Source organism: Mesocricetus auratus, unplaced genomic scaffold (assembly GCF_017639785.1).
Source record: "Mesocricetus auratus isolate SY011 unplaced genomic scaffold, BCM_Maur_2.0 Super-Scaffold_100003, whole genome shotgun sequence".
Taxonomy (NCBI): Eukaryota; Metazoa; Chordata; class Mammalia; order Rodentia; family Cricetidae; genus Mesocricetus; species Mesocricetus auratus.
Window position 1 is genome coordinate 50,972,370 of NW_024429188.1, and position 144,179 is coordinate 51,116,548.

The 144,179-nt window shown below is 38.4% G+C and overlaps 1 protein-coding gene across 3 annotated transcripts; it reads right to left on the reverse strand.

The window, feature by feature from the left end:
* Nucleotides 1–14,082: 14,082 nt before the first annotated feature.
* Zdhhc15 (zinc finger DHHC-type palmitoyltransferase 15) lies at nucleotides 14,083–104,126 on the reverse strand. Of its 3 annotated transcripts, XM_005086531.4 has the most exons (12): nucleotides 103,716–104,123; nucleotides 84,927–84,953; nucleotides 64,466–64,560; nucleotides 57,437–57,557; nucleotides 46,311–46,380; nucleotides 43,507–43,539; nucleotides 42,660–42,780; nucleotides 37,735–37,867; nucleotides 35,827–35,953; nucleotides 32,814–32,917; nucleotides 20,116–20,192; nucleotides 14,083–18,318 (listed from the first exon to the last, which is right to left on the reverse strand). In XM_005086531.4, the coding sequence occupies exons 1-11, from the start codon at nucleotides 103,849–103,851 to the stop codon at nucleotides 20,146–20,148; spliced, it is 1,014 nt and encodes a 337-aa protein (XP_005086588.1). In that variant the 5' UTR covers nucleotides 103,852–104,123; the 3' UTR covers nucleotides 14,083–18,318; nucleotides 20,116–20,145. The 3 variants fall into 3 exon arrangements, 2 of the variants coding, with proteins under 2 accessions (XP_005086588.1, XP_040600233.1); XM_040744299.1 differs by lacking the exon at nucleotides 84,927–84,953 and having other exon boundaries at nucleotides 103,716–104,126; XR_002381490.2 differs by lacking the exon at nucleotides 14,083–18,318 and having other exon boundaries at nucleotides 35,874–35,953; nucleotides 103,716–104,125.
* Nucleotides 104,127–144,179: the final 40,053 nt, after the last annotated feature.

Sequence of the window (144,179 nt, forward strand, 5' to 3'; positions counted from 1 at the left end):
GCCATTTTACTTGTTATTTTCCATAAATGTCCTTTTGGTTCATCTGCTCCCTTTACTTCCTTTTTTTTCACATAAAGAATTGGTTCACAACCTTCCTAACACTGTGACCCTTTAGTACAGTTCCTCATGTTGTGATGTCCCCCAACCATAAAATTCTTTTCATTGCTACTTCATGACTGTTAATTTTGCTAGTTATGAATCATAATGCAAATATCTCTGTCTTCTGATGGTCTTAGGTGACCCCTGTGAAAGAGTCTTTTGACCCCCACAGTGGTCATGACCCACAGGTTGAGAACAGCTGCATTAAGGGAACATTTTTAATGGTATGCTTTAATTGCTTTGATTATTTTGATTATTCTTTTAGTTATTTTCTTACTGGTTAATGTATATGTTCCTTATCAAATGATAAGTCTGTGATCAGTTGAAAATGTCATAAATTGAAAGTGAATTTAATGTCTAAGCTACCAAACACCACAGCTTAACAAGACAGCACACTATAGAGTGTAGGCTGTTCACCCTCATTATTATGTGGTTAATGGGAACTGTGATTCGTTGTCACTGCCCAGCATAGCAAGGGCATATTATATTGCATATTGCTATTCCAGGAAAAGATAAAAATTCAATATTTGGTTTCTACTGAATACATATCACTTTTTCATCATTGTAAATTCAAAAATTGTAAGTCAACTCATCAGAAGTTGGGAATCATCCATATATTTCCACTTGGCAGATTCTACTTTATATCCTACTAGATAAGGGGAAAAAACCCAAAGTGTTTTGCCTGCTCTCACACACTCCCCACAACACTTGTGATTTCAGATATGTGGGATTTCTCCTCACACACCAAGCAACCAATTTTCCAGGGTGTGAGTGCCAGCTGAGTGTCTGATTTGATTCAATTCTGACCTGTTGTACCCGAAAATAGCATTTGATCCTACAGGTCAAGTGCTCCGTTCTCCATCACTGACCACCATTACCATTTCGCAATGCCAGTTACAGTCTCCAGACTGTTTTACCCATTTCTGACCAACCAGCTTGAAATTGAGAGCTCCTAAGATCACCTCCTTAGGCTTGATTAAGTTGCCATGTAGCTTAGAACTCGGATAAATGCTCGTTTATTGGTTTATTATAAAGTCAAAGATACAGATAACAGCCAGATGGAAGAGATGCATGGTGCCATATAATTATGAAGTATACAGCTTCTGTGACCTTTTCTCTAGTTCCTCCTTGCTTCAGGAAGCTCACTTGTTCAACAGTCTTGAAGTGCCTGGAATCCTGCCTGTCTAAGGTTTTATGGAGGTTTCAGTACATAGGAATGTCTAATTACATCATTGGCTATTGATGATGATCACTTCAACCTTTAGCCTTTTTCTTCTCCCCAGAAAGCCAACTGGGGGAGTGTGGGATTGAAATTTTCACTAGTCTAATAACAGGGTTGATTTCTCATCATAAGGGGATCCAGGATCCCTCAACCATCACTCATCTGTTAACATACAAGAAGTCAATTACAACTTAAGAGACTTTAAGGGCTTTAGGAGTAGTGTGCCAGGAGCCAGGTGGAGAGGCCACATGCGTATTTCTTATTACATCACAGTACCACAAATTTATACCGAGTTAATTTCAATGACATATGGGGATGCTGCTCCTTTTTAGCTCTATCTTCCCTGTTCCGTCTTTGAGCTATTGTTGTGTACATTCTAGGATAGATAGCTCTGGCTATCCTAGAATTTACCATATACATCAGGCTGGCCTCAAACTTATAGAGATCCTCCTGTCTCTGCTTCCCAAGTGTTGGGACTAAAGGGATTACACGTGTGTGCATGCCATCACACATAGCCTGCAACCATTCTTAATATAGTTTTACATCTTTCATTATTACTATGGTTTCTTGTGGTGCTGAAGGCTTCAGTATGCTAATCAAGTATTTTGTACACTCGTATCAGTTTTGTAAATTTTAATGAACACAAGTAAGGAAAGGACAAGTATGTATTGGCAGAATGTATTAGGTTTCCATTGCTGTGACAAAATACCCGAGGAAATTAACTGGAAGAAAGATTGGTTTCGGCTCATGGTTTCAGTCCATGTTCATTTGGCCTCATTGTTTTGAGCCTGATGTGAAGCAGGAGGTAGAGTGCAACAAAACTGCTTGCCACGTGGAAAGGGGGAAAGAGGGAAAGATGAAGAGGAGGAGGAGGAGGAGCAGAAGGAGGAGGGAGACAACAAGAGGAGAGAAAAGAGAAAGGGAGTAGGGACAGAGGGAGGGAGGTAAGGAGTGAGAAAGAGAGGAGACACATATACAAAGGGAGATGGAGGGAGAAGGGAGGGAGGGAGGGAGGGAGGGAGGGAGGGAGGGAGGGAGGGAGAGGGAGGGAGAGGTCTTTAAAGATATGCCTACCAAGGCCTAACTTCCTCCAGCTTGGAACCAAGCCTTCAATGCACAAAGGGGCATTCAAGATCCTACCATATGAATTAATGCTGGACTCTCTTCAGGCTCTTTTTTTTTTGTTTTGTGTTTTGTTTTTGTTTTTTGGGGGGAGTGTCATGGAACTCACTCTGTAGACCATTCAGGCCTCAAACTCACAGAAATCCACCTGCCTCGGGCTGGAGAGATGGCTCAGAGGTTAAGAGCACTGACTGCTCTTCCAGAGGTCCTGAGTTCAATTCCCAGCTCACAACCATCTATAATGAGATCTTGGATGTCTTCTGGCATCCAAGGCTGAATGCTCTATACATAATAAATAAATCTTAAAAGAAATCCACCTGCCTCTGCCTCCTTAGTGCTGGGTTTAAAGGTGTCTGATACCACCAGCGACCCTCCTCAGGCCCTGTTTCCCACCTTGCCATGTGGTCTTTCCCTCCAACAACCCCCTCCACTCTGATGCCAAATATAAAATCCTCACCAGAGCTGAAATGATGGCAAAACTATGCCCTTGTACCTCTAATACCATGAGTGAAATAAACTAAGTCAGATTGTGCATTAGAGTTAGATCTTCGTCACACTGCCAGTGGCCTCATATATTGTCCCTGTCACACAATTATCACCTACATTCGGTTTTATGCAGGTTCCACAGTTGTCAGACCTGAGTCAGTAATCTCTCATTAACTCGGGTCAGCTGATTCTGTGGGTTTCCCGATCATAGTCCTACTCCTTTGTTCATATTATCGCTCCTCCCTTACTTCGATTGTACTCCAGGAAGTTGGTCCAATGGTTAGTTGTGGATTTCTATATCTGCTTCCATCTGGTTCTGGTTCTAGCTTCTCTGGGGTTATGGGTTGTAGGTTGGGTATCTTTTGCTTTATGTCTGGTAGCCACTTATGAGTGAGTACATACTGTATTTGTCTTTCTGGATCTGGGGAAGAAGTCCAACTCAAAGGTGGTACACTCCTTTAATTCCAGCAGCCACACTAGTTAGCCATAGAGCCAGGTGGTGGTGGCACAAGTCTTTACTCCCATGACTCAGGAGACAAAGTCAGATGGATCTCTGTGAGTTCAAGGCCATTCTGGACTATAGGAGAGTGAATCAGTCTAAAAGAGAAACAGAGCTTACACAAAGGGGATCTCAACACTTGGGAACTCATTCCTTTAATGCTAGCACTAGAGAGGTATATAAGAGGACCTCAGTGTCTCATGCTGTATTCTGGCAAATATTCTACAGCCACATTGAAGTCAGGATCACCCCAACTTTGGTAGAGGTAACAGCTCTTTGGTGGCTTGGCTGCTTTGCTTCTCTGATCTTCAGCTTGAACCACAACATCTGTTTCTGAGTTTTTATTATTCATAAGGTTTACTGCTGAAAGCTATAATACTTTTTTAACACAAATTGGAAACCATTGTTTACAAGTAAAACACCAATAAGACAAAAAATGCCCAAAGTAATATGAGACAAAAAGTCTACAAAAATACCATTGAGTTTATTTTGTGTTGGTCATCTGTTGCTGGTCTTGGGGCCTCCCCTTAAGTGTGGTTAATATACCCAATGAGACTCCATTGAAGACAATTAATTTTTTCTTTTCAAATGTGTGTCAGTTGCAGATAGCTTATTGGTTAGGGGTGAGAGACTGTGTCCTCTTTCCCCTCTCAGTGCTGGCACCCTGTCTGTCTTGAACCTGCGCATCCCCTGTGTATGCTGTCACAGTCTTGAGAACTGTCAGTCTTGATTTGCTCAGCTCTTTGGGGATTATTTTTAAAGAGACTGCAGGTGTAACTCAGTGGTAGACTGTTGACTAAGCATACTCAAGGTCCTGGGGTAGATTGCCAGTACTTCAAATGAAATATGATTCTTTTGGCTCTTTGCACCCCTTATAATTCCCATATGAATCTGAGGGTCAGTTTACTGGTATTTGTAGAAAAGGCTGCTGTAATATTGCTAGAAATCAATTGTGTCTTTAGAGCACTTTGGGTAGCATCATCATACTGACAGTACTAAGTCTTTCTATCCAGAAGGACTGAGCGTTTCTCCATTTAGTTATATTTTTATTTATTTCCTTGTATAGTATTTGCTATTTTTCTGTGGGTAAGTCTTTTACCTCCTTAGATAAATTAGTTACAAGATATTTATTCCTTTAGGTGATATTGTAGATGGAATTATTTTCTTTTCAGATTGCTAATTGCTAATTTATGAAAACAAAACTACTTCTCACATGTAATTTTGTAGAAATAACATATCAATCTTTTGATTTCTTGTGTATTCTTTGGGATTTTCTATATAGAGACTTACTTTCGAATAAAAGTAGTTTGTTTCACTTCCTTTTCAGATTGGTCTAATGACTAAGCTTTAAATACTATCTAATTTCCTTTATGCTTTCTTGTTTGACCCATTTCTGTTCAATAATGTAATCTTTATTTCCAAACAATTATGAAATTTCTGTTTTTTTTCCTTGTTACTGATTTCGTTACTGTTTTGTTATCTTGTCTGCAGTAGATTGCCTGGGCTACCATGACAGAATACCATGAACTGTCGTTCTTAAGCAACAGACATTATTTTTCTTTCAGTTCTGGAGGCTAGAAATCCATCACCAAGGAGTGAGTGGACACAAGGAGGGTTGGTTTTTTGTTGAGCTCTGTCTTCCTGGCTTGGAGTGAGTCACATTTTTGTGGTGTGTCTTCTACTTCCCAGTCCCACAGCCCAAACTCCCATCTTGAACCTAGAGCATTGCACATGCTAGGCAAGTAAGCGCCCAACAACAGAGCTTCATCCCAAGTCTCCTTTTAGTTTTTATTTTGATACTGGATTTCACCAAATTTCCCAAGATGGCCTTGTAGTTATCGCTTTCTCTCTTCCAAGTAGCTGGGATTATAGGCTCACAATGCCAGGCACATCAGTCTTCCATTGTACACAAACACAGCTGTCCTGTTGGATTAGGACTCCATTCTTCTGATCCCATGTGGCATTAGTTTCTTCTTTTTTTTTTCTTTTGCAATTCTAGAGATTAAACCCGGGGCCTTTTTTTTCATGTTTGACACGTGTTGAGACTCAGCTCAGTCCTGTCAATTACTATTTTAATGGTTTTTATCTCTAAATGTATTGTCATTGAGGGTTAAGATCTTCAGCATATGAATCGGAGAAAATGTGATTCAATCCATTACAATAGGGTTTGCTAGTTTTTTGTCCTGAAGTAGTCCTGTTTAGTGACTTTCACAAACTGTTTTTTTTTTCATATGTTCCTTGTTGCCTGTGGTCATTGAAGTTATTGTTTCTTTACGTCATGCTTAGTTAATATTTCAACAAAGATTTTCTTGAACATCATGAGCTTAAAACTAAATGGAAAACAACAGAAGCATAAAAGCAAAACCCAAACCAACCCAAATACCTCTTCCAGTCTTTGCGCATTAGCCTTGGGTCACGGCAGCCCTTGAACCTATATTAGACTTGCACTGAGCCTAGAGATAAGTGTCATTCTTTTTACACCCTTTCTGTTGTGTGCATCTTGTCATGAACATACACGCAGACTTCTAAATTCCCTTATATACAATATTTTAATTTTCCAAACCATTACCCCTAGTTTCTATCCAGCTTCCAGAGAGTCTATTGTTTCAACTATTTTTTGCCTCGACCATCTGCAGCGTTTTCATCCTGTTTTTGATATAGCAGCAGTGCCATGTTTGCTACCTGAGGTTCAAGTTTGTTTGAAGTTTGGATTAGCGACTTCTAGAATTCCTACACAAAAAGAAAAACAGGCATATCATCAGTTTGTGAGTAAGTACTGTTCTGCCTGTAGCTTCTATCTTTTAGCTAAATGGGGAGTTTCCAACCATTATTTCCAGCCATTATTTCGTTCTTTCCTCTCGTGGTGTGTGTATGCCGTATAAGTTAATGCACTTAATGATCCCACATTCATGTGAATTCTCATTTTTCCTCATTCTTTTCCATCTCTATTCTTTCAGTTGCATAATGTCTGTCAGCAACTTTGTTGACTCTTTCACTGCAGAGTTCCGGTTGAATGTCAAGCATCTCAGGGAAGCTTTCATTTCAGTTTTTATACTTTTCAATATGAGCTTTCATTTTTATACTTTCTGTTTTCTATTAATTTTGCTATCATACTCATTACTTTAAGCATAGTTTTGTTCACAGTTTTCTGCATCCTTACCTGTTTAATATTTTTATATTGAAGATTAGACATTTCACATAATATGTTGTTGCAACTCTAGGTACTGATCTCCCTGCATTAGGGCTTTTAAAAGAAATACTTGTTTTAAAATTTAGAAACTCAGTTAAACTATTTTAGTGAAGTCTATTTCTACTACAATTTAAAACCTATGATGTCATTCTTCAGAGGATACAGCCTGGATGATACAATTTCAGCAAAGCTCTTTTTCACTGTCACTTCCCTCATAGCTTTGTTAAGCTGTCTGTAAGTATTATATCCAACAGTTTAGCCTCTACTAATTCCTATCTTGATTGCTGCAATGTTGGTAATAAAAGGTTTTATTATCTGTGGTGCATTTTGTGGCATGGTTGATATTGTTAGAAACTGAACCCTGGGCATCATGCATATAGTCTACTACTGAGATAACGCCCCTAGCCCTGGAAGTCATTGAATTTTCTTTCTACCATAGGAAGGCTTTTAATTACTGTCTCTTTTGCTGATTTTCTCCTGTCTGTAGTTTATTTTGTTTCTCTCACAGTCTTCCTTAGTTGCCTATAGTTATTTGTCTAGAGTTGAATCCTCATGAGCTTTCCCTCTTCTGTGTTAGCATGTCCTTTGGTGTCACCCTTGTTCAGTTCATGTTTAGGCAGTCGTGAAGGTGAGACTTTACAGGGGACAGTTTCACAGTAAACTCCTGGTTCCTCTGGCTCCTATGATTTCCGTATCTCCTCTTCCATAATGTTCTCTGAGCCTTAGGTGGGAGTTGTTTTGTAACTATATCATTTGGGGCTGTATTTTGATTTGTTATGGTTTTTTATAATGATCTTTTTGTTGCAAAAATAAGCTTCCTTGATGTGGGGTAAAAGCTACACATATCTATCTGTGGGTTGAAGGACAAATACTTCTAGTATCATTAGGGCATTTTGCTAGTTTAGTAAAACACTGGCTCTCCTCCAAGATCCATGACTTTACTCACTCTGAGTTGTTGACTAGATCTCCAGTAGGCAAGATTTCCAATTTGTTGAACAGATCTTAAGTTCAATTGTAGAGCTGTTGGTTACTGCCCAGGTATTCATGCCACTGTTGCCCTTAGGGTTACAGTAACAATCTGGTTGTTGTAGTTCATAGGCATCGTCACTGAGTAGGACTGTTTGTTGATTCCCTTCTTTGGAAACTTGCATGGTGCTTTCTGGTACCATGAAAGCTGGTCCTCAGGGAGCAGGCTTTTGGGCCACTTAAAGCTCAGGTGTCCCTGGGCTTTGTGTCTGAAATACATGGTGTCTTCTTGTAAGGAACTTTATATAACATAGAGCAGTGACAATTCCTTTCTTTTTCTGTTGTATAGTTTTAAATGGCACTGTCTATGTGATAAGGTTCACTGAACATCTTTATGCGCTACTCATCGAGCATGTTTCATCTCTGTGATTTTTTAACTCTGGACGTTCAGCATTTTATTTATATGTTTCACCTTAATGTGTTTGTATTTTCTTCTTCCATCTAGAACATATATAGTAACTTTGATGCTTTTCTGCAAATTGATTGATTCTTTATTAGTTTTCTTTTTGTGGCTCCTTTGAAGATCTAATCATTGTTCTTATGTGACAGATGAGATTTTAACTAGGCAAGGTGTTAGTTGTTTCTGTTATCATTAATATTCTTGAGTTTTGTTCTGGGACACAGGAAAATTACTTGTGAATAATTTTTTTTTTGGTTTTACGAGACAGGGTTTCTCCGTACTTGTGAATAATTTGATCCTAGTAAGATTTGCTTTTATGTGGGTGTCAGTGAGGAGGCCTAGGCAATCTATGGGACCTTGGGTAGTAGATCATTATTTATCCCTGGCATCTGAATGGACTTTGGCTGCCCAACTCACAATGAGGGATGCTCTCTCAGGCTAGACCCTTGGCTGTCCTGAACAAAATGACAGACTCTGGAGATCCCCCATGGAGGGCCTTACCCTCCATGGGGAACAGAGTGGGAATTGGGTGGGGGGCTGGGGGAATTGGAGAGCAGGAGAGGAGGGGAGGGAGAGGGAGCTGGGATTGACATGGGAAGCAAGCTTGTTTCTAATTTAAATACAAAAATTATTAGAAAAAAAGATTTTCTTTTAGGGTTTGCTGGGCAGATCCAGAGCACCGGTTAGCATATTTCCCCCGTTATTCACCATATATTGTATGTATTCAGTTTTTTCCATTCTAGCTAGTGGCAAAATGAGATCCAGAGAATTTTTTCATGGGCTTCTTTTGTTTGGTTCTTTGAGGTTCCCACTTTGAAGATCATTGTCATGTAGTATTATTCTATGTATAGTTTTAAAAGCCATTAAAATTCCAGGCATATGACTTCCACAATCCAGTAAGTGACAAGGAATTGTTGAGTAAAAATGAGTACAATGTCTATGAAGATTTTTCTTTAAGAAAACATTTCTTACATTTAAAAACCATTGTCACTGTCAGTAAAATTAACACTGACATGTGCTAAGTATTCCAAGAGCTGTCATCTTAAGATTCCTTTAATTTGATGAGAAACATTTGGTCCCCTGTTGTTGGAAGAGAGGACAGTATATAATACCTGCTGTGTACACAGCCCATCCCTCTGATAGCCTTAGAAACCACCATGTTGTTACTCATCCAACTGCTCCAGAGCCTCAGGTAATGAGGGTGGAGGATTATGGAAATAGCAAGTTTGGAAAGTAGCATAAAATCAGTGTCAGGTTGACACTAATTGCTAACTGGTGGCTCAGTTTGATAACGTAGTAGTGCTGGGTCACATTCAAGTGCCGTTAATTGATTTGATGCTCATGGGAAGATGGAACACTTTTTAAAGTACAACTTCTTTGTGTGTGTGTAGTACTGAGATGGAGCCCAGGGCTTTACTCACGATGAGCATGTTTTATTACTAATCCAAGACCTAAGACCCCCCAGACCCACACAGGAATTTATAACTACCATATGAATATTTCAGAGCCATCTGGAAGCTTATGAAATTATAAATTGTGTGTTTCTATATATATGTATTTTTATGTGAAGAGTTTTTGTAGCTTATTGTAGATTCTAAAAGGTATTTATGACCAAACTAAGAGTTTTTCTCACCCTCTCACACTGAAACCCTTCTTCTCAGCAAGCCCTTTCCTGCTTTGGTCTTCATTTTAGACCCAATGAGTATAATTATGCTTTCTTGCATGAATGAGGGTTATTTACTGGAACATGGGCAATTTATCAATCACTATATGACTAAAAAGTGACACCCCTCCCCCAGAACCTGTTAACTACCTGTAGCCCATCAATGCAAACTTAGTTATTTAAAATTAGCTCTTCGTTTTTGAGACATGTTTTCATATAGGCCAGAATTTGTTATGTTGCCAAGGATAACCTTGAAATCCTGGTCCTACCAATTTTACCTACAAAGTGGTAGGATTGCAGTTGTGTACCACAATGCTAAGATTTAAAATAACCTCAAAATTGCTTAAAATAATCAATGCTAAGGTTTAAAAAGAATTGAGCTGGGGAGATAGCTCCATTGATAAAATGCTTGCCATGTAAGTGAGAAGACCCAAGTTTAGTCCCCAGAATTCATATAAATAAAAAACCATGTGTGGACACACAGTTGCACATACACACACACACACACACACACACACACACACACACACAAACACACCTCATATGATTTCCAACCATGTCCCTTTTTTTCTGTCTCTTATTCTACTTTTCTTTCTTGTCAACAGTTTTAACAAGATAATGGCTCTTGTTAGGTAAGATTATTATGAAGACATCACATCAGTACATTGGATCCCACTATAATGAGTCCATGTAGTAAATAACTTTTTTAGTTATCAACTAGGACTATAGCATCTTTGAGAAAGAGTCATATGAAATGAAGTTGTTTCTTATTGTTCCAGCTGTCCAAAACTCTTAGGTGAATAACAAGCAGAAAACCTCATAACCTGATGACTAATAAAAATATTTAAAAATAATGTTCTGGTATTTTAGGCATGTGAAATCATATCTGGCGGCAGCGTTCTGAGATGGGAGGCTGACATGAACTCAGGGATTGGAGACCAGCCTCAGCAACACTGTGAGACCCTAAGACCCCTGAAAAAACAAAAGGCAGAAACACAATAAATAGGTGCTTCAAATGACCCTATTGAGATAATCATACTGATGTGGTGATACAGTGACAGAGTGCAAATCTGATGTTGTCCCCAGGTCACTCAATCTATAGGATAGTTACGGAAGCACCAAATGACTTTTGTCCTAAACTAATTGTAAGTTTTTTAAAGGATTTATTTATCTACAATGTTTTATTTATTCATGTGTACACACACATATGCATGTGTGCACATGTGTAAATACGGAGGTCAGAAGTCAGCTTTAAAGAGTCGGTGCTTTTCACAATATAGGTTCTGAAGATTGCACTCTGATGGCCAGGCTTGGTGGCAACCTTTACCTGCTGGTTCAGAAGTGCAAATATTTTTTTTTACATAGAGTCACCCCATGTAGCCCAGGCTGACCTTGAACTGGCAGTTCTCTCCACCTGCCTCAGCCTGTTGAGTGCTGGGATTACAAACTTAAGCCACTACAACAGCAAGAATTGTAATTATATCTACTACTATGCCCTACTCCTCTATGCTGGGCATTAACTTTAGGGCCTTTTGCATTCCCCAATTCTTCAAACATCTTCCTTCCTTCCATTCTTCCATCCCTCTGTCCTTCCTTCCTTCCTTCTCTTCCTTTCTCCATCCCTTCCTCCTTCCTTCCTTCCTATAGTCTTCCTAGGTTAAAGAGGCTGGCTTTGAATTTAACTCTGTAGCTCAGCCAGGCCTTGTTCTTGCAATTCCTTGCTTAAGTCTGGGTTTACAGGTTTGAACCACCCAGACTTGGCTTAATACTGCAATTTTTATAGCTTGAAAAACACATATAGCCTGGAAATAGCTTCCAAATTCAGAGGAAATAACCGGTGGAAAAGGGTTAAAAATGTTGGTGCTTCCGATTTCATTTTGGATTATTTTCCTGGTGTTTCTCCTGGATAGTTTTACATTTTATAGGATACTCAACTGCAGTATCCTGTAGCCCTGCTGCAGGCAGATTCTTTGTGATCCAAAAGCAACTTCAGGTTTGCATTTTCTTGGGTCTCTCTGAAACACATTTATCTAATAAGGTGCTTGCTAATTATTCAGGGTGTTTTATGTATGGTATGAGGATGGATTGGTAAGTATAAATTAATAACATTTTGACTAATTTGTTAGTCATCTACACTCTGTGATGTTCTAACAGCAAAACTTTTGATTTCCTTGCACAGTGAATTGTGTTTTATCTTCACTGGAGTTGTTATTTGCTACAGCTGAATTTATTTGAGTTTGCTAACATGGTCAGGGGCAGGGTCTGAGACTCTACTAATTCATAAAGTTGACCTGAATATTTCAGTGGAGGTTTGTGAAGAAATTGCCTTTCAAGACCATGACATATTCAAATATTATTTTCAAAACTGTTCGCTTAAGATGTACTGTTTTCTATCGTAAATTTCTGAATCTTCTAGAATTGGTAAACACTGAATTGTGCTACTGTGCAAGAATGAGTATTTTAATATTCAAAGAGAAATGGACTAGTTTTTCAATGTCACTGCATATGATGAAAAAATTAGATTTGATATTTTCTGTTGCTTATATCATGAAGAAAATGCATACTAATATGTTTACGTGTTCCTATATAAAGAATTCTATATATTTACATCTTTATTTATGTCTATAAAGTTTCTTTTTGAATGTCTATGACTTAAATTCCCATGGTAACAATCTTAACTCAAATAAGATTCTTATATAGAGACTTCCTTTATGTCTCTTTTAATCTAGAAAGAAATTAGTTTTCCTTTGTTTCTAGTACATTGTGATGCAAATTAAAGCTGTTTGCAGCATTGCACTGCAGTATGTCGTCAAATGGTATTTTCAGCACAGATTTTTAACAAAGTAAATACATTTTTAAAGACTTAATCTAAATAAAAGACTTGTTTCTGGGTTTCTGTTGAGCCTGACCTGTACAGGTTGTGCCTTTCCCAAGCGGTTTCAATTCTCCATTATTATTTAGTCAGCCAGTCACCCAACTTCAGCTGGCTGGGCTGTCCATTTTAGTCACTTCTGCCTTCTTTGTTGGCTAATTTGAGGGGAGAGGAATTTCCATTCTTTCTGTAAAGGACTTTTTGTTCAGATGATGGAACCCCTATTCTATTTCTATGTGTGTTTGTGGGTGTGGAAATCAGAGGGCAATGTCAGATGTCTTCTCCACTCACTTCCTACCTTGCTTTTCAGGCAGAATCTCTCATTAAACCTGTAACTCACTGATTCCTTGAGGCTGGCTGGTGAGCAAGCCTTGAGGATCTTCTTGTCTTTGCTTCCTTGGTGTTGGGATTATAGGCACATACCACCACCACATCCAGCTTTAAAAAAATGCAATTCTTTATTGATTCTTGGGGAATTTCACATCATTCACCCCAATCCTGCTCACCTTCCAGCCCTTCCATATCTGCTCTCACCCCTGCAGCATGTCCCCCAAGGAACCCCCAAATTAGTTAAAAACAAAACAAACCACCACCTTGCTCCTCTGTCTTTCTAACACCTCTTCATCCATCCTAGTGGCATCAGGATCTGTGCTGTGTCATGCAGTACACCCCTTTGTCCAATCAGCCCCACCTGCAAAATGTTCATTGCAATGAGTCATTCGCCTGCTTCAAGGTCTCTGGCACAACGTCGTCATTGAACCCTCACCAGAACTCCTCTCAGACATCCTGCTGTTGCCTGGAGTCCTGGAGATCATGCAGTTACACACATGGCTTTTTACATGGGTGCTAGATATCTGAACTTGGGTCCCCCTCCTCAGATACTTTATCAAGCCATCTTGTCAACCCTAAAGTAAAACTTTCAGAGATCTTTCTTGATATGGTAGTTTCAAATACTTCTCTAAGTGTATAATGTGTGGTTTAGGAGCAAGTGGGCTAATACATTTTTCTCTCAGGACTATTATATTTTTCCTTCAGGTGGTATACTTTTGGAGACCAAAAAGCACAGTTCTCAGTATGAGAAAAACCAACCAGACTCAAGAGCATGTTTAGACACATAAAGCAAGACTTTTCTTTCTTTCTTCCCTTTTTTTTTACTATCATAATGGCAAAGTAAAAGACAGAAGGCGTGTGAGCCTGAGCAGAGGCTGAACGCGATTAAGTGCCATTAGCCTGGTCAGTGTTCTATCAAAAAGCCATTACTGTTAATTTCTCAGCTCTGCTCATGTAAAAGAAAAACACTGAAAGTGGAGGAGGAGGTGTTCACAAGATGAGATCTTACAGGAGTCTATAAGCATCTATATGCCACACCTACCAACCCACCTGGGAGTGAGTAAACTATCGTTTCCCTGGAAATGAGACATACAGAACTGCCATCAGAGTGGCCTGGAGCTCTAGCCTTTACCAATATTGTTTTACAGATTATGGCAGAAAAGACACAATAAATTTATGTATATAGTTTTAATAAAGGACATAGGAAGACAAAGCTGACCAGCATTTTTCAGTATTTCTGTAGCAAGACACATGGTTTTAAGAATACTATATACAGTCACTGTAAGCAGACTGATGGCAATTTATAGCAAATTGGCAACTTGAGCTTAACTGTGGAAGTCCCCAGTGTCTTTCCTTTTCTGGCTCTCCAATACAGTCCATACATCATCAAGATCCAGTTCCAGGTTTCCTGCTGTGTTTCTTTGCTGATTTAGACAGCGGGCTGAAAGCAATTATTCTTTGAATACATCTTATCTTATTGTTCTTTTATTTTAATCATTTCCTACCAAAACTATCCTGATAGACTGCATTCACTGTGTGTTTTTAATCATTCTGTAGACAGATGCTAACTAGGCCACTCCAAAGAACGCATTTAACACTGTATAGGACACAGCCTTAGCCCTTTGGGGGAAGTAAACAAGTCAAGGGCTGCATGCTGGTAAAAGCCACCCATTCTTTACTATGTTACATAATACCCACATGCAAAGGCTACAGTATAATATGGTATATTATAGGTATCATTAAAGAAATGCAAATATAGCATACAGTGTCAACCATTTCCTTCTGATTGGACAGAGTGCATGAATTTTCTGCGAAGATGGAACTTGCAATAGTGTCTGATAATCTTGTCTTCTGTGTCTGCACAGAACATGTCTTTCAGCCCAACTGAGGCTTTTAGCTACTCTAACAGCAGACATTTTAGAACAGATAAACAAAATTTTCACTTCCTGGGATTTTGGACTTCATTTAAAAGGAGAGAACAGAATCATCCCTATAAATATTTGCTCTAATGACCTAGCAGTCCCCCTTAAAACAGTGTACATTCATATCCATGTAAGTGTACACATATGTAGATATGTGTGATGAGAGTTGAAAGGGATTGACTATGTTACATTCCTGTCAGTTGGGCCTAATCAAATCTTAGGTGTAGATTGCAGCAATGTATACACAGCATTCTTAAAACATACATGCCTGGACTGTGCTTAAGTATCCATTAACATAAATGTCTATACTCTGCAATTTGGCACGAATGTGAGGAAGACACTTTTTCCCTGGAAAAATGAACCCTGAGATCGGGCTGTCTGGGTGCCACAGGAGATTATGGCACTGGCTGATGCCATCTAGTGCGAAATATATATGTCATATCGGGCTAGTGAGGGGAAGAGGCACATATTGCATTAGAAAATAAAGAGCTGTCTAAATCGAAAACTGCAAGATTTTGGAGACAGGGACTCTTGTGGAGTTTGATTCTGTTCTCTTTGTTCTCGGTGCTCTTAAGGTGCCCCATAGTAATTCCTGCACTAAGATGTCAAGCCTCTCTAACAGTGGGCTGTCCGCAATATCTATATGCTTTGGACGGCACTTTATCTCTTTTATCTTTAATTTTTGGAAAATAGTTTCTATTCTGTCTCTTTCCAAGGACATTGCTGGAACAAACGGAAGAACATTAACGAAGTACTCCAGGCTCTGCAAGAAAATATTCTGCACTGAGAGTGTGGAAGGAAAGAATGGAGCACACTTACTTGCTCAGAAATACTGTAATGGTTAAACTTTTCATTCCAGTCCTGCAAATGAAAACATGTAAGAGCACTAGGGAGTTACATAGCACCTTTCAGCTGTGGGATATTAACAACAAGTAGCTCCATTTTCCAACTGTGGAAGAAGAGTACCAAAGATTGGGGAATGACGTCCCACAGAAGTTATTGGGTAGGGTTCTAAGGAAAATAATTCAAATGAGTGAGGTCAGGGTGTGCTGATTATAAAACAAACCTGTCTTCTTGATCAATAACTAACCACTTAGATGCTTATATACAGTAATCAATACATAGAGAATCTATATAGAGGGGTATAATCAATGTCTAACTAATGGGATAAGGATCCTAAAGCAAGAATAGGGTTTCTTCTTTCTCCAAGCACCCAGAGAAACCCCTGGTTTATTTGGCCTTTTGGAGACAACGTGAGTCTTAAGACACTGAGCAATCAGCTTGCATTAACCTGAGCTTTACCCTCCCACTACTTCCACGGTCATGTCCTTTGTGACATGATCTCTATGAGGGCTGAATGCTAGCTGACGCATTCGACAGAGGAGTTTCCTGATGCCTTCCTGACTTTGCATCACAGCCTGGATGTTCTGGACCTTAGCAGAGACGATAGGTGGGGCCGGGAAGGCTGCTTTGATGCTGGTTGCTATGAACTGCTGCTTTCAGCCTCTTAGAGAAAGGTACATCTGTAAAGGACTAGAAGGCAGGGCTTGTGGATCTTAGAGCCATGTGGATGGCCAAATATGCTTCCAAGGGAAAGCTAGACAAGAGAGGTGCTTTAGAAGGAGCTTGGAAAGGGAAAGCTCTTTCCATGTGAAAGTATTAGCTTTCACCATGAATCCATCATACACAGTCTTCTAGGTCTCTCCTTAATCTGTGAATTTTAGAAGCAGTCCCTAAGCCCTTGCCCTTATAGATTTATTCACATCTTGTATTTTCTTATATGAAATGCAGACTGCAATCTATTTATTTGATTCTAAATGTCTCACCTTGGTTAAAATGACCTAGGGGGTCCAAATGGACCCATTTGGTTGTTACTTTAAATAGCTGGATTGTTTTCCTTCTCAGTTGCACTGGCACCCCAACACAGATTTGTTTGTGCCAGGCAACTCTTTTTTCACCCAGAGACATTTTACAGAGAATAATTTAGTAAACCCAACTGTCTCTTAAGGAGTTCAATTCCTTGATAACTGTGAGCTGCCTGTAACTCCCACTGATCTCTGTTAAGAGTTGGGGCTTTTATTGTCAGCAGCTGTGCATTAGAGTGCTGGTTGAAAAATGAAAAACATCAATACTCTTAGGTACTATTATTATAAAGAAGCAGCATTAGTGTCCATCTCATTGATCCAGGCACTAGGACTGAAAGGAAGGCTGGTTATAAATAAGTGGGGAAATAGATGTAAACTCTCTTAATGGCTGAGCTGCTACCGAAGCTTAAAAAAAGAGGACTGGAATATCACTGTTCGGTTAACTGTACATTAACTCCTCCTGTGAAAACATAGACCTTTAGCTAATCCTCAGGCTAGTGTCATATCTGAAACTTTACCTTCTTCAACAGAATTTTAATTATACTGAAAATCACCCTAAATCCTTTTTATAAAATGGATGTTCTGTAACTTAGGCTTATAGTATTTCTACCATTATAAAAGTAATTTACAAAGGCTAAGATAAAGCTATATAGCAGAGAAATGAATAACATAGAGATTTTGACTGTAGCCTGGCATTAAAAGTTTTTAAGAAAGTAATTCCCTTTTTTGTTTGTTTGTTTGTTTGATTTTTGAAGATAGGGTTTTCTTATGTAACCCAAGCTGCCTGGAATTCACTATGTAAAACAACCAGGCTGGTCCTGACTTTGCAGCACCCCCCCTGCTTTCCAAGTGCTGGGATGACAGGCATGCACCATCATGCTCGACCTTAGAATGCTAATTGTTGTGCTCACTGAAATGGAAGTCTGATCTGGTCTGCCCTATTAGCTTTCAGACATTTCTGTGACAAGACAGGGTTTGCATTGTTCAATTCTCAACAGGACCATGGTCACAGTCTACTTAATCTCCTTCTTAAATTTCAGACACGTGATATAGGGTTAGTTCAGAGTTCATCAAATATTTAAATTGCTATTTAGGTGAAAAGCATGATTAAATACAATCCTCAGTTTTTAAACCTTGAGATTTGGCAGAACTCTGTTGCACATACACATGTTTATATACGCCCATGAACATAAGCCGCAAACACATGCTGACTCCCCTCAATACCAGAAAAGACCCTGCAGAGAGGCATGATTAATAGTCTTTCATGGGGGAATTAGACTCCATGGTAATCTTCTGAATTCCCTTTTACCCAACTAGATGAGTATATATATATATACATATATATATATGTATATATATATACACATATATATGTATATATATATTTACTTAGACTTTCATGGATTGGGGGAGGGTCAGACAGAAAAACTGGCTTGAAGCAATTGTTTCCAAAATGAGTTCAATCAGCAAAGTCAATTTGCAAAGTCCTAAAACACCTGCACAGCACGTATTTGATGGAACACCCAAACTGTGAAGATTTCTATCCAACATGGTGACTTATTTTGAGGATTAGAGTGATTCTCAACATTGAAGTGTGTAAGCCTCATGGGAGATGGTGGTTCCTGGGGATAAAAAGCAGAAGTTTACAGGTGAGTTGAACAACTGTGAATGATTGCATAGTGACACCTAGTTCACAATAATTTGTAACCATTAAAAATTATGAAAATATGTTTTAAAAAGACAAAGATGGCTCAGGGGGTAAAGGCACTTGCTGCCAAGCCTGATGACCTGAGTTCCATCCCCTGAACCCACATGGTGGAAGGAGAAAGTTGATTCCAGGAAGCTGTTCTCTGACACCCACATGTTTGTCATGACACGCATGAGCCCCACCCCCAAACAAACATACACTAATTAAACATTTAAAGGAGAAAATATATTCATATTAATAATTTTGTTTCTAGATTCTGTCCTATGGAAATGGTTCTAATTTATTTCTTTTCAAGGATAGCATTCATAGCCTAATTCCTAATAATGAAAAGATGGATAGACCCTCAAAGTTAGATTCAGTCTATACTAACACACACACACACAAATAACTTCATTCATACAGCATTTTATTTTATATAATCCTGTTAATTGTTCTTTAAAATAACAATTTTAGTCATTGTATAATATTTCTAAAATTTTAATAATATTCTATTAGAATAATAGGGTGGCATGTTTCAATGTTTCACCAATATTCTATCTCTGGTTAATTCACTTAAATACATTCCAAAAATACAGTTAGTTACCAGATAAAATATGAGCATGTTAAGGATTTTACATATGTCACCAACTTGCCTTCGCACAAATGAGTGAAATATTGGCAACGAATATGAATACTTGTCTCAGTGTGTCTTTGCCAACATTAGGTAGTATAATAAAACCTGGCTGATTTAGTAGACAAAAATCTGTAATTACAGTAATTTATACTTCTTTACAGGAAAATTGAATAATTTTATAATTAATTTATTAATTTTGATTGTATTATTACATCTTTTGTACATTTTCTAACTTGTGAGTTTTTCTTTCCTTAATGATTTACAAGAAATTACTAAATTAAGGATGTTAATTTCTGTATCCTGCATATTTTGCAAATGGCTTTCCCACATTTGTTCTTCCATTTTGAAGGAAATATGTGGAATCAGTGAGTCTTTGTGTAAAGATTATTGAAATACTTCCTTTTTATATAAAAACTGAAACCCATGGACAGATTAAGAGGCTTCTGAGTAACTGTAGCCTTTTCATGGGAAAAGAAGTGACTTCTTACCAGTTCAGAGCTCTGAGCACCATGGCATTTCTATAACTAAGCCTCCTTTTAATATGGAATTACACTGGTCTTATTTACTTGTAAGTGTTGTAAAGAGAAGGCTGTTCGGCTTTTCACCAGGTCAAAGAGAATCCTGTGCAAAATGCTGCCTGCCACTGATAACAAATTAGTAACATTTAGGAGGGCTGGAGTACAGGGAGGCTGCTCTTTGCCTGCTAGTGCGTAAGAGTAGGTTATTAACAGACATAATGGAGTCAGGCACAAAGAACTTATTGTAATCTGTATTGTTTCAGAGACCTGGAATGCACCACGACAAGGTTTATAATTCATGGTATGAAAAGAAATAACCTGAACGGGATATTTAGCTGTTTTTGGATTCCCTCAGGCTTTTTAGCACAAGTGAAGTACGTGTGAGTTTGTAGGGAATAAAGGCATCTTTTTCAGTACATTGCACAGGGAAATAATGCACAGAACTTCTCCTGTGTGCAACGAGGGTGAAGAATTTAACACTTCGCTCACCAGAATGAGAACACACTCCTTTTCTAGTTCTGCTACCAAGGCTGCTTCTTAGTCCAGGTGGCACTAAATGTGCCTCCTTCAGAATACTGACCTGTTGGAGATGCAGAAAACATGGAAACCGCTACGTTTCTGTCTCCACAGCAAGTGATGATGAACCTTCCGGATAATCTGTAAGATTAAAAAGTACAGGTGAATGTGTCCCTCAGGGGTCTATGCTGCTTGGTCACCAGGGTGATAGCACTGAGTGGTAGAAACTTTCAGAAATGGATCTGGCAAAAGGTACTTAGGTTACTGGGAATTCTAGCCTCAGAGGCAACACTGTAGTACTTACGGAAGCCATGGTAATTCTTGTATGAGAAGACTGTTATAAAGCAAAAAGTCACCCAGTGTTTGATCCTTTCTGCATTTCTGATGGTGCACCAAGTTGTGTTGCAGGGGTGGGTATGGGAGGCTCTGCTGTGACACTGTCACCATATTGTTTCAACCCTTCAGCCACCAGAATCGGGAGACACACAATCTACTTCATAAAGTACATAGCCTCTGGTAACACTTGTTTCTAAAATGGTTATTCAAGACATGGGTTCTCTGTGTAATAGCCCCAGCTGTCCTCGAACTCACAGAGGTCTGCCTGCCTCTGCCTCCCTAGTGTTAGGATTAAAGGCATGTGCCACCATGCCCAGACTGATAATTTTTTATATTAACAGAAAATGGACCAAAATGGAAATTAAACATCTTATATGTATAGATACTTGCTCAGTAACATTTTTTTGTTCAGTAACATTTTTGTTCAATGCCTGGAGGTGGCCAACATCTACAGAGCTCCAAAAACTGGTGTGGTGCTCTACACAGAAACCTTTATATGCATAGGCATTTACATGCCAAGAGCTGCTTGGTCTGCTGTACTACTGATAATATTTTATTTATCAGCATAATCTGAGTCATAATACTGGCTGATATTGGACTTACATAGTTGTGATAACAGCTCAGTGCCATCTGTCTTTAATGAAGAGTTTTGGGTCTCGTTACTCCCAAATTATTGCCTTACTGTTATTTCATTGCACATAATTGAGAGAACTATTTCAGTATTTTAGGTGTTGGTGTGTTTCTGAAAAGGAATGAGGAATCCAGAAAATAAGAGGTTTGGGGATTAATAAGAAACATCATTTATGATACAAATATTTTGTTTCTGACCTCTAGCATTTTGAATGTGGAAAATACATCCTGAATCACTTTGGTTAATGTACAGATAAACACTCTCTTCACACTCCCAGCATAATAATGTACTTGGCATTTTGAGATAATAATGTTCACAGTGGTCATCTCCTATATCATCTAGTAAGTTTTCTTTTATTAAATCAATGTGCCATTGAAAGTGCTCCCAAAAGTGTGAGATCTCTGAAGACTGAGACTACCTAGCCAGGGTGGGTTACTTTTCCACGACAGGCTGGCAAACTCATGCTACTGAGTTTATCAGATTGACTTTGTAGCCAGAAATAGAGGAAAGCAAAAGTGATTCTAAAGATATTTGTTTTTGCAATTAAGACACTAGGACTGGAGAGATGGATCAGTCAGTAAAGGCTAGGATCACAACCACAAATATAAGAATCAGGACACTATTGTGGATGCAAGATTCCATTTTCTCTAGGATCTTTGTCTTTCTCTTTCTGCCTCCCTTCCTTCCCTCTCCCCTTCCCCCTTCCCCCTCTTTCTTTCTCAAAAGTTTTGCTTTGGATCCGCTGCCCTTCTCCATCAGCTGTGTATGTTCTGGCCTAACAGGTGAGTGTCACCATGCCTAGCTAGCTTCAGGGTAGAGTTAAGTCAGAACCGAAATTGGATAGAGCATCCCAATCTTCAGCGAGGGCTGGAGAATAACTCATTTGTACAACAGAGGGAAATATAGGTAGCAAGTGCTCAAACATATGTCATAAACATTCTGTAACAGCAATCAATAGCAGCAATGACAACTTTTTTTTTTTTTGGTTTTACGAGACAGGGTTTCTCTGTATTGTTTTGGAGGCTGTCGGTCCAGCCTGGCCTCGGACTCACAGAGATCCGTCTGTCTCTGCCTCCCGAGTGCTGGGATTAAAGGTGTGTGCCACCACCGCCCGGCTAATGACAACTTTTTAAGTGCAGTAATTGCCCTGGCCTTCCTGTTCCTGAGAAGTGAGGCTAACAAATTCTTTCAATGCTCATTACTAGCTGATAGTTGGCTGTATTGATACATTTTAGGTGTGTTTGGCAGTAAAATCTTCGAGAAGTTGATCTTTAGGATTTTGCTAAGTGGGTTTCTTTTATTTTTTCCCAGAGTGACTCACACTCTGATTTGGCACAACACTCCCACCAAACAATTATTTGAATTAAAACTATGCTCTTGTGGGCACTGGAGCTTCAGATGAAAAACCTGATTTTCAATTTCCTTCATGGCATCCTTCCCAGGGTGAGATTAAGCTAAGACTGCATAGGTGAGGAATGAATTGAATAAAGGCAGAAACTTCAAAGAATTGTGCTCTACGTAATAGAAGACAAATAACAGGATTTAGTAAGTCAATTCAATGCCTCCTACAGTCTACCTACGCCACTTCCTCCATCTCCCTGCTCTTGCTGCTTATGCAGTAGTGATTTTCCTATTATCCAATCAAAAGTATGTCAGTTCAGTCTTATTGTATGCTGCCCAGCCCTGGTTTTCTTATGTTATCTAGGATCCCTCTCCCCGTTTCCTTTAAAATCTACATTGCCACATGAACCCTTACTCTATGAAGCAACTTGGATGTGTGTGTGTGTGTGTGTGTGTGTGTGTGTGTGTGTGTGTGTATGTGTTTAGCCACTAGCTCTCAGAAATTAGCAGAGAACTTAAGTCATGATGGCTTCCTGACACATAACTCACTTCAAGTCATATTATCCTTTTCCTCCAGCCTCTGCCTTTTCATTTGTAAAGTAGAGGCAGGCACTCACAGTATTGTTGGGTAGTCTCCCCTGAACTTTGTTTTCTGATACTCTAATCACGGTCCTCTACTTTCTCCTTCACCATTTCCGTGTCCACACAGATGCATTTCAATGCACTTCATTTCTTCTCTCTAGTTTTATTCTCTTACTTGATTATCTCCTCCAGCTTGCATTGTTTGAAATGCCATGTCTACCCAAATGACTCCCATATATCTCTAGTCATTGAACTACCCCTAGCTATATAGAAAGTATCTTAGCCTTGATCTTTTTTCTCCATTTCTATAGTTACTGCCTGCCATGAAGCTATTGACACACACTCTGCTTTCTGGTACTCTTCCCATTTCTTATTTTTTCTTATTTCAAAATTCTAATTCAATTCATTCTGTGTCCCAGTGCTCCACTGATGTTTCTAAAATTTATATTTCATTATATCAACATATCAATACTAACTAAAAGCGATAATATTAATAACTACTTCATCAAATCTACCAAATCTTCTACCATGTTACCTCCATTATGACTCATACCTTTTACCTGTATGTTATTTATTTCTTCCTAGTAACCTTAGAACATTTACCTTGTCGTGCCTCTTCCCTCTTCCTTACAACTATCATTGATGCTACTTCACCATTTATCAATATAGTTCATTAAGGTGTGTGTGTGTGTGTGTGTGTGTGTGTGTGTTTCATTGTATGGTTCAGGATAGTCTAAAACTTATAATCTTCCTGTCTCAACCTCCAGAGTATTGGGTTTATAAGCATTCTCCACCATGCTCAGAAAAGGATTGTAATGTAATACCTGCAATTTTAAGCAATTTTTGATATATGTCTTATTTTCCAAATAAATTGAAGGAATATTAGTTTCTCCTTTTTTTCTGTAGTATTTTTGATCGGTCATACAAACATCCTACCCGAGGATCACAATGTCTGTCACATGTAAGAATAAGAAACAAAATAGCTTGTTGGAAAAGATTTACTTACCTAACCATCCCAAATGTCTACATAATAAGAGTATGGACTCATGTGAAGACTAATTTTGAAGGTGTTAGCATACATCAATGTATCTTGAATTCCCATTTGAAAATTTGCTAAAATATTTACCAAGTCTAAGAACTTTTCCATATCTGCCCCATGTATTGACCCCACATATCAAATAATGACTGTTTGAAGAAGTACATTTTTAAGAAAGATCGCATGGGTTACATGAGAATATATCCACCTCCTATGGTGATATTTAACAGACATGAGCAGATAGGTACAGTGAGACCCAAAAAGTAAGTGGTGAAGTAATGTTTTCTTCAAGTAAGAGTCAATGGCTATCTTTGTCTGGAAGATGATTGAACAGAAATTCACCAGAGAGGCATCTTCCAAGTAACACAGCTCTTGATTGAAAGGCCTCTTGTGTCAGAACTAGAGCTCTTGTATACAGGATGTGCTTGGAGAGTTTGAGTTCTGATGAAGAGAAGAGCTCTCACCAGTCCTCTTAGAAGGTCCAGGGTTTAGAGCAATCTCTGCTACATGATGACAATATACTTTTTAAAGAGTATCATTTCATCATCTTCTGAAGAAAACAGTTTCCTCACATAACTCCCCTGATCAAAAACTTTCAGTAGTTCCTGATCACTGACAAAGTAAAGATTTTGGTCTAGGGGCTCATCTAGTTTGATGCCAATTCACCTGCTGAGTTGATATAATAATCTACTCATTTGGTCAATAGCACTCTGTATTGTGTTTTGATGGGAAACTTTTTATGTATGTATCTTTATCTCACTCACATATTGCAAGACCCTTGAGTTCAGAGATGATAATATTTAATGACATTATGAATTCAATGTTCCAACTTCAGGACACTCTCAACATAAGCTAGTGTATTTTCTTTTGCTATTCTTTCCAACAGGTGACTTGTTATCGAAGTAGAAAATAAAAGATTAAAAACAAGTCAGAAACATGCTCTATCTTGAGCGGTACTAATGGGTAGCATGTAAAGAAAGTTTGTACAAACCATGGAGTAGGAAATCAGAGAGACTCAAAACCATTCAGGACTTTGTTTTTTTCCTGAGAGCCTGTATGCGAAACATTTCATATACTGGGGGAAAAATTCATACTTTTCAGGATAACTGTTCAACAATTAGAAGACAGAAGACAGATTCATCCAATTATTATCATGAAAACCAGAAGGTTATATTTGCAAATACAAGCAAATTTTTTGCTTCATACTATAGGTTTTTTTTACTTGATAAAAACATTCCAGAGAACAAAATGTAATTAAAAGTTATCAAAGAGAATTCAAGCTTCACTTCTAGTCTTGTTAGAGTTAAAAACAGTTTTGTCCACTCGGGAGGCAGAGGCAGGCGGATCTCTGTGAGTTCAAGGCCAGCCTGGTCTACAAAGCTAGTTCCAGGACAGCCTCCAAAACAATACAGAGAAACCCTGTCTCGAAAAAAAAACCAGTTTTGTCTAGTTAAGGAAAATTTGGGTCTTTTATTTCTGGATTATTTGGAAATGGTTTCTTATCATAGTTAGTACACTGATTAGTGTGCAGAACTACCATGTTCCTTGACCAGGAGCTCTCTACTGGATTCTCAGACAGGATCATGGAAGACCTGTGTAAGAAGTCCTTTTGAACTGAATTTCCCTTCTTTACTAGGTAATAAAGGAACTAAGCCTAATGGATACAAGCCACATAATTACAATTGTCAAATGCTAACTTATTATCAAAGTCAAAACTGAGTTTAATGCCTAATCTGTTTTTGAAGACTTAAATTTGAGGGTCTAAGTGAAAAGGAATCAATTGAAAGGCCAATTACTGTTTAGACTTAGCATAGAAAATGGGAACTAGGAACCTCTTATAAACCCTAGAACAACTTGAGGCTTATTCCCTGGCTCTGAAGAAGCCTCACAGATTCAGGACCACCTGGGACTTAGGTGACTTGCTTTCTAGGACCCTGAACAATCCATACCTAGGATAGCAATCTTATAGAGGCAGGGTTAAGGAAGATGTTAGATTATCAACCATGATATACACTATATAATGCATTTTAGGTTTCTCTGTGAGAGCAAGCACCACAACATGAAAACTAATGGTCATGTGAAGTTGCTTATTTGCATTAGTGTGAAAGGAAACTTCTGTGTAAGATCTTCAGAGTAAATTTTTCTAACAAATAGGTTGAATTCTGATTTTTCTCAATGTATTTCTAATAACATTTCTAGAGCAGCTAATATCATTAGTCAAATCATAGATGCTGATATTAGAGTTATTTCCAGGTGATATTAGCCAGATGGTAGAGTAAGAGATCTTGGGCTTATTTCCTACCACAAAGAGCAAACATTTGGAATCCATCCATTAATTAAAATAACACTATAAGAGCTCATGAGTCCAATTAAAAATTTGTAGTCACACAGTGAAAGAAGCAACCCAAAGGAAGAAGGACAGTGTCATTTTGCCTGTATCCCTTCATTCTCTAAAGTGGAGAGCTCAACAGAGACAGAATAAGCTTAACAAAGAAAGTAAGACCCACATAAAAACCTATAAAACAATAGCATAAGAAAGTAAAGAGGGCACAAATAAATGGAAATATATCTTGTGTTCACAAATTGGAAGAACCATCATGGTTAATATGTCCATGCTACCAAAATTAGCTTATATATTCAACACAATATGGATCAATATTACAATGGAATTTTTTTATAAACAAAAAATTAAAAAATTTTAAAGAACTATACAAGATCATAAATTAGCCATAACAATCCTGATAAAGACAAACAAAACTATAGGCATCATACTATTGCATCTTAAACTGTATTACAAACTTATGATAATAAAAAACAAAATAGAACTCATATAAAGGTAGACACATAGACCAGTGAAACAAAAGGAGACCAGAAAGAAATCTAAGCATATACTATCAATTATTTAAAACAAGGGTGTCATTAATACATCTGGCATTATGAAATTACCACAAAAAGCACAGGGGAAATGTCCTAAGCATGATTTTTAATATGATACCAGAAACAAACAATAAATAAATGGGTGTTTATCAAACCAAAAAGCCTGCTCACAGCAAAAGTAACAACAAATGAAAAAGCAACTTATAGAGCAAGAGAAAATAACTCTGAAGTATTTACAAGCATCCAATAAGCAAATTATATTAAGAAATTCAGACCAGTAGCAAAAGCCAACAAATAACTGAATTTAAAATGATGCTATATAAATAGACATTTTCCAAAGATGACACGAGTATTTGAAAAAGTATTAAAATTCTTATTGATCATGGTCATGAGAATCAAAAGCACCATGAGATGCCACCTCTTATCTGTTAGGATGCTGTTATAAAAAAAATCAAAAGACAGGGTTGTCAGTGGTAGAATGCTTGCCTAGCTTGGTCATGGCACTAGACCTAAACCCAGACCCACAAAAATGTCAAAAATACGAAAGAAATAGGGAATTGGTTACCTTCATTCATTGTTGCTGAGAATGCAAATTGTTACAACTGCTATGAAGGTTCCTTTAAAAATTCAAAACGGAACTACATATGACCATATGACCCAGATATATTTCTTCTGGCCATATATTCACTCCCATGTTAATCGCAGCATTATTCACAATAGCCAAGAATAAGACTGACTTAAAATGTGGATGGATATGTGGATAAAGTATTTCTCAATCTCTCTCTCTCTCTCTCTCTCTCTCTCTCTCTCTCTCTCTCTCTCTCTCTCTCTGTCTCTGTCTCTCTCTCTGTGTGTGTGATTATTACTCATCTTTAGGACAGAAATGACTTCTCCCGATTACAATACAATGAACTAAAATGGTGACATCAAGGCAGACCCAGAAAAACAGTACTGTATTATCTCTCTGATAGGAAGAAAAATTTAATATATGCCAACATAATAGAACAGTAGTTACCTGAGGCAGCAGAATGTGAGATGGCATGAAGAGGTATAAGCCAAAGTACACAGTGGCCATTATAGAGAGCAGTGTGGAGATTGAAAGGGCAGCATGTGGACTACTAGAATATGCAGTACAACAGTTTTGAGATGAAGTAGGCTGCAGTCACCACTTCACTGCATGTATGTATGCAAAAACATGGTATGGTATACCTCACAATTTTACAGTAAAAATAAAATAAATAAGTGACTCATTCCTTTGTGTTATAGTTTGAATTTTTAATGTTCCCTCAAGGCTCACATGCTAAAAGTCTTGGTCCATGGCGTGGCACTCCTGGTAGGTGTCAGAATCTCAAAGAGTTGAGGCCCATTGGGAAGTTTTTAGGTTACTGGGTGGGGGCATATCTTTGAGAGAATATGTGGGTCCCAGTTCCGTACTCTTTATTTTGCTTCAAGGCTATGAAGGGAGTGGTATTTCTCAATGACAGATAGCCATCATTATGGGCGTCCTTGTTAGCAGTCTAAAGCAATAGGACCAACTGATCATTGAGTGGAGCCTTCAGTATACCTGTTCTCTTTAAAATTTGATTATCTTGTATTTTCTTACAGTGAGAAAAAGGCAACACATTTCACAGGTGGAAACAACTATTGCTCTGCTGCTGAAGTCTTTGCCAACATCTCTGTTACCGTCACTATCTACAGAATATTGACTGTAGCTACTTTCTCTGAATTTCCACAGAGGCTGCATCTCCAACTAGCATTAGTGATCAAAGTGTTCAGCTACTAATGCGAAAAAGGCTAGTGTTGGAAAATGGCACAGGCTTTGTTAACCGCTGAAATGAAAAAAGAACAAAGAACATTCAGAAAGGCACCACAGCCATAAAGATAAAACATATTAAGAAATCAGTTCTATCAAAAAATAATAAGAGGTGAGACTTAGTTCCTCTGAGAAAGCCATGAAGTTTTAAAAATATCATTTTTACATGCAGCTTGATGCTGGCTTATAGTAGTTTGCATTTCAGCATCTCTTTGACAATCATGCCTACTTTATTATTCATGACACTTACAGTAGGCAAGGCTGTAGACGCCATCCATCCAATTTGGAGGAAATGGTTCCATTTGGAATAGATTAGTACAAAGCCTTTTATTGTCATCTCTAATTTTTTAATGTAACCTATAGGAAAATTTTTACTGAGAAAAAGCAATAAGGCAACAGACATTTCTGGATCACTTCCTCAAAAAGCTAAAATGCAACTCTAAGTTTCTCAAAAATCCTTTTAAATGATGCCTGTATAATCTCTACAGAAAATCACATAGATGTGCATACTCACTTGTGCATCTTCTGTGTATCTGTGCATTAATTAAATACTTTAGTTTAAAAAGCCTCTCCAGAGAAACCTACTTAAATGCTTTGATTTCATAAATGTGTTATTTCAACCTAGTACTTTCCTGTATTAAATTAGGGTAGGGATTTAAAAGAAGATAAATTTTGCCTTGTTTTAGCATCACATTTTCATTCATCAAGCTGCTGTTGCCAGATTTTATCATTTTATACACGTTTGGCTATTTTATATTATGATAGTAATACATGCAGAATATATAGCAAGTATTTTATTATTGGCTAGCAATTAATCCTAACATAATTTCCAAAGGAAATTGAAATGTAATTTTAACTTACAGCACTTTTCTTGGGAATGTAATTATTAAAAGAGCATGGACTCAAAGTTAGGTGTGAAGGGGTAGGATGATAGAGAGGCCAGTTATGGAACTAGGGAGTGAGTATGTTCAAAATATATTGTATGAAATTATCAAAGAATTTTCTGGGTGGTGGCATCATAAGCCTTTAATCCCAGCACTTGGGATGTAGAGCCAGGAGGATCTCTGAATTCCAAGCTAGCCTACTCTACACAGTGAGTTCCAGGACATTCAGGGCTACACAGAGAAACCTTGTCTTGAAAATAAAACAAGAAAAAAAGAAATCAATGGATTAATTAAAGCATTGTTTTAAAAAAGTACATGAATGGCAGGCGTTGGTGGTGCATGCCTTTAATGCCAGCACGGGAGGTAGAGACAGGCGGATCTCTGTGAGTTTGAGACCAGCCTGATCTACAAGAGCTAGTTCCAGGACAGCCTCCAAAGTCACAGAGAAACCCTGTCTCAAAAAATAAAAAAGCAAACCAAAAAAAATAAGTACATGAACAATTTGTATATGATCACATACACACAGAAGACATGTATGACTGAGGATAACACAGTCAACTGAACAAATGGTTCAGCTTAAGAACCTGTGTTAGAGAAAAGCACCATTATATAATAAAGTTGTTAGATATAAGAAGGGGATCTCATTTATGTAAGATGGTGTAGTGTTTTGGATAAAGTTAAAAGAGACTTGTGGTCTGTGGTGTATTTTCTGACTTTAGAAGCAGTTGGATGCTTCAGATAACAAGATGGTACTAAATCACAACACCACGTCTAATATTTATTGTTCCAAAAGACAGGAATACATACCATCATACTGCGAAAAAAGGTCAGGATTTAGAATCAGGGTACCTTCATTTGTTTCCAAGAACTGTCTGATTCATGTTATGTGATGAGTCAGTGGATGAGTTAGTTACTATCTCCCAGTCTCACTTTCATTAATTATAAAATATTACTGAATACAAAACATGATTATTGAAGTCAAAGGATGGAAAAATATAAAAATATTTTATAAAATAAAAATTATGACCAAGTGTTTTTGAAAAAGACCAGAATTAGAGGCTGCTTCAAAAAAGTAATATCTTGAGTGGGGGAGATGGTTTAGTGGGTAAAGGCAGTTGTTGTGCAAACTTGGCAACCTGCGTTTAATCCTGGAACGCATGCAAAGGTGGAAAAAGAACCAAATCCCCATCTTCTGATTTCTATACAAACACTATAGCAAACACACCTACATCCACATAATAAAAAGTCAAAGTGAGGGGGTGAATATCTCACTACAACGTTTTTTATGTGGGTGCTGAGGATTGGAATACAGGTTTTCATGCTTGTGTAGAAAGCACTTTACTAATTAAGCCATGTCCCCATCCCCTCCAAAGTAATGTCCATGGTGCTAGAGAAATTCTCAGGAATCCACAAGGATGACCCCAGCTAAGACTCCTAGCAATAGTGGAGAGGTTTTCTGAATGGGCCTTCCCCTTTAATCAGGTCAGTGACTAACCTAATTGTCATCATAGAACCTACATCCAGTAACTGATGGAAGCAGATGCAGTGACCCACAGCCAAGTACTGGGCTGAGCTCCTGGAGTTCAGTTGAAGAGAGGGAGGAGGGATCAAGAGCAAGGTGGGGGCTCAAGACCATGATGGGGAAAACCACAGAGACAGCTGACCTGAGCTAGTGATAGCTCATGGACCATGGACTGACAGCTGGGGAACCTGGATGGAACCAAACTAGGTCCTCTGAATGTGGGTGACAGTTATGTGGCTTGATCTGTTGAGGGGGAGGTCCTGGTAATGAGACCAGGACTTAGTCTGGTTACATGAACTGGCTTTTTGAAACCCTTTCCCTGTGGCAGAACACCTTGCTCAGCCTTGATACTGGGGGGGGGGCTTGATCCTGCCTCAACCTGGTATGCTAGACTTTGTTGACTCCCCCAAGGAATGTTTTATCCTGTCTGGGAAGTAGATCAGGGGTGGGATGGTGGGTTAGAGAAGGGGAAGGAGGGGGAACTGGGGTTGGTATGAAAAATGGGGAAAAAATTAGAAAATTAGCTTCAAAAAATCCCTACTTAAAAATTGTAGAGTTGTAAGTCATGGTATAATTTAATGAAGCTGGTAAGGAACTGCTTAAGCTACCATCTAACGTTTCTGTAAAGGTTGGCTCTTTTTTTGGATGCATATGTGTGAATGATGTGCATTCACATGTGTATGCATTGTGAGAGTGCATGTGTGTACAGGTGTGTATGCCTATGTGCATGGTTGAGACTGATGATTGGTGTCCTTCGGATCTCTCACTGAACCTGGACCTCAATGTTTTTGCTAAACTTTTTAGCCAAATTGCTCCAGATATTTCCTGTCTCTGCCTCCTGCATTGGGATTACAGGTGCCAGCCTACCTGCCTTTTTACTGGATCTGGGGATCTGAACTTCCAATTCCCATACTTGTATGACAAGTACTTTATCTGCTGAGCTTTCTCTTCAGATCCACTGGTTGGTCTTATTTTTCAACTTGATGGGATTTGGAATCAACTTCTGGGTATGTCTGGGACGATGACTGAGGAGGGAAGACTTGCTCTCAAAGTGGATGGCACCTTCTGAAAGGGTGCCCCGGATGCAGAGATGTCTAACAGTGTCACATGGTTACACTCTCTTCCTTCTGAGTGAGTACATCTATCACTGCTACTACCATCAGCCTCTTGCTTCTTCAATCTTCTCATGTGGACTCAACACTAGAGGCTCTGCAGTAATCTTCAGGCCTCCCACACCAGACTGGGACTGCTGAGGCTTTGTGAACTGAGCAGTTACCGGATTCTACTGCATCTCCATCTTATGGATGGCCATTGTTGGACTACCCAGGCCCTATCATGTAAGCCATTCTAGTAAATTCCCTTCTATAATATATAACATATTCATGTTTTTATTGGTTCTCTTCTTCTAGAGAACATTGCTTAACATAGCTACCTTAGCCACCCATATTTGTTAAACAAATCTGGCCATATTTGTCCTCCTTCATCCAGAGGGCACTTAATAAGGTTGTCATCCTCATAAAACCTCTTTGGACATTTTTGTTGTTGTTGTTGTTTTTTCAAGACAGGGTTTCTCTGTGGCTGTCCTGGAACTCACTCTGTAGACCAGATTGACCTTTGCCTCCTTAGTGCTAGGATTAAAGGTGTGTACTACCACATGGCTCTACATTGGCTCTATTAGCATGGATCATATTGTGTTGAGTCTGCCATGCAGAGAAAAGGCTTTTTTCTGAGCCTACTCACCTCGATTGTCATCCTCATTGTCTTCCCAGGGTTCTTCATTTGCCAGCAGTGGGTTCTGTGACTCATTCATAGATCTCATAGGGAAGGAGTGTCCGTCGCCAGGGCTGGTGGGAAAGAAAGATATCCAGTATGCAACTGACACAAACTTTCTTTTTTTATTCAAATGTAATCACACACAGAAGAGGGGAGGGTGAAGAAGGGAGAGAGAGGGACAGAGAGAATATGTGCATATGTATGCATGTGTATGGGTGCATATATGGAGGACAACTTATGGGAACAGATTCTCTCCTTTCATCACGTGGATCCTGGGGATTGAATTCAGGTTGTTAGGTTTCGTGGCAAGCACACTGAACCATCTCACCAGTTCAGACAGGGTCGTATTTTGTGGCCTAGGCTAGTCCAGAACTTGCAATCTACTGTTTCAGTATCCTGGGTGCTAGTATATAGGTGAGTGTCATCATGTCCATTTAATATAAACTTTTGAGACAGTAATAATCTTAGAAATGAGATATAATCACAGATTTAGGGTTGTGTTGTTTTGAGCATTCTCTAGTCAAATCTTCTACCACTAAGCATACCACAAAACTTGGGGGTTCTTAGTTCTTTTGTTTAAATTCATGTTCAAATAAGCTCTTATTATCAAATCAATGTCTCTCAATTTCCATGTCTTGTTTGTCTGTATCAATGCTGACTATTTTTGTAACTTGCTTTTCACAATGCCTGGTATAGCAATATGCATATGCAGTTTCATAAATACCATTTAACTATGATAGTCCCAATTATATCCCACTATCAAATTGTTTTGATTCTAAGTTTTCTAGTGAAATGAGAAGACTCCTAATCACTACACATAGTGGGAAAAGCTGCTGTGAAGGGCGAGAGAATGTTCTTGTAGCCTGTTACTTAACTTGTAACATAGAATTGGAAAGAGAAACAGCAAGGTCTCTCTGCAGTGTAGCTGGATTCTAGGAACGATTTTCCTACATGTGAGTTTACTTTATGGATCTCTACAGTAATCTAGAGCATGTCCCTGATTAATTTCTGGCCATTGTTGATAGAAGGCCATGGCCGGAATCATGACCCTAGCCAGACACTGTTACAGCTTCAGCAATTGAGTCTATATAGCTGAGTGTATTCTGAATTTAACTTTGAATGACTTCTGGATTATTTAATTAATATCATGTGTAACTTTTTCTCTTGTTTTTCAATGTTTTCAAGAAAAAGTTTACAAATTGTATTCATATTGCTCTATAGAAATGTTAGAATACTGATTATGTAAGTGAATGGGCCTTGGGTTTTGTTTTTGTTTTTATACTAGAGTGATGTGGTAATGTAATTTGAATATTTGTGTCTCAGTATGTGATAAGTGTATATGTATCTAATTTCTGCTATCAGTTAATAATTTATATTACCCATTGACAAATTTTGTCTTAATATTTATAGCTAGAAGAGTTGACTATACCACACCTTAAACAAACAATCCTATAAAACATTAACTGGCATAAAGGAAGTATTAATGCAGCAAGGAAGGGAGGAGAAAATTTAACCTTCATTATTACTTGACTCCAGCAAAGCTTCTTTCCAACAAGAAAATACGAATATATTGATGTTTGAGCAGTGAACCTAAAGGATACAAAAAAGTCAAGACATTCTTTGCTCTAGAGCTCCTATAGCTTGTGGTAGTTTCATTGGGGTCACAAAGTCACTCAAAGGATATAAGCCTAGCTCTACAAAAGATTTTTTTGAGACAGAGTTTCTCTGTGTAACCATGGCTGTCCTGGAACTCACTCTGTAAACAAAGGCTGAATTGATATTCACGATTCTCTGTCCTCAAGCTTTCAAATGATGGAATTACAGGTATGAACCACCATGCCCAGACTGTGAAGAACATTTTTAGTGTAGGTTATGCTCCATCTTTAGGGTACATTCAAAGAAATATAGCCACTGGGATAAAGGATATGTTTATTCTTATGTTTTTAATATGCTTTGTCAAATTTATTAAAATTTGGTACCAGTTTACCTTTCCACAAACAAATCAGGAAAGTGTCTATTTGATCATACCTCCACTTCATGATTTGTCTTTATAAATACAGAAATGAGAAACTTGGGGAATATTGTACCTACTAGACTGATACCAAATCTGCATTTGCAGATGAGTATGGTGACACATGCCTTTAAAAGTCTGCCGTGAAGGGGAAGAATCAGGAGGACTGAAACAAGTTCATGGTCAGTTTGGTCTACATAGTGAGTCCAGGTCAACCAGGTCTACATAGTGAGTCCTTGTCTCAAAAGTAATTGAGTCTAATTTGCTATTGGGGATGCTCAGCCTTCATCAGAAAGGCTTCTTCTGAGATGGGAGGTGGTTAATGAAAAAACCCATAACTGGACAAGAGGGTGAGAATAAATGATGGCAGCATACTCAGCACTAAAGTAGCTATATTTCCCCTCCAAGGCTCGGGGACCAACATGGAAGAAATGGTCAAAGGAAGGTCAGAGCCAGCAGGTAGAGAAATAGGTAATAAAAAACTGTCTTCTGGACATGACACAGCCATTACACCCATGAACTCACCGAAGATACTGTTATCTACACAAGACTTGCACAAGATTAAAACCATCAACACTTCATCATAGATAGGGGATGAACCCATAAGGCCCTATTCCTCTCTGTGGGACTATTGGTAATTAACAGTTGCTAGAGGAAGGAATGTTGTTTTCTTCATCAGTGTAGTCAATGAAAACTTATCCTTGCTTCAGTAAATAGCCTCTCACCTGTGCGCATGACATCAACACTAATTTAAGTGAAAGACACAAAAGAAGATAGGAAAGTAGAAGACTTGTTGACAAGAAGGGATCCAGCAGGAGAGAGGAGGGATGAGAAAGGGGAATGGAGTGTGAAGATTACCAAATTTCATTATAAAATGTCTGAAACTCTCAACAAAAACATTCAAGCATAAATTCGCTGCTTCACTGCGTGGCTCATCAATAGCTGCTCTCAGTGATAATAATTACCTACCTGGGCCCAATAGGTATTAACCAGAACTTCTTATTATCGCCAAATACCTGCTGGATATTCTTGATGAAGCCGAGGTTAAACCCATTTTTCTCTGGTCCACTTGTAAATACTGGAGTGCAAAAGGCCTCTAATATAGTCCAGGAGAGTTGGGAAAGAGGAAGAGAAATAAAAGAGTAGATTTCATCACTGTGATGATTTTACATCTCTCCAAAAATGTGGCCAGGATTTATGATATCTTTTTGCTGTTTTAGCATAGGTTCACATTCTTAATTATTGCTAAATTACTTAGTAAAACTCAGTTCGATTATTTAATACAAGGTAAAATTGTTATTGAAATTAAGGAATTTGTACTCTTATCTTTTTAAGGCAGGGTAAATACACAATGACAAAAAATAATACAGCATTCCAGAGGGGCACGCATTTGGACTGCTGAATTTAAGGAGTGCAGGAATAGATTTAAATGTACTGTATTTGAATCAAGTGGCAACAACAGCCAAATGGTGTCTATCTGTAGATCTGGGACCAAAGTAATGACACATAAAGAGATGGTAATGACATTGATTTGGTTTTGAAACATTTCAGAAACGAAGATGTTCACAATGAAACCTGCAATGTAAAAAACCTAGTTTTACTCCAGACAAAATGTCAACGGGTGAACTGTAATCACCTCAAAGACTATGAGGAATTGGGCCACATTAGTGCACATTATTTTTAGACACACATTTATCCCATTAAGCAAACACTTTCACTGTTGGGCTCTGGCTGCATCTCACCATTTCCCATTTGTCCTTTGTTTTCAGACCCTGTTATCATGAAGCTTTTAGTACTTTTCTACTTTTGTAGCTATCTCTCAACCAAATGTGCTAATTTACTACCCTAAGTACTAAGTGCTGTACATGTATTTGATTTAGAAAAATGGGTGCAAAGACTTCCCTGGCAAATGAATTCTCAAAGTGCAGTGGCTTTTACACTAAATTCCTCTCAAATCTAATCCATCCTAGTTAAGCGTTTAACACTTGAATGCTTTTTCTTATTCCTTGTGTGCTGACTTGCAGACCATGTAAATATTCACCATAGATGAAGTAATTATTGCACTAGAATCCTTTCATTCTACATATAGTAACAAGCTTAGAGTACTAATTGACAGCAAAAAAGAGAAAAAACTAACTCATTTAGTATACTGATTTTATGCAGACTTAATACACATATCTCCTTTGGATGGTCCTTTTATATACTCCTTTGACTGTAAATATCAATTTGATTCTTTATAAAAACAATTTTACATTTTAAATGTATTTATTTTGGGTGTGTTTATGTTCACACACCTGTGTGTGCATGCCACGGTGTGAGTGTGGAGGACAGAGAATAACTTGTCGGAATCAATTCTCTCTTTCTATCATGTGGGTTTTAGAGCTTGAACTCAGGTTGCCCGGCTCCTGGCAAATACCCTTACCTGCTGAGAAATCTTGATGGCCTGGATTTTTGCATCCATTTCTGTTACTTACTTGGAAACTTTCTAAGGACTCTGTTTGGGGATATGCATCATCAATCAGATTGTCGTTATTTAGTTTCACGTCTTCCTTCTGATACTAATTTCTTCATTGGAATACTTTTTAGAAGTCAGACTTGTGAATTTGGGAATGTATTGCCCAATATACACTATAAAGAACTATAGTCATTTTGGGTTCTCTATGGGATGTGATTCACAGATGCTCTGTGTAGTCTGTAAGCTTTGTTCACTATTGCTGTCCAGTTTAGTAAAATGTATTTCCATCTGTCTCAGTTTGGAGGCAAAGGGGTGTCACTAAAGCTAAAATACTATTAGTTTTTCGCTCCTTAAAAAACAGGTCACAGGGCACAGTGATACACATTAAGATCCATTTTCCTAATCTTAATATTCAGTCTTACCTAAGGTAGTTTTGTTTCTGCTGACAAGCCAACAATGGTAACCAAAGAGAATCACAAGGCTGACAAAAAACATGCAGGCCACAAAGAGGAGAAAGAGGACATGGAACTTAGAGCGAACACTGGGCAATTCCCCCTATAAAGGAAAAAATAAACAAAGAAAACAAAACATTAAAGTGGGAATGCTTAGCTACTTTTTCTATACAGATTAGAATTTTTCACATGTAAAAATACAGCTTCAAATTTAAAAACAGATTTTGTAAGCTTAAATTTTATTATATGCACTTACTTGCTCTCTCTCTCTCTCTCTGTGGGTGTGTGCATGCGTGCATGTGAGTGTGTGTGTGTGTGTGTGTGTGTGTGTGTATGGTAAAGTGTATAGGCATGGAAGTCAGAAGACAACTTGTGGGAGTTGCGTCTCTCCCTCTACTATCTAGATTCCAGGGATTGAACTCAGGTTATCATATTTGGTTGCAGGGGCTGCCAAGCCACTTTCAGGTCCTGATTATTATTTATTTTAACAAAATTGTTGATCATCATGCCTTATTAGAGATATGTTCTTAGCTTGCAAAGTTTAAAATGAATTCTTGCTTAAGTGCAACATATAATGCACCAATTAAAAAAGAATGTATGCTCAGGTCATAATTGCTTTGAAGCCCATATTCTATTTAGCTTGAGAATTGTGAATTATTCATCCTATATTATCTGAAGGTGGCTATAATAGAATTCTTTTATTTTTTTAAATAAAACCTCATAGGAGAAAAACCTATTTTTAAATTTTTTTGTTGTAGTGTGTGTGTGTTTTGCCTTCATGTGTGTCTGTGTACTACATGTTTGTCCGGGGACCACAGAGATCAGAAGGCATCAGATCTTCTGGAATTCGAGTTGTAAATGGCTGTGAGCAGCCATTTGGGAGCTGAGAACTGAACCTAGGTCCTCTGCAAGGACAGTTAGTAGTCTTAACTACTGAGCCATTTCTCAAGCTCCTTATACTAGTATCCTTTGTACATCATGTATGTGTGTTGAAAATGTTAGAGTGATGAATATAAGAAGTTAAAACACAGAATTCTAAAATATCTTACCTGAAGTCATGACCTGATTTTAAAGCTATTGAAAATTTTATGGTTTTTTCAACAGCTGACATAGAATGTGCTAGTATACTACATCCTGTGGAGTAGCTGTTTGTATAGTAAAAATCAAGCAGGATTTTACAGGTAATTGTAAAAGTATGAAGTTAAAGATTGCTATCATTAACTGGGACACTTTATTTTCCATGTGGCTCCAGCTTTTTATATGCTATTTTAAAGTAGAATCAATGTTCTAAAGTTCTATAGCATGCATAACATGTGACATTTTGTCTTTAGAAAAGAACCGTGGAAAGCATTTTGTATTCAGTGTGAACATCTGGAGGACTGACTATGGCTTTATTTCCTCCTTTCCCTTAATGACCATTGTTTTGGCATGATGAATTGGCGTGAGATCTTTCCAGATGCCCTACAGTGATAAAGTTAAAGTGATTCTTAAGTGAAGTGGGACTTAACTTCCGCACGATCCTATTCTACTCCAGTTACAGAAGTACAGAAGTTAGTGCTTGGCAACACTTGCTAAGTTCAAACACCATAGATTTCTTTTTCTCCTTGAAGGCTATTTGTATTCATGTTTACAGAAGGAAATGCTGGACCTCTTCCAGGTCGGATATGTTTGCAGTATGAAGATAAGGGGAAGCACAGCAGATGGTCTCAGCTGGGGGGGAAGTCTGGGTGAAGCCTGCACAGGGGCAGAGCAGTCCAGGAAATCACTGTCTCAAGAACTTCAACTTTTATCTGAGACTTTCCAACTTGAAATGCTCCTTCCACAAAATATTGACCTAAGCACCCAAACTGGATTGGTTTGGTTCATGCTTGGTTTGATTCATGCTTATCTTTTTCTTCTATTTTTTGTTTTTGTTTCTTCTGTTCTTAGGTAAGATTTCTCACCTTAGGTAGTCCTCACCTTCACTGGGACTTTGTGTCTCATGATCTCTACTTTCTGAGCATATATTTCAAGTTCTTAAAGCTCACATTGTTTTTACTTTTTACATTAAAATGGGCAATAGGAAATGGCTGAGCAAGTGAGGTTGTTAGGAAGTTTCTTCACATCTTTTGTAGCTATACTCCCATACTCCCAGCCTATCCCCATAACTCTTCCAGAACTCGTCTGTCTGGTTTAGAATATCCACTGTATTGTACTTTGATAGGGTCCACAAAATCAACTTTTCTTGTGAAAACAACCCTATATTCAAAACTGCATTTCCAGGAGATAACCAAGCTAAATCCCTCAGAGCAATGATCATCAGAGACAGTTCAGAGGAATATTTGTAAAATAATCCTAGCATGGTAGGTGTGCATTATTAATTTTGCAAAAGGCAAAGATTAATCTATCTGTTGAGAGTAGAATTTGTTTAATTTACTACTGAAAGGAAAGAAATGGTGTATGTGATGGTCTTTGGAATCCTTTATTCTGAAACAGTTGAAGTCTCTCTATAGAAGAGCCATCATAAGCATAGTACATGTGAGATCACAGAGGCTTATGGGCAGACTTATGTTCAAGTTCTCCCTTCGAAATTTACAAGCCAGGTGACCTTTGACAGGTCACTTAACTACAGTAAGCCTTAGTTTTGTCATCTTGGAATGTGACAAATAGTTTTTGCTATGGATACTTCACAGAGTTGTAGTGAGGATCAGATGAAATCATAGACATAAAAATACTCCAAGAACCATAGAGTACCATACAATAGAAGTTGCTGTTCTTGGGAGCACAGCTCAGCTTGTCTCTTTGATGTGGCTTTAAATATATAGGCAGTGTTTATTTTCTATTTTAAAAAGAAGCTCAATTTAAATTCAGAAAGCCATCCATCCCTTAGCCATACTAATATGGTCAGAGCAACAGCAAAGAATCATTTCTCCAATTGTCAATGACCTTTTCAGTGTAAGGACAAGCTATGACAGGCCTCATGCCTTCTCAGATGACAGACATAAGCTAGGCTATTGAGGAGGAAAACCAGTGAAGGAATAGGAAAAGAACAAGGCCATTCTCACCGTGGATTTGCTTGTACTACTGGCATATTTCTCGTGATGAATTCATATTCAGTTATCATCTTTTAAGAGTGAAGGAAAGCATACAGTACCTGGCTTGCATTTCAGTATTTGATTATTGGCTGGCTAGGGGAGCTAAAGGCAAAATGTGTGAAATACAATGTTGTTTACTTTGTGATAAAGGTAAAGAGTCACGATTAAATGGTAGCCCGCTGTGTTAAGGATCAAGAAAGGTATGTAAGAAAGATCAAAGCTCACACTTCCCTGCTGATTGGATGTAGCAGATTTTCTTCATATTTATAGAAGGAGCTCAGCATGCAGATGGAGTGCCAAATAGGCCATGGAAACCTGAGGAATGGGGAATAGATCTCGTGCTGTGGAAAGGGGCCAAAGAAAAGACAGCAAAATGTGTATCTTGGTAAAATGTTTCCTATTTGAAAAAAAATGCATGAGAACACCTCATCATTTCTGCTTGTAGTTTGTTTGAATTAGAGATTTTGGTATCCACTGTATGGCTCCTGATTCTTACAGCTATTAAATATCTGATTAGGCAAGTTGAATAGAAAGTGTAATTTTCTACACTATTAGGAATAAAAGTACTGATTCTTAATTTAAATATTCTTACCTATTTAGCCTCAGTGCCTTGTCTTTTTTCTTTTCTCCAATTAATTATGATTTATATGCTGACCGTGTGATTTATGTTCTTTTCCTGCTGGTTTACTGCTCCAGCTAAGATGTGATATCCCAGTTATATAAGGCTGTTACAATTTTTTAAAAGTATTACCCGGTAATTTTGCTCACATTTATATTTTCCCATTCAAATCAGTCTGGATTCAAATGCTCACTGTGAACACCTTAATTACTGTACTATAGTGTAGAAAGGGATTTCTTTGAGAGTCTAACTGGCTGAAGTTGACAAAGGACATATTTCATGATATTTTACCTATACACATATGCAAATATTAAATCTACTTTAACTTTTAAAAAGAGATGGGATATGACTGATATCTCCAAGTAGGAGAAAGCTAAAAGCAAATTGCTTTTTGCTTTTGAGATTTAATAATTATTAGAATCAATATCTGTTTCACTGGATCTTAGCAATAAGACAGTGAAGCAAGTAATAGAGCCAGTATTAGCTTCACTTCTCTCTGTTTCCAACCTACTGTTTGTCATACATTCTCAAAAGAGAGGCTGAGTGTGGTGTCAGATACCTTTAGTCAGTCCCAAAACTCGAGACAGAGACAGGGGGATCTCAGAGTTTGAGACCACACATGTCTACAGAGCAAGTTCCAGGAACTACACAGAGAAACCCTGACTCCTAAAACAAAAGTAAAAAAAAAACTCCCCACAAAGTTCAAGATACTCCCTGTATTATTTTGCGCTTATGTGGAAGTCAGTTTCTCTTCCCAGAAGAAACTTTGTAGCTCCCATTTGAACATGAAATTACTAAGTATTTTCTAATTCCTGTTGGCTCTTTTTTTCTTTTTTTAAAGAAACTGGTGATTTGTAATTAGTTTTAATATTTTTTTCAAATATACAGCTAGTAAGAAAGGTCTAAAAACTCAACCACAGACATAGATTTTACAGAGTCGGTCAGCAGAGAGGTTACTCTCCATGAGCATTAGCAAGATAGTCACAGATGACACAAACTAAACAAGAATATGGAATCTTTACTCAACTGTTTCTTCAACTTCAGAATATTCAATATAGAAAACAGTTTTTACTGCTTTACTTTCTGCTAACTTCACCAGTAGGTATTTCAAAATGCAAAAGTATATAGAATGAGGAGTGGAACACTTAGAGCAATTATGCATTTACCTTGGAGGAGATCAATCTGAATTTTAAAAAACTTACTCTCCAGTATTTGATGAAATAGCTGAAGACGGTTGTAGCAATGTACAGGCAATAGAGAACGGAATAAGCTAAGAACTGAAGGAAGAATTTGTAGTTGGAAAATCCAATGCAGTTATTGACCCTAGAAAAGAAAAGAACGCTAATTTGAAATCAGGACCTATTGACTGAGAACACACTGATACTTAAGTGGACTAACCAAAGGAGGCACATGACTCCTGCTGCTTCATTACTTGTTGTGTAGAAACCCAACAGAGACAGAGGTTCCTTAATATAAACAGACTGGAAAAACAAGTTCACACCTCACTTGCTTCTCTTTTTATTTACCAGAAGAGTCACCTGAACTACCTAATAGCTTTAGAATGGTTCCTGAAACACCCAAGCCAATGTGGCTTTTCATTGTTAAAAACATGTTGATGTCTTAGTAGCTACACTTTGATGCACTCTCTTTGTAATTAGGTGATTCCACATTAGTTTTTTAGGTCAGACACACAACTTTTATAGAAGAATCGCTGAACTTAACCATCTGTAACATTTCAAAATCAAGTCATCTAGAAACAGAAACGAATTGCATGATGTTGAAGAAGAGAAATACCCGTGCTGTATTTCATTATTGTGCTCAATTGCTAAAGTTAACGGACAGGAGACTATTTGTGACCTCAGGAACTCACTACCATACCTTTACTGGTATTTCCACCCTTGTTTTAAAATGCTATTCCTCCCTCCATACGTACAAAGTACAGTGAATTATGGCAGCAAAAATGGGCATGTTACAACTCTGCTTAGGAAAGTGGGTATATTAAATAACTTTGACCCTTTTAGAGGATAGGAATGAATCAAAAGGACATACCATGGGCAATGATGGTCCATTTTTAAAACACACCTGCAAAGAGGACAAAATACAGTGATAAATGTGGCTATGGAGATGAAGAAATACTTCAAAATTGAACTCAATAATTTAGCAATATTTTTACATAGTTCTAGAAAAACTATCTGCAGACTTCCACTCTGGTAACTCCAATATTATTGCCTCCTAAATTACTCACAGGATGATCAAGTCACAGCAATATTCTGGGACTAAGCTTGCAGCAAGTGACAGCTCTAGAAGTACAATCTTGAAAGGGATAGGGAACTCCAGACTATTGATACAGTGAAAAATTCAAAATGCCATCTTTAGTTTTGTTTACTTAGTTTAATAATAATATGAGGGAAATATATGCCTGTGTTTGAATCAAAGGTAAAACATGGGCAGAATAGGCAACCCGGAACAAAGGTATAAAATTATATATGCTAACTCAAAAAATGTTTTTTTATAAACCTGGAACAATTTGAGAGGCAAAATAGAACACAATGTTTCTTAATAACACAAAATAGAAAATAAATATCTATACCTCTGTATTGATTCAAATGATTGAATAAACAAATAGGTGGGGAAGAACGGACCCATCTCCTTATGCAGATGTATTCCAAATAATTTATGCATATATTTACCTCCAAGGAGAGGAATCATAACTTCCTATTACTTTAGTGTGGAGTTATGTATAGTGACTTCCATCCACAGAGTATAGTTCAGAAATGAGAGGAGGACAGAATAATTTTACACTGGACATACCTGACAAACATCAGTTGAGAGAGATACTCAGTATTAACACTGAAGTCAAAAGTCATGTTTATATGTACCCTTGATACCATGTAATGAGAATAGAACTTTAGCTCAGTGGTCTTCTTCCACATCACCACATTATAATGACCAGAAGAAAAGAGCAAACAAAAATTTTTTTGGTTTTTCGAGACAGGGTTTCTCTGTGGCTTTGGGGCTGTCCTGGAACCAGCTCTTGTAGACCAGTCTGGCCTCGAACTCACAGAGATCCACCTGCCTCTGCCTCCCGAGTGCTGGGATTAAAGGTGTGCGCCACCAATGCCCGGCTACAAATTTTAACTAAAGAACAATTTATAAAGCATCTGATTCTTAGCCCCCCAAACTGTAAAGGTTATCAAAGCCAAGTAAAGTCTGAAAAACTGTCATGGATTAGAGAACCTACAGAGACATGACTACTTAATGTAATGTGGTATGCTCGATGGAATCTTGGAACAGAAAAAGAATATTACAGGAAAAGTGAGGATATCTAAAAAGTATATTCCAGTTAAAATTATATATAAATCAATCAACAGATATACTCATGCATACAAAATGCCATCTGGACAAAGATATTCATATAGCATTGGTTTGAATAGCAAAAGCTGTAAATTACATAGAGGTTCACTAATAGAACATTTCATTTTTTAGCTAAGCTATATATTACAATAGAATACAATAAAAAACAATGTCCCAATACTGGTTTATTAATTTTACAAATATATCCCATCACCAGAGATTCTGGGAAACAGGGAGCACCCTAAGAGAGATATGCATGGTACCCGGGAGAAGTGGAAAGAGACAGGATCTCCTGAGCGGATTGGGAGAATGGGGGGAGGGCAGAGGGAACTGGGAGAAAGACAGGGAGAAGAGGAGGGGAGAGGAGGACATGGGGGAGCAGGAAGGTTGAGTCAGGGGAAGAATAGAGGAGAGCAAGATGAGAGATAACTTAATAGAGGGAGTCATTATAGGTTTGAGGAGAGATCTGGCACTGCTGAGAGTTCCAGAGATCTACAAGAATGACACCAACTGGCAATCTAAGCAATAGTGGAGAGGCTTCCTTAAATCCCCTTCCCGGATAATGAGGATGATGACTACCTTGTATGCCATCCTAGAGCCTTCATCCAGTGGCTGATGGAAGCAGAGGCAGACACCCACAGCTAAACACTGAACTGAACCCATGGAACCCAGTTGCAGAGAGGGAGGAGTGATGAGCAAAGCAATCAAGACCAGGCTGGTGAAACCCACAGGAACAGCTGACCTGAACAAGGGGGAGCTCATGGACCCCAGATTGATGGCTGAGAGGCCAGCATGGGACTGATCTACACCCCCTAAATTTGGGTCTTATTGAGGAAGCCTCGGCAATGTATGGGGCCTTGGGTAGTAGATTAGTATCTATCCCTGGCATTCGAAGGGACTTTGGGAGCCCGTTCCACATGGAGGGATGCTCTCTCAGCCTGGACACATAAGGGAGGATCTAGGTCCTGCCCTGGATGAAATGACAAACTTTGGAGATCCCCCATGGAGGACCTCACCCTCCCTGGGGATCAGAGCAGGGGTTGGGTGGGGGTCAGAGGGGTAGGTGGGGTACAGGTGAGGAGAGGAGGGAGAGGGAGCTGGGATTGACATGTGAAGCAAGCTTGTTTCTAATTTAAATAAAATATAAAAAACAAAAATGAAACAAAGAAACAAGCAAAAAATTTTACAAATGTATCATACTAATGGAACATATTAATATTAGGGGAAAGTGGGTGTTGGACATATGAGAACTCTTCATAATAAACATATAAATCTGAAATCATTTAAAATGAAATGTTTCTTTTGAAAATGCAGTATTAGTTTTCTATCTTTAGATTAGAATGATTATCACCCCTGTGAAAGTGTTTGGCATGTGTTCATTATGCCTCAAAAGAAATGCTCTTATCTAGGCATGGTTACATGTTAGAATCAGTCATTTTGTTGTCTAGGCAACCATCAGTGGCCAGCATCAGTCCAGAGAAAGCAGAGTTGTCACTTACATAGCACAGACAGAACAGTGATGGCAGCGGTCTGGCTTGATTAGATGGCACCGGTCACAGAACCGTACAGCTATAGGAAATAGAAGGTGATTAGTACAAGTTCAGGGCCAATATAAGACCCTACCATTTACTAGTTTGGATGTATCTTGTTACACACTGACTTCAGATGATCAAATGTATCTCAAGCTACAAAGCAAAAAGGTAATAACATAGCAGATTGTGCAGGTAATTTGTGTGTGTGTGTGTGTGTGTGTGTGTGTGTGTGTGTGTGTGTGGACCAGTCTTAAGAGGACCTTTAGGGGATAATAGAAGGGGGGGAAAGTTTCATATTTGAATAACTGACCACAAAGATTTGTATTATAAACTAACTACTATCAAGTGTTTCAGTGATTTGGAAACTCATTTAGTCTGTTTATTCCAAGTTTCCTTTCTGAAAATAAGAATTTACCTCCTATTTCCAGAGGTTAGATTGTATAAGATAGATACATTTCCTGTAGCATGATAAAGAATGTGGTTTTCAGGATAACAATTTGGAGAAAAGAAGAGATGTTTATCTACAACAATTTGTTGAATTCTCCATCTCAGAGATAAAGAAACAGAAACCTGTGCCACAGCCATATCAAGTGCCATGATCAAGGCCATGACACAGCAAATCAAAGCAGGGCCCTAAACTATACAGACTGCATAGTTGTTTTTCTGTTGATTTGTGTTCTGTTCATATATATATATATATGAATGAATCTTCCTCCTCATTCCTTTCTTTCCAAATGAAAGGCATTTATTATTCTTTTCTTCTCAATTTTCTCCACATTTACTGATACAATATTGCTATGTATAATTGTATAATGATATTATTATTGTCTAAAACCTAAAGGTACAGACAATTTGAGAAATACAACAGTTCTATCTAAAGTGAGCATTGGGCACATATAAATGATTTAACACAATAGGATGCAAATTCAGCACAGTCCTGCATTCATTTCTACTAATGACTGTTTGTGTGTATGTGTGGAAGGCAGGGAGAGATAGAGGGAAGGAAGGGGAGACAAAGAGCTTATCATTTCTCAATATATGCCTGCAATAGTTCTGTAATTGATCATTCTTCCTTCATTGTTGCTTCCATATAGTACTTAATATACAGACTTTCTAGATGATTTATTAAAAAGTAAATCAAACCATATTATCCACTTGACACAGTGAATTTTCAAGATGTTAATAATAAATTTAAATTCTATATGGCTTGAGGCCTCTGCATAGCTTTTCAAACATCCTTTGTACTACTGTCTATTCTCCATGCCCCAGTGACATTGGTTATCTCTCTGCCCTTGTGAAACTGAAACCTTTTGCCCATATTATGGCCTTTACAGTTCTTTATGTCTTTATTGATCATCTCTGTGCTCTTTGAATGGCTTGACGGCTAGTTTTGTCAACTCAATTGGTGTGCTGGTTAGTTTCTGTCAGCTTGATATAAACTGGAATCAACTAAGAAGAGGGAAACTGAACTGAGGAATTACCTCTATCAGATTGGTCTGTGGGCATGTCTGTGGAGTATTTTCTTGATTGATTATGATGTGTGAGGGCCCAGCTATCTATAGATAGTGCCATTCTTGGGCAGGTTGTCCTGAGTTATAAAGAAAGCTAGCTGAGAAAGCCATGGAGAGCAATCCAGTAAGCAGCATTCCTGCCTTGAGTTCCTGCCTGAACTACCCTCAGTGATAGAATGTTACTTGAAGTATAAGATGAAATCAACCTGTTTCTCTCCAAGTTGTTTTTGTTCAGTGTTCTATTTACACAACAGAGAAGACAACTAGGTATCCACTGCCTTGACTCCCTAAGTGTGGAACGTTACCTAAAAGTGTAAGATGAAATAAACCATTTCCTCTCCAAGTACCTTTTGGTCAATGTTTTATCACAGCAACAGAGAAATGAACCAAGACAATTGGATACCCACATCTGTGGATAACTTTTATATCTATATGAATGAGGGTGTTTCCAGAAGAAAGTGGCCTTTGAATTGGTAGACTCAGAAAAGCAGATCATCTGCAGTGTGGGTTGGCTTCATTTAATCTGAAGAGGACTTTAATAGGAAAAAAGGGGGCAGAGAAAAGAAGAATCTGCTCTCTTCCTGACTGCATTAACTAGGTCATTAGTCTACTGCTTCTCTTCAACTAGATCTTAAGCAATTTGGACTCCTGTTTGCTCAGGTCTTCAGACTCGAACTGAAAATTGTACCATCAGCCCTCTGGTTCTCAAGGCTTTGAATTTAGTCTAGAATGTACACTCTTGATTTTCCTAATGCTTAGGCCTTTTACCTCAAACTAGAGTTATACTACCAACATTTATATGTGAATCCGGGGCATTTTCAGCTTTTGTAGTTGCCTAAACTAAATTCTCATAATAAATTATCTACCATCTACCTACCTACCTACCCATCATCCATCCATCCATCCATCCATCCATCCATCCATCCATCCATAATGTTGTCATCTTTCTATCTTATCTAATCTACTGGTTATCTTTCCTCAAAGTACCATAAGTAACATAGCTTTCGGTACTGAGACTGATTCTAGAAAAAAATCAATTTTTAATGATTTTTTTGAATTTGTCTCCAGTTTGACTTTCTGCAAGTGAGTTGCTTGTGTTATTCAAATTAAAGTTAAAATTTACTTAATTAAATTAAATTAATTACTACCTTTCAGTAGTAAAGAGGGTACTGGTAATCCATGACATACTCTGGCAGTATAGGTATGTAAAGAACCTCCAAGAAGACCAAGCGTTGGTGACCCATGCCTTTAATCCCAGCACTCGGGAGGCAAAGGAGGGTGGATCTCTGTGAGTTCGAGGCCAGCCTGGTCTACAGAGCGAGTTCCAGGAAAGCCTCCAAAACAATACAGAGAAACCCTGTCTCAAAAAACCAAAAAAAAAAAAAAAAAAAAGAACCTCCAAGAAATGCTCTAAATAACCACAAGAGGCAAGGACACAGGTATGTATGTATGTATGTATGTATGTATGTATGTATGTATGTAAGTAAGTATGTATGTATATATATACATATATATATATTTGAACATTTTAAGAAAACTGACAAATATAATGAGGTTGGCTTGTTTTTCCTAACAGCACTGGAAACGTAATGAAAGAAAAGAATGCAATATGGGTTTCAAATTTCCTGCTCAAGTATTATATAAATGATCTGAAACCGTCTATGCTTCTCCTGAAGGAGATGCTTATCTCATAGCCACAGGACAGGGATTAGTGAAAATCAAATACAGTATTTCATCTTGAGATCACTTAAATTACAATGCAAGTTGAACTCCTGATCTTGTAGCAGGTTTACTGATAAGCTGGAGGCACTGACTGTGAAACAGTAGGATTCTGTAAGAAGAACTGGTGAAACTCCTAAATTCTTTTGAAACTTCTTTTTTTTCTTGTTTTTTTTCGAGACAGGGTTCCTCTGTATTGCTTTGGATGTTGTCCTGGAACTCACTCTGTAGACCAGGCTGGCCTTGAACTCACAGAGATCCGCCTGCCTCTGTCTCCCGAGTGCTGGGATTAAAGACGTATGCCACCAACGCCTGGCCCTGTTGAATCTTCTTTGCCTCACTATTACCAGTAGAAACCAGCCTCTTATTATCAATAGAATTAACTTTTCCATCCCTGAATAAAGGGATGCACCAGGAAACAGTGGCCACCATACAACACAATGCTGACTCTCCTCAGGACCCACTCTTCTTTGACTCTTGATCTACAATTAGACCAAAGCATCAGCATTCACATAAAGGTGAGGTACAAAGTGTGACCCATGAGGATATACAATACAGTTGAAAAGAACTACTTGAGTTTTGTAATATAAATACATAAACCCAGAGCAAATGCATGGGAACAGATGTTAAAGATATCGAGCAAGTTGAAAGGAATATGAAGTTAGATCTGGGTGAATTTAATAAAGTATAAAAAGAGATTCTGCATTAAGTTTGAAGATTAGGAAGACCAAGTACTATACATTCTTGTTTCCATGTGGCAGTTAAAAATGACTCATAGATGAAGAATGTAGAATAGTAGTCACTAGAAGTGAGGAAGAGTTGTAGGGAGCAGGACAGAAGAAGTGCATAGTTACTTTTCTATTGCTGTGACAAAACACTATGATAAAGGCAACTTCTTGAAGAGTGCATTGGGGCTTATGGTTCCAGAAAGTTAGAGTCCATGATGGTGGAACAAAGCCAGACATTTTGAACAACTAGAATGAAGCAGAGAAAACAAACTTGAAATTGTGTGAGTCTTTACAATTTCAAAGTCTGACTCCAGTGACATACTTCCTCCAATAAGGACACAACTCTTAAGTCTTCCCAAACACCACCACAAACTGGGATCAAGTATTCAATCTCACAAGACTATAGAGGACATCTTATTCAAACTATCAGAAAAAGGTTGGATAATGGATATCAAAAACACAGTCACAAATAGGATGAATAATTTCTATTGTTGTACAGCATGAGGGTTACGATAATTTATTATTTATTTCATAATGAATGTGAAGAATGGAGCTGAAAGTTTCCTAATGTACAAAAAGTGATAAATGCTTAAGAAGATTAAAATTCTAATTACTGATTTAATTTTCACACTGTATATTTATTTCAAAGGTACATTGTATCCCATACATATGAAAAATCATTGTCTCAATAATAAAAAGAGTAAGACATGTTAGAAATTAAACAGAATATATCTTTGAGTATAATTTACCACACATACATCTAGTTCAAATCTTCTGTTTTTATCATATTTCTATACTACTAGTTAAAATTAGATACTTTTCTATGTGGTTTTGATAAGAATTGCCACACCCAACCAATGTCTCTACCCACCTAGAGTCTAGCCAGCCGAGTTCACCAGTTCACTTGATCCATCCCTCCACACACTCCCCAACCACCACATGGAGCCTGGGTCCCACACCCAGTGCCCGGCCTAATCTGGCCAATCTGACTTGTGCCATCCAGGCTCTGGCCAGGACCTTTGTCATCTACCACCAAGCTATAGACCCCTCATGTGCCCATCTAGGGTTTCCTTCCAGCCAGGCCCTGAAAAACTTGCATTAGAGTCTAGCTAGGTAAGTCTGCCTGATACTCTCCAAATCCCCAAATCTAGCCTGGGCTCAACATCCAGTGTCTAGGCCTATTTGGGACAACTTTGATCTCACTGTCCACAAACCACAGGGCCTAAGAACTACACCTAACCTCTCTTCGCAGCCAAGTGCTGCAATCTTTTTCCAGGGACTAGTCAGGTGAGTGCACCTGATCATCTCCTCCAAATGCCTTTCTCACCCCCCTAAAATCCCAAGTCAATGACATAGAAGGATCTTCAATAAGGTCATAGAAGAAAAAACATCCCCAAACTAAGGAAAAACATACCCATACATTCACAGTCAGTACATAAAACTCCAAAGTGACAAGATCAGAAAAAAAGTCCCCATGGCATATCATAGTTAAAATACTAAGTATGTAGAACAAAGAAAGAACAGTGAAAGCTGCAAGAGAAAAAACACAAGTCACATGTAAAGGAACCCATGAGAACAATAGCTGATTTTTCTATGTATACTCTGGAAGCCAGAAGTGCCTAGAGTGATTCATTTCAAGTTCTAAAGGAGGATGACTATCAACCTAGCCTACTGTACCCAGAAAACTTATCTGTCATAGTTGAAGGAAAAAAGAAAAACTTCACATGATACAAAGAGCTATAAGAACTTTTATAACCAGCAGACTAATCCTAACTAAAATACAGGAAGCATCACTTCAGCTGCAGAAAGAACACAAATGAAGCTGCAATTACTGAAACATGAAGTACCACTGAGAACACGTCATAACAAAGAAACAAAAACACAAAGGCTGCAATCAACATACATCTTTCAATAAAATCTTTAAATATCAATGGCCTCAATTTTCCAATCAAAAGACACATGCTGGGTGAACAGATCAAGAAACACTATCTTTTTGTTGTTTTTAAGAAACTCATTGATAGGTACCAATGTAGAGGGAAAGGATGGACAAACGTATTTCAATCAAATGGGACCAGTGAGCCAGCAAGCATTGCATCCTAATATCTGACAAAATAGACTTCCAACTAAAACTAATCAGAAGTTATAAAAAAGCGCATCTTATTTAATCAAAGGAACAACTAAACAAGAAGATATTACTATCTTTAGTAAATATCCAACAAATTATGGTATGCCTAATTTCATAAAAAGCATACTGAAATTAAAGATACAGACTAACTTAAGTTCACTAATAGTAAGTGCTTTCAATGTCCTATTTTTTCCAATAGACATGTCATCTGGACAAAAAATAAGAGGAAACATCGGAATTAGTTTACCTCATACATTAAATGGACTTAACAGATACCCACACAAACAGCAGAGGTATGCATCCTATTCAGCAACCTTTGGAAACTCTCTAAAACAGGCCACATCACAAAACAAATACTTTTACTTTTTATAATTTATGTTTTAATTTTGTTTTACATTCCAACCACAGTTCTCCCTCCCATTCCTCCTCCTCCTCCCATCGACTCCCCCACAGCCCAGCCCTATTCATTCTTCCCAATGGGTAAGGGCTCCCATGAGGAGTCAACAAAGTCTGGCATGTTAAGTTGAGGCAGGTCCAAGTCGCTCCCCCCAGCATTAAGTTTGGGCAAGGTATCCCACCATATGGAATGACTCCAACAAGCTAACTCGTGCACCAGGGACAGATACTGGTCCTATTGCCAGGGCACCCTCAGATAGTCCAAGTTCACAACTGTCTCCCACATATGGAGGGCCTAATTAGGTCCTATGGAGGCTCCATAACTATTGGTCTAGAGTTTATGTGTTTCCACAAGCTTGGGTCAGCTGTCTCTCCAGATTTCTCCATCATGATCTTGACCTCCCTTGCTCATAAATTCCCTTCTCCCTCTCCAACTGGATTCCTGGAGCTCAGCCTGGTGCTTGGTTGTGGATCTCTGCATCTGGTTCCATCAATTACTGGATGAGGTCTCTATGATGATAGTTGGGGTATTCTCCAATCTGATTACAGGGGAAGGCTAGTTCAGGCAACCTCTCCACTATTGCTGGGAGTCTTACATGGAGTCATCACTGTGGATTCTTGGGAATTTCTGTAGCACCAGGTTTCTCCCTAACCCCCATAGTGGCTCTCTCCATCAAGACACCTCTTTCATTGCCCCCCACTCCCGCATCATCCGGTTCCTTCATGTTCTCATTCCCCTTTTTCTCTCCTTTGCCGCCCTATCTTTGCCACCACTTTACACAGGAGATCTCATCTAATTTCCTTTCCCATGGCAATCCATTTGTCCGTTGGTCTGCTCTGTTCACAAAACAAATCTTACCAAATTCAGAAATACTGGAAATATTTCATGTATCTTATCTGACCATAATACAATAAAACTTAAAATTGACAGCAAACAAATTTTTAGTAAATACACAAACTCATAGATATCAAACAACTCATTACTGAATGAGTGGGTCAATGGAGAAATTAAAAAAATTTCTTGGAACTAAATGAAAATGTAAACACAACATGAAAACGTCTGGGACACTTTAAAAGTAACTACGAAGGGAAAATTTGTAGCTTTATGTGCCTATATTGAAAAACCTTCATAAAAATAAAATAAATCCCAACTTAAAAAATAAGAAAGGACAAAAATAAATGACTTACTGATGCAACTTCCAAATTTGGAAAAACAACAAATGAAACCCAACCCAGTCTATGGAGAAATAATATAAATCAGAACAGAAATTAATGAAATAAAAACAAAATTCTACAATGAATCTAAGAGCTGGTTCTTTGAGAACATAAACAAGATTGACAGATCCTTGGCCCATCTAATGAAAAGGAAGAAAGATTTGACCTAAATTAGAAACAAACAGGGAAATATTATAATAAACACAAATAAATTCAGAATATTATAAAGAAATACTTTAAAAACTTGTATTCCATTAAGTTAGAAATCTTAAATAAATGGATGAATTTCTTGATTCATCCAGTTTACCAAAATTAAATCACGAACAGACCAACAACTTAAACAGACCTATAATAAACAAGGAGATTAAAATAGTAACAGAAAGCTTTCTGACTTAAAAAAAAAGTCTAGACCCAGATGGACTCACAGCAGAATTCTACCAGACTTTCAAAGAAGATCTATAGCCAATATTTTTCAAATTATTCAAAAAATAGAAACAGAAGGAAATTCCTTTTAGGAAGCCAGTATTGATATAATACAAAAACTAAGTAAATATGCACAACAACAACAAAAAAGAAAATGACAAGCCAATTTTTCTGATGAATGTAGATTCAAAAATCACAAGGAAAATATTTGCAAACACAATACAAAGATACCTCAGGGAGATTACCCACCCTAATAAAGTTGATTTTATCCCACAGATGAAGGTATGGGAGAACATATATAAGTCAATAAATATGATAAACCACATAAGTTGAACTTAAAATAAAAATCACATTCTCATCTCAATAGATGCAGAAAAAGTCTTTGGAAAAATCTAACATATCTTCATGATAAAAGTCCTAGAGAGAATAGGACTAGAGGGAACATGCAACAGCATAATAAAAGCTATATGAGAAAGCCATAGCCAACATTTCTAATAAGGAGGGAGATCAATACAGAAGGAGAGGGAGCGGGAGGAAGATAAAATAATAGTAAGGAAGTCAGAAAAAGCCATAAAGATTTATATTATTATCTATTTAACCAACGTTACATATAATGCATAGAAATATATGATGTACATGGTTTAAATGAAAAATTTAATGTACTCCTGGAGCCATAGGCTATCTAATACAAACTTCAATACTAAGCATAAGAAGCCCTCTTTTGAGTTGTTGGTCAGAGTTGTCCAGACCCCCAAAACATCACAGGCTATTGCTATTGTCCCTGGTTGCCTCCCAAAGGTTTAAGGTAAGTCCCTATTGCCGAGGATGTCATATATACTTTGGATATAGGACTCAGAAGAATCAAGCTGGATCTGACCTAAAAGTCTCTGCCTCCTGCCTGAAGATCAGCATTCATGGTACCAGAAGATACCATGCAAGTTTCCAGGGGAGGGAAGCAGCCAACAGTCCTAGTCTGCTATGATGTCTGTGAGCTACAATAATAACCAGCATGGCATAAAAACCCCAAGGATGTGGTGGTAGCATGCATACCGTTGCAGTAACCAGTAGTTCTCTGATTAGACTTAGATCCTGCTCAACAAGAGGGAAATAATGCCTGGTACTGAGAACCTATCCACCAACCTGGGGCTAGTCAGGTCATGGATCATGAAGGAGAACACACAGACTTCCATTTTACTAAACCAGCATAGTCCCTAACTACACCCTAAATATTTATTCTTATATCCATAGATATGCAGAGTTCTCAACCGTCATCAATGAAGCATCTCTAAGCGATAAACAGACCATTACAGAAAAATCAAAATGCAGAGTTGGAGAGCCCAGTCCCAACTTATACATCTATAATACAACTCGTGGACCGTGAAGCTTGGGGAACTTTATAGAAGAGGTGGCAGAAAGATTGCAATAGAGAGGAAAAAGAATTCTGCTGAAAGACTGTATGTCTCTTAGAAATGTCAGACCACTATGCACATGAAATCTCATCAACAGGACTGCCTAAACAAAACCTGAACAAGGACAACATGCCAGCATGGAAGGAGAAAGTCACATGGGGCTTGAACCCTATACAAAGAACTACAGGGAGCCGAAGAATACTGGGAACAGAAGAAATAGTCTTCCCCTGGGAAGAGAACACCAAGGCTTATCCAATATCAAGTATTCAGCCCTGAAATCATATACATACAAGTATCAATATATGAATTGAGCTGACTGTATTACAAACTTAGGAATATATTAACAACAATTAAAGAGTTAGAAGTCATGAATTTGAGAGGAAGTAAGTGGTTGCATGAGAAAGGTTACAGGGAGGAATGGAAAAATGGGAAATAATGTAATAATGTTATTTAATAAGAGACTTGGCCTGTCCAATTCTGTATTCCTATTACTTGGACCAGTGTCTCACACATATTATTCACTTAAAAATGTATCATGCAAGTTTTTATTAGCTACTTTTCCTTCCTATAGAATAAAATACTTAGATAAAACAACTCAAGGGAAGACACGTTTATTACTTCTTAGCAGATAACTGCTGAATGAACAAGTGGTGAAGAAATGAACCCAAGTGTCTGACAGCACCCTTTCCAAAGCATGATGCAGCAGAAGAGCCTTGGTTTTCAAACTTTCAAAGGTGGAAAACCATTTCTGCAAGTACTGTTCCATTCATCCAAATGAAATGCAAGAGTAAAACTCCACAAAGGATATGTAATCACAGAAATGCTGGTACATCTTCTTTGTTTATTACTACAAGGAAACTGATTCATACTAGCTAAGCATTGGAAACAACCAAATGTGTATCAGCCACTGAGTAGGTGAACGCGCTGTTCTAGTCATACAATGTAATACTACTAAGCAATACAAAGAATGAAACACACAACAATATGAATGAGTATCACAAATATTAAGCTGACTAAAAGGGTGCATACTTGATTTCAGTTACACAAAATTCTAGAGCAGACAAAACTATCAGAATAACCATTGTATGTATGTGTGAGGACTAACTGAGTAGGGATGGCAAAACCTTCTTAGAGTGATGGTAATTTTTTAGCAGCTTTGATTACAGGTGTGTATATTTTTCAAAACATGTTGAACTGTACACTTAAGATTGTTGCATGTTTTCTTATGCAAATATTACTCACAAAGTACATATTTGGGTGGCTATGTATTGATGTTTGCTATTTGTTTTTAAATGCATCATAAAAAATAAGATGATCCAATGGAAAACAGAGGGTTGAATATAAGGACAGGAATGTGATAAAGCAGTACAATAAAATGTTAGTGGTAGAATCCAGGGTATTACAGTTGCTTATAATTCTCTCGACTTTGATAGGTGTTTGAAATTTTTTCTAATGAAATGTGAGTTTGAGAAGATGGGAGGAAAAGGATGCTAGTCTGACAACGCAGATGACTTGCTATTCCTTACTTTCCTGCTAGCTGACTCTCTGACTGAGATGATGAACTGACCTCCACTCCCGGTTCTCGTGTACACTGGTAGCTTCTTGGCCATATCCACAAGCATTTGCTTCTGGACCTCAGGTCTCTCTTCATTTTCATAGCGCTCCTTGTCTGTATAGGACAAGTGGAACTGGAAGCAGAATAGGCAAGGCTTTACTTTCTCAGGTTCCCAGAAAGGATTAAAAGCAACCATAACTACCTAAATGAAAACATTTATTATCTGTCCTTGAACTCCAAATACCAATTTGCGTTATAAATTTCTTTGGCTAAATATCTTATGAGATAAGTGGTGCTCTTTTTTAAATAATAAAAATAAAACATAACACTTAGATTAGGTATATCGTTCATGGTTGTACTGAATCAACTTACAAGTAGCAAAGCTAGTCCTAAATGCACTTCATGTAATTCCAAAACTTATATTCTTTCCATTCCATTATACCAGGTATAATGGTATATACAGTTGTGTAATACATTACATTGTTGCTAGGATTCCATCAATGAGTAGCAACGCTTATTGAGTGCCAATTGCTTTTTCACAGGTTCAAAATGCTGATGACACTTTCAGAAAAGTTGGATGAAATGGTTTGTGATATTTCCTGCATAATTATAATTTTGCAAATGGGTAGAAATTTGGATTTCCTCACTAGCTGATACAGAATTTTTGCCAATTTAATGCTACATTTCACTAATCCTAGCTTAATTATTTTTTCAAAGTAATATAGATTGGAAAACTTTTCCTTAGTCTACACAAAAGGGTAGACAGAGGTGAAAAAAGAAAGGATTTATAGTGGGAATTTCTAGTTTAAACCTTATCATGGACATAAAATAAAAAACCACTTTGGGAAATTCAACATTCTTGTTCTAACCCTTTCCCCCTGTAAAATGAAGGAAATACTTCTTTCAAAAGACTGATGTAGAATCTCTGGGTAATAACAAGTAACTCAAAGTATCATTTAGAACTCTAATTAGTAATCATTTAAATCTAGTTGACATTGTCAGTCACTTGAATTTTAACCCTTACTTGTACTTTCACTCAGTACTTCCTCAGCTACTAGCGATACTAGTCATCACTTCATGAATAGACCATATGGGGTGTTCTCTTGAAATACTACCTATTGAGCATTTCCATTAAAATAATTAGGTTCTGAGCCAATTTCCTTTGAGGATGAGGTCTCTGTTGGGTTGCCCATGCTCCAGTGAAGGCTACACATCCAAGAGTATATGAGAAACACAAACTATATCTGTTAGGTTTAAAGAAAAAGAGAGGACATGAGTGAACAGGTGGGTATATCAGGGATAATGGATCTGGGAGGAAGATGGGAATGGTAAATATGATCAAAATTGTAGGAAATTCTCAGAAAACTAACAAAAATGAAAAATGGGTTATTGTTTATGCTGGATTATGGCAATCTTTTATATATTATAGATTCTACTCTTTTGTTGAATATTTTCTAACAATATATACCTTTCTTTAAGTCCTTTTATGATATAGTTTGAGGGACAGGAGCTCTTGTTAAGAGTGTGGATTTATAAAACCAGTTTGGAAAACTTATGTACTATCTAAAAAAAAATGCATGTCTGCATTATGACCTAGCAATTCTACTCCTAGTTACATAGCCAAGAGAAATTAACGTGTGTGGGTGAAACATGCATTTTAAATATGCCAAAAGACATGTACAAGAATGCTCAGACTAGGTGTGTGCATGTATACACACATACAATATATATAAATGTTTAAAAAGTGAATTATAAAAACCATTCCTATGGTGTATTTTATAGTATTGTACCATTCTCAATCAGAGTGAGAATTAAATAATCTCCTGAGGATATGTAGAAAGTCATAGGGGGCATTTGAGGCTGTCACAATAAATATGGTGCATTTATAAGGATTCAATTTTTAGCCCTGAGTTCTACTGTGCACTAGGTAGATGCATCCTAATCACAATGTCCTAAGTAAGTATTGTAAATTGATAAAGAACAACCTGGCTGTTTTGTTTTTATAGGCACAATTATACTAACATGAAATATAAAATTTTTAGATTTTCATTTAAATTTCAATAATTGAAAGTAGTGCCTTGTAGTAGTGCTTTAATCTTTGAGGCATATTTCTGGCACTAACTAAACCTTATTAAGGATTATAAAGCAGTGAGCTAATAAATGCATTTTGGATGAGACAACCAGTAACAGATTGGAATGTTGTATTAGAGAAATTAATATTGTGGCTATTAAGTAGACCCAAAGAACTCTCCTTCCCTTTTTACAAATTGAAAATGATTAAGATGTAGTCATAAGCATTAGACATTTGCAGTACTTGATTAAAACCGAACATTATTTCTTCAAGTTTAGGTCTATAAAATTCCTAACCATTTAGCCTTTTTACTGACCTAAAAGCTTTCATAGATAACATGAAGGGGATACTTAATTTTTATTAAGCTAAAATCAACACAAGATGGTATTTTATTTATTAGATACATTTTATAGTGCATAAATTCAGTGGCATTTATCTTACTCATACTGTGGTGCAAACAAAACTACCTAGTTCCAAAACATTTCATCATCCCAAGAGGAAATCCTCTATTTATTAAGCTGTTATGCTCAATTCCTTTATCTCTAGGTAGACTAAAGCCAGTGTCTGCTATATGGATCTCGGTCTATGAATTTGGCTTCAAAGCAGTATGGCCTTTGGTGTGTGGTATCTCAATTTCCACATTTCAGGGTCATCTATGTAGCATCATATCAGCACTGCATTCCCTTTTATGGCCAATGGTGTTCTGGGATGTGTACATATACAATATATATATAGACATACAGATACACAATGCAGATATACAATACTTCCTCATCTATTTTTCTGCTGAGGAATATTTGAGTGGTTTCAATCTTTTGTCTATAGTGCTTACTGCTGCAATAAAGATTTGTAAATATGTATTTGCTTGAATGCTTGCTTTTAATTATTTTGATTATACACCCATGAATGGAACTTCTCGGTCATATGACAACCTTATGAGGAAAAGCACAGCTATTTTGCATAGATTTACTGTTGTGGAATATTAGTTTAGTACTCATTTGTGCTATGGAATATCTGTTTAATTATGCAAAGATGTGTGGTATTCTTTTAAGTTTCATTTGTTTAACTCTGTAAAGCTGTATTTCTTTGCCTGTTTAAAACACCTGGTTGTTCTAATAAAGAGATAAATGGACAATAGTTAAGCAGTTAGGACTGCCAGGCAGAGAGAATAAATAGGAGAAATCTAGGCTCAAAAGAAGGGGAGCAAGAAAATGAGAAGAGGAGAACACTAGGGGCCAGACACCCAGTCACATAGCTAGCCACGGAGTAAGGAAAGAAATATATATAGAATAAAGAAAGGTAAAAAGCCCAGAGGCAAAATGTAGTAAAAGAGAAATGGGATAATTTAAGTTAGAAAAACTGGCTAGAAACAAGCCAACCTAAAGCTGGACATTCATAAATAAGAATAAGTCTCAGTATATTTATGTGGGAGCTGGGTGGTAGGCCCCTTAAAATAAAAACAAAGACAACTACAATCTACCATTTTATATTCCTAGTCAAATTTGGAAGAATTGTGACTTCTTTGCATTCTCACCAACATATGTTATTTTCCATTCAATCATTTGTTCATTCATTTAATGGTTTCAGTCTTGGTGGTTTTGGTGCCTAGATTTGTGTCTCCTTAAACTAGTAGTGGCGTGCATAAATTTTCCATGTCCTTAACAGAAAGTTGTATATATTCTTTGGAGAAGAAGTATGTATTCAAGATCTTTATGTATTTTACAATTGGGTTATCTTTATGTATTTTGAGCACTGGACACAATGGATGTATGAAAATACTTTCTTTGATGCTTTGGGTGATCTTATTGTTTGGTTTATTTCCTTTCTGCCAATTTTGTCCCTTCCTTCCTTCCTTTTTTCCTTCCTTTCTTTCATTTTTTTGAAGTTTGGCTTTCTACTCTTCATTAAACAGCTCTCGAAAACATCAATTGATTATTTAAGACATTCATTTATTCCTTTAAATGTGTTCACAATTATAAATTATCCTGTGAGCACTGCTTGATCGCATACTATAATTTTTATTATGCCACATCCCATTTTCATTCCCCTCAAAGTATTTTTAATTCTCCCTGTGATTTCTTAATTCATCTATTGGTTCAGGGTGTACTTAATGGTCAAGGTGCAGACAAAAAGAGACTGTGGAATTCTCAGCCCTAAATGAGATACCTATATTGCACCCTCTTCTCCCAAGGGTCAAGGATCACTGAAGAAGAGGGTACAGAAAGATTACAAGAGCCAGTGGTGGTGATTTTACACATCAAAGCATCATTTTTCATACACAACAGGGTCATTGCCCATATGAACACACAGCTCTTGTGGTGGCAAACACAAGACTGCAATATCAAGCCAAAATCCCAGCTTGGAGAGGGGAGTGGGACAAGTCCTTCCTATAGCGGAGGAGATATTGGCAATTGACAGCTTCTGAGAGAGGGAAACAGGATTTTTTGCAGCTAATGTATGTTTTATTTTATTTATTTTTTATTTAAATTAGGAACAAACTTGCTTCAAATGTGTTTATCTACCTGAGGCCCCATAGATTGCCAAGGCCTCCTCACTGACACCTAAATTTAGGGTGTCTAGATAAGTCCCATGTTGGCCTCTCAGCCATCAGTCTGGGGTCTATAAACTCCCCCTTCTTCAGGTCAGCTGTTCCTGTGGGTATCACCAGCCTGGTCTTGACCCCTTTGCTCATTACTCTTCCCTCTCTGCAACTGGTTTCCAGGAGAGCACTTCAGTGTTTAGCTGTGGGTTTCTGCCTCTGCTTCCAATCAGCCACTGGATGAAGGCTCTAGGATGGCATATAAGGTAGTCATCAATCTCATTATTGGAGAAGGGCATTTAAGGTAGACTCTCCACTATTTCTTAGCAGTTTTTTTTCAGGCTTTGGCCCCTGGTAGGTCAAACACTAAATAGTACATGGATAGCACAAATGGACCTGATATTTTTAAAGCATGATAAAGTAGGAGAACACAAAGTTGGGTGGGTAGGGAGGAGGTTTGGATCTGGGAGGAGTTGGGGTGGGAGTGAATACAATTATCAAAATGCAGTATGTGGAATATACTTAATTTCTCCACACTTGTGTATTTGAGCTTTCTTTGTCTTGTTAATTTTTAGTTTTATCTCACTGTACTTAGAGAAAACACTTTGTATGGTTTCAATGTTTTAAAAATATCAACTTCTGTGGTGGCCTAACAGATTGTCTAAACTGGAAAATGTTTAGTATCAAATTTGGAAGGACGTATATTCTGCTGTTTTGGGGTGAATCCTTCATTTACTTTTGATCTTCTGCCTACTTATTCTATTCACTATTGAAAATGTTCAACTGACATCTTTTAAACTACTACTGCAGAACAGAATTTTCCCAGGTTTTGCTTCTATTTTTTCAGATTCATTTTAAAAATAACTTTACCATATTGATGAACTGACCATTTATTTTTTGTGGTGCTGTAGATCAATCCAACAACCTGCTAGTCAAATGCTCTACCACAGACCTATATTTAGCACATTGACCATTTTATCACTATATAGTGTATTTCTTTTTCTCTTATGTTTGACTTAACTCTCCTAAGAATATTTGTGTTGTGATGGACCACAGAACCTCACACATGCATTGTATTGCTGAGCCACAACCCCAGTCCTTTTATCTTCCTTCCTTCCCTATCTTTCTTCCCTATGAAGTCTCATATTTGAAATCAACATGGACACCCTTGCTTTCTTTTGATTTGCTTATATTTTTAATCATTTATTGTCAACCTATGTATGTCGTTGGTACTAATGTTAAATGTATTAAAGACAAATTAAATACATATGTATAATTTTAATCTAGTTTGTTAATATCAGGCTTTTATAATATATTTTCTTGAAATTGTCTCATTATGTAGCTCTAGTCATGGAACTCTCTATGCAGGGCATGCTGGACTCAAGTTCACAGAGATCTACCTACCTTTGCCTTTAGAGTGCTGGTATTAAAGGCATGTGCCACTGCACCTTGTCTCATAATATTTTAAGTGTAATTTATTTTATTATTGCTTGAGATAAAGTCTTACTCTGTAGATCAGGGTGGCCTCAAATTTGTGGCACTCCTCCTGACTCAACCTCTAGAATTATGGGACTACAAGATGAGCAACCATGACCAGGAATTTCAGTCTTTTAAGTGGATAAATTAATGAATCTCTATTTTATGTGTTGAGTAGGAAAGATACTTGCAATTTTTCCCCATTATTTTCTTTCTGTATTACTATCTTTCTTTATGTTTTAAATTTTTTCTTTTATTATTTTGTCCTGGAAGGAGACAATTTAGAATAGTATCTTTCCTATGTTAACAGTTTTAGTAAGATCTCTCCCATTGTTTCTTTCTACTTCCAAATCTAGTTTGTTTTAAAGTTGTTACAGGTAATAAATGTCTGAAATGACCACTTTTCTGACCTCTTTCAAACAGTGCAAGAAACACGTGGATCTGAAAGTACAAAGCTAAAAGGGGTTGAATTAACTGCTTAATTTTTGTTAGAGTTGCCTTCTAGTTTCTTGGTGGGTACTATTTTAAAATAATACAGTTTCATAGAATTGAACTAGATGAGGCCTCAGAACCTAGTGGCTTCTTGTTTTAGTCAGATCTCCACCGCAGATAGTAATCCTAAAGATACCCAATGGAGGTGAATTTACAAACTCCTTTAATAACCAATTCTTCCCTTAATGCCTTTGACTGAATCCCTTTCAATTTATCCTTAGCTGGGCTAGGTGGTTTGCCACTAAAGTCCCACCTACTCAGGAGAGGTGAAGGAGGATCTTTGGAGGTTAGGAGTACAAGGCCAGCTTGGGCAACACAGTGAGACCTTGTTTGAAAAAAAAAGACAAAACAGATTGAGTTTCTTTGGAATGGGAAGGTTATTTCTCCATTTGTTCTCTTCTTGTTTTGTTGGTACCTTTAGATTCTTTTGTTCTTAACATTGTGAAGCAACAAATATTCTTACCTTCTGGTTTGGCTGCTGTGGGAGTGTAAAGATAGACTTCCAGTAGGTCCATGCAAAGAACACAAAAATGGCATGATATAGTGTGAGGTAGATAACTGAAATAAAAAAAATTACATTTTAGTGCATTTTCAGAGTTCAAAAGAACAAAACTAAGCAATAAATGTCTATTTTTTCTCCTATTACTGTATACTCTCTAGGATTCTAGGATTACGATGAAATATTGATGGCTATTCTTTTCCTATGCAGAGACAAGAATATATGCAGAACAGCACATTTTGAACTAGAGGCTTCCTGGAAATTATATCCTTTTAAAGCTGTCATAAGATTCTTTGAGTAAAGAGAGGAACTGCCCTTTATGACAACATATGAAAAGATATTTTAGCCAGTTTTTATTATCTCTGTCACCATGGGTGCTAAAATGTTATGATACAAATTGTACTTTATTAGAGTTTACAACATGCTTTTTCAAAAAAATTAATTATGTGTGTGTCTGTGTATGTGAACGTGCATGATATTGCACACATGTGACATTCAGAGAACAACTTGTAAGAGTCAGTCCTCTCCTTCTGCCATATGGGTTCCAGGGATAGAATGCAGGTCACCAGGATTAGCTGCAAATCCCTTTAGCCACTGAGCCATCTGTCCAGCCCAAAACATATTTTTATGTTATTTTCTCAGTAACTTTGTTGAGAAAGATAATGGAATAGGGCAGGTAATTATCATTAGTAAAGGTCACACACTAGGCAATGTAGTCTGCCATTAAATATAGGACTTCTGACTCTAAGTCCAAGTTCTTTTTGGTAGCTTTATTGCCTACACAGTTCAGAAGCTTAAGCTATACCTTTGAAACAGATGTGCACATGACTCTCCACTGCCTGTCTTCTCATACTTTTGCCTTTTATACAGTTCAGTTTGGTATTTTCCACAAGGCTGGTTACTAGATGGAAAGTCCCTTCAGTGTTTCGTTGTGAGCCCTTGAATGGCATGGTCTTATTTCAATCCAAAAAGACCCCCCAAAAGTGTTGTAATTCAAGACCAAGTTACCAAGGTTAAGTCTCTCATATATCTCCTCTTTCAGTCCCAGACACTTAATACAGAATGTTTTAGGTGTGAGACTATGACATCTCATTTTGAAATTCAAGAGACATGGAGTAACAGACAAAGTGTACGCCACATATCCATCATACTTCTCACCTGTTCATGTCAAGTGCGTGAATCACTCCAGATTTTCTCACGTTTGAATGTGTATATAAAAACATGCACACGATGAACATAACATCTCTACAACATCTAAAAATTCAACTGTCTTTCTTATGAAAAGCTAAATATTCATATGGTTCAAAATTCAAGGTAGAAGAAAGAATATAGTGAAATTTTTGTCTTTTTCAGTTACATTCTATGTAAACAACCAATGTTATAAGCCATGACTTCAGATTTTGCTTTTGAAATAACCCAGTGTATTTTGTCACATGCAGAAAAGTAGTCTGTACACAGAGTTTTGGAACACACTTCTTTATTGCTTACTTTATTTGGAGATTATTTCATTTTCTATAACTTGGAAAGAGTGAACATTCTCATTTCATAAATAAGTCCCAGTGGAGTGTTCAGCCCTAAGTGGAACATCTATATCATATACCTCTTCCTGCCAAGACCAAGGGACTGTCATAGAGGGGGGACACGCAAAAACATTGTAAGAATCAGAGGTTGGGCTTCTGGACATGACAGGGCTGCTGAATATTATAACTCACAGAGGCCGTGACTGCATAAGACATGCACAATATTAAGTCATCCAAAATCTCAGCATGTATTGGGAAGAGGCCCAACAGGCCCCACTCCCTAGATGAGGGGCTACTGGCAGTTGGTGGTTGCTGAGAGAGCAAAAGTCAGTTTTCTTCAGGAATGTGGTCCTTGGTAGACATTTTCATGTTTCAATGGGTGGCCATACACCCATGAGCACACAGGTAATACACAGTATACACAGCTTGTTAAAAAAGAGTACAGAAGGATCACTGCCAAACTCTTTTTACGAGGCTACAAATACCTTAGTACCCAAGCCACACAAAGAAACAACCAAGATAGGGAATTACAGACCAATCTCCCTCATGAACATTGACGCAAAAATACTCAATAAAATACTAGCAAATTGAATCCAAGAACACATCAGAAAAATCATACACCATGATCAAGTAGGCTTCATCCCAGGGATACAGGTATGTTTCAACATACGAAAATCCATCAATGCAATCCACCATATAAACAATCTTAAAAAGAAAAACCACATGATCATCTCACTAGACGCTGAAAAGCCTTTGACAAAATCCAACACCCCTTCATGATAAAGGTCTTGGAGAGATCAGGGATAATAGTAACAGGAATATACCTAAACATAATAAAAGCTATATACAGCAAACCAACAGCCAACATCAAACTAAATGGAGAGAAACTCAAGGCGATTCCTCTAAAATCAGGAACAAGACAAGGATGTCCACTTTCTCCATATCTCTTCAATATTGTACTTGAAGTTCTTGCTAGAGCAATAAGACAACAAAAGGAGATTAAGGGGATACAAATTGGAAAGGAAGAAGTCAAACTTTTACTATTTGCAGATGATATGATAGTCTACGCAAGCGACTCAAAAAATTCTACCAGGGAACTCCTACAGCTGACAAACACCTTCAGTAAAGTTGCAGGATATAAAATTAACTAAAAAAATCAGTAGCCCCACTATATATAGACAATAAAGGGGATGAGAAAGAAATCAGAGAAACATCACCCTTTACAATTGCCACAAACAAAACATAAAATACCTGGGGGGTAATGCTAACCAAACAAGTGAAAGACCTGTATCGAAAGAACTTTGAGTCTTTAAAGAAAGAAACTAAATCAGCCCTCAGAAAATAGAAAGATCTCCTATGCTCTTGAACAGGTAGGATCAACGTAGTCAAAATGGCAATCTTACCAAAAGCAATCTACAGATTCAATGCAATCCCTATCAAAATACCAGCACAATTTTTCACAGACCTCAAAAGGACAATCCTCAACTTTATATGGAAAAAAAAGACCCAGGATAGCCAAATAACCCTGAACAATAAAGGAACTTCAGGAGGCATCACCATCCCTGACTTCAAACTCTATTATAGAGCTATATTCCTGAAAACAGCTTGGTATTGGCACAAAAACAGACAGGTAGACAAATGGAATCTAATCGAAGACCCTGATACCAACCCACACACCTTCAAACACCTGATCTTTGACAAAAAGCTAAAACTATACCCTGGATAAAAGCAAGCATCTTCAACAAATGGTACTGGAGTAACTGGATACTGGCATGTAAAAGACAGCAGATAGATCCATATCTATCACCATGCACAAAACTTAAGTCCAAATGGATCAAAGACTTCAACATCAATCCAGCCACACTGAATCTCTTAGAAGAGAAAGTGGGAAGTACCTTTGAATGAATTGGTACAGGAGACTGCTTCCTGAACATAACCCCAGTAACATAAACACTGAAATCGACAATTAATAAATGGGACCTCCTGAAACTGAGGAGCTTCTGCAGGGCAAAGGACACAGTCAGCAAGACAAAACGACAGCCCACAGAATGGGAAAAGATATTCACAAACCCCACATCTGACAGAGGGCTGATCTCCAAAATTTACAAAGAACTCAAGAAGCAAGTATCCAAAACACCAAAGGATCCAATTAAAAAGTGGGATACAGAACTAAATAGAGAATTTTCAATAGAAGAGTCTAAAATGGCTGAGAGGCACTTGAGAAAGTGCTCAACATCCTTAGGCATCAGGGTTTTGCGAATCAAAACAACTCTGAGATACCATCTCACTCCCATCAGAATGGCTAAAATAAAAAACACGGATGACAGTTTATGCTGGAGAGGATGTGGAGAAAGGGGAACACTCCTCCACTGCTGGTGAGAATGCCAACTTGTGCAGCCACTTTGGAGATCAGTATGGAGATTCCCCAGGAAAATGGAAATCAGTCTACCACAAGATCCAGCAATTCCTCTCTTAGGCATATACCCAAAAGATGTACCCTCCTACAGTAAGGACATTTGCTCAACTATGTTCATAGCAACATTATTTGTAATAACCAGAACCTGGAAAGAACCTAGATGCCCCTCAACTGAAAAGTGGACAGAGAAAATGTGGTACATTTACACAATGGAGTATTACTCAGCAGAAAAAAAATGGAATCTTGAAATTTACAGCCAAATGGATGGCACTAGAAGAAACCATCCTGAGTGAGGTAACCCAGTCACAAAAAGACAAGCATGGTATGTACTCACTCATATATGGATTTTAGACATGGAGCAGGGCATTGCCAGCACACAATTCCACCGCCAGAGAGTCTGGGGTGCAGGGAGGACCCTAATAGAGATATGCATGGTAACCTGGAGAAGGGTTAGGGGATGGTATCTCCTAACTGGATTGGGGTGGGGAGAAGGGGAGGGAAGAAGGAGATGGGAGAAAGAGAGGGAGAAAAGAGGAAGGGAGAGAAGGACATGGGAGAGCAGGAAGGTTGAGCCAGGGTAAGAAGAGAGGAGAAAAGGATGGGAGATACCATAAAAGAGGGAGCCAGTATAAGTTGGAGGAGAGATCTGGCACTAGTGAGGTCTTCACAGATCTACAAGAATGACACCTACTGGCATTAAGGCTACCTTAAATGCCCTCCCATGATAATGAGATTGATGACTACATTATATGCCATCCTAGAACTCTCATCCAGTGGCTGATGGAAGCAGAGGCAGACACCCACAGCTAAAAACCGAATTTAACTCCTGGAACCCAGTTGCAAAGAAGAGTGATAAGCAAAGGAATCAAGATCAGGGTGGTAAAAACCCACAGAGGCAGCTGACCTAAACAAGGGGGAACACATAGACCCCAGATTAATAGCTGAGAGGCCAGCATGGGACTGATCCAGACCCCCCCCCCCGGAACCTGGGTGTTAGAGAAGAAGCCTCGGCAATTGTGGGACCTTGGAGAGTAGAGTAGTATTTATTCCTGGCATACAAATAGACTCTGGGAGCCCATTCCACATGAAGAGATGCTCTCTCAGCCTGGACACATGGGGGGGGGGAGAACCTAGGCCCTGCCTGGGATGATATGACAGACTCTGAAAATCTCTGATGGAAGCTCTTACCCTCCCTGGGAAGCAGGGGGGCATGGAGTGGGGTGGGGGGTTTAGAGGATTGGGGGTTCGGGGGAGGAGGGGAGGGAGAGGGAACTGAACATGTACAAAAAGATAAATAAAAATAATAAATAAAAACACACACAAATATTCTCTTTAACATGTTATTCTTTGCCATTGTGATTTTGTTTTTATCTTAGGCAGAAGGGATGCATTCATTCATGTTAATTCAGAATGGAATGGGTGTATGGAATCTTTGGTTTTTAAAAACATCAGAATAAGATAATTTTATGTTTATATTGTCGCCATGCACTTTAATGGTAATGAGATTAAACTAGTTTGGTTACATGAATAGATGAAAGTATTCTAAGGGTATTTATCATATCTTTTATTTCAAATGTTTGAGATGGAAAATGTGGTACTTTAACTTGGTCCAAGTTCTATTACACATTAATACTTGGCTTAGCTGTGGAATTGGAAACAGCTGCATCTCATTCAACTATCCTAGGATTTATATGGTGTGGATTCTTTTTGACAGATAGAAAATGAGAGATCATGAGGCTAAATAATTAAGTCACAGTTATTCAGCAGATTGTTAAAATAGGGACTATTCTATAGATTTTGTAAGAATCTTAGTGAGTTGGAGGAGACTATAGGAACCATCTAGTTCAGTCTTCTCAATCTGATATAATTTAGGTCCAGAGAAGTTAAGTGATTCAATCAAGGTTACCCACGAAGGGTATGGAAGCAATGGAATCAGAATCCGGGTTTTCTCCCTTCCAGTCCAGAGCTCCTTTTCTTGGGGCAGCAAATATAAAATTTCAGTGTGTAGGGTGGTTGACATTGCTCAGTAGGTAAAGGCATCTATCAAGTCTAATGTCTTGAATTGGAACCCCAGGACCCAGGTGGTAGAAGAGAACCAACTCCTACAGTCTGTCTCTTAATATTCACATTCTCAGTGTGGTTCACATGTGTGAGTGTACACACACACACACACACACACACACACACACACACACGCACACACGCATGCGTACACACACACACACACGCACAGGCGAGCTACATTAAAAACTTTAACAAAAATTCAGCCTATATCCTTTACCAAAGACTGAATCATTATCTGAGATTACAGAGTTCAGGAATTTAGCAATTTACAAGTAGGAGAACAGTGTCTTTAAGCCATCTGGGTGTCCAGCCGACCATTTCAAGGAGGAAGACTGCTCCAACATCCCTGGCAGACAATAACTTCATCTCTGCCAGTGTTTGAAGTGTCTCTTCTTGTAATATAAAAAGAACTCATGATTGTGGGACCTTCTGTGTAGACAATGCTCCTGAGCTTTGCTCTCAAAAATGTGCCAGTCCAGTTCTTTCTGCATTAAAAACATGCAGCATATTTCGTCTTGGATATTCCTTAAGACAAGTTCTCACATTATAGTTCAAGGTGGCCTGAAACTCAACTATGTTGCTTGAACTCTTGGCAATTTTCCTGCCTCACCCTCCCTAGTACTGGAATTACAGACCCAAGTCACCACACCTGGCAGACATACTCTTGTTTAATTAAATTTTGTGCCTAGAATACCCATCCTTGCAAACCACAGGGGCACTGAATCTTTTTAAAATATGATGCTCCAGTGAGGTTTCAAATCACTGGAGAAATCAAAAGCTTATGAACTGTAACCCTGATCTGTCACCGCTCACTGACATTGAACTGAAATGGGAAAGCCTCTTTTTTTTTCTTTAGAAAAGAGGCACAGTGTAGCCCTTCACTTATCTGGCAGTGATTAGTTGTGGGGCATCAGAAGCTATTGGAGTTAGGGTTACAGCATAAAAACCCAAAGTCTTCCAATTGCCTTTTTTCCCTTTCCTTTCACCAGATGCAGAGGTTTTCAAGACAACCAGTGCATGGCCAAATGCCAATGAAAAATTCCTCTAAGCATGCAGTTGTTCTGCATTTCATCACCGTGTTGCAATGTGAAAAGCCCATTATGGGAATAGCTTCTGAAATGAGAACGACTACTTAAGCACGTTCCCTAAAATAATGCCTCATAAACACCTTGATAAAAATTATGGAAGCTAAAGTTACACGCTGGAAGGAGCATTAAAAAGTGGCTATTAGCAACCTCTTTGGACAGTAGGCTGCCTTTCCTGCTTTGCTCTTAAGGAGGTAGTGGGAAATGTGTGTGTGGGGTGGGGTAGGGATAGAGACTTGTGCATACATTTCTGTATGCTTAAAAACGGATGTCATAGACTGTTGTGAATGCAGCAAGATGAGCAGCAAAGTGAGAAAGTGAAGCAGCTTTCCTACACATTCCCAGACACACAAATGCCAAGGCTGTTACTGTGGCAATTATCTAACATACCTTTTCTTTTTTCTTCTTTAAAAGCTATTGTTAGAGACTCTTTAGTTTAAAAAGAGATTATTTTCTGTAACATCTTTCATACCAGTTGATGACTAAAAGCATTTGTGTTAGTAGTGAGGGAAAATTGGGGGAGAGGAGTATTTTGCAATTATGCACTGTAATTCAAATAGGAACAGCGGTTGTAGATCCAGCAATTGAGAGGCCTTATTAAAATCTCCATTTTGGCTCAGGATAGAAATCCTCAGCTTATGATAAGGGGGAAATTTGCCATCTAGGCAGTTACAGCGCCTTTTGAGCAGAGCACTTAACAATGAGATGTTGCTCCTGATGTTAAATACATTGCCTTCCTTTACTTGCCCTGCCTTGTGAACTGCAGCAGAGCCAGATCTTATGTGGCAGAGATTGGAAGGATGAGTGAGAATGGGGAGAGTCCCCTAGGTTTTTGCCCAAGGTTCTGAGAACATTTGATGAAAATTGAAGAATTACTCTCATGTTATTGCCATGGTTTATCTAACCCTAGCATTTGAATTTTTATCAGTTGGTTCCAGGGTTTAGCTAATTAACCCCTAAGAGTTTCTCTGATAGCAGTATAACATTCTGGTGGCTGTGGCATTGTATTTTGAAAAGCATAGTTTCTTTTTCATTAATGTCAACTTCAAAAGTTGGGTTTTCATCCAAAGTATACTAATTACCTACTAGGCATCTACTGTTCATCAATTTATATAAACATTTTATAAAAGTGGTTATGTCACCAACTCTTTTCAATTTTTTAAAAAAAGATCTATTCATTATGTATGTTCACTACATGCGTGCTGTGCCTGAGGAGGCAGAAGGAAACATCCCATCTCCAGTAACTGCAGTTAGAGTTGGTGGTTGTGACCACCAAGTGGGTGTGCTGGGTATTTGTGAATGAAGTTCTTAATTGGTCTAAGTAATAAAAACCTGGAGTCATACATAGAGGAAAATGCTGAGAGATCATAGAGAAGATCATAGAGAAGGCCAAAGCCACCTTTACCTCATTAGCTTCATCCTTTCTCCGCCCAGTCATCTCACTTCCTCTTTCTGCCCAGACATCTTCCTTCCTGTCTGCCTGTACAGACCTCCAGACCTCTATGATTAGCTAGTAACAAACTCCATCTTCTGATCTTCAGGCAAGCTTTATTTGTATAAGCAATATATCACCACAGGTATTGAACCTGGGTCCTCTGCATAAACAGCAAACGATCTTAACCACTGAACAATGTCTTTAGCCCCCACCTATGTTGCCTGTTCTTGGGGACTATCTTATAAATTTTCTAGCCATTATGCAAAATGTAGATTCATTTTAGTTGACATCAACTAAATCACTCATTCTTTCTCTGCACTAAACATATACTAGGCAAGTATCCAACCACTGAACTATACCAATAGCCTAAACATCATTTTCAAGCTGGAAACAACTTTCTAGTCCTTATGCATTAGGAATTGGTACACAATACCAAAAGAATAAAATATATATGTTTATGGGTATGAATTATAGTATTAATCTTTGTCAACATGTTTGTATTCGGAATCACCTAGGTGAGGCTTTTTCCAGTGAGGTTTAACTGAAGAAAGAAAATCTACCCTGGATGTGGGGGGCACCATCTTGTGGTTTGGGGTCCCAGACTGAATAAAAAGTGAAAATTAAGTCAGCTAGGGTCCAGTATTTATGTCTCTGTTTGTTGATTGTCAATGTAATACAATTATTCTCCCACCAATATGCTTTATCCAAATGATGGACTGTAACCTCTCAAACTATGGGCTGAAATAAATCCTACCTTCTTTAATTTGGCTTTGTCAGATAATTGTCAGAACACGACTAACTAATCTGTAGCCTTTTTCAGTTTTTGGGTTTCTTCCGTGTTAAGGAGGTCTGGCACTGAAGTTTCAGGTAAATCATAATGGATTTGGAATTGGATGATTGGTTTGACCTCCGGATCTGCCATTTAACAGCAGTGTACCCTTGGGTTGGGGGTGATACTCTATAGCAGAGCACTTGCCTGGCTTCTTTGAGGCCCTGAGTTTCTGTCCTAGAAGCAAAGCAAAACAAAACAAAACAACAAAAACTTAAAAGGGTGCTGGGAAGATGGCTCAGTAGGTAAATGTCCTTGATAATGAGTTAGGATGCAATTGCCAAAGCATAAGTCCCTATAATCCCAGAATGCCTATAATATGGGAGATTGAGACAGAATACCCCGCAGTTCCTAGGCCAGTTAGTTTGTTTCTACTTAAAGATTTATTTTATTTTACATGTATGTGTGTGTGCCTGAGTATATGTATGTATGTACCACATGCATGCAGGTGCCCTCAGAGGCCAGAAGAGATCAATAACTAGAGTTACTGGGAGTGACGAGATGTGGGTGCGGGGAATGAAACCTGAGTACTCTGTAATAGCAGTAAATGTTCTATATCACTGAGGCATCTCTCCATTCCACTAGCTAAAGCATGGTTAATGCAGCATAAGATACCTTGTCTCAACAAGGTGGAAAGGTGAAGACTAACAGTTGAAATTTGTTCTCTTATCTCAATACATGTGCTGTGGTATGCCTGTGCCAACAGCCACATACATATATACCCATAAGACTCTAACACACATATACCACAAAACAAAGTATTCCCTCCTGATTATGTGTCCTTGAGAAGCTAGTTAGCCATAACATGTACACATAAATAGACATGTATACAATGTTTAAATGTATTGATAAAATTCGTAATATACACACATAAAATGCTAGTCTCATAAGGTTTTTGTGAATATTCATTTTTTAAAAAGCATGGATACATCTGACATATTTGCATAACTTACTCAACAGTTTTATTCTCCTTTTTTCTTAACTCTTGGAGGCTTATATTCTAAGAAATAGCAATAAAAATTATACAGACTTTAGGGGCAGAGACACCACAGGTTTGTTTAAAAAGAAGAAAATTGTTTGTCTCTAGCTCTCTACTTGATGTCTAGCCAATATTTCATTGATTCATTCATGTTGGGTATACAGAAGTAAACAGGGCTAATCTTTTGGGTAACAGTATTTGGCTTTCCTCATAACTCAAAATAGATAACTGAGATATCATTATCCTGTGTGTACAATTTGAGTTAAAGGACCCTGTTGATTTCACACTGTCAGGAATATTCACAGTAGACTTTAAAGGGAAGCAGATTACCTGTTGTTCTACGTGGTACCTGGGGATTTATGGATCAATTCTCTCTGGCTGGGAAAGTGACAGGAGCGGTACCAATCACAGGTTGGTTCCCTTAGAATGTATTACATTTTGTTGATTCAACCAATAAATCTATCTCAGTATCATGATGCTGACTTGATTTTAATTTCATGAAATTTCAAAGTTTTAAGGCATCTGGGATGTTATTTTGCACAATAGTCTAGAAGACACACACATCTGCTCTGTAATACGTTTAATAATCAGTTGTCTGGCTTTTGTTTGAATATCTGAAGTAATACAGAATCAATCATCTCCTAGGGGGTCAGTGCATCTTAGTGCTAGAAGACTCTGTCAGAATTATTTTTCTTTTACAGAAATATGCTTCCTGGCAACACTCTCTCATTGATCTTAATTTTGCTGTATGGAAAGGAAAACAGATTTGTTTAAAAAACCAAGGCCTGTACCCAGACATTTAAAGATCTTTCACAACTCAATAAAATGGGCAAAAGGCTTAACTTGCCCAAAGAAGAGTTATATGGCAATAAGATGTAAAGAGATACTTGGCATCAACAGTCATTTCAGAGCTACAAATTAAAGTCACAAAGAAATATTGCTTAATATGCAGTAGAATGATGATAAAAACAAACAAAACTACAAACGAGTAACAGTGGCAGCAAGGATTTAGAGCATTGCATATGCACTGGTAGGGAAGCAAAAAGAGTAGAACCATTGATGTAAACACTCTGACAGTCCTTTATCCAGTTAAACATACCAGATGAGGCCCAAATCCTACTCCTTAGTGTTTACCAAGAGTAATAAAGACCTTCCCACAAAGCATATGCATTTCTGTCACTTTAAAAAAATAGCTCTAGAAATTTTAGCACATGGCAGCCAAGCACTCTACCACTGAGCTATGTCCTCAGCCCTGTATAAGTGTATTTTGATCAGCTTTATTCAAAGTATCTCAAAAGTGGAAAGAATACAAGTACACTTAAAGTAGTGAATAAAAGACTGAATTGTGGCACAACAGTAATGTGCACTACTAATCGACAATAAAAAGCAAGAAACGATTCAGACGTGCAGTGACATGGAGGAATTTTAAATCTGTATTCTACTATGAAGACAAATATAAAAGGTTACACACTGTATGATTCAATTTATACGGCATTATGAAAACATAAAACTATAGGGGACAAAATAAAATCAGTGGTACAGAGATATGGGTGAGATGAATGTTCGATAATGGGGCAGATGGAATAACCTGAGATAATGTTAATATTTTATACTTTCATTATGGTGGTATTTACATTGTTACCCATATTTGTCAAAGGTCATTAACCTGAATACTTAAAGTTGCTGTCTCCCCGTTTTATAAATAAATCTGACAAAACCAGAAAGCAAAGAGATCTAAAAATGTGGCTTTCCTTGAATTTTTTAATCATGGATTTTTCTGACATTTAGCAAAATAAAGAACAATTCTAATTTCCCAGACTAATATTTTTATTTTTCTCAGTAGCTGTATTCAAATATGTTGAGTGCTCTAGACTGTAGAATTACAAGCAGTGTGGATGGGTAAACAAGCCAGGGTGGGTGGGAAGCACTGGGTTCACTGTGGTAACTTTTAATACTCTTACTCTCTGTGTGTCTCTCTGCCTCTCTCTGTTTCTCTCTGTTTCTCTGTCTCTGTCTCTCACTCGTCATTTTAATGAAATGGTTTCTTTTTTTCTATTTTGTTTCCTCCCTCCCTCTCTCCCTCTTTCTTTCTTTCTTTCTTCATTGCTTTTTTTGGAGACATAGTCACTCTATGTAGCTCTGACTGACCTGAAACTCAGTAGGCAAAACAGGCTGGCCTTAAACTCACAGAAATCTGATTCTGTCTCCTGAGTGCTGGGATTAAAGAAAGGTATGGACAATCATGCCCCGAAATACTCATCATCTTGAATCAATATATACCTTCATGAGAAAGCAATCTCATGTAGGTGGAGATAAATACAGGGGAATGTTCAAAAGACATAAACATATAATAGTTCCAGACTAAGAAGAGAAGAGCCAAAGCATGAGGAAACCATGGCCTTAGAAATTAGGTACATTTTGATGTCGCTGATCCAGAGACATGTCCAACTGTCAAGGGCCAAAATTAGCTTTAAACATATATAAGAGCCAGTGTAAAGGCACTTGCTACCAAGCCTGATGACTGGAGTTTGATCCCTGCCTGCTGTGGAGCATGTTCATTGCCCCACAATACATATACCACACACACACACACACACACACACACACACACACACACACACACACACACACACACACACACACACACACGCACACACACACACACGTATGCACATACAAATTTTTTAAATGTATAAATTTTAAAAATTTAAAAACATATCAGGTCTACAATAGACAATGTTGAACTTTGTTCCATCCTTAATCCTGCTATTATTACTAAAGTCCTATGCTTTCTAACTTCAAGCATTTTTATATCATTTGTGCTTTCTGAGGTTCTAGTGTTTGTTATAATAGAGAACAAAAATAAAGTTTAATTTTTAAGTTCTTTGTGAGAATTTATCAAATGAATCATTGACCCATATTACGAATTACTCTAAAGATCATTTAAAACATATTTGTATGAGAAGTCAGTCACTTTTCCTGCCTGGGCACTCCGGGAAGTGCAAAGACAACACCATGGCCTGTGCCCAGCTGGGTGCTGTAGGAATTGAATAAGTAGGTGATAGAGTGATGGGAGAGAAAGTAGCGAGCAAATAGGTGGTAGAGAAATGGAAGGTGGGTGGTTTGTGCACCATGAAGTAAGGCGGAACTAGAGATGCAAAGGCGGTTGCTGTTCTTTCTTGTTCCTTGGGAAAAGGTGAATTATACTGCCCATCAATAGAGCCAGTAACAAACAAAAGGGCTAGTGAGTCTATGACTTCTTCCTTTAAGAAAACCAACCATTATACTAGTCACTGTGACTCCCAGAGCTGCATCCTAGCCCAGGAAGAAGAGCAGTATGGGCAGAATGGAGACCTACAACTGACTGGACATGTCCTGCTGTGTTTACTTCTCATCATTGGCCTATCTGTTAGTCTCTCCAGTTGGTTGTGGTGGTGGTTCAACCAAAAGACTGGATGACTCTATGTTAAATTACAGTTTTACCATGCTGTATCTAACTTTGGCCAGAGTTGTATTTTCTTTGGAAGCTCTAGGTTGGACAAATGCTTGAAGACACCCAGAGACCCCACCATGTGCCACACAGAGTGGGCAGAAAGAAGACACCCAGAGACCCTGCCCAAAGCATGAACTACTATGATGTAAGTTTTGGATGAAGGGATGGGAGAGAAGGAGAAGAGGAACAGCTTGAGCGCTATGAGGAGAGGTGGATCTGGAGATGCAAGATGGAGAGGAAGTGCCTGATGTGAGTAGGCTACGGAGGCACCTAAGGCCATGGTGAAGTCCCAGTCCGTGCTGCCTCTGAGAGAAACGCCTGGGCCCATGGCCAGATTCTATTCTTTTCAATTTTATTTTATTTTGGGAAGGAATTGCAAGGGCAGCGGGTAGATATGAAGGGATGGGGGAGCTGAGTGGGATCAGGGTGCATGATGTGAAATACACAAAGAATCAATAAACTGGTAAGTAAAAAACTAAATGACAGAATAATAGGTACAGTGTTACTCAATATATGAAAGTCAAGACTATATATATATATATATATATATATATATATATATATATATATTGTGTGTCTAAGTGTAAGGAAAAAAACCATAAGAGCAAAAACTAAACTAAAGACCAGCCAGTGCTCTTAAACCACTGAGCCACTTCTACTGCTTCTTTTGTCTTCTTAAGAAGATAACATAAATTCGTACTGGAGTGAAATAATATATCATTTTAGCTTTATTTTCATTTTCACTAATAGTCATGTTGAGCTTTATAAAATATACCCACTGATCATTTGGAAAAATGTCTACTTACATCTATTTCCCATTTTCAAATTGATTTTATTTGAGGTTTTGCTTTTTAAAAAAAACATTTCTTATATATTACAGATATCAAGCACTGAGCAGATGCATAGCAAGCCTCTTTAAAAAATCATGCATTATTAATAACACTGCCTGGATCCTGAGTGAGTTAACCCAGACCCAGAAAGACAAACACAGTACGTACTCCCTCATAGGTGGATATTAGATGTAAAGCAAAGGACAACCAGGCTACAATTCTCAACCCAAAAGAGCTATGTAAAAAGAGGAACGCTAAGAGAGAAGTACACGGAGTACCCCAGGAAGGGAAAATAGTTAAGAAATCCCGGGTAAACTGGGAGGAGGGATAGAAGCGAGGGGATGGGGGATGGCAACATGAGGGATCGAGGAGACTGAATTGGGAGAGGAATGGAGTGAGAGAACAATGAAAGAGATATCTTTCTAGAGGGAGTCATTATGGAGTTATGGAGAAACCTGGTGCTAGAGAAATTCTCAGGAATCCACAATTGCTAAGACTCCTAGCAATAGCGGAGAGGGTGTCTGAACAGGCTTTCCTCTTTAATCAGGTCAGTGACTACCCTAGTTGTCATCATAGAACTTACATCCAGTAACTGATGGAAGCAGATGCAGTGACCCACAGCCAAGCACTGGACTGAGCTCCTGGAGTTCAGTTGAAGAGAGGGAGGAGGGATCACAGGAGCAAGGGGGGCTCAAAAGCATGATGGGGAAAACCACAGAGACAGCTCATCCCTGCTAGTGGGAGCTCATGGACCATGGACTGACAGCTGGGGAACCTGCATGGGACTGAACTAGGCCCTCTGAATGTGGGTGACAGTTATGTGGCTTGATTTGTTGAGGTAAGGGGACTGGCAGTGGCACCAGAACCTATCCCAGAGGCATGAACTGGCTTTTTGAAGACCATTCCCTACGGTGGGATACCTTGCTCAGCCTTGATACAGAGTGGAGTGGCTTGGTCCTGCCTCAACTTGGTATGCTAGACTTTGTAGACTCCTCCAAGTAAGGCCTTACCCACTCTGAGGAATGGATTGGGGAGGAAGAGGGAGAGGGAGAGGTAGGGGACAGAAGAAGGGGAGGGAGGCGGAACAGGGATAGATATGTAAAATGAAAAATATTTTTAAATAAAAATTATTTTAAAAGAACACTGACTGGGTAGAGACAGGCATATTTCCATGAGTTCAAGGCCAGTCTGGTCTACAGAGTGAGTTCCAGGACAGCCAAGGCTCCACAGAAAAACCCCATCTTGAAAAAAATATCACTGGCTGGGGAAATAGTTTAATCCTTAATGCAATAAAGAAACAAAGTTTGCTGGGTGTGGTGGTTTATAACTGAAGATCCCAATACTTGGGAAGCTGAAGTATGAGATCATACATTCCAGGGCAGCTAGGGCTATATACTAAGACTCTGCCTTGAATAAGTAATTAAAAAATTAAACAATAAATAAAAGACAAATAGTACTGAGATAACAGCTTAAAACCATACTGAAGATTTTCCATACATTCTAGAGAAGACCACAAAAAATCATAATGTAGCCTACGGTCTTTTCTCTTAGCTATCTCTTACAATCCTGGCATAGTTTAATATATCAGCTATAAATTAAGGTTAGCATAACTGTAAAGCTGACACAAAGCAGATATTTCCATGCTCTGGTTTTCCAAGATATATGATTAAGCTCTCGTATCAGTTTTCTTAGGCCAAAATAAAGTGCTACAGACTAGATACCTTAAACAATAGAACTTTGTTTTCTCACAATTCTGGAGACCAGCCAAGATAAGGTATCAAAGGTGTTGCTGCCTTCTCAGGCCTCTTTCCTTGGCATGTACACAGCCATCTTCTTCCTCTATCTTCCATATGGTCTTCCTTCTATAACCATCTGTGTCCAATTCCCTTCTATTTTTGAGGACACCAATCATAATGAATTTGAGCCCAGTCCAATAACCTCATTTTAACTTAATTACACCAAATAAAGTTACATTCAGGAGTACAGGGAGCTAGACACCACCTATCAATTTTGGGGCGACTCAAATCTATAATAGCTTTAATATTTATGAAGTACATCAATTTCTGAGAAAGTACATAATTACAATCATTTAACTTCAAGGAAGAACCCAGAGAATTTAGAATGTAAGCCATCAAAAAAATGTAATGAATCTGCAGAGGATGAGCTGAACTTTTGTTTACAATGATTAATGGCCTTTTGGGAAGTTGAGCAACTGTGAGCAGTGTATTACTCTTAATTATATTTGGACTGAATGATGGGTCACTCCTGATGCCCATGTCATTCTTAAGTTTATTTTCAGCTTCACCTCATTCTTGGTTCTTATTAAATTTCCAATTGTTAGCTTATCCCTGATCCTTGTACTGTTTGGTTGTGTGTGTCAACTTGACACAAGCTAGAGTCATCAGAGCGGAAGGAGCCTCAGTTGAGGAAATGCCTTCATGAGATCCAGCTATAGGGCTTTTTCTCAATTAGTGATGGATGGGGGTGGGTCCAGCTCATGGTGGGTGGTGTCATCCCTAGGCTGATGGTCCTGGGTTCTATAAGAAAGCAGGCTGAGCAAGCCATGGGTAGCAAGCCAGTAAGCAGTACTCTCCTGTGGCCTTTGTATCAACTCCTGCCTCCAGAATCCTGCCCTGTTTGAGTTCTTGTCCTGACTTCCTTCAGTGATGAACAGTGCTGTGGAAGTGTAAGCCAAATAAATCCTTTCCCTCCAATTTGCATTTTGGTCATGGTGTTTCATTACAGTAATAGAAACCCTAGCTCAGACAATCCTCATTTCAGGGTAAGGGAAGGCAAAATTTTTGCAATCAAGATCTTCAACACAGTATTATACTGAGGAAGATCGTCTTTATAATATACTTATAAAAGCAAAATAAATATATTATTATCATATTTTAGTATAAAATAAGAAAGGGTGTACGTCATTAAAAGTTTTTTTAGACTTCTGAATCACCAAAGCTGATACAGTATCTAACATTGTGATACATGCATCCGATAACCCGGACTTTAGCCTCTATTCTTTTTCACAAGAATCAACATGACTGCGTAAAAATATTTTAGTTCTTTGGATCTCAACTGTTCTACAATATGAATATATGAGCTTTAACCATCTACTCACAAGTGGAATCATGAGGAACCACAGTTCTGGAATATGTCATATGTCTTAGAAGAAATTTCAGTTTCTTTCTAATGTTTAGTACCAGCAATCATCATCACACAGTAATAGTACCAATTACTACTTACATTTATCATGTACCAGGCACTATTCCAAAGTATTTGCGCAGAATATTCATAGAAGGTAAGTGTTATCTCCATTTACAAAAGAGGAAAGGGGAACCAACCTTAATTTCCCCATGGCATGCATATGGTAAGGGGCAAAGTCAACTAATTCCAGGTAGGTGTGACAGCAAGGCCTTACTTAGCTGTTATTGCTACAACTCTCCTAACTTCTAAGGCACTGTAAAGAGAATTTTGAAATTTGAAATTTACCAGGCACTCTGTTAGTTTCCTGGAGTTTTAGGAAACTAAACCTGTTTGGTTTACACAACAGAAATGCATTCCCTTACAGTTCTAGGATATACTCTTGCTCAAAATTCTAGTACGGAATCCTTCCCTGCTTTTGCCTAGCTTCTTTTGGGTGCAGACAATCTTTAGTGCTCCTTTGAGGCACCATGACCATCCTTCCTCCAGCCATGGCTCTTTTCTCTACCTACATGTCCAGATTTCCTCTAGAACACAAGTTACTGAGGCTCAGTCTAATCTTGTATGATGTCACCTTGACATGATTACATACATGCTCCCAAATCCTATTACAAATAGGAACATGTCCCAATGTTTCAGGTGACCAGGTGACTGGGAATTTTGGTGGAAGACTGTTTAACCCATAAATTAGACAAAAAAAACCCTTTTTTAGTATGTTTGACTATAGTTTCCTTAAAATTTGGAGACAAAGAAAAGTCATGCGATTTGGAGATTTTATTTCCTTCTGATAGTAACATTACTTATTTTACTCTAAAGGTTCAATGTTGTTGGAGACAAGTTACATATTCAGAGTTATTAGGTACCTCAGATAGTCATTAGCTTACCATCTGTAGCATGTCTGCTTTGTTAGGTGTTCACATCTCTGCTGTTACCCTTTTTTGTTTTGTTTTGTTTTGGGGGGGTTGAGACAAGGTTTCTCTATATTGCTTTGGAGCCTGTCCTGGAACTTACTCTGTAGACCAGGCTGGCCTCAAACTCAAAGAGATCCACCTGCCTCTCAAGTGCTGGGATTAAAGGTGTGTGCCACCAACAGCTGGCTCTCTGTTATTATTCTTAAATGTCAGGATTCCTAACAAAGCAGACTAGCTACAGATATTTATTAGTTAACAGGCGAGCCCTGAGATGTCAAAGTGTTGTTGTTTTTATAGAAATTAAACTTCAAAGAAGGTGAGTTACCTGATGAAGGTCCCAGAGCTAGCAAATGGCACCACTAGATCTCCAACGTATACCTTCTGTTTCCTAAATTCTACTACACCCCATTACAGAATGTAGAAACAATGTCTAATATCATTGCTTACTGTGTGGATACATTTAAGGATTGTCAGGGGAAAAGAAGTTTGGACTCTAAGAATCAGAAGAGACAATAAAATTATACATTTTTGTATTAGCAGGATACCCAGCACAGTAAGTTATTATTATTATTTGGAACAATGAGAACATCGTTATTATGCCGTTTGGTAGAATATCACTTAAGTTCCCACCCAGCTGATCTTGAAAGTTTGTAAACGGAAATATTTATAATTATTTAGTATTTATACAAAATGATTTTTGATTTTAAGAACCATAAATAAGAATAAATGGCAACTTAAGATTTGCTCTATTGCTGTCACAATAACAGTACATGTTTATTGAACTTTTAGGATGTGCTCTGTTCACCTTTGTTCTAACTGCTTTATGTGCAATTAAACTGTCTTATAACATCTTCACAAATTGGGTAGTATTATTGTTTCTATTGCGTATGCAAATAATAGGATGAGGGTAAAATATTTTATTAGGAAGAAAGAACCAAGCTGTAAATTCAATCTGGCTCTAGAGCGTACACTTTTAAGTACTATTGTCCACTGTCTCCCATTCCTACTGCTCTGTTATCCATGTTAAATGAGCAATAGGAAAGCAGAAGGGTAACATAGCAGATCTTGAATGATGGGAAGGTCAATGAATTCTAACAACAAACCCCCATAAAATGAGAATTTAAAGTGACATTATAAATTACACTATATATTCCAGATCTTTTGATAAAATAATGTAAAGCTAATTGTTCATGGAGACTCATGATTAGCTTGTATATTTTAAATGCAAAGTATCTCACTGTTTTAAAAATATTGTAGATCAAGCTAAGATGGTGATGATCTGTTGAGAGGAACACAAGAATATATAGGAACTGTGGTGGTCAAGGCACATGGAATTCCATATCTTAAAGAGGGGATGGATTGGAAAAAAGGGCAGGTAGCTAGGACAGTAAGGACAGAAGAAGAGAGAGCTTATGGGTCACTACAGAAGATAATGTGATTGCTTGTGTCCGTCTCTCCATGAATCCTTAGAATTTCTAATTGCTATCTTATAGCCAAAAGTGCCACTGAAAATATGTTTTGCTCTATTTCTGAGTAAAATTTCTTAAAAAATCACTCTAAATGTTCTAATGTACCAAGCATATTTTCGGTAAATTTACTTTTTGAAAAGGAAAAGGATACATGATACATTCATGACCAACACAGTTCACAATATACACGTACCTTTTTCTGCTGGGCTCAAAACAGTCACTGTGGAGAGAAAAGAAGAAGGGAGATAGGAGAGAGGGGGGAGAGAGAGAAAAAATTAGTGATATTTTAAAACGTGCTATTTAGTTGATTTCTCCACAGCACCGATTTTTGAACAAGTTAATCAATGGTATTTTAGGAAGCCAAACTCCTAAGATGAAGGAGAGAAAGGATGATTAAATTTCATCCTATACTAGCTTCCTTCTCTTTAGTAATTCAGAACTCAAGGGCTGTTGAGATGGTTAAGTGGTTAAATGTGCTTGCTGCCAAGCCCAGCAACCTGAGTTTTGATCCTTAGGAACCATATGGTGGAAGGAGAGAACTGACTCCCCACTCAAGCCATGGCATGCATGAGCACAAATCTTCCAACAATAATGTAATATTTTTTTAAATAACACTCATTTAACATATATAGAAGTAACCTTTTAAAAGACCCAACAAGTCAAATAGTAGAAGAGAATAATGACATTGTTTTATAAACTTAAAAGCTGATAAATTAGGACGTTATTACAGATGTCCCTTAAGTGATAATGACGTTATAACCCAATTAACCCACTGTTGAAAATATCATTAAACTGAAAGTGCTGCACTAGGGATACAGATCAATAGGTAAAACATGTGCCTAGCTTCCTTTTGTTCCCCAGCACCATATAAAACTGGGAATAGTGTTGCATGTCTGTAATCTCAGAACTTGGGAGATGGAAGGAAGAAGAGTTGATATTAAAGAACCTCCTCAGCTACATATGGAGTTCAAGGGCAGTGTGGAAAGAAAAAAAGGGAAAGAAAATTTTAATACATCAAACTTATTGAGTCTCATAGCTTAGCCCGCCTGACCTACTGTGCTGGATAGTTTTATGTTAACTTGACATAAGCTAGAGTCATTTGGGAAGAAGTACTCTCAACTGAGAAAATGCCTCCGTAAGATAGGGCAGTAGACAAGCTTGTAGGGCATTTTCTGAATTAGTGATTGATGGCAGAGGTCCCAGATCATTGTGGGTGGTGCCATCCCTAGGTTGGTAGTCCTCCCACGGGGTGCTATAAGAAAGCAGACTGAGCAAGCCATGACTCAGTAAGCAGCACACCTCTATGGCCTCTGCATTGGCTCCTGCCTCCAGGTTCCCGTCCTAACCTCCCTCAGTGATGCACGACAAACTACAAGATGAAATAACCTTTGCATGACTAAGTTGACTTTTGGACATAACTTTATCACAGCAATGGAAACCTTAAGTAAGACACCTATCTTATACATCCTCAGGTTAACCCACCATTGGGCAAAAGTCACCTAATAAAAATTCTGTTTATAATAAAATGTCAACTAGCTTATGATTCATTGAATAATGGACTGAAAGCAGTAGAGTTGGGACTAGATTCTAGTCTCTTGAGATTTTCCCACATACTGCATCTAGCTCCTGTTTAAAACATCATCATACAAATGGGACCTATCTGTCTTTATCATCACCATCTGTGTGTACTTGTGCTAAGGGAAGCAGAACTCCAGTTTTAAATCATTTTTTGTCAGAACAGTTATAAGTGAGAGAAATGCGGAGGGGTGGAGTCAAAACAGTGAGTGAGAATATATTTTAGGTGCTATTTCTTCAGGCCTTTCATTAGTCATACTTTTCCCTTCCGTTTACACACAGATGTGTGTGTGGTTTTTAAAAAAGTATTCTTTGAATGATCATTTGAATGGAGTTTTTTAAAGGATGCATTGGTCTGTGTTAAAAACCTGATAACTTGATTTATTTTTCTCTAACACATGTGTTTGTACATATATAAAATAGAATTCTATTCAGCTAAAAAGAAAAATTAAATTTGTAGGCAAATGGGTGGAACTGGAAAATGTTATACTGAGTGAGGTAACCCAAAACAGAGACAAATACTGCATGCTCTTTTAATTCTTGTTCCTAGTTCTGAATCTTCAGATTTGCATATATAATTTGAGTAACAAAGAGCCAAGAAAGTAGAAAAAGACCACTGAGGAAAGGAAGGAGAGAAGACCACAGGTGCTATGAAGGGGGAATGGAGGAAATGGGGGAGGGGCTTAATTTGAGTGCAGTAAGGAAGTGTACCAGAGGGAGAGGGAGGAAGGAGAGGTAAAGAACACTGAGGATGTTTGAAAAGGCTACAGAGAAACACATTCTATAAGCTTACTTAAAAATACATTGTATGCTGGGCAGTGGTAGCACACGCTTTTAATTCCAGGACTCAGGAGGCAGAGGCACGCAGATTTCTGTGAGTTCGAGGCCAGCCTGGTCTACAGAAAGAAACCCCATCTTGAAACTAACCCCCCAAAAGAGCTCTCTCTCTCTATATATATATATACACATATATATATGTATATCTTTTTTGAAATAGTTACCCAACATGGGAGTGACAACAAGAGCAACAGAGTATCTAACAAAAACCCCAGTGCCAGGAGATCCCTCAAAACAATATAGGTTATTGCCATTCCCCTTGATAACCTCCCACAACTTGAAGGCATTGCCGATTGCTGGAGATACCAATACCATGCATTTTAGTTACAGTACTTAGAAGAATCATACTGGCAGTAACTTGGAAGCCTCCTCTTTCACGGCTAGTTCTCAATATATCAGAAGGTGCTATGCAAGCTGCCTAGGGAGAAAAGTTAATAACAGTCTTACCCAGATGCCAAACCTGACAACCACAACAACGACTGAACTTACAAGAAATCCCAATGGTGCAAAAGTGGCACTTAGGTTTGAGGATTAACAAACAGTTGTGTAATTGCACTTAAACCCATTCAGTAGGAGATAGCTCATTCCTGTTACTGTGAACCCAGCCAAGAACCTGTGGCTGTAAAAGTCATAATCCTAGAAGGGAAGCTACCACTACCAATTTTCTAAATTAGTACAGCTTCAATATTTAGTTACCTACATACATACATGTTTAGTTGCTTGGAGACTAACATGAATGAAGAGTATCTGATTAACTGTTCTTTGGTGCATCATGCTCAATGTTCTTGCTCTCATTTACTTATTATTAAGTGAAATTCATAAACAAAGTTGTACAAATTAGTGTAATGTTTGGTGCATGTATATGCTATGTTTTGTTTAAGCCCAGGTAAACAAATTCATGAATTCTTTATGCATAATTGCTTTTAAGTTAATTGGAGGCCCTAATTCTCATTTGTTTGGCCATTTGCTACAAGACTGTGGATAATGGTAGATCACTTGTTGCTACTGGAATGAGGTAATATATACACAGAAGAATTCCAGATGGAACACAGCCATCTTTAAGTAACTGCAAGACTCTTAACATGTAATGAAATTAGATTACACAATCCACTTGCAGAAGGAAATAGATGGCCAAACTCCATAGCATTTTTGTCTGATTGTTCTTTTGCTTCTATGTTTTTCAGTTTTATGTTTTTATGGGTTTGCGCGCGCGCGCGTGTGTGTGTGTGTGTGTGTGTGCGTGTGTGTGTGTGTGCGTGTGTGTGTGTGTGTGTGTGTGTTGTGCTTTTTTCTTTCTTTTTTGTTCATTCTGGTTTATTTGTAGTTTATTTTCTGTTTTGTTTGCCTGTTTGTTTTCTAAAGAGAAAAAGAAAGGGTGTGGAGGGGGAGGGGTGAGATGTAGGGAATTTCTGGGAGAAATTGGGGGAAGGGAAACTGTGATCCAAATACATTGTCAGAAATTTTTTTCAATAGAAAAGAAACTAGCGTCAGAAAATGGAATACAAAAATGAATAAAAAATCTTGTTAATAATTTTATGTGGATAATATATTGAAATGGAAATATTTTCATATATTGGACTAAATAAATCGTTAAAATAATTTCATTTGTACTTTTTAGCTTTTTCCTTCTAAAAATTTAAATTTCATGACTATGATTATGTTTCTACTTGACTGCCATGACATGGAGTTTCTCCCATGTTCTCTCTACTACATCAAGCCCCACTTTTCCAAACTTGTCTTCAAGTCTAGTTGCAATCAGTAAATATGTAAGAGAAATGAGATAACTCTAGTCCTTTACTTCCCTAGTAGTGAGCTGAAATGTGAAGAAACAGCAGTTATAATTAGCTGTCTAACCACATCATTCTGTAACTATGCATGGCAAGTACGGCATAGAATTAGCTAACTGTACATTTACCCAAGAGAACCCTGATAATATATTTGTTTTGCAAAAGCTTCAGATGATTCTTACAACATCTTCATTTCAACTATGACTGGAATATTTTAGTCTCTTTCTTTAATAATGCAAAAGACGGTGTTAAAAAATAAAGAAAAATTCAGAACTGTGAAAATAAATGTCATGATCCTTTAAAATATGGCGTTTTCCCCTCAAGTTTGTAACTCTCAACTGGAAAATTTGCAAAGAATTTAAAGAATTTCAGGTGTAAAAATATTTTTAAAATCAAGTTCACTGTCCAACTCATGTCTCAATGCCTTCTCTTCTGCCACATTTTCAAGTGTTTGTAATACAGAGCTCACTCCTTCCCTAGGCTGGTGGCCATTGTTTGCCTTTCTGCTTCTGCTGCTCCTCCCCACTCTCCTCTTCATCATCATTTTTCACGTGTTGAACTAAGCTATGCTAATGTGCAGGGTTTAACCCATATTCTACTTCAGCCTTCTGCATGTGGATCATATAAACTAATCTCATTACATACTGAGTCCCTGCAGTTACTTAAAGCTTGCCATGCTCCATCTAGAGAACTCACTGTTCTCACTTACTCTTCTGTACACAGTCTCATTCCAGTACTAACAAGTGATCTTCTCTCACCCATAGACTCTGGTCTTTTTGAAGCTTGGTCAAGAGAAGGTTGACAAAACAGACAGATGGTGGAATGAGGATATTTAAGTGCCACAAAACTAAGAAGGGCATGGAGATATTCAAAATGTGATTCCTGTTCTTAAAAGGCTGGCAAAAACTCCAAGCTTTTACTTATAGGTGGACTTCAGAAATTGAAAAGCAGGAAAAGAGGGTTTACGTATAGTTGTAAACAGCCTAGTTAATGATGACTAAAAGAAATTGCAACACAAAGTCAACCTGCAAAGACTAAGGCATTATACTTTTCCATAACTCCAGGCATTCATGAAATCTCTGCTTAACTATGAAGAGGGCACAAGGTTCACACAGATAAACACTGGGGAAACCAGGAAAGTTAAACTTGTAGGCTTATCTCTTCAAAGGAAGTAGATGTTTACCAGTGTTCTACACGGAATGCTGGGGAAGGATGTAGTTTATGACTTTGTAATCTCTTGCTATCTATAGGGCCAGGCTTCAACCCCCTAAACTATGATGTTTGTTTATACCAGACTCTTCCTCCCTAGATCTTGAGGATTACTTTTCAGGCCATAAACCCACCCTTATGAGAGATGTCACTTTTACTTTACAACAGCCTAGGTAACCTCTGTGTTATAGGCCAGACAAATCCTGACTCCCACAGACTTTTATATTTACCTCAGTCATTCATCCTAGACCCTTATCTTGAGCGTTGTTTCTGAGTTAACAGAACCTATCTTTATGGAAGGGGCCATATGTGCTTTGTAAAGAGTTTCAGTGTAAACATGTCTTAAGCTTTGTTGTAACACAGGCTTCACTTAATTATCATCAGGAACCCCCCCCCCACACACACACAAATTGTGCTGTGCTAAATACAGCTAAAATAAACTGCCTAGTGTCAGACTCTAGAAGTTGGAACTAGCACCGGTTAACTAAGTCACAATGAACCAGATATACTTTCTTGCCTCTCACAGGTCATTTCTGTGTTGGCTGTAAGCTTTTGTGGGAACCGCTATACCACTAACAGAACACTAAGGATTAGAGAATTGATAGACCATGGGTGACAAAGACTATGGTCTTTACACTTTAGGTTAATGTGATGGCTTGAACGTACCCAGTAGTTTCAGGCATTTGAATACCTGGTTCCCAACTGGTGATGTTGTTTGGGGAGGCTTAGGAAATGGGCCCTTATTGGAGGAAGAATGGCACCAGGGGTGGGAGGGTGGACTTTGTGAGTTAAATGACTTGTGCCATTTCTAGTTCACTCTCATTTTTCGCTTGTGTATCAAAATATGAACTCTCGGTATTCTGTTCTTGCCACCATGCCTGCTGCTTGCTGCCATGTTCCCTATCATGATTGACTCTTATACCTATGACACCATAAGCCCAAATAAACTGTTCCTTCTAAGCTGCCTTGACCATGGTTTTCTTTTACAGTAATGGAAATGTAACTAATACAGTTACTAAAGTCATTAAGAAGCAAGAAATTCAACAGGCAATAACAGATTCCAGAGAATGGGGAGAATCTGATTTCCAAAGGTGCCATCAGCAGTTAAATGGAAATCAAATAGCTATAAAGAAAAAAAATGGATGAACTAGATATGATTATGTTCAGTCAAACAAGGCAACTAAGAAAGACACATTTCATGTTTCCTCTCACATGCAGAATCTAGATTTGAATTCCTATATACATGCATATGTGGGAGCTGGGCATAGTGGCACACTCCTTTTATCCCAGCATGTATGAGGCTGAGGTAGGTGGAGCTCTGTGAGTTTGAGCCCAGCCTGGTCTGCATAGTGAGTTCCAGGACAGCCACAGCTACATAATAATATCCCATCTCAGGAAAACAACAACAGATATCTGTGGGACATAAAGTAGAATGAGGACAATGAGAGAAGATGGTAAAGTCTAAAGGGAGCAGAGAGGGAGTTATTAATAGAATATAATAATGTACATATGTGACATGAAAGCAAATGGAGGGACTATTTGAAGGCAAGTGACACAGCAAGAGAGTAAGAGATAGAGAATAGGGGAGGGTGGTCAAGGGGTAAATATGGTATAATGAAATACTTGTGAAAATGTCACAATGAAACCAAATTCTTTGAGTGCTAACTAGAAATTTTAATAAAATAATATAAGAATGTAAACATCTAGAATAAGAAAAGAGATTGAAATAGTAATAGAGTCTTAACAAAGAAAAGCACAGAATAAGATTTATCACCAAATTCTGCCAGATCTTTAAAGATGAACTATCAACTATTAACAATGATGCTCAAACTAATCCATAAAATAGAAAAGGGAGAAACACTAACAATATCAATCTCAATATGTGAAGTCAGTATTACTTTAGTAACAAATCTAGGTATGTTCTCTTTCTCTTTTTCTCTCTCTCCCACACCCACCCCACCCCCCACATACACTCAATTTACATTTACCTGATGAACATAAATACAAAAATTCTTTTTTCAATTTTTTAATTAACATTTTTTTCTGTGACAGGATTTCTCTGTGTAGCTTTGGAGCCTGTCCTGGCACTCACTCTGTACAGCTGGCTGGCCTTGAACTCACAGAGATCTGCCTGTCTTTGCCTCCCAAGTGCTGGGATTAAGGTGTGTATCACTACTACCTGGCAAAAATTCTTAATAGAGAAAAAGGATGATGCAACATATGCAAACCAAAAGGAGTAATACAGTGCATAAATAGACTCAGGGACAGAAACAACATGATCATATCAATAGATGATGAAAAGGCCTTTCACAAATTCAGTGTGCCTTCATGATAGTCCCCGGAAATGCTATGAATAGAAGGTATATTCCTCAGTATAATAGAGGCTATATACAACAAACCTATAGCCAATGTAATACTAAATGGGGGAAAATATGACAGTGTTTCTTTTTTATTTTTTTTTATTTTTTTATTTTTTTGGTTTTGGTTTTTCGAGACAGGGTTTCTCTGTGGCTTTGGAGGCTGTCCTGGAACTCGCTCTGTAGACCAGGTTGGTCTCGAACTCACAAAGATCCACCTGCCTCTGCCTCCCGAGTGCTGGGATTAAAGGCCTGCGCCACCAATGCCCGGCGACAATGTTTCTTTTAAAATGAGAAAAAGTACCCATTTTCTCCAGTCTTAGTTAACATTGTGCCTGAATTATTAGACAGAACAATAAGGCAAAAAGGAAGAATAAAAGAGATACAAATAGGAAAGAAGGCAAATTATCTCTGCTTGAAACCATATGAAACTCTGCTTAAACACCTTAATTAAGTCCTGGAAAACTCATACAAACGCTATTTTCAGCAAAGTAGCAGGACCCAAAGTCAACATAGGCAGACTAGTTTTTCTTTTCCTCTGTGTGTGTGTGTGTGTGTGTGTGTGTGTGTGTTTTCATGCAAGTGTGTGAAGGACAGTGGTTAACCTCATGTTAATGGAAGGAAAAAGGACCAGTCAAAGAAACACACCCTGAGCAGAGCCAAAGAAACACACTGGCCCTGCAACCAGAACCAAAGAAATGTTCCCTGACCCGGAAACCAGTGCTAAAGAAACACACTTTGTCCCTGGAATCAGAGTCAGTGAAAGAAATACACCCTGGCCCTAAAATTAGAACCAAAAGGCTAAAAAGGACCAGTGAAAGAAACACACTTTGGTCCTGAAACCAGAGCCAAATCTGACCCTAACCCTGTCAGGGATTGAAATCTGACCAATTCCCACCCTGGAACTCTCCCTGGAGAAACTCCATGCCCTCCTAGGGTCTGTTCTGCTTGTGACTGTAGGGCTGCCACTCCTGGATACTTCCCTTCCAATAAATCTCTCAAACGAGGTTTGGGTGAGACCTTCTTTCAGTCAGGGCAGAGATGAGCCTGGGAGGAGCTCCAGGACCAGAGTCGAACTGTAACAACTTCTCCTGGGAAACCCTCTCCTACTGGAGCAGAGCTGAGGAAGCCTTTCCCTGAAGCAGGGCTGTATGCTGCTATGTTTACTGCGACCTGTGGTAGTCCTTGGTGCCCAACTGCCAGGATACCTTTCCATCGAGCTGTAACACTCAGTATTTGGCTCCCAAGTGCCGTAATCCATCCCTGTCCATCCCATCCAATTCGTCAAAAAGCTTACAGTTACTACCCACCTTGGTTTTTGTTGTTGTTGTTGTTTTAGCTTTTGAGGCAGGGTCTTCTCTTTGCCCTTGAGCTAGAATAGTTAGCCAGTGAACCCCCAAGAACCTGCCTGTCTCTGTGTCCACAGCAGTATGAATAGGGATGTGCATCACTGATCAGATTATGGTGATTGAACTCAGGTTTCAGGCTTATGCAACAGGCGCTTTACCAACAAAGATACCTCTTCAGTCCACCAGCAGCTTTTCTATAATGAAATTAGCCTGGTAAGAAGAAATCAGGAAAATGACTCCATTCACAACAGCTTCAAAAATCCAAAGTACCTAGGAATAAACTAGCCATATGAAAAGACTGCTACAGCCAGGCTTGGTGGTGCACGCCTTTAATCCCACACTCAGGAGGCAGTCAGGTACAGATCTCTGAGTTCAAGCCAGTCTGGTCTAGAAAGCAGCTGCAGGAGAGTCAAGGCTACACAGGGAAACCTTGTCTCTAAAAAAACAAAAACAAAAGCAAAAGACCTCAGCAATAGAAAGTTTAAGACATTATAAGATGGATAGACCTCCTATGTTCATGGATTGGCAGAATATTGTGAAAATGACTACATTACTAAGAGGAATCTATAGATTCAATAAGCCCCCACCCCACGAAAATTCTAAAAGCATTCTATACACAAGTAGAAAAAATTTCTAGAATTCATGTGGATGCACAACACCAAATAGCCAGTACAATCGTTAACAGAAAGAGTAATGCTAAAGGCATCGAATATCTACCCATAAATTATACTGTATAAATAAACATATACAGTTAGCACCACCCAATTTTTGACAAAGGTGTCAGATATACACTGGAAAAGGATGGCTTCTTCAATGAGAGTTGCAGGAAAAGCTGGATATGCACATGTAAAAGAATAAAACTAGCTTCCTGTTTTTTGTACCCTGTACAAAAAATCAACTCAAAGTAGATCAAAGCATTAAGACCTGAAAATTTATAACTGCTAGAGGAAAACACTTCAAGGTATAGGCATAGGCCTAGACAAGGACTTCCTGCAAAGGATCCCAATAGCACAGATAATAAACCCATGCATTTATGGGTGGGATTTCATGAAGTTAAAAATGTGTATAGCAAAGGAAACAATCACCAGGGTAAAGAAACAGTTTACAGAATGGGAGGAAAATATTTTCTAACTATACATTAGACCAGGGATTAATATCTTGAATCCCTGAAGAAGTTAGAAGATTAAACTTCAAAAACTCCAAATCATGCAATCAACAAATTGGCCAGAAAATTTAATAACTAGTTCTCAAAACAAGAAATGCAAAAAAGATCAGTAAATATTTTCAAAAGTGTTCAAAAGTCTTAGCCTCCACAGAAATGTAAATTCAAACCACTTTGTGAGTGCATCTGACTCCTGGCAGAATGGTTACTAGCAAGAAAGGAAATACCAGCAAATGTTCTCAAAGACTCTGGGTGGGGGGATTGCATACATCACTGGTTGGGATGTAAACCAGTGCAGACACTATGGACACCAGAACATAAATTCCTCAAAAAAACTAGAAATAGAAAAGAAGGCTATCTCTGAGATGGAATGTCTTCCTAGTTTCCTCAGGTCCAGGCTTGCATAAAATCTGACTTCTCTGCTAATCTCTTTCTTGTGGTTTTCAGGAAAGCAACAGGAAACAGAGCCTACAGGTTTGGGCAACAGCTTTGGTGGACTTCAGCCAGGACAAGAACCTCAGAAGTTCAGGTGACACAGGCCTTCTTGGTATCCAAGAAAGACCACTTTAGAGAAAGAGACTGAAGAAGCTATGCATGAGGAGTCAACACCATGGATAAGATTCTGAGGGAATCCTAACACCTGTCATGACAAGCAGTTAGGCCTTTCTCTAGCCACACACTAGATTCCTGTACTACATCTCAGAAGGAGTTGTTTTGACAGCTTGTCTGTCTGCTTGTTTATTTGGGCCTCTGTTTGGAAGAGTGATTATTTTGCCTGAGTATACTAAGGCTTGTCACTATGGACATTGGTCTCTTAAGATTTTGGTTTAATCATTTTTCTCCACTTTTCAGACATTCCTACCATTTGGACCTCCAGGTCACTAAGCACCAGTTTGTGTAAGGTAAGCCATCTTCACTGTCTAAGGTGTGACTAGACATTTTCTTAGGCTTGGGGTTATTACTGTCATAGGGTAAAAGATTCAAAGGGCCAAAATCCTCAGGAAACTGTTTTCATTTCCATTAGAATCAACGTTTAGGAGATCTCTATAATAATTTGTGTAAGCATGGGGAATACTAAGTGTAGCTATCTGGTCTTTTTATGAACCAAGGTGAAATCTGAATTAATATATTCATTCTTTTATGTTATTTCAGATGTTAGTTTTTTGGTTTTGGTTTTTCGAGGCAGGTTTTCTCTGGGTAGCTTTGGAGCCTGTCCTGGAACTAGCTCTTGTAGACCAGGTTGGTCTCGAATTCACAGAGATCATCCTGTTTCTGCCTCCTGAGTTCTGGGAGACATATATGGTCCCCCAGAGAAGGGGAAAGGGACAAGAGCTCTTGAGCAAATTGTGGCGGGGGGGGGGGGGGGGGAGAAAGAGAAAAGGAGAAGAGGAGAGGGGAGGAGAACATGAAGGATCAGGAAGATTGAGTTGGGGGGGGGGGATAGAAGAGAGCAAGAAAGGAGATACCTTAATAGAGGGAGGCATTATAGGTTTAAAGAGAAAGCTGGCACTAGGGAAATGTCAAGAGATCCACAAGGATGACCCCAACTAAGAATCTAAGCAATAATGGAGAGGCTACCTCAAATGCCCCAGACGCCTTCCCATCATTCCTCACTTAATATTATTTTGTTAAATAGCCTACTGACTCTAATTTGTGCCACCCATACGTTCATGGGTGTGGTGAGGGCACCCACTGGATTGGTGGACTACCAGGTATCACACTCTTAGAGAAAACTGAATCTTGCTCTTCTAGAAAGGGAGTTATTTCTTAATGTCTATGTGGTTTTCTTTTGGGGGTAACAATAATAATTTGGGAATTACATTGAAATAATGGCTTCACGATATTGGAAATGTACTAAATGAATGAATACTTTAAATGGTTGTCTTTTGTCATATAAGGTTTAACTTAATGAAGTGGATACTATCATTTCCTTTTGTATTAAATATGTAAACTTCTGAGACGAATTGACTGTAAATCCTTCATGATTATCTATTTGAAATTCAAAGAGGGAAAGGGATGGTTTTAAGATCAAGTCTTATTTTCAAGCTTGAAACTTGCAAAGCTTTTAAAATGTTTGATACAAAAGTAAAATGAACACATTATGGTCAATACAAAAACAATATAAGCTTTTTTGAGGGAGATAGAACACTTTATATTCTTATTAGTATAGTAAGTTGACATCTAACACACTCAGTTTCTTTTTCTTGTTTTAAAAGAATTTATTTTTATTTTATGTGCATTGGTGTATTGCCTGCATGTATGTATTGTGAGGGTGTAGGATCCCCGGAACTGGAGTTTACAGTTGTGAGCTGCTGCCATGTGGGCTGGGAATTGAACTCTGGTCTTCTGGTAGAGTAAGCAGTCTATGCTCTTAACCCCTGAGCCATCTCTTCAACCCTCCCACTCTTTTTCTTAAATAATTTATTTAACTTTATTTTATGTACATTAGTTTAAAGGTGATAGACCCCCCCTGGAACTGGAGCCACAGACAGCTGTGAGCTGCCATGTGGGTGCTCAGAATTGAACCTGAGTCTTCTGGAAGAGCAGCCAGTGCTCTTAACCTCTGAGCCATCTCTCCAGCCCCCTAGCACACTCTTACACTGTGTTATTAACTATAGTTCATGCTTGTCAGGCATTGCATTATTTAAACTTTACAATGGTGTACAGTGAGTACTCAGCAAGTATTTGTGGTGTGAATAAACAGCCACACTAGTGAGATGCATATGAAAACAATTGAGGTTGAAAGAACTCTCCTAGATCTTCCAGCTTGTAAAAGCAGAATTAGTCAAAAAAGTTATAGCCATCCAATATGCCTACAACACAATTCCTGCACGTAAGGCTCAGAAATCGTTAGAGAAGAGGGGGTGGAAAGACTGGCAGAGCCAGAGAACAGGAAGTTTGCGGTGAGATTACGTCTCCTAGAAAAGTCAGAGAAGCTACAACCGTGCATTCTTATCAACAAGATTGCCTACGTAAGGCCTGAACCAGGGTGACAACAGACATGCTAATATGGAAGGGCGGAAATCTCATGGGGCCTCAACCCTAGACAAAGAACTACAGCAATGCTGAGAGCAGGAGAAATGGTCTTCCCCAGGGAAGAGCACAGCAGTTGGTTGTGCAATACAAAATGGTCAGTCCGGAAAGGATATACACACAACTGCCTGGTAAGGACTGAGCAGGTTGGACTTCAGGGTTTGCCAGTGTGTGTGCTACAACAATTAAGGAACAAAGCCATGAATTTGAGACAGTGCAAGGGGGTGCATGGGATGAGTTGGAGGGAGGAATTGGAAAGAGGAAATGATGTTATTATTTTATAATTCAAAATACTATACAAATAAAATATAAGTACCTATTAACTTTAGTTTCATTTATAACCTGGTATTTGGGAGAGATGAGGTTCTCTTAGGAAGAAAGTTAGTTCCTTATTATCACTTTTCTTATGAAAACCCTAATCTATTTTTTTTGGTAAAGGGGTGGCTTTGTTATCAGGCAGGCTTGACTTCCAGTTCTCAACTCTATACTAAATATAACTTTAGGAAGCTTTGATTCAACATTTCTGAAATCCAGGTCATACATTGTTAAAAGATTGTAAAATGAAGGACCAACAAGAGATCTCAATGTGGAAGGGCATTTGCCACCAAGTCCGAGGGCCTAAGTTCAATCCCAAGCACTCATATGATACAAGGAAATAACCAAGTCCTGCACCTCCTCTGACTTCCACAGCAGACTGCAGCATATCCCTCCACACACACACACAAACACACACACACACACACACACACACACCTAATTTAAAACTTTAAAAAACATTTAATATTATAAATTGAAGATGGCATTATAGATTGGTGGAGCCAGAAATAGTAATCAAGGCCAATTACTTTACTGATTTTTATTTTGACAGATGGGTTCTTCCTATTTATAGAGGCTTGTTTTGAACTCCTAGGCTCAAGTGGTCCTCCTATCTCAAATTGAGAAACTTTGCTGGGCTTTGCTTAATTTAAAAAATGAAAACGGATAAAAAATGTTTAAAAAACTCACTGTCCACCAAATAAAATACATTTTTTCAGGTTATTCTGGGCCTGTCCAGCACAAGTTTTGACCTCTGTGCTAGTTGAGAGGAAGCAGCATGTTAGAATAGCATGAAGTTTAACAATTTACTAGGTCTCTGATCTTAGATAAATGAAGCAATCAGTCCATTCCTCAGTTTCCTTGTCTTCAAACTGGTCATAATGACAGTCTGTACCTCATAAGGTTGAGAGTATCCAGTTTGTGTGTCTGTGCTTAGTCAGAAATAAAGCCTGGCATATGGCAAGTGTATTTGCTAAAGCAACAGAAACCCTAAGCTTTCTTGCAGCTTTTGGCATGACATGACTAAGAACTTATAGAAAGCTAACTACATGCACTGAATTTGGGGGGGGTGTAAGACAGGGTCTTATGTAACCCTTCTGGCTTCAAACTTTCCATGTAGCCGAGGATATCCTTGGACTCCTGGTCCTCTTGCCTCTACTTCATAAGTACTGGGCCTACAGGTGTGTGCTACCACACTATATTATTTTCACTTACTCTTGGTGTTACCTCAGTTTATTGACTCAGTTTACATATCTGCACAGTGGGGATAATAATGGTGCCTACCCTATATAGCTGTGAGGATTAAATGAATTGATATATATATATATATATATATATATATATATATATATATATACAGTTAATATAGCTACAGTAATGGAGGTATTTTTTTCTGGCATGAAGTAAGTACTATGTAAGTTAACTCTCATCATTATTGATTTTTAACATGACTTCTTGGTGAACTCATGTAAGTCATTACTGAAGGACTTTGAAGGTTTAACGGTGTTTACAATGCGGCATTGTTCCTAGGAGCAGTGGAGATGCAATAACAATGGAGCTGAACTTTTGACCCCTTAGTTAATCATTCAAAAAAGCCAAAGCTGTAAGATCTGAGTGCAGGACAACTTCTCAGTCTTTGTATACTTAATGTACCTTTATATCAGACTGAGATGAAGAAAGAGAAAATAGCCTAAGTATGAAAGCAACAAATGGAACTCACTTTTAAAAGTTCTTTCTGTATTTCTGTAACATTGTTACGAAGGCCAAAAAAATAGCCAGATTTTGATGTAAAGAACTGACTAGAAGGAAACCTTATATCAGAAAAACAGGGTCACTTCTTGCCTCCCTACTTCACCCAAATACATGTAGGGGTAGAGTGTAGTTTTGCCAAATATGTGAGAGAAGGAGGTTATGAATATACTTGGGTCCTGGGGCTGAAAAGTAGCACAGAAACTGCAATATTTAAGGTGGGAAGTTAAGATATGAGGAAATAAATGAGTCATGGGAAGGCAAATTTGAAGAGATGTTTGGTGGAATGAGTAGGAATACTAATGGGGTGGCACTGAGAACCCCACATTGAATGAATAGGGGAGATTTCACGTCACAAGTGTAAGGGTGCTGGTAATGGGATTCTAGTACTGAAGTGATAAATAGGTATTAATGAGATCTCATTAGAAAAGATATGGGGACTCTGTAATGGCTTCTGAGAAATTTCTTTTGAGGGGAGAAAGGATATTTTATGAAAACTAATTTGAGTTTATGAAAATGTTATAAGGCCACATGCATTAGACAGAGGACTGAGGGGGTCATGGAAATCTAAGTGTAGGTGCTGGGTAAATACAAGAAGAGTCTTGGATTTTGTGTTGTGAAACAATGTTGAATTCTGAGTTTGAAAGCACAAGACATATGGTGAGAGCCATACTATAAATAAGGAAGGACTAGAGTGACTCTTGGTGTGGCAGGCCAGGCCATAATAAAAGGCCAGCATCATTAAAAGGGTTTGCCTAAAAAGAGGAAACAAGAAATGATATTCCCATTGGAAAGGCAGAAAGTGTTACAAACTTCAGCAAGAAAGAACTGAATTTTCCAGGCTTGAGAAGGCAGTGGGTAAGTGCACTCCTAGAGGAAACAATGACAAACACCAGAGGCAGATAGTGACAGAACTTGGTGGAAACAGTGGAAAAACACTGGAGGGTGAGGAGAGTGTTTCTCAGAAAAGATAACAAGGATAAATCAGGATTAGAAAAGGAGGGGCTCATTATGGGGTTATTGAGAAATCTGGCACTAGGGAAATGTTCAGAGATCCACAAGGACGACCCCAGCTAAAAATCTAAGCAATGCCCTTCCCCTGTAATCAGATTGATAACTACCTTAACTGTCATAATAGAACCTTCATCCAGTAACTGATGGAAGAAAATGCAGAGATTCACAGCTAAGCACTTAGCGGAACTCTGTAGTCCAGTCATAGGGAGGAGCAATAATGTGAGCAAAGGGGTCAAGATCATGATGGGGAAACCCACAGAAATTGCTGACCCAACCAAGTGCGAGCTCACTGACTGCGGGACTGACAGCTGGGGAACCTGCATAAACTGAACTAGGCCCTCTGAATGTGGGTGACAGTTGGAAGGCTTGGACAGTCTGTGGGTCCACTAGTAGGTGAACCAGTATTTATCCCTAGTTCATGACCTTGCTTTTAGGAGCCCATTCCCTATGGAGGGATACCTTGCTCGGCTTAGATACAGGAGGGAGGGCCTTGGTCCTGCCTCAAGTGATGTGACAGACTTTGATGACCCCCATGGGAGGCCTCACCCTTTCTGAGGAGTGGATGGGAACTGGGGAGAAGGTTGGGAGAATGGGAAGAAGGGAGGGAATGGGAACTGGAATTGGTATGTAAAATAAGATTGTTTATACATAAAAATATAATAAAAAAGAAAACCAGCAACAACAACAAAAAAGGAGAAGCTCTTCAGTGGGATATGGTAGAGATTGTGGGAACTCTTTGAAGTGTAAAGAGAACATTCTAGTATGAGATTATAGTGGATGAAACATGGTCATAATATGGGTCACTAGTGCAATGTGTCAGAAAATGATGTGGGCCCTCTAATGGGAAGAAGTTGAACACTTCACAAAGTGGAAAGGCTGGAGAGCATCCCAATGTAGTACAATTAGGAGCTCTAGTATGAGAAGCGAGTGTTGTGTAGAACCCCTACAAAAGTCTCTCTCTCTCTCTCTCTCTCTCTCTCTCTCTCTCTCTCTCTCTCGTGTGTGTGTGTGTGTGTGTGTGTGTGTGTGTGTGTGTGCGTGCGCGCGTGTGTGTACTCCAGGATCTCAGGGAAGTATGGAGGGATTTCACTGTGTGAAAAGTGAGATACAACAGAATGTTCTGATTGGAGGATCATAAGTGGGCAGAGATGTGAAACATGTCGGCCTGTGTGTGAGGATTGCAGAGAGAAGGTATGGATCCCATTGTGGAGAAAAGTTGAACTAATTTGAGTGTAGAGAAAAAGGATCAGCCAAAGTAACACACCTTGAGCAGAGCCAAAGAAACACTTTGGCCCTGCAACCAGAACCAAAGAAATGTACCCTTACCCTAAAACGAGTGCCAAAGAAACACACTTTGTCCCTGGAATCAGAGCCAGTGAAAGAAATACACCCTGACCCTAAAATTAGAGCCAAAAAGCCAAAAAGGACCAGAGAAAGAAACACTTTGGCCCTAAAACCAGAGCCAAATCTGACCCTAACCCTGTGCAGAAAACTAACCAATCCTCAAGCAGGAGCTCCATCCAATGTGAGCTCAGCACTGAAATCTGACAAATCCCCACCCTGGAAGCCCTATATAAACCCTGTGTCTGTTCAGCTTGTGGGTGTTCCCCATACCCGGCTGTCCTCTGCCACTCCGACAGAGGGCAGCCACTCTCCTGGATTCTTCCCTCCCAATAAACCCCTTCTATGAGTTTTGGGTGAAGACCTTTTGTGGCAGAGCAGAGAGGACCCTGGGCAGAGCAGAATGAGCAGGGCTGTAACACTTCTGCCAGGGAAACCTTCCCCTGGTAGAGCGGAGTTGTTATACTCCACGCTCCACTCTCCCAGGAGCAGAGCTCAACTGTAGCAACTTTGCCCGGGAAACATTCTCTCCAGAGCAAAACACTGGGCAAACATCTCCAGCTGGGAGACCCTCTCCTGCTGGAGCATAGCTGATACACTGGGGAAGCCTTTCCCTGAGGCAGTGCTGTAAGCTGCTATGCTACTGCAGCCTGTAGTAGTCCTTGGCTCCCGAGCTCCAGGATACCTTTCCATCTGAGCTATGTAACGCTTATTATTCTGTGACTCCCGAGTGCCAGAATACCTGTCCCATCTGATCCGTCAAAATGCCTACAATGAGAGAACAGGAAATATTTTTGGATTCCTGGTAGGGAATTCCCAGTATGAAAGGAAACCTGGTAGGAAGGGAAAATGGTGGGACTCTTAGTTGGATGCATTGGTGGAGCGGGCACTTTAAGGACACAGGATATGGTGCTTCCTCAATTGGTTGGGTAGGCTCAGGAGGAGAAGCTACCAGCCTAAGTGGTTACCCTGCATGTGTAAGGGGGGGGGGTTCCTAGTGGGAAGAGCCAGGAAATCACCGTGGGTAAGGCAAAAAAATAAGAAAACCCAGAGGAGAGGCGACGGCGACATGGTGGGACCCTCGTGGGAAGGAATGTGGAAGATAATGTGAGAAGCCCAAGGTTGGAGACTGGGAGTTTTTCCGGAAAACCGCAGAGTGAGGGCTGAGCGCACTGGGGACATCAGTGGGAAGGGTAGGGCAGCCGATTATGCTAGAGCATAATTTCCCCACTTTATGTGCCCAGCCCCACTTACCCAGGCAGAGTTCAAAGACGTAGGCATAGTAGGACCACAGAACGACGAGGACAATAACGAGCACTGGCACCCAGGACAGTACCCGGCGGCAGCACCGCAACCCCCCAGTCAGAGCCATCTTCCAGCCCCGCCGCATCTTCGGCTCGAAGATCGACCGAGCAGGCCTGCTGGCGCTGGCCGGGAACTGCCTGGGCGGCGGCTGGGAGGCGTGAAGGCGCACTGTGCGGCGCTCCACTGCCTAGCCTGGCGGGAACCGTCTTGAGCCGCCGCCACCTGTGGGGCTGCTCTGCCCTGCACGCCCAGCCTGCCCCAGCAGACTTGAGTCCCGGCTGGAGGAACCGGCCTTGGTGGGGCAGAAGGTGGTCGCCAGGCAGTCTAGGCCGCCGGGCTGGGAGGGACTGCGGTCCCTCCCCTTCCCACCTCCCCTCCACCCCCAACCCCTTGCTCTTCTCAGCTTGCAGGGCTGGACCTCTGCAAAACTGTGGAGCCTAAAAACTGTGGGCCCGCCCATCTGCCCTTACTGCACTGCGTCCACCTTCTCTTCAATCCCGTTTTCCCCTCTCTTCCTTCCCCCGTCTCTCCTTTTCTCTGCTGTCCCAACCCCAGACACACGTCCATAGAACTGTGTGAAAGATGAGCACAACGCAACAGTAGCACCTCAAGAATTAAAAGTCATCCATCCCCATCCCCCAACTGCTGCTTGAATGGTTTGCTTAATACCCAGTGCCGCAGTCACTGCTGGGGTAAGTCCCTTGACAGAGTACTCCTTCCCTCCTTTCTGTCCTTCCTGCAGAATTAGCCTAGTATATTTTCGGAATAAACACAATGGTGCTGAAATCAAGCAAGGGCCACAATGATTCTGTGTTCAGGGACTGTAGGGAAAAGGGACCAGTCAAAGAAACACACCCTGAGCAGAGCCAAAGAAACACACTTTGGCCCTGCAACCAGAACCAAAGAAATGTACCCTCACCCTGAAACCAGTGCCAAAGAAACACACTTTGTCCCTGGAATCAGAGTCAGTGAAAGAAATGCACCCTGGCCCTAAAATTGGAGCCAAAAGGCTAAAAAGGACCAGAGAAAGAAACACACCTTGGCTCTGAAACCAGAGCCAAATCTGACCCTAATCCTGTGCAGAAAACTAGCCAATCCTCTAGCAGTGCTCTAGCCAATCTGAACTCAGCACTGAAATCGAACCAATCCCTACCCTGGAAAAACTTCCCCCGCCCCCAAGAATCCCTATATAAACCCTGTGTATGTTCAGCTTAGCCAGTCCAGCTGCTTCCTTTCAATAAACCCCTTTGATGAGCTTTGGGTGAAGCTCTTCTTTTGTGGTGGCAGAGCAGAGACGACCCTGGGCAGAGTGAGCAGGGCTGTAACACTTTTGCCAGGGAAGCCTTCCCTTGGCAGAGCTTTCTGCTCTCCACTCTGCGCCCTTCTTCCAGAGTAGAGCTGAACTGTAGCAACTTCCCTGAAAAAACCTCCTGCCTAGCAAAACTGCTATGTTGAGCAAACATCCCCAGCTCGAAGACCCTGTCCTGCTTGAATGGAGCCAAAACACTGGGGAAGCCTTTCCCTGAGGCAAGGCTGTAAACTGCTAAGCTTACTGAAACCTGTGGTGGTCTTGGCTCCTGAGCTCCAGTATACCTTTCCACCTAGTTGTGTAACACTCAGTATTCTGTGGCTCCTGAGCACCAGGATACCTTTCCACCTGAGCTGTGTAACAGTATTCTGTGACTCCCGAGCTCCAGGATATCTTTCTATCTGAGCTGTGTTACACTCAGTATTCAGTGACTCCCGAGTGCCAGAATACCTGTCCCGATCATCCCGAAAGGCTTACAGAGATGGCTATAAAGGTAGTGTTTAATCTAAACTTTATTAATAAAGGCATTTTTCCAATACAAAGAAACCCTGTCTCATAAAACCAAAATAAATAAATAAATAAAGGCATTTTTCAGGCAAAAGAGGATGGATGACCTTTCAAACCAAAAACGTGTTTGAAAAGGCATGGCATAATGACAGTTCCAAAGTGTTCCAAGAACAGCACATGTACCTTGAAGAGAGTATATGTAGGTTTAAAGTGGGGGTTTGGGGGAAGGAATCCTGGCAAAGGGAACTATATAATGGTGAAGATGTAGAAAGCCTTAAAGCATATTGGTGGCTGAGAAGTCCTAGAGATCGAGGTGCCAGCCGATTTAGTGTCTCATGAAGGCCCTTCCAGTTCGTAGAGAACTCTTTTCACTGTCTTCGCATGAAGTATCTGAGAAGTTCCTGGGGTGGGAGCATCTCTGACTTTAACACTAATCTCATTCACAAGGATATAATCATTTTCCAGTAGTGTCTGCCTCTGTTTTATGTTTTAATTTATTGATGAGCATGGTGGTACATAGGTGTGATCCTAACACTTAGCAGGCAAAGGCAGGAGAATTCGGAATTCAAAGCCATTCTCAGCTGTATAGCTGATCTAGATCAGGCTCAGGCTAGGTTATTTGAGACTCTTCCTCAGAAAAAAAATTTGAAAAGTTACATTTGTTTAGTGTGTGTGTGTGTACATGTGTTCGTGCGTACATGCCACACTGCGTGTGTGTGGAGGTCAGAGAACAGTATCCAGAAGTCATTTTTCTCTTTCCATCAGATTTTCATATAGGTCCTAGAAGTCAAACTCAAGTGTTCAGGTTTGGCTGCATGAGCTTTTACCTGCTGAGCCATCTCCCAGATCCTACCCTATTTATTGACTAATTGGACATACTGTTATATTTCATAGAGAAGGTTTCTTCCAAGTACATATTGTGTTTTGACTATATTAACTTCCCCTGATTTCCTCACTTCAATTTATATACCTACAAAGAATTCTAGGATCTACTAATGAGGAAAAAACATGTAGCATTATCTTTATACATGTGATTTAGTTTCTCTTAATATGATGATATCCAGTTTCATCACTTTTTTAGCAAATGGAATTATTTCATTCTTCATGGCTGGATAAAACTCCATTTGTGCATATGGACTGCATTTTCTTTATTCATTCATCTGTGGATTGATACCAAGGCAGCTTCCATATGTGTTCATATCTGCATGTGGGTACACACATGCATATGTGTGTGGACTTTAAAAGACAACCTCAGGTACCATTACTCAGGCACCTTCCTTTTTTATTTGACACTGGATCTCCCATTGGCCTGGAATTTCACCAAGTAGGCTAGGCTAGCTGGAAAGTGAGCTACAAACTGTCTCCACCTCCCATCTTGCTATCTCTGGTTATCTGCATACCTGACTTTTCTGTGTTCTGCGGATCTGAACTCACAGAGTTGTGATTCAAATTGTATTTCTTCTTGTGAGAATTTTGGCAGGTTGTTCCCTTAAAAAATTTGTCATTGTAATGCTGATAATCAACTTGACAGTATCTAGAATTACCTAGGAAACACATTTGTGAGGGATTATCTTAATTAGTTTTATTGAGATGGGAAACTCCACTTACTCTGGGCAGCATCATTCCATGAACTGGGTGGGACACTGGACTAAAAGGAGGAAGATAAGTGAGCATAAACACTCATGGCTCTCTTCTTCATGACTGCAGGTGCAATGTGAATAGTCAACTCAAGCTCCTGTCACCATGCCTTCCCCAATATAATGGACTGTACTGTTGAACAGTAAGCAAAGATAAACTCTCCATTAAGCTGCTTTCATCAAGGGCATTTCCTCAGGCAACAGGATAGATAACTAAGAAACAATCATGTCACTTAGGTTCTCAAATTTGTTACCATATAACCCTTTATCTCTTAAATGTCTACAAGATCTATAGTGGTATTCATCTCATACATTTATAATAGTATCAATTTGTGTTCTTAATTATTGTGTTAAAAATAAATAAATATTTCTTTAAATTTTCTATTCGGTTCCTGTTTTCAGTTTCACTGACTTCTGTGCTAATATTTATTAATGTCTTTTCTTCCACTTAGTTTGGATTTAGTTTCCTTTACTTTTTATAAGCTTTAAATATATTTTAGATTTGTTTAATTTTCTATCATATGTATTCAGTGGTGTGAATTTTTGCTTAAATATTGGTTTTACTGAATCTTACAGATTTTAAATAGTTGTGTTTTCATATCCATTTTATTCAAAAATGTTAATGAATTTGTGACTTCTTTGATATGGGTATTTGTAGGGGTGAGCCCCATAAAGCTATCTGCCCTAGGGGTGGGAATAAGGAAATTTAGGATAAAAGGGGAATTGTAGGGGTGAGCCCCATAAAGCTACCCTCCCTAGGGCTGATGAGAGAGGTCAATACAATAGGGAATATAATATTTTTATTTACCAGAATAAGAACTTACACACAAAGGATGGAGGGTCAGAAGCGTGTCTGTCTTCCAGAGGAATTTATCCTAAATTTCCTTATCCCTGCCCCTAGGGCAGATAGCTTTATGGGGCTCACCCCTACAGGTATTATTTAATCTCAACATTTTGGTTTTTTTTTTTACAATCCACTGTACCTTAATGACTTCATTTTGTAAGAGACAATGTGATGCTATGTTACCCAGAGTGGCATCAAGCACTTGGACCTAAGTCTCATGAATAGCTGAGATTACGGACATGATATCCTGTATTATTGACTTCTAACTTAGTTCCACTGTGGTCCAAGAGCATATTTCAGGTGACTTCTAGTGTTTTTTTTAAGTTTTAAGTTTTAAGGCATGTTTTATAATATAGAATGTATTCTGTCTTGATGAGTGGCCATATGAGCTAGGGATGAATGAAATTGTCTATTGTCCATTATATCTAGCTTTGTCAGATTTGTGGATATTTGTCTAATTTTCATGATGGAATGTCACTGTTTGGAAAATATCAGAGTTTGGATTTTGTATCAACGATATGCATCCTGAATAAGACATTGTGAAATGGCTACCACAATCTAACTAAATAACAAATCCATTGTCTTCTTCCCATTTCTTGGTCATAAGAGCACTGGGATTTGCCTTCTTAGCAACTTTCAAAGGCATGATAGAATATTACTTAAAATAAACCATTAGATTTCCAGAAGTTATTTGTCTTGGATAAGTCAAAATTTTGTGTGCTTTGACCAACAACTCCCCACTTCTCCTTTCTTCCTGAGACAAAACTTATTCTGCTTTGCTTTTGTAAAAATTAAGAATCCAGCCCAAATACATCACAGATGAAATCTGGAAGATACTATCCTGAGTGAATTCAGCCATATACAGAATGAAAAATGCTTCTCTGTCACTTGTGTCAGAATCTAGTATAGTTAGGCTGTTTATACTACATTTCTTTGTTCACCTGTCATAGACATTTGCATTATTTCTCGATCTTAGCTATTAGCAATAATGAACTCCAGGAAGAATGCAGATATCTCTGTGATGTGTTGATTTTATTGGGTATATGTCTAGAAGTGGGATTTCTGAATCATATAGAAGTTCAATTTCAAAATATTTTAATGAACTTCCATATTGTTTTACTGTAAGTTCCTTCTTTTTCTACATCATTGCCAATTTATGCTATCCTTAGATTTTTTAAATACTAGTCATGCTACCAAGTATGAGGTAATATCCCATTATGGTTTGATTTGCATTTTCATGAGTATTAGTGAAACAGAGAACCTTTTGTGTTCCCATTGGTTGTTTGTATGTTTCTAAAGGATTTCTTTTATTTTTAATTAGGTGTATGTGTGTGGAGGATAGGGCAGTGCATATGACTGCAGCTGTGGGCAGAGACCAGATGAGGATGTTGAATCCTCTGGATCTGGACTTACTAGTGCTTGTAACCTGACTAACATGTGTGTGATGAGACCTAAACGCAGGTCCTGCACAAGAGCAGTATGCATGCTTAACCACTGAGCCATCTCTCCAGCCCCAATTTGTATATTTTCTTTGGAAAAAAGATTCTATTCAAGTTCCTTGCTATTTTTAAATATAACAACAGATTTTTAGATACTTTAGTAATTGTACTTACTTTTATTTTTTAGGTATCAATGCCTTATCAGATAAATGTTTTTCAAATATTCTGTCTTTCTGTAGGTTTCCTTCCCATTCTATTGATAATTTCCTTTTTTACATTTATTTATTTGCTTACACATGTGTGCATACACACATAGAGGTCACAGAACAACTTACCATATTCGGTTTCTGCCTCTACCATGTGGGTTCCAGGAATAGAACTCGGGTCAGCAGGCTTGACAGAGAGGGCCTTTATGAGTTGAGCCGTCTCTGTAGTCCTATTTCCTTTCTTATTCAGAACATTTTTGGTTTGGTGTGACTTCATTTATTTATTTTCCTGTTATTCCCTATACTTTTGGTGTTCTATACGAAACCTGTATGTAAAGCCCAGTATCTAGGAGACTTTTCTGGGAATTGCAAAGTTACATTATGGTGGAGTCTGTATTGTACTTGAGTTGAATACCTTAAATGAGTTTCCTGGTTCATGAATGTAGATATTAAATTTTCTCAATATTATTTATGGAAAAATACTCTCCTTGCCACATTATGCACTTTTAGCATCCTTATGGAAGATTATTTACTATATATGTATGAGTTTGATTCTGGATTATTTCTTGTTCCATTGGTCTGCATGGCTGTTTTGATCCCTGTAGTTTTATAATAGAATTTGAAACTAGAAATTATGAGTTCATACTATGAGTTCATACTTTTTCTGCCTTTTTAGGATTGGTTTGGCTATTTTGAGTCTTATGCTTCTATCTGAATTTTATTTTAACATTCTTATTCTGCACTGGTAAAATTTTTGTTTTAAGATTATTTTGAAAATTTCAGCATGTATACAATGAACTATGATCCTATCTGCACCCCACTTACCCCTCCAACTAACCTGGATTTCTTCAACAACTTCATATCTTTTAATTTTTAAAAACAAAGCATTTAATTGTGGGTTTGCTTACACTTTCAGAGGGTTAGTCCATGGCCTTTATGGCAGGGAACATAGCAGCAGGTAGGCAACCATGGCACTGGAACAGAAATTTTATTTTTCAATTTTGGGGAATTTCCTACATGTACTATATTCACATAATATCTACCCCTTCAACTTTCCCTCCACACTCCCCCCCCACTCCTTCTCAAATTCATGACCTCTATAATTATTTTTGTTATGGTATAATGAAAGGACTGGTTCCCACAAATTATCCTCTGAATGCCACATATGAGCCATAACATGCACGCACATGAACACACACGTGCATGCATGCATGCATGCGTACGCTCGCACACACACACACACACACACACACACACACACACACTTGAGTCTATGAGTCTATTTAATGTTGTTCATGTATGTATGTGTTTAAGGGTGACTATTTGGGATTGCATAAAACGTGGCCCCTTCCCTGGAGAAGATTGATTCTCCCTCTCTCAGCAGTCATTAAATGACTATAACTGTTCACCTAGAGGTGGAGTTCTTGAGATACCCCACAAATGTGTTGTCATGCCAATTAGTATTATTATTATGCATGTCTTATTTAGGTTACCAGATTGTTGAGATTTCACAGGTATAGTTTTCCTGTCACATCTAGAAGACACCATTTTGCAACAGATATCCCAGCCCTCTGGCTCTTGCTCTCTTTCTTCCCTTCTTCCCCTCTTCCCTGATGTTCCCTGATGTTCCCTGATGTTCCCTGAACATCAGTGTAGGAGTTGCATTGCAGATAAATCAGTTGTGGTTGAACAGTCCATGGTCTGTTGTTCTTTACATTTTGATCAGTTATGGTTTTCTTTGATGAGGGGTAAGAGCTGCATTTTTCTGTGTGTGTATAGGGATACCTTTTCAGAATGTAGATAAAGTTGCAATTTTGTAGAGGCTACACTGAACCTGTAGATCTGAGGTAGGATATCTGTTTTAACAATTTCAATTTTTGTAATTCTCAGACATAAGGCATATAATCATTTGTTTAGTTTCTTCTCAATTTCTGTCTGTTTTTCATGTCCTTGGTTGCTATTCTTAAGTATTTTATTTTCGTATTATTATAAATGGAATTAGTTTCTGTTTTAACTAGTTCACTACTAGTACATAAACATACAACTGATTTTTATGTTGGTTTTGTATTCTGAAAATTTACAGAATTGGATTTTATTATTTATATAGATGCATCTATTTATTTATTCTTCCACAGGTTCTTCTACAGGCCTTTCTGACCTGATACTCACTATATAGCACACAATGACCTTGAATTCAAGACAGTAAGTCCTCCTTCAACCTCCCAAATGCTGGAATTATGGGCATCACAACTGACTTGAATCTTAGTTCCAACAATTTTGAGTACATTCATTATAGGTTTTAACTTATCAAATCATGGTAGATGAAAATAGGATTTCATTACTCTTTGAATGCCTCTTATTGCTAGTTCTTGCCTACATGATATGACTATAATTCTTAGTACATACTGTATAAAACAGAATTGATGATAATAGGAATTCCTGTCTTATTTCTTGTTTCAGAAGAAAAGACTTTAGTGTTTATACCCTTAAGTATGATGCTAATTTGGGCTGGTCGTGTAGAACCTTTCTTATGTGAAGGCATATTTTTTCAGTTTTTTCAATATACCATATTTAATGGCTCTTTGACATCTCATCCTTAGTTCTTTTTTATTTAAATTAGAAACAAGCTTGCTTCACATGTCAATCCCAGTTCCCTCCTCCCACCCTCCCAGCCCTCCACCCAATCCCCACTTGACTCTCAAGGGATGGTGAGGCCCTTCATGGGGGATCTCCAAAGTCTGTCATATCATCCAGGACAGGGCCTATGCCCTTCCCCAAGTGTCCAGGCTGAGAGAGCATCCCTCCATGTGGAATGGGACCCCAAAGTCCATTTGTATGCTGGGGATAAATACTGATCTAGTACCCAAGGCCTCAAAGATTGCCAAGGTGTGGAGGCATATTTTTGATGTAGCTAATTTATTATTTTTAAATCGTGAACAAATTCTATATATGAAAACAGTTTGTTCATTTATTGAAATTATCTTATTATCTACATTGTTGATGTATTTATTATTGAATTTATTGTCACATTTATTGAATTATATCAAACCATTCTTGGATCCCAGGAATAAATCCTAGTTGATTATGTTGTGCTCAAGGTTAGAACAAAATTCTCATTCAATGTACCTTGAGGTACAGGAACTTGAGAACAAGATGTGCCACAAATACAGAGAAAAATAATGGATAAGAAAGAGAAGGGATTTAGTGAAGATTACTCCAAATTAAAGGGGGCTAGAGGCAGGACTTTGAATCTGAGTCACAGAACTAGAACTTAGAGCTAGGCAGATTAAAAGGTAGGAGAAAGGCAAATGCAAAAGAATTGAAATCAGTATCAGTAGCAAGTGGTTGGATTGGAGGGAAACAATGTGAGAATTAGAGTATTCTTACAAATGTAGTGGGGTAGGTTGGAGATTATTAGAATATTGGCTGTTGTTTGCTGCTTGGTTTTATATACTGGAAGAGATATTAAAACTATTTGAGTCAGAATCAATTGGAACTCAAAAGGCTTTCATGGCCTCCAATGATCACAGACATTATTGGCATTGTTAGATAATGATTATGAGTCTGAAAGAGAAGACAGTACATCACACTTATCTCTCAGCAAACTTTCTTGTAGATCTCATTCACTGAATTGTATGTGCCTTTTCTGAGTACTGTGGGTCCTGTAAGTGTTATAGGATTACTCATTAGAATGGGAAATTATAGAAATGAAAGCTATTATTCTGAATCACAATTTTGGTAAATGGCATAGTATATTAATGTAAATAAAATCAGTATGGCAAAACAGACCTAGTAATTTTATTTAAAAAGTTGTAATGTTGAAGATGAGTTTCCAGAACTTAAAGCAACTTTTGCCTGTTGGTTCACGTGTATAGGACCTGAATATAGAGGCCTCTGAATAGTGCTTTTCAGAATCCAGATTTTAAATCTTGGTCAATTTCAGCTTTTTATGTTCATAGAAGTAGAATACTACTTAGATGAACATTATGTGGCAGTACTAGCTGTAAAAGTGCACGAAAAGGGACAAACATATTTTTTTTTCAGTGCTGAGGTTGGAACCAGAGCTTGCCACATGGTAGGCATAGGCTCTACTACTGAGCTGCGTCCTTTGACCAAAGCAGATCATCTTATGAGCGTTATACTACTCCCAATATAGTGTTATACATTTAGGAAGGAGAAAATCCAATGAAATGTTTTGTGTTTCTTGGAGTTTTATTTTGTTCTTTTTTTTTTTTGAGACAGGGTTTCTCTGTGTAGTCCTGGCTGTCCTGGAACTCACTCTGTAGACCAGGCTGGCCTCCAACTCAAGTGCTGGGATTAAAGGTGTGCACCAGCACCGCCTGGAACTGAAATGTTTTTTTTTCCATGAGGTCCAATAAAATAAAATTCCATAAATAATTTAGTGGTTAGGATAGGATGAGTAGTACTTTAAGCCTTTCATGCCTGCCATTGTGCAGCCTCCATTGCTGATGTATAATATGTACTCAAGATGTATTTGCTGCATAATGAATTTTGTACTCACCAGTCACTTTCAGAGTTTTGAAAGTTTTGGTTTAAGATAGTATACCAGAACCACATTCTTGAAGTTCAAGTTACTCTGTCCAGGACATAGAATTCTCATTGAATAATGGATTTACCTGTTAGTGGATAGGTGAATAAAAGTATCTTATGTCAGAGATTCCCAAGATAACCCATAGGTTTGGTTATTTGTTAGACTCACAGGACTCAACATTTTATTATTGGATACAAGTTATTGTAATGACTTAGTAAAGTTGGATCTTAGGGGAAATAAAACACAGCTAGATTCTGGAAAACTCCGGGACAGGCTTTGTGTGCTTTCTTTCTTTTATGAAGGATTATGCAAAGTACAATTTCCTCCAGCAGTGAAAATGCAGCAACACATGCGAAATGTTTTCTACCATGGAAGCCCATTAGAAACTCAGCACCCCAGATTTTTATTAGTGACTAATTACATAAATGCTCTGCCTAGTTCATACCGAAATGCCAGACTCCCAGAAGGAAGGCAGGTGTTCAGCATAAACCATATTGCTTGTGCAGCTAGTCTATTCCCAGTGTGCTACTCTAATCAGTTAACTGTTGACTGGGAATATTCCAAGAGTCACATCCTCAAGATGTCAGCCAACAGCCAACTTTATAAGCATGCCCTTCTAAGGATAGCAAACTCAGGTCTGCAATATTAACTCTTTAATATGCACCATTCTTCCTCTGTCTTAGAACCAATGCTGATGATAAGGTTATTCCCAGGTCAGATAATCACTCATGATAAGATTCTTCTATTACTTCCAGACATTTAGGTCTTGTTTTGACTCTGAGATTATTGAAAAAGAAATATTGCAGTATTTTCAAAGGGAATATACCTCATTTGGCATACACTGAATTTTTCTGACTTACTAAAGTGTTATGGTTGTTAGATCTATGAGGTTAGGAACCCTTCAAGGTAGTGTATCCATGCTTTGAAAATTAGTTTATTTTTGTCACATTGAGTAATTGCATTTAACCACCCCTTTTTGAGAATTAGGAACATAGTGAATATGCTAGAGTGGTAGTTGATATTTACTCACTGGCTCTTTTTAATTTTTTGAAATTATAATACAATTACACAATAATCATCGAGTGTATACCTTCCTGGATACTGGGTGGAAATATACATATATATATATATATGTATGTTTAGAACTACATGTTCACAGCTTATGTAACTAATGGAGTTGCATTTTATTGGAAATGATAATGTTACTCTGAAGGCACAAAGAAAAGAGTATCGGGGACATTGGAGGAGTTGGCCAGAGTGAATGGTTTGATTTGAGTCGTCCAAGACTAGAAAGTTTTCAGTTCTGTAGCTCTTACTGCCTCTACACTTTCATGGTGTGGTCATTAGGAAAGGATGTTGAAACCAGCTACTCCACAATTCTCAACTTGCTTGACTATTTTGAGGAATTCTCAGTATATTTCTGAGTAATTTTTGACACTTTCTGTGTAATCATATTGCTCAGCAAACAGCTCAGAGACTATTATTTCAGGCTCTTAAAATCAAATGCCTCAAAGTTGATGGAGAGGCAGTAGTTGCTGTAATTGGTCTAAAATCAAGAGTGTGATTTACTTTTAACTCAGATGTCAATTAGAGCTTCCCTTCCTTAGGGAATTTAGTTAAACATAGCTTGATTCCTCAATTTCACAACCTGAACAATTCCTGCATACATTCCATGATTTCTTTGAATGTTCAATCATATCTTCGTATATGTTGCTTTGCTATAGAGAGACCAAAAATAGATGTTAGTAGCTGTGTAAGGCTAAGATTTGGTGGAATTATAAGGGGGAATGAGGAATGACCATTAATATGTGTGGAGTTATTAGGGAAGGGAAAATGAAATGTTCTAAAATTGATTGTAGTGCTGGATAAACTATTCTGAATTTACAAAATGACATTGAAATGGGCAAATTGTATGGTGTATAAATCATATTCATATAAAGCTGTTACTTTTTAAGAAGTAAGGATATGCGTGGATTTATTAGGTTTTTGCAATTTACTGCCAGAAGTTTGCCTTGCCACCATCAGTGTATGAGAATGCCTATTTCCTTACAGCCTCTGAATGTGTTGTCATATCTTTTGCCAGTCTGATAGGTGAGAAATGGTGTCTTTGTACATTTTTTTACTTTGCCTTTACAAAAATTTGAATGTGCTGGAACATCTTTTCATGCTTGAGGATAGGCTTTTGTGAATTATTTATTTATAACTTTCCATACCTATTCTATTGGGTTTTTTGTTTTATTTGTTCAGTTCTTAGGAGTTTTTTATATATTAGGTGTATCTTTAAATGTCAGGTATATAACAGCCCTTGCCTGTTAGTATTCATGCATACTATTATACACCATTGCCTCTCTGCTCTGGAACTTTATCCACTTAAACACCATATCCCTTTATTATTAGAGATAGCTCAAATACTTATCATAGAATTAGCTGAATGTAGTAGGAATCCTTTAAACTTGCCATCACAATATCGTGTTTTTACATGAATGTTCCTATGGAGCTCTGCCAGTAGTGGGAGAACAGAGGTCAGTGAAACAGCCAGAGGCACTGTCTGAGTAGATTTGGAAAGCCTTTGCTTTTAAGACTCTGCTATGATTTTTTTCACATCTCCTCCATTCCAAAGAGAAGATTTGGATTTCCTAGTAGATTTGGAAAGTACTCTGCTATGAATTTTTCTTCACATATCCTCCATTCCAAAGAGAAAAACCCAATTTTACAATCTTTTTGACCACCTCCAATGCTAAAAATTGGCAGAATTGCTCTCTTTGTATATTAAGACTACATGTTTTGATAGTCACTTTTTAGAAGGCAGTGAATGGATGCTACTATTTTGTTTCCTGGACTGTAGATCAGCTTAAGAAAGAAAAGCTATCATGCTCTTGTTTTTATACATTCTTATCTGTCTCACTGTCAAGTTCTTTCTGGAATCCTCATTAATTTTTCTTTTGGAATGAACCTACATTATTATTGCTTTTTGACTGACCTTTGATAGCCTATAGCCACCTTCTTCTTGACAGCTTGGAAGTTTCTTTAAAAACTAAACATGCAATTACTGTATGCTGTGCTTTGAACCCCTCTCAAAAACTCATGTTGAAATTTAATTGTCATTCTAATAGTGTTGAAAGGTATGACCTTTAAGAGCTGATTAGGCCAAGAGGCTCTGTTCTAGTGAATGGATTAATGCCATCATCACAAGACTAGGTTAGTTATTGATTTTTTAAAGGATAAGCACAGCCTTATTTATTTTCTCTATATATCTTTTACATGATTCTTATTATTCCAACACATTAGGAAACATGTTAGGAAGGTACAAAGGTCTTCATAAGATGTGAATGCCATGTTTTTTAATGTCTTAGTCCCTAGAACCATGAGCCAAGTAAATTTCTGTTCATTCTAAGTTATCAGTATTATGGTTTTCTTTTATATTAACAGAAAATGGATTAAGACACAAAACTCAAATTTTGGGATATTTATACCAGATAAATGAAAATGTATGCTCCAGCATTGTACATGAAAGTTCATAGTGATTGTTTATACTAACTGAAAAGTGACAAGAATGTAGAAACCATTCAGTAAATTAGTAGCTAAACAAAGTATAGTGCATATATACTATAGAATGCTGTTCAGCAATAAATAGGAGTTAGCTATATAGATATAAGTAATTGAACAATTCCCAAAGACATTGTGCTGTATTTTTAAAAGCCAGTCTTGACATGTTGGATAGAGTATTATTACATTTGTATATTCTTCTTAAACAAAAGTAGGAATTGAAGAGATGGCTTAATAGTTAAGAGCTCATAATGCTCTTCAATAGAACCTGAGTTCAATTGCCAGCACCTACATCAGGTGTATCATACTCAGCTGGTAACACTTACCCCAGGAGATCTGATGTTCTCTTCTGCACCTGGAGGGTACCCACATTTATATAGCCCCAATCCAAATATACACATAATTAAAAATGATGAATAGCATTTTATAATATAAAATTGGAGTATTAAAGAACATATCAGTGGTTACCAGAGCATAAGGGTGGTGATCAGAGTATAATTACAAAGTAGTAGGGTGAAGGAGTATTTGTCGATGATGAAACTATCCTTTCTAATGATTGTTGTACTGATTATATGAATCGCTGCCTTGATAGAGTCACAGAAGTGTATGTCTAAAATACCACTTTATTTTAATGGAAAGAATGAACATATCTAGTATAAGCATTAATAAAGTATGAATTTACTTAGCCTAAACATAATGGAAAGAGACCAGAATGTTAGTGTTCCTTGAATACTCAGCCCAACTTGGGATTTTTTTAAATTTGGCAGTGAGGAAGAAATAAAAGTTAGTAAGTATGATGATAAAAAGTATATTGAGATACAGTTTGTACAAAGAGCACTCTTAAAAGAATAGAGGCTAGGTAAGGGAATGAAAATGAACAGCAAATATTGTAGTCAAAAGATAGAATGCATCTAAAAGCGAGCCAAAAAGACTAAAAACAGGCACTGTTTATTGTAGTCTGGATAGTTTTAGACATTATTATCAAATTTGCAGGAATTACACATTAATTTCATTGGCAGAAGAAAATACATTGGTACTAATTTTTTTATTTGAAAGGACTCTTCTAGTCTGTGTTGTAGATAAGATGCAAATTGCATAAAATGTAGCACATTAGGCCTTTAATAAATTTGTTAGCAAATACTCTATCTTGTATCAGAAGGAAGTTCTGAAATTCAGGCCTTGGGACAGATGAGAGAACTAGCTGTGCCAAATTTTTTAGACTTATAACCACCTGAGAATTCTGCTAATTGTGACTATGTGCCAGATTCTCATAGTAATAATAATTGACACATATGGACTGCTTATCATGTGGTGGGCTCCATTTTAAAGTGCTTTGTGTGCACTATTTGTCTAGTGTCAAAACCTGTCAGATTGTAGAATTATTTTGGGGATACAAAAACTAAGACATTGACTTGCTTGCATTCACACAGAAAGTAAATGTCTGTTCCTCAAACCTTAGGCAGCTAACTCCACAGCCCAAGCTCATGCACATTATGTTGTGCAGCCTCATAAAAGGTCATGGCTCCTTGAATGAAGGTGAGTGAAAAGAATGAAGGTGAGTGAAAAGAAACATCTTCTAGTCGATTTCTCTGACTTGACTAGTTCTCTTCAATTTTTTCTCTTTTTTGTGTTACCTGTGACTATAATTATTGTTACTTTTAACTTTTAATCCCATTTGCCTATGGTTAAATGCTATCTTGTTACCAACTCCTTCACAGCCAATTCCTAGTAGTCCTCATGTTTCTCTGCAAATATCTCATGTGACCCTTTTTGGTAATTCTTCCTTCGTTTATCTTAATATGGAACTCTGTTTATTTCAGGGTTAGAAAATGAGCAGGACTAATGGATTGCGGAACTAAACTAGGATTTCTGTACCATTAGAATTAGTTCATAGGTGTGAGGAGAAAGGAAGAATGGTTAAGACCCAGGCACATACCAGGAATCTAGGAAGAAACAGGTAGTTTTGCTGAATGAAGGCTATGTCTCTTAGTAGTGGACCAAAACAAACAAACAAATGAACAAACAAAAAATGACAGCCAATAAACCAAATCTACCTCATTGATAATTTTATAAAAAGACAAGGAACATAACCATACCCATTAATTTACCTATTGTCTAAAGATGCTTTTGTGTTATGACAAGCATTGGATAGCTACAATAAAGACTATCTGTGGTACCTGCTGTTTGAGTACTTTACAGAAAAAAATTTACCAACCCTTGGTACATGAAACGGAGCATTTTACATGATTGGAGAGTTCTGTGCCCATAAATCCGCAGCTTGAATCTGTTCTGTTTTACATAGAGACATTTAAAAGCACTGAGAAGAATCTACATGTGAGTGTCAGAGAGGACATTATAAGTGGTAGAATAGAGAGCTTGGTACAAATAAATAAATAAATGAGATTGGCTTTCTTCTGAAAGTAGAGATAGGTTATCAAGGAGCAGCTGGGGTGTTTTGTACCTATGCACATTAAAGAGAAAGTGTGTCCATTCTAAACAACTAAGAGGACAAAGGGGAACAGAGGACCTCAAATCTGCTTGAGATATATTAAATATATAGATATTCTTCTTGAGGGCAGAAGGGGGGTGTAGATGACAAGTGGAGGTCGTTTAGTGAAAGGAGAGACGAGGGTATTGAACGTACTGAGAAGCTTGAGCTTGAGTCTAGACTCCAGTAAGAAAAACGTTTTAAAACTAAGCTTCTTGGGCTTAAATCAAGCTCCACCACCTAGATATTTAGAAATGCTATTTCTCCAAGCTTCAATTTCATCATATGTAAAATGGAGATATAATAATAATTTGTTATAGTTAGATGTGTTAATTATGTAAAGGCCTTAGAACAGTGTGTGGGAGTTAGTAATGAATCTGTACAGAGAAATGCTAGGACACTAGGTAAACTTATCTATAAATAGTTTCTGTAGGTATATTAAAGATGGAAACTAGAGTTTCAGAGTCTATAGTAGCTGGAACATATACTGGAGTGACCTCTTCTGTTCTAGAAAACAACAGAGAGTCAGACTTTGCTGATCCTTGCCTTTTTAACCAAGATTTTTTAAAGTTTATGTTAGAAAAGAAATGAACAAGTAATAATTTTCTCTAAAACCCAGAAGACTGCCTGTCTCAGCATACGCTAAACATGTATTCACTAAATAAATTTATTAAGTAGTGAATAAGATTTGGGATATTGCAGTGTTATAAAGTTCATATTTATGTACAAAACAGGTGACTTTCTCTGGAGATGATGAAACCTTAAAGATGAATTGGGGTACAGAGTGACTGCTGGCATGTCAGTCACTTGGCAGAATGTCAGGAGTTTAGATGAGGCATAATCAAGGATTACTCTGGGGATGTGGAACCTGTGAGTAGAGGACTATTCTAGAAACCTTTCTAGGACTTCTGGCTCTGAGTTTTGTATTTTTTTAATTTTACTGCTTCTGACCATCACAATGGGGATCTTCAAACAAAATTCCAAAGGCCATTTGAACAAATGTGGTATCTGGTACACACAATCAGAAATGAACCTAAGCTCTCTTAGGGGAGGTTATTGGCATCAAGGTATTATTTAGTACTTCAAAGGGTCCTTTACCAGGTGAGTCTGTGGCACAGTGATAGCATATAGGACTTACAGACTCTGTTTTGAACATATTGGCACAGTCCAGGGATTTTTCCTTTCTTAGTGAGAGGGAATGACCAGAACCACCCTTTAGACAGAAAGCCTCAGAAAATTGACTGTACTCTCAGTAACAGACGTTTCAAATAGAAAGATGTGGAGAAAGGGAGACAAAAGTTGCATGTAGCAGTAGCAGAGGGAAGAGAGTCATAAGGAAACAAGCCTTAGTTTTCTACAATGGATGAGAGCAGCTGGAGGACGACTCTCCCTTTGGAGAGGCCTTATTCCCTCTGAGGTGTGGATGGGAGGTAGGAAGAGGGAGCTAAGGGTGTGCGAGAAAGGAAGGGAAGGGGAACTGGGGCTAGTATGCAAAATGAAGAAAATTTTAAATAAACAAAAACAAAAGAAAAAATTGATGAGTTGTTGTTTTGGCTGCCCTAGGCTCTTGGTGAACTACATACTCATGAAACAGTACCAAGAAACAGCAAGACTGTACTCAGATTATAAGAAACAGCAAGACTGTACTCAGATTATAAGAAACAGCAAGACTGTACTCAGACTATAAGAAACAGCAAGACTGTACTCAGATTATAAGCCACATCCATCTCTTACGTTTCATATTTGTTCCTTCTCTGTTTACTATCCAATGTCAGCTTGTCCAGACAACACTATCCTACTCTGTTGCTGTCCTCTCTTGCTTGTTCTTCTTCCCTTATCTATTTTCTCTATTCTTTCCATTTTATTTTCCTTTTCAAAGGCTTCCCCAAAGAATATAGGTTGGCCTGATTTGTGGGACTTCTATGTCTGTGTCTCCTGAGAGCTGGGATAGTTTCTAATTATCTGATTTGATTCCTTTACCTCTCTCTTTTTATTCTGCTTTTAGTCAGAACTACCTCAATTCCACAGCTTGTCCCTATTGTCCCACACTTCTGATTACATTTCTGTCTCCTGCATTTTGTCTATCAACCTAATACCAATCATTCATTTTCCCCTTCCACTCATACACACAGTAAGTAGTATTGTGATGACTCAAGAAACTCCATTTTATGATAGGCATCCATCTTAGCACCCACTAGCCATTTGTCTTTTTTCCAGTCCCTGGAAGATAAGTTCCCTGTAACCCTGACTCAGCAGCCCCTACCAAGAAATGTACAACCATGATCATCTACTTTTTATGATGTGACTAACTGCTTTTTGGCTTCTATAACCTGCTTATGCAGACAATCAAGGACTGTTTTGAAGCTACCTTGACTACCCAGTCTTGGCAAATCAGAACACAGATCAGAAAGTTCTTAGCTTTCTTGTGCAGATACTCAAGGTCTTCTTACAGCTTTTGGCTTTATAAATGCTTCCCTCACCCCCTTTGCATCCCAGTCTCAAATTTGGCTCGGAAATTGTTTGTCTTGCTAGCAGCTAGTCAATAAATCTTTTAACTATAATTCAGATTGAGTCTGTGGTCTTTTCCCAGGGGTCACTAACTCCACAACATTTGGAGGCAGGGGTCCAGAATAGGTCCCAAATGGGAGAAAATCCAAGGCAGACTTTATAAGGCCCTGGAGATCTTGAGATCATGACTGCTATAAATTAGTTGTCACTAGTCAGGGGTGGCTCCAAATAGGAGCAATATCTAAGACACAGTTGATAGGCCCAGATTGTGACTGCCCCCACATTTGCAAATTGAAAGCAAAACAAAAGTAATAATTTCTGCTCAACATGCTTCTGAAGGTTGGACCATTCAGTGAGTTTTACTGTTCTGCTTTGGAATTCAGACATTTTGGAGAGACAAAGGGGAGATCAGATGTGATCATAGACTTAGTAACTGGGGCAGAGTAGACACCCAATTGCCTTTCTGGTTTTGGTGTTTAAATGAAGGTGGCCACCACTTGTCTGAGTTCTTCTGGTCTTCCCTGATTGTGTTGTCTTTTTACATTGTTATCTTTGTCTGTTGGACTTGTATTTTCAATTGCGTTGCAGAGATGGGAGTTGGACTGAGCACAGCCAAATTGTCCCTGAGCTGTATGCTACCTTTTCAGATTTTGCAAGAAGCAGACTGCTTCTGACTGCCTCTATGCTAGTTCCTTCCTGAGACTTACTCTGCCTCTGTCCTTCTCACTGGCTCACTGGAGCCTGCTGTTTAAGTCTTGCAGATGCATCAGGCATTTTACTAAGCCCTCCTGTTTACAACCCTTTTCCCTTTGTTTGTGAAGGATGTTTTTTGCTCGCTTGTTTTTTCTCCCAGCCGGCTCCTGTTTCTGACCAAGGAGCTCTAGCTCGTACAATCATGTACTCTGTTAGGCTGGGGTGATGAAGGCACCCCTCTCAACTCCCCGGTGTGCAGCCCTCCTGGTCCCCTGCCCTGTTACCTGCTGCTCACTGACCTGCCGCAGCTGGCCTACACCGAGAATTTCTTTTTCCCTAAGCCTTCTTTGTTCTCTGCTTGCTATGCTCTCTCCCTCTGATCACTGGGTTTGGTTTTGCACGATTCAGGTGTCTTTTGGGTATGGATAATATTGAAGTATTTTTTATACTTTCTTTAAAAAGCTGGCTCTGAGCCAGTGGTGCTACACACCATTAATCCCAGCAGTCAGGAGGCAAAGTCAGGAGGATATCTGAGTTTGAGTCCAGCGTGGTCTATGCAGGGCTACACAGAGAAAGCTTGTCTCAAAACAACAACAACAAAGACAAACAAACAAACAAAAATGCTGGAGCTGGGTCACAGTTCCCTTCGCCTGCCCCAAGCGTGCTTGTTTAAAAGGTTTCTTCAAAACCTCCTTGTTGGGTCAGGCAGGCCTCCTGACTCTGATAGAGAAAGGAAAAACAAAACAGCCCAGGAAGACACTATTTGCTTTAAAACAGCTCAAAAGGTAGACTATTCCAACAGGAATTGCTGCTGCTTGTCTCGTACTACTTTTCTTGCTTTTATTTAACTCCCCAAAACATTTGCTAAAATATAAACTTATCTCAAGATTTGTAAGACTATTGTATAAATTTTCTTACCATAAGCTTGATAAGCTTATTAAATGTGGTTAAAATTTGTAAAAAATAACAACAAAAACCAACCAAACAAAGAACAACCTGATGCTAATATTTTCTGAGTTCCCATAGATATCTCATTTGTATACTCTTCTGTTTAGTGTCCTCTAGGTCACAGATACTTATATTATTCTGCATTTTAATAACTTTATAAGAAAAATACTTATTAAGCTTTGTCAGGTTGTCTACTTGCATTTGCACACACACACACACAAACTGGTTATAAAATAAAATAACACCTTTAATCTAAAATATCTCAGTAATAACTCTTAATATGCCTGCTTAAAATAATAAGAGCTATGCTTGTTGAAAGTTAATATTCCTTCAAAAAGAAAGGAGATTGGCAAGGTCATTTGACCTTTACCTAAACATCTAGTCACTCCTTCCAGCTAGCTGGTTGGATATAATTAGGCCCTAATTGCATGAGGCCTCAATGTTTTCTGGATAAACTATGGGTATACAGTCTAAAAGCTAAGAATAGGTGAGAGTGTCTGCCTGTATACATCAATGGAAAAGATGTTCTGTATATACTGAGTAAAGGCTCCAGAGATTGTATAACACTCCTTAGGAAAATTTTCTTGCAATAAATGGTAATTTTTTTACTACCATGTCTCCTGTTACTTAAATTTTTTTAATCAAAAGGATTGATATAAAAATTAGGATGGCTAAATGTAGTTACAGTTGTCTAGCCCTTGACTTCTTCCCCCCTTCTGGGTTCTTGTTTACAAATATCTTCCTCCATTCAAGGTCATGAATATTCAAACCCCTTGCTGAAATGTCAACTTTCTTTCTCTCAGGATCTGTAAGACCATTGTGTGTCTGTGTAGAACCTGTAAAATTCCAAGCAAAAAGTCATCTTAAAACTTATAACAAAAATGGGTAGTAGTTTAAGAAAACCCTATACATAGGTAATCTTAATTTGCTATTGCATGCTTATATGTAACTTGAAATCAATTCTTGTTATCTCCTTTTTAGACTAAGGAGGCAACAACAGGTCTCCAGGATATTTTAGAGTAAGATGGATTTTTATATGATGTTTTTGTCCTAAAAATTTTTTAGATAAAAAACAACATATGTTTAATAAATACATATAATAAATAATGTTTATGCATTCCTAAGGTCTACTCAGGTTAACAATAATTGACCTAAAAATATAGATCTAGCCTTCCTGTTTGCTAACTTTTCTTGTTTTGTTAAAATAGGGTTTCTCTGTGAAACAATCCTGGCTGTCCTGGAACTCACTTTGTAGACCAGGCTGGTCTCGAACTCTCAGAGATCTGCCTGCCTCTGCCTCCCAAGTGCTGGGATTAAAGGCATGTACCGTCACTGCCCAGCTATTTTTGCTCAACTTTGTTAAGCTTTAGCTGTTTGAATATACTGAGTCATACAAAAAACAACCTGTAATATTTTGTAATGTTGATTATATAAGAGAATCAAAAATATAGGTTTCTCAATCTCTCTATGGATTGTGTTTATGGCTTTTAAGATTTTCATTCTCTCTATGGATTGCATTTATTATTTCAAGTTTTATTTTGATACTAAAAGGGCTTCACTTAAAAAATTGGAATTCTTAAGGCTAAAACTTAGTAGTGATAAAAGTATAACATCCTAATCTTGTAAAAACTACTAACTTACAAACTGTTAAAGATAACTAAAACATGCAAGTTAATCGTCAGTCACCTTATAAATGATCATATTTGTCAATGTGCTTGAAATTATGTTTATAGTCATGCTAAATACAAATGTAATTAATTTACATAAACAAACTTGAAGAGACCAATTTATACCTCCCCTTCTATAGTCTTCTGCATATATTTTCAAGGTTAAGCCTAAAGCAAATAAACAAGTAGTTTATTTAAAGTAAGGTATATTTAATAATTTAAATTATGGCCCTCAAAGTCCTCAACAATCTGCTGAATATGAGATTTAAAATGTTCAATAAAAAAGCTTCCTATGATAGACAAAACTGTTAGCTCCTAAAGGCAGCCATAAGGTCTCCTCCAAAGAAGACCACTGGGCACAAAGAACTCCTCATAAATTCTGATAACAGTAATCACTGGGAAGTGAACTGACCCATGCCTCACCCACTCCCAGGCACCTACTCAAACTATGGACATATCTCTCTTAGGTTCTATGCATGGTACCCCAGAGAAGAGGAATGAGGCAAGATCTCCTGAACAGATTGGGAACACAGCGAGAGGTGGGGGGGAGTGGGAGCTGGGAAGAAGAGAGGGGGAGAAGAGGAAGAGAGAGTAGGTCATGGGGGAACATGAAGGTTGAGTGGGTGATAAAATAGGGGGAAAAAGGAATCATAGGTTAGAAGACAGATCTGGCACCAGTGAGACCCCTAGTGATCTAAAGGGATGACACCAACTGGCAAGTTAAGCAATAGTGGAGAGACTACCTTAAATGCCCATTCCTGATAATGAACTTGATGTCTATAACCATCGTATAACCACCTGTATCCAGTGACTGATGGACGCAGAGGCAAACACCCACAGTTAAACACTGAACTGAACCCATGGAACCCAGTGACAGAGACAGAGGAGCGATGAGCATATTGGCAAAGAATGGGCTGGCAAAACCAGCAGAGACAGCTGATCCGAACAGGGGAGAGCTTTTGGACCCCAGACCGACAGCTGGGAGGCCAGCATGGGACTGATCCAGACCACCTGAATGTGAGAGTCAGTGAGGAGGCCTGGGCAACCTATGGGGTCCTGAGCAGTGGATCAGTGTTTATCCCTTGAATACTAACAGACATCGTGTGCCCATAACACAAAGAGGGATGCTCTCTCAGCCTGGACTCTTAGGGGAGTGCCTGGCCCCTGCCCTGAGTGAAATGACAGACTCTAGATATCCCCTATGTGGAAGGAAGTGGCGATAGGGTGGGAGGCTGGGGGGGGATGGTGGGAGGGGTGCAGGAGGAGGGGAGGGAGAGGGAAGTGGGATTGACATGTGAAGCAAGCTATTTAAAATTAAAATAATAAAAAAAAACTATGGACAAGCAGAACACTAGAGAATAGACTGCCCCTCTTTGTCTCACCAAGGTAGGCTAGTATCTCAAGTTCCTCATCCACAGAAGTCTCTCAGACCTGGTGGGCATGACATCTGAAGACTGATATTGCCCAGTGTGGTAGCAGAAAAGTTAATAATGTCCTGTGTGACAGCCAAAGACTGACACCACCCTGACCTCTGTTCCCCAAGGAAACCATTGAGATTATCATAGAAGAACCTAGGGTAAGTGTCTATGTAGCCTTTTAATTGATATACAGGCCATTTGGATTATACTTTCTGCTTTAATTTATACTTCTCAGATATCTGATGATGTTGATGGCTAACTGTAGCTGTATCAGTTTACCAGCAGCAAGCACCCAGCCCCCTCCACTGCCTCTCAGTTGCAGCTGCCTAGTCAGCCCATTTCATATACAAAAATCAGGACTTGCTTTTTCTAGAGCTACTAGGTCTCCTGCTTAAAAAAAGAGAAGATACATACAGTTTACTTTACTGAAGTCTTTAGACTAAAAGATAAATTGGCATAACAGGTTTCAAAGTAACTTTTACTATTCCTTTAGTTAAAAAAAACCTTTCTTTTCAATAACTGTGCTCAATAAAGCACCTATGCCTCATGGTAATAGTTGATAAAAAGGGGGTTGGAGTTTATAAAAATTATGAGGGTCTAGGAAAATGATTTAGTATGCAAGTTATAAAGGTCTGAGGATATAAAAGCTTAAATAAGTTATAAAGGTCCGAGGAAGTGATTTCAGGTTTGTAAATTCAAGTTTTAACTGTCTGAAAGAATAACTTAAGGTATATTAAAAGTAAAAAAAATATTTTATATTTTTCCCTCTCACTTTGCTATTGTTTTATTAAGACTTCAAAAATTTAGAATTTTAGCATTAATCAGTGGAGTTCTGATACACTATTAATCTCTTTACCAGACTCACTACTGTTATCATAGTCACAAGCTCGAGATTTTAAATCTCCTTCGGTTGTTTTCTAAATATAGTGTTTCTCACTATGCTGAAAGAGTGTCTTTTCAATCTATATACATCCAATCTTCTGGACAGAGGAAACACAACCTTTAATGCTGAATCAGTTTTGAGTGCCCAAGTCTTTGCTATTGCTCAAGGCATGAGTGTACTCCATCTGTTTACAGACACTTTTTCTACAATGAGGCTTTTAGTTCAGATTACAAACAATGGGTGAAACAGATTCCAGATAATTACAGAAGTTTCCATCCTGCCCAGTCTGGTAGTCGTTTAGCTCATGACTCAGGCTTCTTATTGGTTAACCCTCTCTTAATTATTAACCCATTTCTATTAATCTGTGTATTTCCACATGATCTTGTCTTACTGGAGAATGCCTGGGCATCCTCCCTCCCTGGTGCCTATGTGGAGTCTCTCAAACTCCACCTATTACCTTTCTCAATCCCTGTTTGGATTTCCTGCCTAGCTAAACCCTGCCTGGCCATTGGCTGAATCAGCTTTATTCATCAGCCAATAAAAGAAACATATATTTACAGTATACAGAAAGACCTCCCACATCAACTCCTGTCATGTCAGTCAGTAGCCCAAGCTTCCCCACCTATTGCTTATTCCTGAGGGTGAACTCTTTTCTCCCTCTTGACCCATCTTCCATGGCTCCAACTATGAGGACCATAGGCCTGAAAGTTTCAAATGTACACTCAAGATAAAGATTTTGCCTTAAGCTACTCAACTTTACCTTCTGTCCTTAGTCAATATCTATCCTAGCAGATTCTCACTCAACTAAAGACTGCAAAGTAATCCAAACACCAACCTCAGGTGGTCTTTCAGGACCTGCGATCTCTGAACTTTCTGGAAAACAGATGTAAACCAGATGCTTCTGATGGAATTTCCTACCAGTTTAGCCCCTGCTTCAGATTAGTATTCCAGACTGCTCCAGATTTACCAACCCTTGGCTAGCCCCTGGTGGTCCAATAGAACCTAGACAGCGAACTAGATGTACCCTGCCCCCTCCTGGCCTCTGCTAGCTCCAGGTGGTCCCATAGAACCTAGACAGCAAACCAAGTATACTCTGCTCCCTCCTGGCCTTTGACCACATTCCAGTATTCCTGGGCCCTGACAATGGCAGTCCTATCTGTGATGCCTATTAGCATACCAAAACTCATGCTGTTCTCCAGGTGCCTTCAGTATTACAAATACCTGTTAAAATAGGAAAGTTACAAACACTTTTAAATGGGTTACTCAAGAAGGTGGCTGGAATAGGATTGTATGGATTAATTCATGGTTACCAAATTTTACCTGGGTAAAGCAAATGTTTATTTTCTCTGTATCATTGCTTTATGTATCCTAATGTTCATTTGTAAATGTTAATGCCAAACACTGTAGATACTAGGAGCCCTAAAATTCAGTTATTCTCCTAGGCCAATGTGGGAATGTAATGGACTAAAATCCTCTCCTGTTACTTCTGGATGTTACCATAGGGGTCCTTGTATCATAAACTGGCCACTTACACACACACACACACACACACACACACACACACACACACACACACACACAGTCAACACAAATAGGATATCAACATTTTCCCTACATAAATGTGAATCGATTATTTGAATCATATGATTAGAGCTAGTGGGAAATGTGATGACTAAACAAACTCCATTTTCAGAGCAGTTCTTGTCTTTCTTGTATAGATACTCAGGGTCTTGTGTTTTCTGCCTTAAAAATCCTTCCCTTCCCACCCTTCCCATTTGCACAGCCATCTCAAGTTTGGCCCAAAGACTATTGTCCTGCTAGTAGCTTTACTAAATTTAACTCGTTGTAATTCAGATTGAGTCTATGGTCTTTGTCTCAGGGGACATGAACTCCATAATATCTTAGTATATACAATACTGTAAGATTTCCTTTTCTTCTTAAAATGATTGGTGTTTAAGTAGTGACTGTTATTCGACTATTATTATATGTTCATAAGGGGCCTATACTTTACTAGTGTTTGTTTTGGCAGACAGTATGCTACTTTCAGGGGGAGTCCTAGGTATTGAGCCTAGTGAACCAAACACGAATATATCAGAGAAAAATTACTTCGCTAGCCTATGATAACCTTGTCCTTTATGAACACTGCAAACAATTCCACTGAAAGAATAAGGATGTTTGAATCTTGAAGTGAACTAGAAGCTTCTTCTTGCCTGGCTAACTTTCATAGTGCCTGCTACAAATGGTACTGAGGGAGAAAAAAATATCAACAGTCTTACCCATCTGTGAAACCCAAGAACTACAGTACCAATCTACCTGGAAATATGTGCCCACTGGCGCAATAGTGACACAATTATATGGGGAATAATCAACTGCTCTCTCATTGGACTTGAGGCATACTACACAGGAGGAAATTCATCTCTGCTACTATACTGGATTAAAAAGAAAACCCACAGCTAGGAAGATAATAGGCCCTAGTGGTAGGCTTACTACTTTTATTTAGCTAAATTGATATAGTATCAAACTCTTCTCTAAATAATCATGGTTATACTTATAGACAAATGCTTCTTTCAGCCTTAATTGAAGAATCTTCTTTGCAGTCAATAGTGGTGATGCAGAAACTCAGATGCTCAAGGTACTGAAAATAATTGAGAGTTGAGCATTCAGTTCTAAAGAAGACATTTATACTATCCTCTCTGTGGCTTATGGGACTTCACAAAAGAGGGAGTGAAAAAAAGTGAAAGCCAGAAAAATAGATAGAAGATCTGCAAAATGCTATATTCAAGGCTATGATGCAGTACTGCAATCATGCTCTCATAGCAGCTGTGTTTGCCAGTTTTGGTGCTATATAAGACTGAACCAGACAACAGCAGTTAATTGTGGATCATGGAGGGACTCCTGGGACCCTAACCCTGCTGAACTGTTGAATATGGATGGATTCTTGGAGGCAGCAGTAATTGCGTTCGGTTGTTTATTCACTGGTGAACACACCAGGCTCCAATGGATAATTTCAAACCTGTAGTCACATAGTTGTAGACCTAGTTACAAATTGTTTGGTCATAAAACATAGCAAATAGCACAAATATAGGACAAATGTTGGAAGGAAGAGGGGTAAATGGCAGAAGTGGGAGGATACCTGCATGAAATTGTCAAAAACTAAACTTAATTAATAAAAGATAAATAAAAAGTAGAAAAAGAATGATTAAAAAATCTGAAAATGGCCTAACCTGAGATGCACAAGTCCCAATGCAAATAAATACATAAATAAAAACACAAGAAACTGTCGCGTCTGCTGCTCGGCCTGTGTCCGAGAACGTGCGGAGGGTGTCGGGGATTGACAACACAGAGACTTGTTCAACGATGTAAAGAAAACTTTAAGCAGGCCCCAAAAAGGTTCAAGAAAACTTCCTAAGAAAGGCTCCCACCAGAGAAGCTTCTGCTCTCTCCTCTCTACCCTGGCTGGTTCTGCTCTGACCCCAGAAACTGATCTGGGCGTGGCAGAAGAGGTGGTTAGTCTTTGGACAAGGTCGAGGTCAGGGTGGTTTCTGCGGGCAGGCCTTTTCCAGGAACTTAATGCCCCCAGGCATTGTATTGTTTTTAGTAAACATGTTTTTAGTAAACATTGTCTTACAGCTGCCTACTCCCAGGCAGAAGGGGAAGTGGGTCTCTGCTCAAGGTCTGGTGTTCCCACAATTCACCCCTTTTTATTTTTAAATGAGGCACTCCTGGCTTAGGTCAAGTAGGGTCACCCTCCCTTTCCCGTCCTTGGGGGACCTTGAACCCCTGTCTTAGGCGCGAGGGGTCTTCCCCACAAGTTGCCCGTCGTCGGAGACACCCCAACTTTAAATCATCTGTAACCAACCTTCATGGCTATCGGGATTGCCATGGGCTAGGCTAAGCAATACTTGGTTACGGATCTCTTGCCTCTGGAACAAGGCACGTTTGAGCCCGGCATAAAGCCAGAATGCCTACCGCCATTGCCACCATTCCCAGGACCCCCATTGACATAGCGCCTCTCCATCACCGTACCCATCACCAGATCTGGGCCATAACATTCTACCAGCCTTCGTCTGTTACAAGGGTAACCCACACGTGATTTACATTCTGTTACAAGGGTAACCCGCATGTGATTTACATTTACAATTTGATAAAGTTTACAATTGTTCCAAGATCTGCTCAGGAAAGCATTTAGAAAGTGCACTTGCACAGATACATTAGGTACAATCATTGATGTTACACATGTAGCATTATGAAAAATATGAACAATAGGCTTATTGCACTATCCACAGAGCACCAATTTGTTCCTGTGGTGATGCAGTTTGTTGATTTAACGTCAGATGATTATGCCACTTGAGTCAAAGTCTCCTTTTTGTCACATTAGGACAAGTTGCATTTCTCCAGAAAAATACACTGGCCTAGGCACGATTCCAGAAACAGGAACCATCAAGTCTGATATTTCAAGTGACCATGTCCTGTTCAATTACTGAAAAGAGGCTTTTGCCCCTCATCACAGTCCATACGAATGTCCAAATGTTTTAAATGGGTCCTTTTTTCTCTGTTGGCTTCACGATGAAAACTCATGGGTCCGGAAGGTTGATGCAGCAGGTCTGTTGAGAAACTGGAAATCTCGAACCAACTGTTTTCTTTCTTTCTTGGGCTCTAGATTCGATGACATCAAGGTTCAGGAACACTGATTTAGGAGATCTCACTCAAACTAGCTTAGGTAGGCTCCCATGGTCTCAGGTCCAGTTTTTCTCTGCTCCATGCCGAAGCTTTTATTCTTTTCCTACAAGAAAACACAAACATGCCCCCGACCCCAAATTAGGGTCTTCTCCACTGTTTAGTGCATGGATGTCTCCATTTGACCTGAGCAATGGTTGCTCAAGTTCCATCATGCCAGAATCTGTCTGAAGCTCACTGGCATTCACATTATAAAATTTTTAAATGAGGAGTGTATTATTTGATGAGTCATGTGGGGACTGGGGACATTATTCCCCCTTTTTTATTTTCTAAAAAAATTTTTTTGAACTGTTGAAGCTGGACCATAATAGTAGAAGGATTTGTCTGCCCTCCTTGGTTGACTATCTAGGTAAATTGGGATTACTACTTAGATTATTTGTAGATGTCCATTAAAAAGGACATATCCATTAAATATTTCCCAAAAACTTCTGAAAATCACTCAAAGATTGTAAACTATAATGTGTCCAAATAACTTGTGAAAATTATTTGAAGTCTGTGAGCAGTCTTTCCCAATCTAACCTGTAGAGCTCTCACTAGCTGACAAGAAACATGAAAAATCAAGGTAAAATGACTCCATCAAGAATTATTAACCCCACAGTAATGAGTGAATTAGTTGAAATCCCAGACAAGAATTCAAAAGAATGATTAAAAGTGTGTGTAAAGAAGTCACAAAGAACATGGACAAACTACTGAGTTTCAAGAGAACAAACTTAATGAAATATGGAAGTCAATGAAAATAGAATTCAGTGAAAAGATAAATACACAGCTATTAAACAAAACTGAAATAAAGGAAATGAAAATTTCAGTAAGTCAAATAGACTTACACAATAGAATGTAAAAAGAAGAAAAAAGAAAAGCTGGGCTTGAAGACCAGGTAGATGAATTGGAATATTCAACATATTGGCAACGATAAATTAATAAGAAAGTATGAACAGAATATACTGTAGAATATTATGAGAAAAGAAAATTTGTGGATCATGGTGGGCATAAAAGAAGAATTCCATGCTAAAGACAGAAAACATTTTCAGTAAAACTATAGAGTAAAAATTCCCCAATCTAGGGAAAGATATGATCATCCATATACAGTAGGCATTTAGAACACCAAACAGATAAAATCAGAAAAGAAGCCCTCTGGTTACATCCCACTAAATATACAAAACAAAGAAAATATATTGAAAGCTGCAAGAGAAAAACACCATGTCATATATAAAGACAGCATCATCAGAATAGCAGCAGATAGGTTTCTCAACAGAAGCATTAAATGCCAGGAGGTCTTGGAATGATGTATTTCAAGTTCTGAGAGACAACTGCCAACCCAAACTAATATCTGTAAATCAGCAAAACCATCTGTCATAATTGAAGGAGAAGAAAAACTTTCCATGGTTAAAATAGGCTAAAGGAATTCATGACCAAAACAACTCCATGTCTAGGGGATCTGATGTCCTCTTCTGAGCTCTGTGGGCACTCACACTCATTATGGGCTCATACCCATACAGATACAAACATACACATGACACAGACACAGACACACACACACACACACACACACACACACACATGCATCTTTAACCATATCTATTTTTTATTTGTTATGGGTATGAGTGTTTTGCCAGCACACATTTTTGTGTCCTGTGTATATACCAGGCGCTTATGAGCCACCGTGTGGGTGCTAGGGACCCAACATGGATCCTATGCAAAAACAGCAAGTGGTCTTAGCCAGAGAGCTATCTCTCTAACCCTAAAATAAAGTAAATCCTTATTTTAAAAAGGAAAATGTCCCCCACGTAACAGTGTATTCACAATGAATCTACATAATGACATTTTTTAAAAGCAACCACAATTCGTGGCTTTGGTACAGGCAATTAATTCTAGCAGTGCTGCAGGCAATTCTAGCATTGCTGTGCCCTCTGCTCCCTTGCAGAGCATTACATAAACTTGTCCTTTTAGACTTTGAAAAAGAAGCCTTTCCAGGTGTTTCATTATTTGACAGGACATTTTTCAAATTTCCTTATTCTTTAAGTTTAAAATGTTTTTATACAAATATTCTAAATACCTATTAAGTCCGGTAGAATAGGGCTAAAGGGAAAAAGGCTTCTCCAAGACCTGATTCTAATGAGCCAGAGTCAGGCTGATTTTCCTTTCCCTATTGTTTGCTGTGGTCATCCATGAGTGAAAATTTGTTTCCTCATCCTCAGCTAAATGCTCTTCCAAGACAAGTACCTGTCTTCCCCTTGTCCATTTATGTAATATAATATTTAGTTCAGGATTCCAAGCATCATTCAAATGTGGCTTCTTCGTGTCACTACTGATTTCAAGGACCATGAACATGAGAGCTGTATAACAAGTCCAAATGATGCTTCTTTTCTATCGTTTCGCTGCTTTTTGTTTTCTATCACCAAGGAAAAAATTGTATAAAAAGGCAAATATGCATTTTTCCTTGACTGTAAACATAAAGAAACTTGGGAATTTGTTCTGCAATTCATAATCCTAGGAGATCTCTTTATTCCCCTACTTTGTACCACCAGTCTGGTGTGTACAATACAGTAAGTTCTAGCTAATGAGGTGTCACGGGAGTAGTCAATGAGGGTCATGATTCTCTTTTCTCTCTTTACTGTGCCATATACATTAACAAATATTAATCTAAGACTTGTATCTTTTGATTCTGCAATGTTTTAAAGAAAATAAGTAAAGACACATTGGGGAGCTTTTAAGCTCAAAACATTTGTGCCTGACTGGCCTCTAGTCAGCAAGTTGTCCACATTCACTAATAAGATTTGAATCATACTACGTCCTTCTGTATAACCCATATACTGACCCATAGTTGGCTGGGTACATTTCCTTTGTAGAAATAATATTAGATAATCCGAGGCTCCTAATATCAGTGCCATAGTAGCCTGGTTGTACTTTTGGTCAAACTTCTAAAGTGTCTGTGAGACGCAGGCAAACTCTCTGCCACCTCTTTTCATGGCGTTGTGGAAAGGTAAGTCTTCTGATATAGCGTCCTTTCCTGAGACGTTAGTTCTCTTATCCAGTCTACAAAGACCGGTTTTCAAACTTTTCCACTTTCTTTATGTCCTGACTTCAAACCACGTCACACACTGGAATAGGCTAGAATTCATACGGTAGTTCTTAAAGGTTAATTCATGATTTAGAAGTTATTCTGGTGTTCACTGCTTTGTTAATGTTTAAGCCTCACTAGTCCAATTCTCCCTCCCCCAAAGCCCCACCTACCTCTCCTCTCATGTACCTATTCTTATATCAGCCTTATAGGATTCTGACTAGTGAATGCTCTAGGTCATGCAGAATGTGGACAATAAAGAAACCCAGTGTCTTCTGATAGAGAAGTCCTAGTCAGTGAAGTATAGGGAAATTGTAGAAGATAATCTTATATCAATAATAGCATGCAAATGTGAAGTCCTTGGTATAGGAAAGGTCTACTCTCAGTAAACATGCAGAAGATTCAAATAGATCCAAATAAAGAGTTTGTAATACTATACTGTCATCTACAGATATATCACATATTTATCACTCTTTCTGTCCATTCATTTATTTTAAAACAGCCCACATATTCCATCTAGGCACTGTGTAAGATATTGAAAATACTGGCCAGAATATTTTTTCAGGGAGTGAATGCTCCAGTGGGAACTACAGGAAATTGAAAATGTAATGCAGTATGATCTGTGTTATCAGAAAAGTGGAATGTTTACACTGAGTTTACTGAAAACTCATAAAAGGAACACCTGACCAGGATTTGTGTTTCAATGTAGGCTTCTTCAAGGAAGTGACATCCAATCTGAAACCTAAAGAATGAATAATTATTGCACAGGCAACAGGAAAAGAGAGAATGTTCTTTCCAGTGTGGTTTCGCATGTGCAAAGGCTGTAGAAATAGAAGGTCTGCAAAGTTCAAGAAAATGTGTGGATTTTGTAATATTTATCAGAAGTAAAGAAAATGGTACAGTAGACCTTGGTAGCCAATAGCAGAGACAAAACTTAATGGAATTTAATTGATCTAGAGTCTATTAATACTGTCAGACATATAAAATTTGAGAAATTGAGACTTGGGTAAGATCTTTTTAGCATCAGATAGAGGGCAGAAATATGAGGATGTCTGGTATATGCTAGTAGTGCTACTGTTTTCTGGAAAAAACATTGAATACTGATTAAATGAAGTTTAGTATATTATTTGTACAAGAAAATTTCTCAATTAAAATCTCATGCTTGTGGCACAGTACTGAATGATTTAACTTCATATAGGAAAAAAATCATTGAGAAAATAAGGGAAAACCCTACTGGGCATGGAAGAAATTGGTGGACTAGAAAGTTATCTAATATGACTATAGAAAAGGATCAAAGATATCAGGGATGGAAGGAAGGGCGTAGCTCCTCTCAGTTTCCCCCTATTTACATTACTAAGTTCCCAGGGGAACTGATTAATAGAAGTGGTGTTTGTTTCTGTTTTTGAACCTATAGTATTCAAATCTCTCTGGTATAATGAACAATTCACAGAGAACAGTAAGACTGCTACACTGGAAGTCTAAATGTCCTATATCCCAGTCCTCCTCTTGCTGTTAAAAACTGGTTATCTTTGAACAAATTTCTTAGCATCTCTAATTTTAATATTTTATCTGTGAAATTAAAATAAAAATATCACACATCTCTAGTTTGTGCACCATAATATTTTATGTGTCTACAAGATATTCAGTTGAACAAATAATATTACTCCTGTGTGATGGTTAATATTGACTATGAACTTGACAAGATCTACAATCACCTAGGAGATAAATCTCTGAACAAATCTGTGAGGGAGCTCCTGTTTTGGTTAATGGGGGTGGGAACACCCACCCTAAATGTTAGTGTCTCCATTCCATGGGCCTGTGTTCCAGATCAAATAAAAAAAGGACAAAGCTAGTACAACATCAGCACTCATTCCCCCTCCTCCACTTCCCGACTGTGGATACAATGTGACCTCTTGCTTCTGGTACCATTTCTTCTTCACCATGATGGATTGACTGTGCCCTTGAATTGTGAGCCAAAATCAGCTATTTCTTCCTTAACTTGCTTTGTCAGATATTTAATCACAGCAGTGAGAAAAGTGACTAATATACTCTGTCCTTTGGTGTCTCCAAATCCAAAGTCATAAAGCTGATGGTCAGATCTACTACCCATGACAAAATCCTTATGACAAATACAGCCTTCGATGCAGGAGGAGAGTGATAAAATTGTCAGTTCAGGGAAGACATAAATTTCTCATGTCAAGGATAAGATGTGATCATGGACTGGAATTACATAATTATGGAGGACAAAAAGGCTGAGTTAAAGGAGCCAGTAAGAGAATGTGCAAGCTTTATTTAAGAACATAGCAAATGACCCACAATTGTGGGATCACAAGTTCTTTTGGGGAAAATTCTCATTTAAAAAGTATTTTTATGAATATGTATTCTACGTATTAATGACATTCAGTGTAATGATACATGCGTATGGATAATCCAGCCACCATTTGTGCAGGGTTACTTACAAAGAGCAGCTGCATCACCAAAAAGCCCACCCTAAGATGAGTGACATCTCCTGAAAGCCTGCAACTCTGGAGCTTTCTATACAGCTTGCACGCAGCTTGATGGTCCCAATATACACCTCCTTCTGCAGTTTGGCTGGTCAGGGTTTTCATCCTTCACAACTAAAGACTAAACATTTTCCTACCTACAAAGCAAAAATGTGGTCTTAATATAAAATCCAAGTTTATGGTATCTGTGAATCCTTCATCTAGAAGGGATTGGAATTTAGCATGGACTGAAGAACTGATTCATGTGATATTTGGGAAGAATTTTTTCTAAGGATAAGGCCTGTCTGAGAAGAGCCATTAGCAAATAGTAGAATAACTGAGGGACGTGTAGGCAGCTAGCAAGAAGGGTAACTCACTGTTCTGTCTCCTGGAACAGGTCATCTGTTTTCCAAAGGAGATTTGAGTATATTCTGTAGTGATCGAAAGCATATGTTTGTGGTACAATGTTGAGGGATGTGGACTTGACTGGGAAAACCATTGAGACAGCAATGCAGGGCTAGGGGTCAGTCATCTAAAAATGGTAATAGACTACAGGAAAATTGTGGAGTAGCAAGAAAATGACTAGAATTAAAACTCCCCATTTTAAAGTTAGAATTAACGTGCTTACTCCCTGCCTTCATTAGGGAAAGGAAGTCAGCAGCCTTGCAGGGAATGGCCATGTTATGAAGACAACAGGGCCTGCTACTATGCTTTAGCTGAAACCCTGCTCCAGGCCATAGCCCTAGAGATCTCTTGTTAGATTAATGTTCTCTGAGCCTTACCACATAGGCTCAAGGAAGCTTGTCTGATCTTCATGCTTTCCTGAAAGTTCTTCCCAAAGATCTCAGCCTCTAGTACAGCATTTCTCAACCTATGGAGGGGTGACCAACCTTCCACATGGGGTCACCTAAGACCACCAAAAAACACAGATATTTACGTTATGATTCATAACAGCAGCAAAATTACAGTTGTGAAGTAGCAATGAAAATAATTTTATGGTTGGAGGGTTTCTACAACATGCGGAACTGTACTGAAGAGTTGAAGCACTGGGAAGATTGAGGACCACTGCTCTAGGACATCCCCCTGTTCACTGGACACAACTTATCAAATACTCCCTCTTATCGTTCTTAGGATAGTGGAAGAGTGCTTTGACTAAAGGTTAAGCCTAGATAGACTGAAGAAAAGGCTACAACAGGGAAGGTGACAATGTTGGTTTTATTTAAATGTACTAAATAATGTGGTACTTCTGGGATCTGACTGCTGGCTATAGTTAGTGGCTGTAGAAAGCTAGAAGAGTTGGTTTTTCAATATGATCAAGGGCCATTAATTTCCCACAACAAGCAGAGGAGGTGCAAGACAAAGAGAAAAATACCGAACTTCCTGTGTTCTAAAATTCAATTATGTCCTTAGACAAACAACAACAACAACAAAAAACAACTAAAATTCAGGCAGTTTAAGCATGTCTAGGTGACTGCCATTCAAAGATGAGAATGATAATTTTAGCCATTAGAATGGAGACCAGTGAAAGCATGGGATTAGGAAAAGGATTTTTTTTTTTATTTAGGGGATGATGACTATGCCCTGATTTCAGCACAAATGGAAACAGAGTAACAATACAGGCAAGACTGATTTCAATTGGGAGATGATAGCCTGGGACTTTCAGGATTTTGTGTAGGAAAAGCAAGTGATGAGTGCTCATAGGGTTTTTAAAAATGTGTATTATAGTAAACCTACTTTTCCCTATTTTTTGTTGAATTAAAAAACAATAGCAGCAACATTGCTAGGCATGGTAGCTCAAATAAGCTAATCAGACTCTTTAAGGTAGAAAGAAGGGTCTGGAAACTCGGAGCCAGTTTAGAGGGGAGGTGCTTAACTCTATGATTTCTTTTGACCTTATATATTCCAGACTTGGAGCTGTAGAAAAAGCAGCAACCTATAAACACCAATAAGTATAGACCAAAAATAAAATGAAACAAAAGTACCACATAAAAATTCTGTTCTCTTTACTGGGATTCCACAAGACAGACATTATTTCCCCATTTTCCAGATGGTAGAACAGAATTGGAAATGTTAGGTGCCGACGTTTTCATAGGATGGTCATAATCACCATTTCTATGTTGTCAGTACTTTGGAAAAGAGACCCAAAATAGTAAAACTTTACATCAATGTTTAAATATATTTTTTAACATCCCTTGGATTCCTTAAAAAAACCTTTTGTCTGTTTCTAATTTAATTTCTATATTTTTCAGTTATGCTATATTATTGTCTTTATAAACCTGAAAAAAACTTTTCCTAGGGGAAAAATTATATTTTCTTTAAGCAAAAAAGCAGGAAAGAGTGCTAGTAAGATTAAAAACAAAGAGACAAACAAACAAATACCTTTTAGGAACAAGAAAGATGGTTTTCCAGGTAAAAGTAGTTCATATATAAGACTGATCACTTGAGCTTGATCCCTTGAGCCAACTAAAAAGTCTAATGTAGAGAAACTCATCTCTCTTCCCAGCACACTTATGGTCAGAAGCCCATGGGCCAGCTAGCTTAGAGTATGGAGGTGCAGCAACAAGGGAAACCCTACTTTGGACCAACGAGATGGCTCATTGTGTAAAGGAAAGCCTGATGACCTGAGTTTAATCCCTAGAACACATGTGAAGGTGGATTGAGAAAAGCAGATGCATAAACTTGTTCTCTGACCTCCACATACGTACGCACACATGTACCCACACATATACAAATAATGATAATAGTAATTAATAAAAATTAAACTGAACATACACCTAATCTCAATAAGGTGTAATGAGAGAACCAACTCCAAAAAGTTGTCTTTTGATCACCAATTTTTAGATAATAACAACTCTATGTCAGCTAAAAGCCATAGAAAAACCATAACCCTATACCTGTCAATGCCCAAAAAAAGAGGACAGAAGGAAGGAAGGAAGGAAGGAAGGAAGGAAGGAAGGAAGGAAGGAAGGAAGAGAAAAGCCAGGACAGGAATCTAGACTCCTACCTTCACTGGGTTATAACAGTGTGTCTTAATTTCTCTGCCAATGTGTTGTCTTTAGGGAACCATATATTTGATCCCAAACACATGCTGTTAAATAATACATGCTTTCCTACCACAGTGTTTTCAGGAGAGACAATGTAGATCCACAGCTTATGCTTGCACCCTGACACAATGTGGTTTCTTCTTTCTCCAGACTCAGGCAATATTGTAGAAGATCAAGTAGTCCCTGAGAAGCAATAATGATGTTTCCCTTCTGTGGTATCAACATAGACCTAGACTTGCACTTAGAACTGGCAGGCAAGAATGGGGCATGATATTCTCACTTCTCCCCTCTAGAAAGATGCTAAAAGACTTTGAATGTTAGCATCTTAACATTAGGGTCCAGTAATAACAAGCCATATGTCTGCCATGTTGTCATTTGCCATGTTTGGGAGCAGTAGCAAAGTACAATTCTGCCTCATAACATAGTGGACATCAGTGGGGAGTTATAAGGGCCTGAAACTCCCATTCCTTTCCTTCAGGTAGCAATTGAGGCCAAGTGAGGAGCCTACAAGTAACAAGTCTCCCTGCTAAGACGCTGTCTGAGGAAAGCAGCTAAACTCTGGGGTGGAAACAATATCTGGAGTCTCATAATATAATGTTATACTATATCAGTTTTGATTGATTCTCACTCATACCAAGAAATAGAAAGATCTCAAATAAATGAAAAAAATACAATCAATAGATTTAAACACTGAGGTGAGATACATTTAAATTACCTGGCATAAAATCTAAGCACACAAGATTAAGAAGTTCCTAAAAATATCTTTGAGATATGAAAACTAGAGTCTCAGCAAAGATACAAAAGATGTCAATAAGAATAAAATCCAAATATTACAAGTGGAAAATACAATAACAGAAGTTACAGATTCAGTGTATGGGCTCAACAGCAAAACAGAGGGAACAAAAGAAAGATTCAGTGAACTGGAAAACCAAATAGAAATGAAACAATCAAGATTGCAAGAAGTTAGTGCAACAACCCCTTTATGGCTTCTTTAAAGCAGAAAGGAGTGGCTCTTAGGCCAGGCACACCTGGAGTTCATTCTGTTTGTCCTGTTTTTAATATCCTAGCATCTAAAATATTAATCAGGTTCCTTTTGAGAGAAGCTGCTCTGCAGAAATATTGACAGTAGCCATAAGACCCTACAAACACACAATTATCAAGAGCAAACATTTTTGCACAATATTGACAAATTGGTTACAAAGTTTTACAAAAATAAGCTTAAATTAAGTACTTGTTTACTGATTTACCAATATCCAATACCTTTTAATTACCAGGTGGCACTGTTTGGGGTTCCTAGTGTCTGTCACAGCCCCCAGTGTGGGATCGAATTAGTCCAACCAGGAAAAATCTTATTCTGGCAATGAGAGACAGTAGGGAGCAAACTACTAGAAGCTTAATCAGCCGTGTCTTCAGAGAATATTGTTCAGAGAGAAGGGAGGATTTTGTAAGAATTGAAATGAAGTCATGCTGGGTATGGTAGTGCTTGCTTAAAATCACAGCACTTGGGAGGCTGTAAGAGGATCGTTAAGATTGAGGCCAGCTTAGGCTTCATGGAGAGATTCCGTCTCAGTCCAACAATACGGAATTGCTTGTGCCAGCCCTCCAAAAAGTAATGAGGGGGGATGGAGAGATAACAGCCTGGCAGTTAAGAGCACTCGATGCTCTTGCAGAGGATCTGAGTTTAGTTATTAGTATCCATGTCAGGTAGATTTCAATTGCTTGTACTCCAGCCTCAGGGGATCATATACCCGTTTCTGGCCTCTTATGGGAACTCATATAAACATTACATTCACACAGACATACACATACAAATAATCAAAACTAAAATAAATCATTTTTAAAAAGTAACTAAAAACTAGGAGATTATAAAGGACTAGTTCTTATGCACAGCTAGCGACCTTACTCTAATCACATATGTTCTGACCGTGGTTCACACTTGCATTCTGTCCGTGCTATTTGTTTAAGACACAGACACATTCATCTTCAAGACTGGGACATTGAATAGAAGGTGGGGAACTGTAATCAGCATGGCAGAGATGAAGATAAAGAGACACTGTGACCCTCCCTTTGACTATCATACTGCTGAAAAAATGAGCCCCCAAGATATTGGAATCCCCCCAAAGAATTTCATGTTTTGGAAAAAGAAAGTCTAAAGCCTGTGTTAGTCAAAGGGGAAACTTTTCTACTAGAAGACATTTACAGTTTGTCAGAATGTCTTACAGGAGAGACAGTGATGGGTCAATGATGTGTGAGACCACACCTTGACTGGGAAGGGACTGCTTAGATATGGGTGCCCTCTACTAATGTTCCTTATGTCAGGATCCCTAATATGGACTTGAGGGGGTCACTGAATCTCTATCCCTGTTTTAATGTGACAACTTCTCTGCTTTTCAAAAAGAAAAAGAAGAAAAAAGAGAAATAAATGTAAAAGAAAAAATTTAGCATC

Bases quoted from the DNA above. Each gene is read 5' to 3' on its own strand.
- Zdhhc15 (XM_005086531.4), bottom strand. From the start codon at position 103,851: ATGCGGCGGGGCTGGAAGATGGCTCTGACTGGGGGGTTGCGGTGCTGC. The intron at 37,868-42,659 runs GTAAGTTTTTTA...TTTCCTTTATAG, and splicing joins ATTTCATCAAATACTGGAGA to GGGGAATTGCCCAGTGTTCG. The intron at 32,918-35,826 runs GTAGGTAATTAT...CTTTCCCACCAG, and splicing joins TTAATACCTATTGGGCCCAG to CCCTGGCGACGGACACTCCT.